Raw genomic sequence first — 138,785 nt, forward strand, 5'->3', positions numbered from 1 at the left:
TTTGCATTGTACATTGTTAAATATCCTTTCCTATTTATTTCATTATAGAAGTATTTTTTAAGTGTTCATATAATGTGAAAATAGTATTTGCACCATTTGTCTTGCACAGTGAGAAATGCAACTCCTGCGACTGAGTGTGCTCAGTGGCAGTAGGATAGCTTTAAGAGAGTTCCGATCTGATTGAATATTAAAATATGCAGAGTATAACTCTGGCACTGACAGAGAGGAGAGAGGTCTTTGCTGCAGGCAGCCAGGCAGTCTGCCATGTGCACAGACAAGGGATGGGAATGTGAAAGCTGAGAAAAGAAGGGAGGAAAACAAAAATCACAGAATGACTGAGAAACAGAGCTGGACAGGAGAGAACTTAAAGGCACAGGATACTCAATCCAAGGTGAAGGAGCAGATAATGTGTATTGTGAAAGACCTGGAATTGGTTCTAGGGGAACTGAAGACTGTCTCCACTGAAATGAAAGAGGTGGGTACATAACTACGTTGGTCACAAAATTATAGTTTTCAGTGTAGTCAGCACTGATCAGTAAAGTTGTGGTGAGTTTTATTTATATATATATATATATATTTTAATATGGTGTCTATTTGAATTGTGAAAACACCTGAGTTCTAGAATCAGTTCTACTTGAGTTGTGTCTAAACAGTGTTTTCACTGTAGGAAAACCTAGTGGGGGAAATTTGAGGGGATGAATTATGAGTAACAGGCACGAAGTATTTCGTACAACAATGTAAGGTATTAATTGAAGTGGGATTTTCTTACAATGGCTTAATACCAGCACACCAGTCTGAAGAGATCTGACAAACCAGCCAATATATAAAACCAATATTATATTGCTACAACAGGAAATATCTTTGTGGGGAGAAAAACTACAAAGGATGAGAAATGAAACCAAAAGAGAAAATGCTAGAGTACACAAGTCAGGAGCCCTGACACAGGATCTCTTCCCGAAATCCTAACCTGATTTTTTTTTCTTTTTGGCTGTTGATGGATCTGGAGGGTGTCTCCAGCATTTTCTGATTTTTTTATTTGATTGATTAAATTTACCTTATTGGTGGGATTGCTTACAGTAGTTTGAGTTGGCAACTGTAAGACAGCAGGCAGTGAAGACATGTTTTATATTGTTCAGATCATGAGCAATCCATCCCAATTAAGAACTTTTGATTATTCTCCAAGACTCATTGACAGCTACCAACTGCAATTGAAAGGGGTTGTGATGCCAAACCCTGTGTTTCCCCCATTTATTATATCCTTTCTTTCTATAAGTATCATCTATCTGCTGGTACACAGCCCAAATTGGGTATTCTTTACATGGGTGCCTTGATGGCAAGTGCTGGTCGGCTATTCAATTGCATGTAGGGATGAGGTGCGATGGGGGGAGGGGTGCAGTGGGGTGGGGTGGGGCGGCACCATAGCTGATCCAGATCCTGTGTTGACTATACAGTCATATTTACACATTCCGGCAGGGGGCACTGGGAAGCAAACAGCAGCTGGAAACCACTCTTTAGCCAAAAGGACACTGAGACCAATTCTGACATTTTAACTAATGCTCTGACCATAACTAAACTAACTTCGCAAATAGTCAGGATCAATCCCAAGACCTCCCTGGTCTGTACCGCACTGGACAGTGTACTTACCAACTGAGCCCTCAAAGGTATGTCATAAGATGTCTCCAATATATCTACCCATCCACATTATATATACCTACCTCTAGAGACAGAGAGCCATCAACTGAAAATGTGATTGAATGCCCCAGGCTGCCATTTTCTGGTGATAACTGAAAGTCCAATCAACCTGCCGTCAAAAACCAGCATTTCTATTGCTTGTATGTTTGGCCTGTCCCTTAATACGGAGGAAAGTGTGCAGTTACAAATTTAAAGGCACAAGCACATCTTTGGGGTGACCACATGTAAACAGGGCAAAAATGGGTGAGCAATGCCTTTGCCATATTGGAGAGTGGCCTCAGCTGGCAGTGGTTCTACAATATAAATGATAGTAGGAAGATTGCCAGAACTTTCTGTGATTTTACCTTAAAGCAGGCAGGTGAGAAATGAAATTTAAATTAACTGTTTCACTTTCTTAATCAAAACGGAAAGAGACTCCAAGTTAGGCATCAAGTGCTAGGCAGAAAGATTAGAATAACATTTAAATGAGTGGATAAGTATTTGAAATGGGTCAAGAAATAGAGTTAAAGTAGACAATTCCAGTCAAAGGGCTAGCATCCATACTGGCCCAATGGGCCAAATTGCCTCTCTTGTATTGCAATTTCTATGATTGTCCTCTTTCTTTAATTAGAACAGTACAGTCTCACTCAGCACCAATTGCTTGATTTGGGAGTTTATCACAATTGGTGTGTTGGTCACTTCAAAAATCAAACTGAATGTAAACAATCATACCAGTTTCAGAACAAAAACAAAAACAGAATTACCTGGAAAAACTCAGCAGGTCTGGCAGCATCGGCGGAGAAGAAAAGAGTTGACGTTTCGAGTCCTCATGACCCTTCGACAGAACTTGAGTTCGAGTCCAAGAAAGAGTTGAAATATAAGCTGGTTTAAGGTGTGTGTGTGGGGGGCGGAGAGAGAGAGAGAGAGAGAGAAGTGAGGTGGGGGTGTGGTTGTAGGGACAAACAAGCTGTGATAGAAGCAGATCATAATTCTTAATTAGTACATTCGTTTAGATAATATCACCAACTTTAACTTTAACATCTATGTGTTCTTTTGTTCTATTGCTGTTGACATCTTTTGATGATCTGCTCCTATCACTGCTTGTTTGTCCCTACAACCACACCCCCACTCCACTTCTCTCTCTCTCTCTCTCTCTCCGCCCCCCACACACACACCTTAAACCAGCTTATATTTCAAATCTTTCTTGGACTCGAACTCAAGTTCTGTCGAAGGGTCATGAGGACTCGAAACGTCAACTCTTTTCTTCTCCGCCGATGCTGCCAGACCTGCTGAGTTTTTCCAGGTAATTCTGTTTTTGTTTTTATACCAGTTTCAGAACATGTTTTATGACTTTTTAGAATAACTTTTAATAAATGGTATATTTTATGACTGCACTGCATTTAAATAGATTGGATGTTAACCCTTAGAGAGCTGGTAAGCTCAGGCAAACTCCTAACCAGGCCTCACTGTCCTTGTCTGAGAATAACTAACTCAGCAGAGATCTTTGTGGTTTTTATGGCTGTTCCACACTGGACAATGCAATTAGCAACCAAGTCACAAGGCGAGCTTCTCTGTTTTTGGCACACGCATATTAAAAAACACTAAGATTACAGTAATAATTGAGACGGTAATATCTTACTAAATATTAACAGCAATCTACCAAAATGAACAAAATTCAATTTAAATGAGACATTTTAACCTGTTGTGTCCTTGCTTGAGTAGCTTCGTTCAGGGTGCTATAAAGGTTGATATGACCGTCTATTATTTCTCTTTGAATTTTCTCCCCATCATTGCTGAAATCACAGAGTGTTTTGGTGTACAGTTCCACAGGTTCCCTCCAGCACCTCACCCACATGGCCGTTCTAGCCAGCAAGTGTTGGTCAGCTATGTCTTCTGTGTGTTTCACCACCAGGCATTGTTGGATAGCAATCAGAAGCAGCAGCCATGCCTGATGTTGCTGTTCCCTTACACAGGGCAGAGTGACCACAGCTTTTAATGCCCCTATCACTGTCCTCGTCTGAGATTAGCTAACTCAGCAGAATGGTTTTTATGGCTGTTCCACACTGGACAATGCAATTAGCAACCAAGTCACAAGGCGAGCTTCTCTGCAATTGTGATTTATTTTTAATAGTATAAAGGCTACTGTTTTATTTCAAGGCCCTAAATCACAGCAATACAAAATTAAAATAGCTAAATATGTGGAATATTAGCTGGTCTTCATCATAGTTGCTGATAATCTGTTGGTCTGACTTTGAATGCATTGTAGAAACATTTGAGATTTGAGATAGCCACTGCTTCAACAAAGGTGCTGGATAAGTATCTGCTTGAGACTTGGACTGGAGATAACAGGGATATGTACAGGCTCAGATAATCGAATTTGCCACAAAACATGGTGGTTCCTTTTTATTCTTTCACGGTTATCTGGACCAAGGCAAGCACTTTTTGCCCATCCCTAATTGCCCTTGAAGTGAGGCCATTTCAAAGGGCAGTTAAGAATCAACCACATTGTGTGGATCTGGAATCACATGTAGGCCTGACCAGGTAAGGATTGCAGATTTCCTTCCTTAAAGAACATTAGTGAACCAGGCAGGTTTTTAAAAACAATCAATTATATTTTCATGGTCACCATTACCAAGGCTAGTTTTCAATCCCAGATTTATTAATTCATTGAATTGAAATTCCATCAGAACTGCTATGGTGGGATTTGTGAACCCATGTCCCCAGAGCTTTAGCCTGGGGCCATTAAATTACTAGGGTGGGGACATTACCACTGTGTTACCATCATCCTCCTAGCCTATTTGGATCCAGGAAATACTATCAGAACGGCAGCCTGGGTTGAACAGCTGAAATTTAAGGAAACTTCCAAAATTTCATCTGAATACTCTGGGAATCAAGTGATACTTATATAGAACTTTTCCTCTTGAGATTAAGTGTGTGTGGTAGTGCACATGATAGGGGAAATGGTAATTGGGCTGTGGAGGAGTAAATTCTGGGCTATTTCTATGATAAAGTAGGCTCTACATAGACAGGAAGAAGAGTAAATGTTGAGTCCATGATCAAGTGGATTATGTATGAGCCTCCTGTTTCTCGGGTTTTTGAGTTAGAAAGTTAGAGAATGCTGAGATATCAGAAACCTTAAAAGAATAACATTAGAAATCAAAGCAAAAACAAAAACAGAATTACCTGGAAAAACTCAGCAGGCCTGGCAGCATCGGCGGAGAAGAAAAGAGTTGACGTTTCGAGTCCTCATGACCCTTCGACAGAACTTGAGTTCGAGTCCAAGAAAGAGTGGGTCATGAGGACTCGAAACGTCAACTCTTTTCTTCTCCGCTGATGCTGCCAGACCTGCTGAGTTTTTCCAGGTAATTCTGTTTTTGTTTTTATTTTGGATTTCCAGCATCTGCAGTTTTTTTGTTTTTAGAAATCAAAGTCCTGAATGTAAATAAAAAATCTCTTATGACATTGACATCTCCAAATCCACTGGAAAAACATTTAATTAGAAGGTCAATAACTAAAGTAATAAAAATGTTCCCATCAAGTTGGATGGGAGTAATTAGCTTTATACTATACATGAGTAAGAACTGGAATATAAATGGCATAATTACAAACAAAATCCTCCTGCCTGCTAACTGGTTCCAGTGGGTGATGAGATCCAAGAGATTGCTGAGCTCTGTGACATTAAAGCAATGCCTATTCGCACATCCGTCCACCCAAAAGTTCTGCAATAGCTTTGTTAGAAAGTAGATTTTGCACTCCAGCACTGAGCCAGTCAGATCAGAAGGTCCCAGATTCAGTCCACGGTCTCTGGCCCACAGTATCTGTGTTACTGAAAAATGGCTTCAGCAAACCTGGGCCGAGAAATGAAAAATCAGCAGGTGTTCTGCTTCCATTCATGTGTAGACATCGGCAATGCCTGCACCCAACCCCTAACACTTGTTTTTTAGACACGCCCCTGAATGTGAGCATTTGGTCAAAGTTCTAGGCGGGAGCTGACATCCATGAAGCTAGAAATATCATTGAGAGAAATATCATTGCTGGACACAGGTCAAGTAGCTTTCCCTTTCACTGGCCCTGGGAATCTTAGACAAATTGTAGCTTCTGTGCTGCTTCATTCAGTGAGATTACAGAAGTTGTATTAGACTGACAGGAATGCTGATGGCAATATCCCTTCAGAGTCCTGAACAACATCAGAAACAAATTTCATTATTGTCTCAACCCACAAAGATGAAGAAAAAAATCAATATTTATTCCATTTGTATTATCAGTGTCGAGTATACTTCAGGATTATCCATTTAGTCAGTATGTTAATCCCTGAATGAAATACACCTGCATTAAGGCCCAAATTGGTCCTGTTAATAATTGGCATGCTGGGCAAAGGCTGACAAATGACAGCCAGCCATGTCTTTACTGAGTATCTCTGGTTGGCATCTTGACTAAATTTTCTCCACGTCATCCGAGCAATGCTTCTTTTTGCATGATATCGTTGAAGGGGGTTAATTGTACATGAAGCGATGGAACAGTTTAACATTCAGACATTTAATTCATGTGGACTTTCAGAAATAACACTGGGATAAATGAATATTTAATCTATATCCATCTTGTCCATTTTCCAGTTGTAGGATGTAGCAACTAAAATATTATTGACTTTATTTAACATTTAATCTGGCTTGCTCCACTGATAGTTTTAAGAGTAATGTTACTGAGTCATACAAACCAGAGAGATCCCAGTTTCACTCTTCATTACAACTGTACAGCATTAAAGGAAATCATTCAGTTCATCTTGCTTGTGCTGGCTTTTTAAAAGTGCTATCCAGTTAGTTTCCCTCCCCTGCTCTTTCCCCATGGCATTGCAATTTTCCCCCCATCAGGCATTAATCCAATTCCCCTCAAAAGTCACTATTGAATTTGCCACCACCACACATTCAGGCAGTGCATTACAGACCAAAACATCTCACTGCATTTAAGATAAAATCTCCTCATCTCCCCTCTGGTTATGTTGTCAACTACATTAAATCTTTGTCCTCTGGTAATCAATCTTCCTGCCAGTGGAAGGAACTGCTCCCTCTTTACTCTATCAAAATCTTTCTTCATTTTGAACACTCTCATTAAATGTCTCCTTAACCTTCTCCACTGTTAGGAGAAAATCCAAGTAGCTCTAATCTCTCCAAACACACATTAACCACTGCCCCTTCATTGGCTCTCTTCTTTACTTCAGCAAAGAACTCAATCAAGTTGTCAAACACAATTTATAAATTCATGCTGGCTGTCCTTTAGTAAGCTCTATTCTTATTTATATCTGATAAATAATTTTGCACCAGTTTATTGAGTAGAATTTTAACTGCCAAAGGGAGGTGGGTTTGGGTGAGGGGCTGGGGGTTAAAACCCCCAAACGTGGCATAGGGTCAGGAATCTGACATGATCCTGCCCACTTCTGGGTTAACGTGGCTGAGTTTACAAGGGAGTTTACAAATCCCTGTAATTACAATATTCAATGAAACAATTAACTGAGGACTGAACCCAGTATTCCAGTTATAACAGCCAGGCCATGGGTTTTCTCAGCCATGTGGAATTTGCCACAGTCAATTGGGCAAGTGCACAGCAAGGTGTGCTTCACTGACAGAAAAGGAAGTTTTTGATCAGTGAAACGAAAGAGCTGCAAGCATGCCTAGGCAAGAGGCTGCTGCTCACTGCACTCCTTTTGAGAGAGTGCTCTCAGGTAATTGCCAACTTCTTGAAGGTATTTCAGCCGTCTTGCACTTCTCTCATCTTCAGCTGCACTCCCCTTCTGTCAGCATTCACCACAGCATGAGACCAGCTTATGCTGCTTTACCTTACACCTCTGATGAGGAACAAGAGGAGTAGCAACACCAAATCCAGCAGCAGCATCAGCTGCCTTCTCCTCAGCCATATGCCGCTCCACAGGATGGAGGAGTTCAACACAGAGATCCAACCCCAAGGATGTGAGACATTCCCCCCCTCCACCCCCACCCCCCACACCCCCCCACCTCCCCACCACCACCCCTGAATGCAGGGTCTTCAGGCAGAGGATCACCTCTCTAGACATGTCTGAGCGCCAGTGCCTCAGGAGGATCAAGCCCTCATGGCAGTCATTGCTGACATCAACAGTCTCCTGGAACAAGATGTCCTTACCAGTGGACCAGATGGCTCATGGAGACCTCCCCTCCAGCAATCCCCATCAACCTCCCACCCCTGCCCTGTCTCGAATATCTGCCTCTTGCTGAAGTCATGCCCTTTCTTCTGCGGTGAGAGAAAGCAGACTTTTGAGTGTGAGAAATTAATTGTGTAGAAAGGGGGAGAAAAACAACATTTGTGGAGGGCGACTGCGAGGAATGGGTATCAAAACACAGACTGAGTGTTTAAGTATTGAGCTCTGATGAAGAGTCATTCGGACTCGAAATATTAACTGTGCTCCTCTCCGCAGACGTTGTTAAACCTGCTGAGTTTTTCCAGCTATTTTTGTTTTTGTTTCAGATTTCCAGGATCCGCAGTATTTTGCTTTTATTTAAGTATCGAGTGTTCAGATGAGAATGTGAGGAGGCACCTCATGAAAGAGAAATGAGTGGAGCTGCATGGTGTGCTGGTCTGAGGAGTGTTGTGCAGGACAATGCTGGGAAAGGCAGAGCATAGGGGTTGGGACCCAAAAAATCACTCACCCTACCCATTCTTCTGAGGTCATTGAACCTCTTGAGGTACTATCTCCAGGTTGGAGGAACCACAGAGCTGCTGCTGACTTCCTCGGACACTTGCATCCACATCTGCTTGGTTTGAGAGGCTGGCTTCTTCCTCCTGTCCTTGGCAACCATCACCTTACTTCAATCCCTCAGATCCTACAGCAGGGCCTCCAGGTAAAAGTCTGAGACCTTCCCAGGACTTATTTTCATTCCTGTGGTTGCTGAAGCCACAGCAATCAATGTACAATTCAGCCATTCTGACCCTTGCTGGGGTTGCTTTAACTAGAAATCCTCCCTATGGCAGACTCAGCATGTCATCCGGCCCCTCTTCATTGATTAGTTGGGAATCCAGAAATAGGTTGCTCATAATTGTCAAGCCCAGTTAAGATTCCTAATTTTCAAGACACAGACTTTATTCAATGTGGATTCTTTTGAAATTCACTTTTCCTTTAAAAAGTGGACAATGTGCTGCAAAGATGGCCACTGAAGGTCAGGTGACATTTTGTGATTTCTGGGCAGACAAAGAATTAACTCAAGGTCTCTGAAAAGATCTTAAAACATAAATTACCATAGGTGGAGTACCCTCCCTTTAATAGGCATGCTAGTTACAAAACTACTTGTGAATTTACACCTCCTAGACTCTGGATATTTACCAAAACTCAAATTCAATAGTCCTCCCCAGACTCAGTGTCTGTGACCTTGAAATGTAAGAAGAGCATGTGGAGAAACCAGTTTGTCACAAGCAGGTGTGAATAATCACCATTCATCCCCCATTGTGTAGCAATGGCTTCTAACTTTGAATCACTTGTGTTGACAATAGAAATTTTGATCATGTAGTCACAGACAAATCAGTCTGGAGACCAACAGGACACAAGAGGCACCATCTTCTAACAAGAAGAAATAAACCCTGCCTTTTACAACCAGTCAGCCCAGGCAGTTAGAGAGGGGCTAATTTGTCTTCACCTGCATAGGTTTGCCTGTACAAAAACTCAACCAGAAGTTTGTCAGGAAACCTAGAGACTTTTAACTTCCATTCATCTCCTAAACACCATGAGAAAGAAGCCAACCAAGCCTGCTACACTGTATCTCAAAAAAAGGACTGATTTAAACACATGGTTTTTGCTTCTTGGAAGTAACCTAAGTGCATGGCTTTTCTCTGGAGTTCATCTTTTCCTGTGTGTTGTTTCCTGATAGAGGGAGTGAGTGTTTTCATTGCATTTACATTTCGGGTGTTGTGTGAATAAATATTTATCTTTTCTTCTGATTTAAACTTACCAGGAAGCCTGTCTCATGTCTATTATTAAAAGTCACAACACTCACAGGGTTTTGAAACACTCTCCCTAAAACATACATCTTGTTACCAACAACTGAGGTGAAGGGAAAGGAGAAAGGTTATCCCACCACCTCTCTCCCATCTGTGACACAACGTTGAGTCAAAGAGCTATGGCAAAGTCCACTGACAGAGCAGATTCTGACCTGCTACCAGCTTGCCCACTGCATATGGGTCTGCTAAGATAAAATGCTATCCATTGCCCCTAAATATTTCCCCACCACTGACATTAGGTAGACTAGTCTGTAGTTACCGGGTGCGTCCCTCCCTTTATTGAAAGAGGTGTAATACTTGAAACCCTCCAGCCCTCTGGCACCACTTCCATATCCGAGGAGAATTGAAAGATTGTGGATAGAGTAGATATAGCCTTTGCTATTTCCACCATGACTCCCTTCATCTCTACTCAGTTAAGTCAATTTAGCCAAGGTGGTAGGACTTCTACAATTGGCCTTTGCAACTCTGGCTCAGTCAAGGGATAAATGAAACATGTCACTTGCTCTTGATCATTATCTAGAAATACCTGCTGGAGGATGGTCATGTGTGGACATTAACGGAAGGTAGGATCAAGCTCAGTTGTGATAACTACTATGATCAAAGCCTGTTGACAATAACCAACTGGCTATGGTATATTAGTGCAGCAAGAGTCAGAATGACAGAAAACTGCAGGGTTGTGGGGGTCGGGGGGTGGGGGGGGGGGGCGGGTGGTGGGTGGGTGGAGGGGAGGTATGGTGAAACCCTTAACCATCAAGCAAGCTAGTTTTGTATGAAATGAAAGTAGATTTATGGGGAATCCAAGAAATTTCTGGTCTCTTTGGACGAATCAATTTTATTTTTAGCCCATACATTGAGACTCTGAAACTAAGACTAATTTAAGAGAATAATAATTCTCAGACACCAGAAATGATTTATTGATGAAATATTAATACAAAACTACTTAAACTAAACACTTAACATATAATTTGCACCAACTTAAACATTGATACTTTATGATCAATGTGTCACTCACTCCCTTTCCTCCACTGTTTTATTTTCAATAAATTTTAATTTCATTTTCTCTACTTTAATATATTCTAATGTGGGTAACTGAAATAGTGGGATTTTGATTTCATGAGATGCCAGGATTTATTTTGGGGATTGCATCAAAAATTAAATCAACTTTTCCTTAAAATCAGTGACCTTGATAGTTTTTCTTCCACATATCTGTTTCCTCTGCCTCCATGTTCCCATATTTCATTTTGGAGGCAAATGCACTTTGAAGAATTTCAGTAAACAACTGCCAATTTAGCCAATCAGGTTGCAGAGGTCAAAACATTGTCAAGATCACTTTCACCAGGCTGATCTATTGATGCTCTTTTTCACCTTCCAGAATATAAAGGGTTCCTTGCAAACTAACTACCTTGGCAATCCCTAGAAGAGTAGCAAACTGGCTGATGGGCTTCTTTTTGACAGGTTAATAGCTAAAGCCTGAATTCTGGTGTACTGCGCATTCACTGAAAGGTCTCCATACATCAGCCAAGCGTGCAGAGATTAAACATTCTGGGACTGATCTCCATTGATTTATGAGCTACATTGTGTCCGTCTGCCACCTGGGGACTAAATAATGGAAGATTAGAGGTTAATTTTTTTCACTCTGAGCAGGTAGTACTTTCACGATAAGATACATTAGCTTCTTAATTCTCTTAGAAGACCGCCTTCGAGCTGCGGAATAATGTTCATATGAATCACGTGAATCTTATGTATAGACTCTTCCATACCATCTTGAAAAAATGTACCCCTGGTTCCATTTAATGGCTATTATAGTCATTATTGTAGGATTTACAATATTATTAAAACATATTCTTGGAGAGTGAGTAGAAGATTGTAATTTAGTTTGGCGTTCGAGTGACAATTGAACTGTACTCAGCCAATTGTTGTTGCGACTTACAATATATTTTGTTTATTGAGAAACCGCAGTGAAGGCTCAAAATCCAACACCGCTATCTCAACAACGTTAGAAATTAAATTTGAAGGAGGAAAAATTGGATAAGGTCTGAAAACAGGCACAGGGATCATGATGTGCAATTAACCCGCGCCTGTTCCTTTCAATGCAATCAGCACGCAAATTTCACGCTGCCTGCTAATCTAAATGATTGTAGTGTGCAGCCCAGCACTAACATGCTGCTGAGTGTCTGCAAGCCTCAGTAGGAGATCCAAGTGCTAGCCTGCACTACTTAATGTCAATCTGTACCTCTTAAAGGGGAGGTGCATTCTGCCTGCAGCAGATGCTGGCAGTGACTGGGGAAGAGTGAAAATGATGGTGAACGTCACGGTAATACCTGCAGACCCAATCATGATACATTGGCTTATGGCAAAGGTCTCATGCCACCTTCCTTTGCAGTACAAGCGAAAGCCACACAATGTGAGTGCTGCAGTGTAAGTTCAGCCTGAGGTCTGATATCTCTGCTTTTCATCTTGCAAGCACAGTTTGCTGCCATGCAGGCTGAAACTGTTGCCATCTTGCCTGCAGATACCAGTGCGCAAAGGGGCCTCCAACAGATTACTAGGGTACTTGTTGAAGTACCATCCTGGGGGAAAGACAGTAATGCCATGGATCATGGCCCTGCTGTCCACTCTCAGGATGACAGCATTTGTTCTCCCACCACTGGCACTTTGCCTTGGTGTTGTCAGCCATCCCAATCTGCTGCTGCCCATGCTGAGGTGATGCAGTCTGAAGCTGGACTGTCTCGAGCTGGAGCTGCTTGAGGACGTCCTGCAATTTCATCTGCAATATCCCCAGTGAAAGCCAGCAGCATTCCACCAGTCATACTGCAGTCACTGGGGTAGCACTGAATAGACCAGACAAAGGTACCCTACAGACATTCTCAGGGAGTGCACAAGGGTGATTTATTGACTTTTATATTGGTTTGTTTGTTTGATAAAGTCATTTTATGGTGGTTTTTATTTCAACATTGTAACCATTAGGATGTTAAAGTGACCAAGGGAAGGTAAGGCATGGGACTGTTGTAGAACGAGGAATTGAGGTTGTGTTCATTGGTAAAGCAGTCAGATGAGTTACTTGTAACCCAGCCATAAGGGGGATCTGTTGGTTGCCTCCTCCCTTTCTCCCCCCACCACCACCCTCACCCCCACCTCCACCCCCACCCACTCTCCATATACCTGATAACAAGGGCAGTAACCTCATAATGGTGAGGTAGTACAGGATACAACAGACTTTGAAAAATTGTGACACATGCTCTGCAGGGCACATCCAGAGCATTCCATGCAGCAGAAGCAATGCCTGAGCACCTCAATGTTTTGCTCAATGATGTTTCTTGTGGCAGCTTGGCTCTCATTCTATGCACTTTTGCAACAGATTGTTGTACCAGGTAATCATCAGAGAGGCTTGCCCAGCAGCCACCCTCTGGTTTGGTGTGATAGCTCAGACATTGATAGAACAGTGGACTGGTGCTAACTGAAGAGATCATGACTGCTGCCAGGGTACCAAGCATTCACCTGCCTGTTATGCTGAACATGGTTGCGCACCAACTGCACTGTCAGGGAGTGGAAACCTGTGCAGGTATGATACTTCTTTGCATTTAAGTGCAGCAGCCCCAAAGCCAAGTGTGTGCAGTCAGGGGAAGCCCATTATTCTGACAAAGCCACTTGCAGATTCCAGTTGCTTATTTCTGGAAAGAGAGAATGCAATGTATTCCAGTCTCCTGATATACAGAGTGTCAGACAACTCCCTTATACAGTAGTGGATAGTGAGCTGAAAGTTGTTACAGAAGTCACATACCCCAACCTGGAAGGATCCCATTGCAAAGATTTTTTTAAAAAATCTTTCACTGGATATGGGCATCATTGGCAAGGCCAGCATTCATTGCCCTTGAACTGAAAGGCTTGCTAGGCCATTTCAGAGTCAACCACATTGCTGTGTATCTGGAGTTGCATGTAGGCCAAACATGGTCAGGATGGAAGACTTCCTTCCCCTGAAGTATATTAGTGAAACAGATGGGTTTTTAACAGCAATCAATGATAGCTTCATGGTTATTATTAATGAGATTAGCTTTGTTTAATTCCAGATTTATTAATTGAATTTAAACTCCACTAACTGCTGTAGTGGGATTTGAACCCATGTCCCCAGTATATAAGCCTAGGCCTCTGGAGTATTATTCTAATGACATCATCACTACACCACCATCTCCCCCTTATAGTCCCAGTTACCTCTGACAGCTATGACCTCACCTCGCTCTGAGGTTGCAGGTCTGCCTGAAGCAGGTAGCAGATTTCAGTGAGTACCTCCTTTGTAAAATGGAGACATCTGTTCCTCAGTGAGGCTGAGGCAGGAGAATTGCTCCTTGAAGACCCGAGGTGGATAAGGCCTCCTAATGAAAGTCCTTCCCACATATTCCTCCTCCCTCTACAAGCTGTTTGTCCTTCTCTGCATTGCTTCTGCTTAATCTTCCTGTCATGCAGTAGGTAAAGGGGATAGATAATTATAGCATCCATGATTGGGAACAAGTGGTCTGAGCAGCAGTAAGAAACACTATGAGCAACATCTGCTGGTTTCACCAACTTTAAATAGCACTGGAAAACTCTTAACACTTCTGCAAACTCAAACAGAACCAGTAGAAATAAATCAGCAATTAATCAGAAAGAAGCTGCTGATCACTTTAATAGTGTTGATGGGGGGTATTTCCTGCTGCTGAACACATGTTCAGCTCAGTGAGGTTAAGACTAAGACAGTGATGTTAGCTGGAGTGTTGAAGGCAGAAATAGCACAGGTGGTGTCAAATCAATATTACACGCTGACTAACATCACAATCTGCCTACTCTGCATATTTCCAAGTGCACACTCGTAATGCCCAAGCTAACACACTCACCAGAGTGGAATCCACACAGGTGGCACTGGAAGTGTGTGTGTACAGTGCAGACATAATTTTGCAACCAAAATTTGCATATATAGGGCTGAAAATACGGCTCTACAGGGCCAGATTTTGAGGCCAAAAGATTTCTAGCCAGTGTGACGCCCAGGTAATCAAAGCCACCACCTAGAAGTAATACTGTCTCTAAATTCAATTCAGTTGGCTTGACACTCAAGTTGACTACATATTGGATTGAAACAGGGACCATATATATTTGTGAAACATGGCACCTTGACTTCTTAAACTATTTTCCCATAAGAGTTTGCAAATTCAAGAGGAACGTTAATAAATATTTGAGTAAGAAAAGAATTGGGACATATGTGATGTTCTTCAAAGATTGGGATTGGCAGATGGACTCTTCCAGGCTGTGCATTGCTATATTTATACAATTCGCATTGACGCAAAGCTAAAGCTCTTCGTAACAACGAAACCTGTGCTATCCGGACTAGGACAAATTTTATAGTGAAATATTTTTCTTCTTAGGAAATGCATTCCTGAATATTCAAATCTTCTTCCCATTCCACCTGCTCTATCATTTGCACCCTGCACCCTGCAACTAACTTCCTAACGCCTTCCCAATAATTTTTGCATTCTCCCAATTCCAAAAGCTTCCTCAAAATCTCCTGCTCAGCATTGCCTTTTATCATTGTTCTCTAACTTTTTAAATTCCTGCTTGGTGTCTATCCAAAGGCTCCTCCACATAAAAGCCATGGGATATCTTGCAACGTTAAAACACACAATGCCAGTTTTAGTTGTCTGAAATTGCAAATGTAAGCTATCATTAAATAAACAGTAGTAAATGCTTAAATAACAGCTTTTCTCTTCCTCTGAGAAGCAACTGCCTCAAAATATTTTCTTAATTAATATCAATGTGATGTTTTCTGACTGAAGAAGCATCTAACTTAAAAGTGACAGTGCAGTCACAAGGAGCCAGCGTCTTTTAAAGAGAGGAACAAACAGGAGAGATAAAACTACGGGGAGGAAGCAAAACATAATAGTGTTATATAAAAACTGGAAATCTAAAATAAAAATACAAATTTCTGCAAACTTTCAGCAGATCAGGAGTATCTGCAGAGAGAGGAACAGTCAAGGTTAAGTAGCTTTGGCTTTACCCTATGCAAACTTTGGGGTTTTTTTCTCTCTCTGTGACCATTATGTGAAACTGCAGCCTTAAGGTAAAATTCCTGGGACGTGAACAAGAAGCTCAGTGTGTCTTTTTCTCCATCCAGCCATTCCACAGAATCTGGCTAACTAAATGGCTCCAGCAATAAATCATTGTTAGGTAGTTAAGCCTTTCAACGGATATACATTTCTTCATGCTATTCAGTACATTTTACACAGAACCTGAGGTGAATTACAGATTATAAAGCTACTTGAATCAGCCTGGTTGTTTTACGCTATATATTTTTTCAGATATAAAATTAATTCAACAGCACAAACGAGTTTGGAATTCAATATCGACCTAAGATAGCAAAGCTTGTTGTTCATTCGCACTTTTATATTTCAAAGTGAACGGAAGCGAATATGCCCGTAGAATGCATATATGTTATAGCAATCTTGTTGTTCACTTAACAGGGCATGAGGGCATGGTTCAGTGATTAATCCCATTTTTCCCCTCTCAAAGCACCTCTTCCATGAAAGTACCGATTCAGCACCGTAATAAGGCGGACAGCTCCAGAATGACAACCAGTGCTTTTGGTCGGTTCAAATGTCAGCGCTGCATAATAGATAGTACATTACATCCTTGCCCTATTATCCAACTGACGCAGAGCTCCGCTGAAGGTCTCGGCAGTACGCTCCACAAGTGACAGCCAGCAACTTGTGATTTGCAAGCAATCGATGCATCATGACAACCATGCGTTCTTTATCCCCTGACAATGGTAACAGGTTCACTGTTTTATCAAGACCCCCGTTCTTATTGGCTCAGATTTTTCAGTCAATAGCGAAGGCATAGTGCTTACCGTTGACCTCAGGTGGAAAAAAACTGCCCGCGAAGAGTTAGCGGGCTCTTGAACATTGCTACCTCCTATTGCAGGGGTTTCAATCTTTTTGCTTCTGAGGCACCCACACCCTCATGTTTTAAAAAATTCACAGACCCCCCTGTAATCCAAGATTTTTTTCTGTATAAAGATTGGATGTACAATTAAACTTATATTTATCATTATTATTGTTTTTTCTTACATAATGTGAAAAATAATGCTGGTGCTGAGCAACCATTCATTGATGACATGGAAATTTGAAATCTTAGATATGCAATAGAAGGCCCCCCTCTACTCCAGTCACCAAATCCATAAGCAGGTTTTGAGGCGAATTTCATACAAAAAAGGGAATTCACCTCATGGAGGAAAGCCTGCAGAGTAAATGCAAACAGTGATTGAGTATCTGGGATGGGGAAGCAATCCCAAGGTGAGAATGCCTTTGCTAAACCTCCAAACATGTGGCTGTGTACTTCCCATACCATAGTTAGTCATTGGTGAGCTTTGTAAATGACACTGGATTTATACATTAAGAACATCAAAGTGACTGACAACTGCCATTGACCCTGTGTGATCCAACCCACCACACTGATGGCAACTGACCCCATAATTTGTGGCTAAAGGGGAAACTCTGAGACTTGGGAGGACAGTTGCTGGGGTCATTACAATTGCTGGAGGCAATCATGCTGGTGCTTCATACTGAGAAATGGCCCTAGTATGCTAAGTAAGCTCCCAAGGAATACGTGGGCACATTTAGAGGTCTATAACCCATGGTTCCAACATAATGCACCTAAACACTCTGCAGTCAGGTCAATAAGGTGTGTATGTCAGGGATAGGGTTTGGAAACCTTATTTGGACCCCATATTTGTTTCTTGACTCTTAATTACCAGAAACATTGATCCCTCAGTTGGCTCCTCCATGACCAGGCATTGCAATGTCTGTTTCTAAATAAGTCTATTGATGCCTTTTTGTCACAGTTCCAAAAGCAGTTTGCAAGGTTAAAATTATTATTTTACCTTCCCTTGACATGTGCCTATACTTTGTATGGAACATCCTAAGAATTACATTTAATATTGACTCCAGTGGGCCATTGGGAATGGAGGTGCTTGTTCCACTTTTTTTTAAATTTGAGAGGTTGAATAGTTATGTGAAAGGATTTTCGTCACCCTGTGACTGTAAATCTCAATGTTCTGTTGTGGACAATTTGCTGTAGCGACAGAAATTCTCAGGTGTGACATTGAAAAACATAACATAAATGAATGAACCAGAGTGGCAGTTTAATCTGTTTCTCCTTATTCAGCAGACACAATTGCATAGTTTGCCAACTCAAGAAGATTTGTCCATAGATTGGTTCTCTATCCCTGTATAGATGAGGGTGAGAACTTAGAGACTCTGTTAAAATGAATAAACTGGAGAGTGAAACTATGGTCAAAGTGGGATCTTCATAGCTGTTGGTTCCTGGTGGGGTCACTGGTTTGCAGTGGCAGGAACATTGGAATAAGATATTCTGTGCTAATTAGAATTAGAATATTTAACAAGAAATAATCAAATGGTCCATTAAAGCCATGGTACTTTGAAGTTTGTAGCAGCACCACAAAGCTTGCTTTATGGCAAATTTCTTACCTCCTCTTAAAAGTGCTTATTAATGTAGGAAACACAGTTCCACAGCAGCTCTCTGGTAGCTCATCTATGTGAATGCTCCATATAACCAAATCAGGACAATGCAAATTATCTGACCATTGGAGGCATAGCATTGAGCTAAATGCTATCCTCACCCAGCATCCACACTATCCAGAAGTCAGAGTAGCTATCAGGGGTATGGATATTAGCCAATAATCCCGCCCCTGGCCCAGGAATACAGCATCAATTGTTGTGCCCTTGCACCACTCAGCACAGACCTAGGTTTGAAGTTAGGACTTTCTGGTTCATATTATTTACCTGTGAATTGCTTTTCCTGTTTAAGCCACTGGAGGGAGTCTCATTGCACTTTCAGACCAATCAATGATGTTAAAAACAGTAGGTTTCCTGAAGAAAAGTTTATGTAGAAATGCAGAGCAATAAACACTGAAAAAATACTAACTTTACTGCAAAAAGTTTGAGTCTGTGGATTTGTAATACATGAGCTCAGGTACCTGAGTTCAATGATCCTGCTGAGAATTGATTGATAAGGTGAGAACTGAAGGGATGCATTACTCAAATCTAATGGGACAGAACTGACAAACTAGGTTAATAATAGAGAGACAAAACAGGGGATCTTTAGGATAATCAGATTAGGTGCAAGTTAGTAGGGAAGGAGACCAAAATAAACAGTATAAATAGCATTAAGACATTGTCCTTCTAAAGGGATTGAGTGTTCAGATGAGAAGGTGGGGTTGATTTGACAATTGGCTCATTTAACCTAATGGCCATCATCTGGTCCTACTAACTCCTGTATTCAAATTCAAACCAGATAAAGTGTCAAACTTTTTGAGGTTGTATTAAACCCATTAAGTTATATGGGATGCAGCATCATTCTGGCTGCAAGCACTGATATTAAAGACAAGCTTTTCTTTGGCAGACCACTTGAAATCTTCTCATAGAACCTAAGCGCTCGCAAAGTCCAGGTTTGAGAACCCCTGCCCTATTGCAACATCACTTTTAATCTGGTTCCATCTATAGGGAATCTGCAGTGTCCAGCAATGGTGAAGTCATCAAGCAAGCTGATCAGCCAATCAGTTTGAAGAATTCTCACAAACAGCAAACCAGGAAGTAAAAAGAACATTTTAAATTCAAATTTTAATCATTTTACATAAAGATTGTGATATACATGTGGGATTAAGGTAGAAACTGAAATATCATAAATAAACTTTTTTAAAAAAATATTTTTATTATTTTAAGTCTTGTGGAATTTTAGAATTTTATTTTGAGGGCAATCCACTCCACATATAAAATTAACTATTTTCAGGGCCAGAGAGGTTGTTCATCAGAATTATGATTTAGTGCACCATTAAAAACTCACACATCTCGTTCAACAAAGTTTAATATTTCCAATGGTTTTTACTGTGAAAAGCATATAAAAAGTTGAATTTCACATTCAACTGATGCTGTGTCGATTACATCTATGAAAACTGCAATAGCATATCCTGCATGGGAGTAGTGTACCACTGGCAGTAACTTCTGGGCTCAGATCTTCCATGGAGCAGCAATCATTGCCAAGTTGCCACTACATCTGGAAATTTACCTGACCCAAGGATGCTCTGCATTTCTACCAGGGTCCTCTAAACCAGGCCCTCTCAGAAATGCTGAATGAAGCATCCCTCAGAGAACTCCATTAGATCGTAGTAGAATTGGCTGAAGACAAGACATGTTGCTTTTTTGTGGCACTAGATGTCATATGGTAAGTTTAAATGCCCAGTCTCAATGTTAGTGAATGAATGTTAATGAGTGGATGAGTGAATGGGTGAGTGAATGGGTAGATGGGTGAGGTGGGTAAATGGTTAAATGGATAGGGGATCGGTGGGAGTGGTGGGTAGGTGGATAAGGGGATAGGTGGGTGAAGTGGATAGATGGGCAAGTGGGTAGGTAGTGAGGTGGATAGGTGAATAAGTGGGTAGGGATAGCTGGTTGAGTGGGTGGTCAGGTCAGGAGGATTTGAGTAGGGTCTGGAGGGTAGTTAGATCGGGTCAGGAGGGTAGTCAGCTGGTCAGGAGGGTAATTGGGTCAGGGTGAGTAGTTGGGAGGTCAAGAGGATACTCAGGTGGTCGGGGTGGTAGTCGGAATCTTGGGAGGGTAGTAAAGATAGTGGGGGTGGGGAGTCTGGTGGTTAGCCGGATAGTCAAGGAGGCAGTCAGGGATCGGGAGGTTGGGAGGGTAGTCGTGGGTGTTGGGGTGCTGATCGGGGCTCAGGAGGGTAGTCGGGGGGTTGGGGGGATAGTCAGGGGTCATTAGGGGGTCCTTGGGGGACCACTGTGTAGTTACCCAGAAGTTAAACTAAGTTTTAATCTAAATAACATTTCCTAGGTAACCGCTCAGGTAAATATATCAGAATTGTTCGAAGTCTCCGGCTCTACCTCAGAGCCAGAGACAATCGCAGAGGGTCCTGGGCAGCAGGGAAATTGCACATCGGAGGTAGAAACTTCCTGGGCAATTCCCATGAAATTCACACATCAAGACTTCCAAAGGGTCCCGATGCACATCTCCATCGTACATCCGGTCTCAGACAATCTGGAGACCAGCAGATTTGTCCCCTGTATTTCCACATTTAACTCCACAAGTGTAGGCATCAGAAGTTGCTTTCAGTTTTACTCAGTAATAATGATACGTGATGAAAGCTTTTCCATCATTAAAATTGCAAATTCAAGACTATTGTATGAATTGAGGCACTCCTTGTCACTCAAAGATGGCAATTCCTGTTGAAAAGACAATTAGTTTGAGTGGGCTGGCTACTATTGAATACCGGAGAGACAATTGCTTCTGTACATTTCACAGACACAAGAAGAATCTTCTGGGTTTAGAAGACTCGTGTATCTGCAGTTGTAGTTTCACTTCAAAACTGTGCCTCAGTGCTGGCACTGGTCAGCGCTGCTATGCATTGCTGCTCAACAGTTTATGAGGTCAGCTGCAAGATTTCTCCAACCATTACATAATTACATGCAGAATAATAGTTTCTAGGAAGGGTTTATAATAGAGGAGTAAAATTATTTGTTCAGTAACATTTTTGAGAAACTATCTGTTGCCTGGCATGCTGCCGTCTGAAACCTAGAAACATTTTACGTAACCTCAAATTCTCCCTTTATCTGGTTGTGTTGTAATTCTTTTCAAGGATATTGTTCACATGTGATGTCCAGTAAGGGCTCTCGTGCATCCACAATTGAACAATTGTTAGTGTTCATACAAAAGAGATTTTCCTAAAGGCAGTAGGGGAAAAATGTCACACATTTGCAGGTGTATTTTCTTAGGTTGTTGCTGAAGTACATGGTTGGGGCAGAAAAAGAAGGCACTTTAGGCTTTATCTCAGAGAGTGATGAGATCTACACTTTCCCATTGATTTTATGAGTTACTTCTCAATATTCTGCCACCTGAGGACTTAATAATGGAATATCAGAGAATAATGGAAAATATCATTTTCACTGAGAAGGTAGTAATTTTCCTAAAATACGTATTAGCCCCGTAATTCTCTTTAGAATTCTGCCTTAGAGCTGTAGAATAATTTCCATATCATATGCTCCTCTGGATCATAAGCCTATATTGTTCCACAATGTCTTCAGACAACTTACAGCTCCATCTTTTAATGGGTATTAGCACAGTCATTCTTTTGAAGCGGATGGATAAATATTATTCAAAACCAAAGTTGATGGATAGTGATTTTAAAACTTTATGGCAGCACAAATTCCCCAACATGGGCAGCCTTCACTGTGATGAGCATGAATCAAAGGTGAACCATTAGGTGGAAAAAGACTCAGAATACCAGGATTGTACATTCAGACATGGAATAGTTCAGAATGCTCACTCTGCTGTTTAATTAACAGAAAATAGCTTCTTCATTCTTAAAAAGAGACACATATCTACATCATTCATGGTATAGGTTTTCTGACCTTAGATCTCCTCTTGCTTATCATAAGCAGCATTGGAGGTCTGCTAGTTTTGTAAAACTGAGCGTTCTGCTATAGTCATAAGTCAAGTCAGTTTTCACCCTATATTAAATTGTGCAATGGGACAGTTCTGCATAGAAATTTATTCGATAAGCATATTTTATCTTACATCATTGTATAGAAAATACAATAGCTACACTTGTATTATCTCAAATTGGGGTTTTAATAAAAATTTTTAGTAGAAGTCCGCACCCCCCCCCCCACCACCCGCTATCCATGCACTTGCCCTCTTCCAATAGAAGCCATTGGATTACAACCAGAAGTGGAATCTCTGTCTTTCTAAGATTATACATCAGAAACCCATTTAAAAGCACTTGAAAGTGAACAAATTTGTGACGGCTTATTTAACAGGAACAGTGGGTGGAATTTAATGCCCTCCCTCCCCACCAGGAGTAGGCTGGGAGGTGGGGAGTGGGGCGGAGAGCAAGTCAGCTTTCCGACTCATCCCAGGGTGGGGAGGGTCAAGGACAGCCATCCTGCCTGGAGGCCAATTGAGGCCCTTAAATGGGCCCCATCCCGCTGCTGGTGATGTCCAACCAGTGGCAGGCGGAAGCCATTCCATTGAGCAAGCAGCCAGCTAAACATTGACCGGTATGTCTACGGCCTGGTGAGAGTCCCTTCTGCTTAGCTCCCTGTGCCTAATGAAGGGACCAGCCGACAGCAAGGACTACCACCACAGAAAGACAATCCCCTTCCTTGCACTCGCCGGGCCTGCCTTGCCCACACTTACCTGTATTCCTGGGCTCCAGCGACAATCCTCATCCTGGGGTCCACTGCAGTACCAGCAGTGGCCACCATTCCCAGTGATTGGCTGACAGCTCTCGAGGCAGGACATTCCTCTTGCAGGAGCAAGAACCCTGATGGCAGGCAGCAGATTGTTTGATTGGCATTTAATTCCATTGGGGCTCCCAGAAAAGGCTGCAGCAGGGTTGCCACCAGCTCTCTAGGTGGAGGACAGATTCACTGCCATGACCATTATATTCCACCAATATAGCATACAGATTGAAGCATGCAAATCAGTGGAACTCATAAGAATGCAATGTCCTAATTGTTGGCATTGAAAAGCACCAACTAGTAACAAATATAATCAACAGCTCTGGCATTGAAACTTATGACTGCTCAAATGCAAAGTCAGCATGATTTAGGAACTGATTCTCTACACTAAACTAAGGCAGCTGATTTGCTTCTCTGGCTCCGGGGGTAAAGGTAGCACCTGCTGGGATACTCAGCTCTATCCTGTTTGGGTATTTGTTTTGGCTTTTACCTCCCCAGGAGATTACCTAGCTCAGGCAGGTGGTGACCATGTATTTTTTCATCCTTTCATAGGACGTGAGTGTCACTGGCAAGGCCAGCGCTTGTTGCCCATCCCTAATTGCCCTTGAGAAGGCGGTGTCCATGTGGTGTAGGTATACCTACAGTGCTGTTAGGGAGGGAGTTCCAGGGTTTTGACCCAGCAACAATGAAGGAACAGCGATACAGTTCCAAGTCAGGTTGGTATGTGGCTTGGAGGGGGTTTTTCAAGTGGTGGTGTTTCCATGCATCTGCAGCTGTTGTCCTTCTAGGTAGTAACAGTCGCAGGTTTGGAAGGGACTGTCGAAGAAGCAACATTGAGTTGCTACAATGCATCTTGTAAATGGTACACGCTGCTGGCACTGTACATCGGGGTGAAGGAAGTAAAAGTTTAAATTGATGGATGGGGAGCCAATCAAGCGGACTGCTTTATCCTGAATAGTGTCAAGCTTCTTGAGTATTGTTGCAGCCTCACGCATCCAGGCAAGTGGAGAGTATTCCATCACACTCCTGGCTGGCGATGCATGTGGAATCATAACCTTTTGGGATAGACTGGATGGTTCAATAGATCTTTTCCTGAAAGCTATTTTTATATGTTCATGCTGAACAGGCAGGTGTCAGGTTCAGTAACAGTCCGTGCTCACCTTAGTTGATATCAGTTTGCGTGGTAGTAGAGACACTCTACCAAAACTCCTGTTCCTGAGCAAAATCCAATGGCTATTAGTGGAAAGTGAACATGTATATTGAGGGTGAGAACAAGAGACCTGACCTGTGATCAATGTTCTCACTAAGCTGCATGTGTGCATGGGCGACCATGCAGTAGCTTGGAAGGTACCACGCAGGCCTGGTTCCATCTAAATATTGCACATGTGTAGCCACACAGCAGCCGTGCAAATGAAATCTACAGGGGCCGTGCATTGAAAAAACTGGCCACTTAGGATGACGAAATTTGGAGGGAAATATTGTCTGTGATGTCTCATTAGATTGCACAGGTTGCTGATATTTGGTTGCCAGCAAAGAATGACCACCATGAGGCTGTTCTGAAGGGCTACCAAGACTTGTGGACTAGAACTTCCAGAAGAGGAAGAGAAAAATTGGGAGCCAGGGTGAAAGAGAGGAAACTTATAAAAATAACTAATATTATGTTGCCTTCATTTCAAACAGGTGGTGGGACAAATAGACCAATTGACCTCAGATCTAAACCTATGTGAGGATATAAGCAAGAGTTACAGAAGTGACACCCTTGACAGCAGCTCCAGTGGAGTGACCGTGTCTACTCTGGAAAAATCCAAAGATCAGCCAAAAGTGATTATCAGGACTGTACCAACCTCAACAACAGTCCTGACAGTGCTGCGCAAATCAAAACCACCACCCCCACCACCACGGAGGACACCAGTCAAGGTGATGAGTCCAGCAAAGACGTCTTGTATAACTAACAATCACAAAATAAATGACACCCTCGTCCACAATGGAACGCATTTACCTACAGACCAACTGGTGGGTGGTAGTGCAAGATGCAGTCCAAGTGCTGACACTCCAATGTGGGTAGAAGAGAATCAAATGGAAGATGCTGGTCACACCAAAACAATGTCAAACACTATTCAGTTTGGCCAACAATCCTCAAAATGTAGCCTTTATCCCATTTTCACCACCAGACACGAGTTTCCTGTTCAACAGCAGGATGTGTGCATTGCTAATGTACATTGTTGTTGTCTCAGATCAGGGCTCCATCCCTGCCTTCATAGAACACCAAAATTCTCTAACAGCAGCACCCCTACAACAAATGTAAGCACAAAATCACATCCAAAGAATCCACAGACAACAGTGAGAAAGCCTACCTCTACAACTGTTTGAATCGTTTGGAATCAAACTATTTATCCCAGATATCTGTCCAATGGAGTTAAATTGTCTGCCATCTTGGAATGTTCAAAACATTTAACAAACAGGTAAGTAGTTAAAAAGTCACTGAAAAAAATACCCTACAATAAAATATTACCTCATGGGAGGAGCTAATGGTATTATATTATTTCTATTTATTAATTGGTTTCATTGAGGCTGAATTGTTTCTGACTGGAATGGAACAAGAACTGGAATGTAGGGAGGAAAGGAATTGCTTTTTCCTGTTTCTGAAGACTCTAGTTTATGCTGGGCAGGTTGCCACAGATGCTGGTAGTTCCTGGGTCCCTTAACCAAGTTGTTGTTCTTCATGAACAAGTCTGGAAAGCAATCAATAGGAGGAATTGTGGCTGAATGTTGATAGTCTATTTGACCATGGGACACATCACAGACTAGCACAATCTTATCCATACATGTACATTTTCAACAGCAGTCATTAGATAGAAATCAGAAGCAGTAACACTAACTAAACTTGCTTCTCCCAAGCCCTTTAGCACTGAGGCCACTGCAATGGTGCTCCGCCTGGAATTAGCTAATTCAGCAGCTACTGAGAATTGAACATGGAACCTTTTGCTTTGTGCGCCTCAGTACCAAACCCAGTGGCTATTTTACACAAGTAATCCTTCTGGGCCCTAAATTCAATGCAGCATCATTTAAGGATTTATTAGTCTGATCAGATTTAGCGTTTAAAAAGCACAAACAAATGTGATTAGAAATATATAATTTTCAGTCACTTGTGGGAAAAGTGACCTTAGGCATTAGAGAAACTGGAATTGTTCTCTGAAGAGAAGAGAAAATCAAGGAGAGCTTAATTAATATAGATGTTCAAAATTTTGAGAGAAGTGCATAGGGAGAAACCATTTCCATTGGCAGTAGAGTTGGTAACAAGAGTTTGGGGTAATTTTCAAAAGAACCAGAAGGGAACTGAAGATTGTTTTTCAAACACAGCAAACTGTTATCTGGAATTCACTGCTACTTCAAAAGGGAACTGGATAAATACTTTTAAAGGGAAGATTTTCAAGGCTATGAGGAAAGAACTGGAGAGAGGGACTAATTGGACAGCTCTTTCAAAGAGCCGGTATGGACTGAATGGACTCATTCCATGCATGTATAATTATATGAAATAAATAGTTTTTGTAATAGATTTAATTAGAATTCACTTTCAGAAAATGTCTGTAATTAAATGTCATCCTTCACTGCATCCTATGAAATGCCATAAGACATGTCACAGGAGGTCTGTGAATTCTCTTTGTTCCCATCTAGCAATGAAGATAGTGACTCTTAATGAGATAGTATTCCAGTTGCATCAGCCAGTCTCTCATCAATGTGACCATTCTTCACACTGATCTAAGGGAGACCATAGGGAGGCTACTGCTGTTATAATTATTAAGTTAGGGTTGTTATATTTTGATATTGTGTCTTTAAATTTAAAATAAAATAAAGGAGGTCCTGTTCTGAAGTCTGCCTGACAATAAGCCTGGGTGCTTTGATTGTTAGAAATCAAAGGAAGATCTAGATTGTTTCATTGGGAAGAAAGTGGAAGGTATGTACATGTAGAGACAATGGCAACGGCCTGTGTTAACACTGGAGACGTAAGTCTCCAAAGTCCTAGAAGTGTTGAGAATGTCAGGTTGTAAACAGCTGAGCTTTAAACAGTCCATTTAGTTCCAAAGAGAGTTGGGTTCTCAAGGATAGCTTTGTATTTCTACCTAGGTACAAGGCCCATGTGATTCACGTTGCCATGGGGAAGGAAGCAGAGGAAGCCATTGTAAATATCAGGTTACAGACTTAACTAGAATATAACTGACAGTTTTTTTTGAGTCTGCTGGATCTGGAAAAGAGAGAGCAGCTAGAGGCCACAAAAGTCTCTATTCTTTGCCACCCAGGAATACGGGTGCAAGCTCATTCTTCAATTGAAAAGACCAGTTAAAGTTAAAATATTGGGAGTTAAAACATGGCTGGAACAGTCGCCTAGCTTGGGCTAGAAGGAGAATCTCGGGAAAAGAAAATCTCACTGTGAAAGTTCTAAGATTGCAAGTTACTAGGCTAAGAAAAGAACAGGAATAAACCCTCAGGAACTAAGAATCACTTTGGATTCATTCTGGGAAAATTGAATGTCCACATAAAGTACAATGTAAAGTACACTTGTGAAGTGTATTTTTTTTGATTGAGCTAAAAATAAGGGGGTATTCTGCTCTGTGGTTCCAAGTATAAGCTGCCTACAAAGATAGTGTTTAGTTAATGGTGTTTTAAGTCATTTGTTTCAGTAAATATCTTGAAACAAGAAAGCTTGATGTGTCATTCTTTCAGCTATTAACTGGAAGTTTGAATTTCTTTTTAAAAGTTATCGGTTACCATGTGGATTGTAACACTGCATCATTATGGACCTCATATCAAGATCATGCACTCACTTTCCAGTGGGGTTCACTACATAGTGATTTATTTCTGAGATTGAGAGAAAGCAAATAAACATAGGCATGGCCATTCAGGGTATCTGTGCTGTGATTCTATGTAATTCTTTCATAGTATTCCCAGCTACAGGACATTGATCAATCTATGATTCTTGTTGTCCAGCAAAATTATTTTGTTAGAAGCTATAGTCATCCCATATTCTACAGTGTCAGTGAAAGAACTCATAAGAAGAACCACAATGCAACGAGAAAGTGCCTGGCCTCCAACCTGCCCATAACAGATTGATTGGAATCCTCTCCAGGACAGCGGCACACCTAAACTAGCAAGAACTAGCCCATGAACGAAAGGAAAAGAAACACTGGAAGAGACTGTAAAAGCATTTACAAGAATATAAAAAAGAGATTAGCGCCAGGCAGAAACAGGCAAAATTACAATGCGGAATAAGGAAATAGCAGAGACGTTAAATATTTTGTATCCCACTTCACAGTCGAAGACACGAAAGACATCTTGCTTCAATTATAAAGGGCTTTGCTGAGACCACATCTGGAGTAGTGTGTGCAGTTTTGGTCTCCTTAACTAAGGAAGCCTTAGAGGGGGTGCAATGAAGACTGACACTTAGGATAATAGAGCAGTCCTGAAAGGAGTGATTAAGTAGATGGTCCTACATTCTCTCAGGTTTAGAGGAATGGGAGCTGATCTCATTGAAACATATCATTTTTTGAGGGATTAACAGGGTAAATGCTGAGAAGTTGCTCCCCTGGCTGGAAATTCTAGACCTGAAGCTGTAGTCTCAGGATAACAGGCTGACATTTAGGATTGAGAAGAGAAATTTCTTCACTCAGTGGGTTGTGAGTCTTTTGAGTTCTCCACTTGAGGATTGTGGATGCTGAGTTGATATTCAAGACAGAGATCAATAGATCTTTGGGCACCAAGGTTTTTAGGAATAGGGTGGGAAGTGGAATTGATGTAAAAGTCCATCCATGATCTTTTTGAATGCAGAGCAAGCGAGGAGCAGTACGTCCTACTCCTATTTCTTACTCTCAGCATTTCTGAGAGTTGGCCTCATTGGGATGATGACTCTCAACAAGTGCGAGTAAAATTGTTACATTATTTCAAAATAAGAAGCGCTTTTTAAAAAAATCACCTGTTGGGAAGGGGATTGCAGCCCATCTGAAGTTACAGGACAAAAAACATTCTGATTCTTATGCAATATATGCTTCCTTGGCACAAAACATGAAAAAGCATTCTAACTGTGATGTGGTCACCCTCTACCTTCAGCCAAATGCAGAAAAGAAAGAGATCATCAGAAAAAAAAAATCAGGATTAAAATAAAGGAGACAGTTACTCTGGATGACACACTTCTGCCTTCTACTCATATTATCACTAAGTGGTAGAGGTTAAGAATGAAATTACAAAGAACAATGCATTGTTCTGTATTTACAGCACAAAAACAGGCCATTTGACCCAACAGGTTCATATCACTGTGTATGTTCTACTTGCCTCCTTCCATTATTAATCATGTAACCCTATCAACATACCCACCTATTACTTTCTACTACGTATTTAACTAGCTTTCACTTAAATGCATCTATGCTAGTCACGTCAACCACTCCTTGTAGCAATGGCATTTTAATCACCCTCTGTGTAAATACGTTTCTCCCAATTAATGGATTTAGGGACTATCTTACATTTATGACCCTTAGTTCTGGTCATCCCCCACCCCTGCAAATATCATCTCTACCTCTAACCTATTAAATTCTTTCGTAGTCTAAAAGACCTCTGTCAGGTGACCGCTTGGTCTCCTCTTTTCTAAAGAGCCCAAGCCTGTTCATACATACTAAATAGGAGAGGTAGGCTATTCAGCCCCTCGAGCCTACTGCACAATTTAATAAGATCATGACTGATCTATTTGTGTTTCAAAGTCCACATTCCCATTTACCGCTGATAATCTTTGATTCCCTTGCCTAACAAGAATCTATCTGCCTCTGCCTTAAAAATATTCAATGGCCCTGACTGCATCACCTTCGGAGGCAGAGTTCCAAAGTCGCACAACCCTCAGAAAAAATTTCTCCTCATCTCTGTCCTAAAAGAACAATCCCTAATTTTTAAAAACAGTTCCCTCTAGTTCTGGACTCACCCACAAGAGGAAACATTCTTTCCACATCCACCTCGTCAATGTCGTTCAGGATCTTATATAACTCAATCAACTCACCCCTCATTCTTCTAAACTCCAGTAGAAACAAGCCCAGCCTGCCTAACCTTTTCTCATAAGGCAACCCACTCATTTCAGTTATCAATTTAGTAAACCTCCGCTGAACCACCTCCAATGCATTTACATCCTTCTTTGAATAAGGAGACCAAAACTGCACACAATATTTGAGACAAAAACAGAAAATGCTGGAAGAACTCAGCAAGTCCAGCAGCATCTGTGGAGAGAGAAAAACACAGTTAACGTTTCGAGTCCTTATGACCCTTCTTCAGAGCTGAAAAATAGAAATGGGATGAAATTTATACTGTATAAGGGGATGGGGCAGGTGGAGCTGGATAGAAGGCCAGTGATAGGTGGGGACAAAGGAGGGATTGAGAAAGATGCCATGAACTAAAGGGCAAAGTGATTGTTAATGGTAGTGGTTAGTGCTAAAAAAGATGCTAATAGTGGCGTAAAGGTAAGAAAGCAGAATGTGATTGTAGCAGAACAAGGGTAGCACTTTGTGAAAGAGCAACATGGAACAAGTGACAGATGGCCCTGTAGGGGATGGGGCAGGGGGAGGGGGTGATGGTGGGGGAAAAAGGATAGAGAATGGGATAAAACTACAGATAAATAAATAAAAATAAAAATAAAATAAATGGATAAAAATAAATATGAATGTAGAAGAAAGGGGATAAAAAGGAGGGGGGGTGGGTGGTGAGGATGGAGGAGAGAGCTCATGGTCTGAAGTTGTTGAACTCAATGTTAAGTTCAGAAGGCTGTAAAATGCCTAATCGGAAGATGAGGTGCTATTCTTCCAGTTTGCATTGGGTTTCACTGGAACAATGCAGCAGGCCAAAGACGGACATGTGGGCACGACAGCAGGATGGTGTGTTGAAATTGCAAGTGACCAGAAGGTTTGGGTTATGCTTGCGCATGGTCCAGAGGTGTTCTGCAAAGCGGTCACCCAGTCTGTGTTTGGTCTTCCCTTTTTAACATAAGAAATCAGAAAATATAAATTGTCATGTCTTAGTCTCCTTTGTAAATATCAATGCAAAATAATTTAATAGTCATTTGGCTGTCATTATCTGGGTTTACTGTAGGTCTCCTTTAGTGACCCTACCCTTAAGTTATTTACTTGTCTGTAGAATGCTTTGTTTCTTTTCATATCTCTTGATAATTTTGTAGTTTCTCTTTGCCTTCCTAGATGTCTTTGACTTCTTTCTTAATTTTTCATATTCCCTTTGCTTATATTTTCCTTTGCTGTCTATGTACTTAGTGTATATTTTTTATGTTTCAATTTTGCCTTTATTTATCCATGGTGTGTCATTACTGCCTTGTTTTTGCTTTTTGTGGGATATATTTCTCCTGGACTCAAACACCGATTGAAATGTTTTCCACTGTTGCATTTAATTGTTTTTCAGTAAATTTTTCTAGTTTATTTTCCAGAGTTCCATTCTCATCTCCTTTAAAAAAGTTTTTTTTAAAAAAAAACAATTTATTACTTTGGACATTGCTTTGCTTAGGTCCTTCTCAATCTTTATCTCAAACCTTATGCTGTGATCACTATTGCAGAGATATAATATAAAATTGCAAATAAAATTCAAGCAGTCACTCATGAATTGAGATACAAATGAGCTGACATCAGAATTTATTTCCCTTTGTAACAGAGCTCTGGGATATAAAAGAAAAACAATGGATCATGTGTAAAGTAGAACAAAAAACAAGGTTAACTTAGATGGTACATCAGGTTTGTATCACAGTACTTGCAATTAATCGCAGGACATAAAGGCATATGTGGTCCCTAAACAATCTCTATTATGGAGGAAATCCAATAGTACATAAAAATTTGTTTGCACCTCACTATCTAAAGCACTACATAGATAAGCTCTATAAATTAACACCCATGTTTATTAAACAATTTGCTGAAAAACCTTTGCATACAAAAATTATTTTAGTAATGACATCTTAAACAGGTCAAGGTTCATTCTGATAATTACAGATACAAGGTTCATATTTTTGGTGTTTCAAAAAAAAAAATGTAGTTCTGCTATCACAGTCAAAAAGCTCCCAGTGTATGCTAACTGATCGAATAAACTGCGACTAATGCAAACAAAAGTCTCAGTATCGGAAAGGAGGACATAATTTTTAAATGCACGATTTACAAATCTGATATTTAAATCAGATTTAAGTGAGGTACCATTGGTAATTTTAACAGTATGGATTACTTGGGTAGGTCAACACCTGTAAAGTACTAGAAGTTTTCTGACCTCCAAGGATGCTTTAATGGCTGTTCCCAGTTAGGCAGCTAAGTGAGGCACCTTGTTAACCAGGATCTCCAGCTTAATCTTTATGTGAAAAAAGAGCAAGAATGTCTGTCCTACCCAAAAGTTCACCCATGATGCCAAATGAGATTCCTTTAAAGTGGTGATTGTCCTGCTGCTTCATTTAAAAAAGGAAGCTGAAAAAGGAAGGACATTGGGGAGGAGTTGGGTTGGGGGTGGGTTTAAAATGCTCCCATTAGCTGACCTATGCAGCCAAGAATAAAATTTTTCTAAAATATTTCAACATTTTTCAATCATTACAAAAACAAGTCATCCAAATCACAGTTCATCATGGCGTGTGCGGGCAACGATTAGAAGCTTGGACAGCTCTGATCTGAATGATCCAACCTTGTGGGTCACTGTAATAAGAAAAGATGTTTAAGCACAAACCAATGACTCATTGCCCTGCAGGTTAGACTGCATCACTACTGTCAAGTTGAGAACTCTATTGCAATTGAAACACCTCTATTCAAGAAAAGAGGGAGAGAAAACAATAAGCCAGTTGGTCTAAAATCTGTCATCGAAAAAATGCTGGATTCCATTATTAAGGTAGTAGCAGGACATTTAGAAAATCAAAATACAATCAAGCAGAGTCAACATGGTTTTAGTAAAGAGAAATCATGTTTGACAAACTTATTAGAGTTCTTTGAGGATGTAACAAGTAAGGTGGATAAAGGGGAACTGGCTCCCTTTTATCCAGTGTTTTTGGATTTCCAAAAGGCATTTTATAAGTGCCACATAAAAGTTTACTACCTTGGAGTTTAGAAGAGTAAGAGGTGATCTTATTGAAACATAGAAGGTACCACCTAGGCTTAACAGTTTAGATGCTGTGAGAATGTTGCTCTTTGTAAGGGAATCCGCAACTAAGTTACACAATTTAAAAATAATGGGTCTCCTATTTAAGATGGAGATGAGGAAGAATTTCTTCTCTCAGAGTTGCTCATCGTTGGAATTCTCTATTCCAGGGAGTGGAGGCAGTGAAGTGGAGTTAAGGCCACAATCAGTTCATTTATGATCTAAATGAATGGCAAAGGAGGCTCAAGGGGCCGAATGGCCTATGCCGACTATTCCTGTGTTTTATTTTTTAAAATTCATTCATGGGATGTGGGCTTCGCTTGCCCATCCCAAGTTGCCCTTGAGGAGATGGTGGTGAGCCACTTTCTTGAATCACTGCAGTCCATGTGGTGTAGGTACACCCACAGTGCTGTTAGGAAGGGAGTTCCAGGATTTTGACCCAGCGACAGTGAAGGAATGGCCATATATTTCCAAGTCAGGATGGTGAGTGACTTGGAGGGGAGCTTCCAGGTGGTGGTGTTCCCATCTATCTCGTCAGGACTTGGAAAAATTTATTAATTTTGCTCCCAATCTCCACCCCTCCACCATTTTCACGTGGTCCATCTCTGACACTTCCCTTCCCTTCCTTGACCTCACTGTCTCAATCTCTGCTGATAGACTGTCCACCAATATCCATTACAAGCCTACCGACTCCCACAGCTACCTTGACTACAGCTCCTCACACCCCGCTTCCTGTAAGGACTCCATCCCATTCTCTCAATTCCTTCGCCTCCGTCGCATCTGTTCCGATGATGCTACCTTCAAAAACAGTTCCTCTGACATGTCCTCCTTCTTCCTTAACCGAGGTTTTCCACCCATGGTCATTGACAGGGCCCTCAACCATGTCCGGCCCATCTCCTGCGCATCCGCCCTCACGCCTTCTCCTCCCTCCCAGAAACATGATAGGGTCCCCCTTGTCCTCACTTATCACCCCACCAGCCTCCGCATTCAAAGGATCATCCTACGCCATTTCTGCCAACTCCAGCATGATGCCACTACTAAACACATCTTCCCTTCACCCCCCCAGTCGGCATTCCGTAGGGATCGTTCCCTCCGGGACACCCTGGTCCACTCCTCCATCACCCCTACTCCTCAACCCCCACCTATGGCACCACCCCATGCCCACGCAAAAGATGTAACACCTGCCCCTTCACTTCCTCTCTCCTCACCGTCCAAGGGCCCAAACACTCTTTTCAAGTGAAGCAGCATTTCACTTGCATTTCCCCCAACTTAGTCTACTGTATTCATTGCTCCCAATGTGGTCTCCTCTACATTGGAGAGACCAAACGTAAACTGGGCGACCACTTTGCAGAACACCTGAGGTCTGTCCGCAAGAATGACCCAAACCTCCCTGTCGCTTGCCATTTTAACACTCCACCTTGCTCTCTTGCCCACATGTCTGTCCTTGGCTTGCTGCATTGTTCCAGTGAAGCCCAACGCAAACTGGAGGAACAACACCTCATCTTCCGACTAGGCACTTTACAGCCTTCCGGACTGAATACTGAATTCAACAACTTTAGATCTTGAACTCCCTCCTCCATCCCCACCCCCTTTCTGTTTCTTCCCGCTTCCTTTTGTTTTTTCCAATAAATTATATAGATTTTTCTTTTCCCACCTATTTCCATTATTTTAAAATATTTTTAAATCTTTTATGCTCCCCCCACCCCCACTAGAGCTATATCTTGAGTGCCCTACCATCCATTCTTAATTAGCACATTCGTTTAGATATATATTACCAACTTCAACACCTGTGTTCTTTCGTTCTGTTGTCTGTGACATCTTTTGATGATCTGCTTCTATCACTGCTTGCTTGTCCCTACAACCACACCCCTCCTCCGCTTCTCTCCACCCCCCCCCCCCCCCCGCTGACACACACACCTTAAACCAGCTTATATTTCACCCCTTCCTTGGATTCACCTAGTTCTGTTGAAGGGTCATGAGGACTCGAAACGTCAACTCTTTTCTTCTCCACTGATGCTGCCAGACCTGCTGAGTTTTTCCAAGTAATTCTGTTTTTGTTTCCCATCTATCTGCTGCCCTTGTCCTTCTAGGTGGTTGTGGTCGTGGGTTTGGAAGGTGCTGTCTAAGGAGCCTTGGTGAATTCCTGCAGTGCATCTTGTAGATAGTTCACACTGCTGCTACTGTGTGTTGGTGGTGGAGGGAGTGAATGTTTGTGGATGCAGTGCCAATCAAGCGGACTGCACTGTCCTGGATGGTGTCCATCTTCTTCAGTGTTGCAGGAGCTGCACTCATCCAGGCAAGTGGGGAGTATTCCATCACACTCCTGATTTGTGCCTTGTAGGTGGTGGACAGGCTTTGGGGAGTCAGGAGATGAGTTACTCATCACACGATTCCCAGCCTCTGACCTGCTCTTGTAGCCACAGTGTTTATATGGCTAGTCCAGGTCAGTGGCAACCCCAAGGATGTTGAAATTGGGGGATTCAGTGATGGTAACGCCATTGAATATCAAGGGCCAAAGGCTGGATTCTCTCTTGTTGGAGATGGTCATTGTATGATACTTGTGTGGTGCAAATGTTACTTACCACTTGTCAGTCCAAGCCTGGATATTGTCCAGGTCTTTCTGCATTTGGACATGGACTGCTTCAGTATCTGAGTCGTCGCTGAACGTTGAGCAATCAGCGAATGTTCCCACTTCTGACCTTATGATGGAAGGTCGGTCATTGATGAAGCAGCTGAAGGTGACTGGGCCTAGGACACTACCCTGAGGAACTTCTGCAGTGATGTTCTGGAGCTGAGGTGACTGACCTCCAACAATCACAATCATCTTCCTTTGTGCTAGGTATGATCCAACCAGCGGAGAGTTTTTCCCCCTGATTCCCAATGACTCCAGTTTTACTGGGGCTCCTTGATGCCACACTTGGTCAAATGCTGCCTTGATGTCAAGGGCAGTCACTTTCACCTCACCTCGGGAGTTCAGCTCTTTTGTACATGTTTGAACCAAGGTTGTAATGAGGAGCTGAGTGGCCCTGGCGGAACCCAAACTGGGCACCAGTGAGCAGGTTATTGCTAAGCAAGTGCCGCTTGATAGCATTGTTGATGACCCCTTCCATTACTTTACTGATGGAGAGTAGACTGATGGGACGGTAATTGGCTGGGTTGGATTTGTCCAGCTTTTCTGTACAGGACATATCTGGGTAATTTTCCATGCAGCCGAATGGATGCCAATGTTGCAACTGTACTGGAACAGCTTGGCTAGGGGTGTGGAAAGTTCTGGAGCACAAGTCTTCACTACGATTGTCGGAATGTTGTCAGGGCCCATAGCCTTTGCAGTATCCAGTGCCTTCAGTCGTTTCTTGATATCATGTGGAGTGAATCAAATTGGCTGAAAACTGGCATTAGTACTGCTGAGGACCTCTGGAAGAGGCAGAAATGGATCATCCATTTGGTACTGCTGGCTTAAGATTGTTGTGAATGCTTCAGCCTTATCTTTTGCACTGCTGTGCTGGGCTCCTCCATCATTGAGGATGGGGATATTTGTGGAGCCTCCTCCTCCAGTGAGTTGTTTAACTGTCCACCACCATACACGACTGGATGGGGCAGGACTGCAGATCTTGGATCTGATCCATTAGTTCTGGGAACGCTTAGCTCTGTCTATCACTTGCTGCTTATCCTGTTTGGCATGCAAGTAGTCCTGTTTTATAGCTTCATCAGGTTGACACCTTTTTTATTTTAGGTATGCCTGGTGCTGCTCCTGGCATACCCTCCTGCACTCTTCATTAAACCAGGGTTGATCCCTGGCTTGATGGTAATGGTAGAGTGGGGGATATGCCAGGCCATGAGGTTACAGATTGTGCTCGAATACAATTCTGCTGCTGATGGCCGACAGCACCTCATGGTTGCCCAATCTTGAGTTGCTAGATCTGCTCGAAATCTATCATATTTAGCATGGTGTTAGTGCCACACAACACGATGGAGGGTATCCCCAATGTGAAGATGGGACTTCGTCTCCACAATGACTGTGCGGTGGTCACTCCTACCAATACTGTCATGGACTGATGCATCTGAGGCAGGCAGGTTGGTGAGAGTGAGGTCAAGTATGCTTTCCCCTCTTGTTGGTTCCCTCACCACCTGCTGCAGATCCAGTCTAGCAGCTGCGTCATTTAGGACTCAGCCAGCTCAGTCAGTAGTGGTGCTATCGAGCCACCATTGGTGATGGACTTTGAAGTCTCCCACCCAGAGAACATTCTGTGCCCTTGCCACCCTCAGTGCTTCCTCCAAGTGATGTTCAACATGGAGGAGCAGTGATTCGTCAGCTCAGGGAGGGCGGTACGTGGTAATCAGCAGGACGTTTCCTTGCCCATGTTTGACCTGATGCCATGAGGCTTCATGGGGTCCGGAGTCTATGTTGAGGACTCCCAGGGCAACTCCCTCCTGACTGTATACCACTGTGCTGCCACCTCTGCTGATTCTGTCCTGCCACTGGGACAGGATGTACTCAGGGATGGTGATGGTGGAGTTTGGGACATTGTCTGTAAGGTATGATTTTGTGAGGATGACTACGTCAGGCTTTTGCTTGACTAGTCTGTGAGACAGCTCTCCCAATTTTGGCACTGGCCCCCAGATGTTAATTACGAGGACCTTGCAGGGTCGACAGGGCTGCGATTGCCATTGTCGTTTCTGGTGCCTAGGTTCTTAAGGCAGGTGTCAAACTTCATCAATCAATAATGTTATCAGAATATTAATTGCAACACATTAACTATTGAAATAATTTATGCAGAGGGCAAATTCAAGTTAGTTAACCAAATGGTCAAGTTGCAATGGGAATTCTGCAGCCCCATGGCTCCAGTTCTCTAGTGTGGGGCCTAAACTGGTTCTTTCTCATTATCAATTTCCGATAAATCAATAGAACACATTTGTATAAAATGGAAAACAGTCAGTTGGGCAAAGCACAGTGGCCAAAAACTGAAGATAGGCATCACACTATGCCTGTTGCTCTGGGCTGTGAACTCCATGTAATAACAGAGCAAGTCTCACTGCACCTCGAGATTGGGATATTATGAATCCGTTTACTTTTGAAACAGTAAATTGGATTTGAACTGCACAAAATATCTAGCTACAGAGAAAGGGAGCTATTAATCTGGAGAATTATATTGGAAGGGCTGTTGGGATCGAAATGTTTCACTTTTAAAATGTAGCTGAGCGGAGCTCACTAATATTAGACAGATATGTTGGAATTTTTAAATTACCTTCAGAACTTGGAAATATTTGTTTCCTCCCTTTAATTTTACCCTATTGCTGTTTGCATCTCTTGAATTAAATCAAAATTAGGAGGATGGGGGCAGGGCAAAGCATTCACATCCCAATAGAACGAGCAGAGATAAATGGCTCATCTTGTTTGATACTTTGTACTTACCAGTATTCTCGCTAATTATATATTCATCTTCTTTCAGGGGAACGTCACTGTGGCCATCTACTGCTGCTTGAGACTAGAAAGGAGGTGAAAAGTGGAACATTAGCAAATCAAATTATTTGTGCCACCTAAGTGAATAAGAACTGGAAAACAAAAGTAATTCCCTCTATTAAACATCAAATGCATGGCTATTGAGAGCTACTTTTCATTGGTAGAAGAGCTACAATTTTCATGGAAGAAACTCCTATATACAATTTAATTTTGGGAATAGTATAATCAGCAGTAATATGTCATACATAATCTTTGTTTAAAAACCAGTCTCAACTTTAAAAGGGCACAGTATTTATTAAAGGTATGCAGGAACCTACTGTGCTTGGAAAGAGTAAGAAGAATTGGGCACCATTGTCACATTGCCACAGGATGATGTAATTTGAGATTTATGATATAGGAGTTGTACATTTTAGGGCTAACATATTTCCCCCACACGTTTTTCAACACTTTCTACCTTTTGAAGGAGTTAAAAAGAAATCCACTGGCTAAAAATGGTCACCAAGTGTCAATTTCATCATCCAGAATCAGTTACCTATTATCTATCCCATTTTAAAGGGGCAGGAAAAAAATCCAGAATTAAGGAAGATAAAAGGTTTTCAGTTCAGAGGTGATCACCTTTTAGCATTTAGAAAGAAAAAAAACTCACTTTGAAACATCAATTTAGTTACCCCTGGAGAACCAGCAGTTCTAGTCTCCTCTCCTAGCTACTCCAGTCATGTCAGTGCTCTGGAAGGAGACTAGTAAAGCAGCAAAATGTTATTTCAATACTGGCATTTTATCACCACATTCTTGGATTAGTTCTAAGATAGGGACGGGGCAGTACTTCCCTTCTCCAAATCCTTCTCCTCTTCTATAGAGACCAAGTTGCCAGGGATCTGTAGCTTTCACAGCCAGCATTTTTTTGATATGTATGACTCAGTCAATATCACTAACTTGTATACCTACCAACCTAATACGGCTCTTTGGTTAAATTGTACAGTTTCACATCTACTAATGCTTTCTCACATAATTATTCATCTGTATTTTTCTATGAAATAAAAGGTTTGAAAATATTTCTGCAGAGTACTGGTGGCATTTACAAGTGCTGTCATGAAAATAATTCTGAAATTACTTGCATGAGTTATTTTACAAATATCTCCCGTACACAGCCTGCTTGGCAATTTACACAACTGCAACTTCTTCACCAAGGACCTATAGAATTTTGTAGGAAAACAGAGGTAGTTTTATTAGCGTGGAATCCAGAAACAGCACTTTCCGTTAGAGTACAAGTCAAAATTGGCTATGATGGACCACTTTAAATATTTGTGTAGGTTCAATGATTGTGGAATTGGATGCTCACTTGTGCATCTGAACCATGTGCTATCACATCAGGAAGAAAATCAAAACAGGAAATTGCAAAGTTAAACAACTTAAGTGGCATTACCTAAATTGTAGTTAACAACACTTTACAGGGCAAAGTGTAATGATGGACGAGTGAGAATTACTTAAATTGATTTGAGATGTAGAACACTAAGGTAATTATAGCTCTACAACTGGTCAAAAGAGCTGTTTGAGTTGATGAATGGAAGAGTATAGACTGCAGTGTGACTTTTTCCCCTAGGTTATTGGACTTAATACATTAGACAAGTTCAGCGACAGCCACTTAAAACGTGTCAGATTTACATTTTTCAATCTATACTGAACTTAGTGCAATTAACTTGGACCTGTTCCAGAAGCAACTTAGAGACAATTTAATTATTCTGCAATTATAAATACTCACTGAAAAGTGAGATCTCAACAGTCAGCTCAAAGATTTAATGGCCTGCTTTCCATAGAAGTTTTCACACCATTTTTTCTAAATCAGTAAGGGAAATTAAACCTCATTAAAATACTGAATTCAGCATTTGAAACAGAGATTCCCATGTTGCAAATCACACATACACAGGTTGCTCATCAAAGTCTAACCCCAATTTCCATAACATTCCTGCTCATCCCCTTCATTCAACATATTCTGGTGTGAAAACTTCTATGGAGAACAGACCATTAAATCTTTGAGCTGACTGTTGAGATCTCACTTTTCAGTGAGTATTTATAATTGCAGAATAATTAAATTGTCTCTAAGTTGCTTCTGGAACAGGTCCAAGTTAATTGCACTAAGTTCAGTATAGATTGAAAAATGTAAATCTGACATGTGGCTGTCGCTGAACTTGTCTAATGTGTGTTTCCCCCATCTTATGCTCCACTATCTATTGGCAACAGTATGACAATGATCTTGCTTCCATACCTGAACTCTCTCCACAAACTTCTCTGAATTTAAACATCCCTCAAAACCATCTTAAAACCTACTACTTTGGTTCTACTGTCAATCATCCTCAACAATTGCTCTCTTCCAACTGCTGTTCACTGTGGCTCAGTTGGTAGCACTCTCACCTGAGTCAGAAGGTTCTGGGCCCAATTCCCCTCCAGGACCTGTGCACAAAAACCAAGGCTGACACTCCAGTGCAGTTCTTAGGGTGTGCTGCAATGTCAATGTCAGAGATGCCATCTTTTGGATGAGACCCTAAACCGAGGCCTCATTTGCCTGCTCTGGTAAATGCAAATGATCCCATGGCACTATTTCAAAGAAGAGCAGAGGAGTTATACCCGGTATTCTGGCTAATATTTTCCCACATTAACATTAAAAAAAAACAGAATATCATGTCATTACATTTCTGTTTGTGGGAATATGCTGTGCACAAAATTGGCTGCAGCATTTCCTACATAATAACAGTGACTACACTTCAGAAGGACTTATTGGCTATAAAGGTACTTTGAGATGTTAGTTGTAAAAAGCACTATGCAAGTCTTTTTTTTTCTCCTGCTTAGGGGACATCCTAGGGACAGGAGTAGGTCATTTAGCCCTTCAGGCCTGTTTCACTAATCAATGAGAGCATGCAAGGTAACTCCATATCCCTTAATATCATTGATAATTTTTTGTCAGCCAATCTCAGATTTAAAATTGGTTTTGGTCAAGCAAACTGCTAATTTACTGCAACGCAAGGGATTTCCTAATTTCCTTCCTGAAAGCCTGGCTTAATTTTTTTTAGACTAAGCCCCTAGTCCTACACTCCTCGGGTAGCAGAAATAGATTGTGTATCTACCCTGTCCGTTCCCTTTACATCTTGAAAGCTTCAAACAAGTCACCCTAAACGTTCTAAATTCCAGGAATACAATCCAATCTGTGTACTCTCTCCTTGGAATTGAACCCTGGAGTCCAGGTAGCATTCTGGTAAATATACACTGCACTTTCTCCAAGGCCAATATATCCTTCCTAAACAGGGTAAAACCCTGAACAGTAATGTGGGATATTTTTGATATAGTAAAGGCGTTTTTGAAATTTAGCAGCTTAATTTTCAAAAAGTAAACACTTAGCTGAATCATTTTTATCAGTATATGTTTGTAAATTGCATCAGAAAGTTGCATTTTGGGTGAGAATTATTCATTTGGGATGGGAAAGTGAGAAAGTTGCACACCACACAATTTTCAGTGCACATACTTATGGTGGCTCTTTATTATGTTAACATAGTTTGCAATTAGTGCTGGGTTAGTAGAAAGGCCACCTCAACACTACCCTCCAGCACTCACTCATCATCTTTCTATTTCCCCATTTTTAAAGAATCTCATCAAAACTTAGCTTTGCAAACATGCCTTTGAATTAGAATTCCTATTACTACTTAGTGTCCACACACTCCATTCTGGACAGCCAAGAAGAAATATTTTGTGTACTATGAAAAATGCAAGTGCTTTGCTGCTGTCTGGATAATCAAAATGGTTTTTACTTTTGCTCAATATTCCCATTAACAAGTAGTGCAATAGCATTGATTGTTGGATGACATGTTCTATTCCACTCAGTTCCTATCTGAGGCAGGCCAAATAAAGGTGGCAAAGATGATGTGTTTGGAAAATTTCATCCATTCATCACCAAGTAATCATTGTTGCAGTCATCACCACTCAGCTGCCTCCAGACACCTCTATATGGTGTCATCACCAAGTGATTATTGTTGCAGTCATCACCACTCAGCTGCCTCCAGACACCTCTATATGGTGTCACAGAGCACAGGAGGCCGCCATTCAGCTCATCATTCCTTTGTTGGCTCTTTGAAAGAACTATCCACGTAGTCCCATTTCTTTCCCAATAGCTATATAAATCTTTTCTTTTCAAGTATATTTCCAATTTCCTTTTGAAAGTTACAAGTGAATTTGCTTCCACCACTCTTTCAGGAGCGCATTCTGGGGAGAAATTTTTGTGTAGCACCGCTTTTAGTGGCGCTATGCATACTTGCTTCAATTTCCAGGGGAACTCAATGCTGCAAGCCTCTAACTGCATGGCCTGCATGGTATTCTGCACTGTTATCACTGTGATGTTGCCTGCCCCAAGGGAATAAACAGTCTGCAGAGTTGAAACAGTGTTACTCGAACTTATTTCTCCCTTCAGATCAACTCAACGAGTTAAAAATATCTCTCATCTTGCTTCTGGATCTTTTACCATTATGGGTATTTCTAGGGTCGACAGAAAAGGTGTGGAAACAAGTTCCCTGCTTTCCCAGCAGCTGGGAGTACAGGGCACAAGCAAAGTCTGCAGATCCAGTCAAACAAATTGTGGGTATGTCTCATTTGCAAAAGTGGATATGCCCTCCAAATTAAAAACATACATAAGAAAAGGTCCATTTCAGCCATCTTGTTTAGCAAATTGTTAAGGGACAAGTTTTGCTGCCACAGCAATCTAGATGGCAAGGTCATAATGCAGTGGAATTCCCAGATAGCTGGTGGCTAGGAACCTTATGAAAAAAGGTAAAATGTCAGGCCAATGTTCTGCATAGCAGCTAACCACTAAGGGCAGAATGCACAGAAGGTTGACATCAAATGCCTAGTTTAATCCATGATAAACTATAAATGGCAAAATAATGTCAGGGGTCACCTAGAAGCCAAACTTCATATCCAGAAAGCAACCTTATTGGTCTTCCTGCTTTCATAGGAGGAAATGGAAACTCCTTTGGGGGAGGGGAGAGAAGAGAGAGCGCGAAGGGGTGAAGAGTTTTGCTCTTCTCAGTTCCACTCCTTAATTCTATACCTCACATATACTATCAACAGATGCAAATATTTGCAGTAGATTTTATCCTATGCCTGTTTGCACAACAATTACATAACTGCATGACAAACATACAAAATATGAAAGAAAGGAGTAGGAGGACATAATATTGCACTAATAATATTCCAAAAACAAATGAAATACTGATCAGTGATATGCACGTAGTACAGAATAACTTGTTCTAAAAACAAATCAACTGTTTGGAAAAATGTGTTAAGTAAAACATTTATTTAATTGCTATTAGTTAATCTCTGAGGGACATGGAATATGGGGAGTCAAGACCAAGTGCAATGTGCATGTCAATATCGCTAATCAGAAAAAATTGAAATTTGGGGAGCATTGCAGAATTGCATGGAGCCTGAGAATTTTTTTTTTTAAACCGTACAGGCTGAGGGGTTCAGACATACAAAACTGAGGCCTGTAGTACCATCACATACGGGCGGGTCTCAGTACAGAATGGCAAGTTTACATACAATTTCCATTATAATTTCCTTTGTCCACAGTTATAATGAAAAATGCTGACAGAAGTGTGACATGTTATGATCCTGAATCAGACCCCCAAAAGGTTTGATATGATCTGATGAGGGACCAGTAACGTTTTGCTTAAAGTAGGCAAAGTTTGAGATTCAAAGCATTTGATAAGAGAATAAAGCCATAAGATTACACAGGTTTTGAACAAGGATAAACTTTACTATACAAGGTCAGAAAGATAAAACAATTTATAATATCTGTCTCATACTCTAACATTCAGGGTTTATACGAGATACATGTGAATTAACAGGCAAACTGTAGTTGAACACACACTACACAATAAATGGCAGATGTAACCAAGACAGATTCCTCAACAACCCACCCAGATGTCAGCAAACATTAAGTCAACCAAGCTTGTTGAAACACTGTCCCTCTCTTGAAGGATTCCAGTCTTCACTTTCGAAGATCTCGCATTGGAATTTCTCTCCAAAGGTCACTCCAACTTAGTCTCAGCAATGGCCCACCTTGCAGAGTTTCAACCTCAACTCCAGAGGCTCCGATTCCCTTGATTCCCAAGTGTGCGCTCCAGCACTCCTCGCCGAACAGAATACTACTGCTCCAAAGGGCTATTTTCAGCCTGATGGCCTGCAACAGTCAGCAACCTTCTACTGTCTCCTTCGATTGCCAGGGCTTCTCCTGAGCCCGCTCCACTTAAGCTCTGCCAACTGCAGCCCTTTTTATGCTTGGAGCCTCTTTTTTCTTCACTGGAGCCTCTTCGTCCCCTGTCTGGGACTCTCTTATGAGACCTCTCCCTGTCCCCTGCCTGGAACTCTTTTTGGATTATGGTGCCCCACTCATAACCCCATTTTCTTTTTGCACAGGCACACAGGGTCCATCCTCAGCCCCAAGAACCAGAAAATGTCAGATTGCTTATGTGCTGCCCGCTCCTGGTCTGCACATGCACAAAACTCCTGAGGCCTGCTGAGACTTCGGAGTTCCAGGCCCCTACTCTCAACAAGAAGTCAAGTCAGACCTCATTACAGACAAAAATGTGGCAACAGGGAATAAAATTTTATATGCAGGTACTATGCACAGATGCAATGTTTTAAATATATTATAGATGGAAAGTGAGGTTGAATAATCAAGATCCATACTGCAGATACAAACTGAGTAGTGTGGAAAAGTGCATAATCATTTAATTTCTCATCCATCTATATTATTGACGAGAAAAATGACGAAGGCAAGGAATTCCAGTTTTGAAGTTAGAAGTGACTGAGTAGAAAGTAATGCAATCAGTTTTGATTTCAACACAGGTAATGAAGTATGCAGGAGCAAGAGCATATAGGAAAGGTTATTTGCATCCTACAACATCAAACTAATTTGGACATTTTTTTTAAGCTATTTACAAACTGAGGAACATTTTTTGCTACCTCAGAATAAAATGGTTAAGGCAGAAAGTCAAAAAAGCAGAGATAATTATTAAACTATATTTCAGAATGTTTGCTGTTCAAATTCTGCAGGATGTCCTCCGAATGTCTTCTGTGCATGAACTGTCCTTCATGACACTATTTCACAAGGCAAATGAGCCATATAAATGACATCTGCTTTATTATATAAGTAAAAACCGATTCTACTCTAACAACATCACAAACCATATTAGAGCAAAATAGGCAGACAAGTCTTCTTAATAATGTTATGAATATCCCATTTAACAAGAATTCCATCTGCATCGCTCAATGTAATAAGCCTATGCTTCTGGTTAAATTCCACCCTTTATATAACTGAATATGCAACATTGATATTGCTCTACATATTCAGCTTCTCGGTTTATAAGAAAAGCAAACTGCAATGAAAGTAATAGTGATTATTACGTTTTAACCCTTTGGTTAAAACTTTTATTCAACTCTAAAGGCTGAAGAAATTGATTTTAACATTTACTCTCATGACATTGAGCAATGCACTAAAAAAGCACCAACAAATGCTACAATGTTTATTTAGCATGCCAATAGCAATAATGAATTTAAGTGGTTTTGATGTTACATGCTTGTGTGATTCATTTAATAGGCTGCCTCAAATTCCTCTTTCTGCCCAAAGATGTTACCATCAGTTTCATACCCTAGTATTTTTTAGCTTAAAATTCTCTCCCCAATCACAACCAATATTTTAAAAGTGAGCAACAACAGTAGTCATTAAGATTTCTGTGAAGTACAGGGATGAGTGTGAGATTTGCTTTGTTGATTTGAATGGTGAAAGAACATTCAACTGTATATTTTGTCTTTCCAAGACTGAATTGTGTCTGAAGACAGCATCTGCTTTTATAACTCTGCTATCAAGTACTTGTAGTGCGATCAACTTGTGGTGATGAATTAAGAGCTTTCATAAACCGAATTAACACATTATGGCACTGGTTTAAGGGAAACTTTTTTCCTTATATGTAGTGTCATGGCAACAATGCACCAAGCAAGTCCAGTGATAACCTGACTAAACAGCATTTCAACTCATCACCTCGACAACCTTAAAGCCTACTGGGAATACTACGCCAACTGCAGTCAGGATTGCTTTTTAAAAAAATATTGTTTTACACTTTCCCTGCTTAACAAAATTGGCTAAAAAAAACACATGTTGGCGTACATGAGTGTGCTCCCAGGACCCACAACTAGCATATAAGGCAGGATAAAACAGCGCGAGGAGAGCGGCGGAGACGCAGGATAAAGGAGCACGAGGAGAGCGGCGGAGACGCAGGATAAAAGTGAACAAGGAGAGCAGCAGAGACACAGGATAAAAGTGAACGAGGAGAGCAGCGGAGACGCAGGATAAAAGTGAACGAGGAGAGCTGCGGAGACGCAGGATAAAAGTGAACAAGGAGAGCGGCGGAGCCACAGGATAAAAGTGAACGAGGAGAGTGGTGGAGACACAGGATAAAACTGAAAATGTGACATCACTGGAAAGCTGTGACTTGATTGGTTGGTAGGAAATCTGCACCAAAGTTGAAAAACATTGCAAAGCTCATTAATAAATTAATTAACTAAGTAGAGATGGCTGGGCAGGGGATGTGCTGCAGCCGAATAACGTGGGAGCTGGCTGATCCCAGTGCAAGCCGCAGTGACCATATCTGCAGCAAGTGTTGGTTGCTGGAGGAACTCCGGCTCAGAATTGATGAGCTGGACTCCGAGCTCCGGACGCTGCGGCACATCTGGGAGGGGGAGAGATCCTGGATGCTTTGTTTCAGGAGGCAGTCAAACCCGGTAGATTAAGTGCCTCAAATTCGGTCAGTGGTCAAGGTCAGCAGGGTGTGACTGCAAGTGAGGCATGTAGAGGGATCCTGTGTTCAGGAACAGAGGAGCCTCAGCTCTTGACCTTGTCCAACAGGTACGAGGTACTTGCTCCCTGTGTGGATGAGGAACAGGGCTGTAGGGAGGATGAGCCAGCTGACCACGGCACCGTGCCACAGGAGGCCATTCAAGAGGGGGGAGCAAAAAGACAAGTGGCGGTTGTAGGGGATTCTATAGTTAGGGGAATTGATAGCATCCTTTGTAAGCAGGATCGAGAGTCCTGCATGGTATGGTGCCAGGGTGAGGGATATCTCTGAACGGCTTGAAAGAATTTTGAAGATGGAGGGGGAGGATCCAGTTGTTGTGGTCCATGTTGGGACAAATAACATAGGTAAGACTAGGAAAGAGGACCTGGTTGAGGATTATCAGGAACTAGGAACAATTAAAGAACAGGTCCTCAAAGGTTATAATCTCCGGATTACTACCCGAGCCACATGCAAATTGGCATAGGGACGCGAGAATAAGGGAAGTAAACAGGTGGCTAAAGGAGTGATGCAGGAAAGAGGGGTTCCATTTCATGGGCCACTGGCATCAGTATTGGAACAGGAGGGATCTGTACCGTTGGGACGATCTCCACCTGAATCGATCTGGGACCAATGTTCTAGCAAAAAGGGTAAATAGGGTGGTCAACAGGACTTTAAACTAGAAAGTGGGGGGGAAGGGAAAGGTAAAACTCCAAGTATGACTAATGGGAAACAAAGCAGCAGGTTAGCATGTGGGGGGCTGGATTCAACTTCATGGAAAATTATGAAAAAATTGAAAAGGAAAGAGAGCCCAGGAGAGGCTATTAAAGTCTCCAGACTACAAAATAGGACAGAGTATTTGGAAAGGGCTAGGAATCTAACTTCAAGCACATCAGATAAAGGGATGACAATGAGAAGGGGGATGGGAAATACAGGACTGAAGGTGTTGTATCTGAATGCACGCAGTATACGAAATAAGGTAAATGAGCTTGTGGCACAGATTGAAATTGGCAGTTATGATGTGGTGGACATGGCGGAGATATGGCAGCAAGGGGATCAGGACTGGGAGCTAAATATCCAAGGATATACATCCTATCAAAAAGATAGGCAGTTGGCAGAGGCAATGGGGTTGCTTTGTTAGTAAGAAATGAAATTAAATCGATAGCAAGAAACGACAGAGTCAGATGATGTAAAATCTGTGTGGGTAGAGTTTGAGGAACCGCAAAGGTAAAAAAACCATAATGGGAGTTATGTACAGGCCTCCGAAAAGTAGTCAGGATGTGGGGCACAAGATACACCAGGACATAGAAAAGGCATGTAAGAAAGGCAAGGTTACAGTGATCATGCAGGATTTCAATATGCAGGTAGACTGGGAAAATCAGGTTGATAGTGGATCCCAAGAAAATGAAGTTTTAGAACATCTATGAGATGGCTTTTTGGAGCAGCTTGTGGTGGACCCCACTGGGGAAAAGGCAATTCTAGATTTAGTGATGTGGAACGAGGCAGATTTGATAAGGGAGCTTAAGGTGAAGGAACCCTTAGGAGGAAGTGACCATAATATGATAGAATTTACCCTGCAATTTGAGAGGAAAAAGCTGGAATCAGATATAACAGTAATACAGTTGAATAAAGGTAACTACAGAGGCATGAGGGAGGAGCTGGCCAGAATTGACTGGGAGTTGAACCTAGCAGGAAAGACAGTAGAACAGCATGGCAGGAGTTTCTGGGAGTAATTTGGGAGACACAGCAAAAATGCATCCCTAGGAAGAAGCAGCATACTAAAGGGAGGACGAGGCAACCATGGCTGACAAGGGAAGTCGGGGACAGCATAAAAGCTAAAGAGAAAGCATACAATGCGGCAAAGAGCAGTGGGAAGCCAGGGAATTGTGAAGCCTACAAAGACCAACAGAGGACAACTAAAAAAGAAATAAGAGGGAGAAGATTAAATATGAGGGCAAACTAGCCAGTAATATAAAAGAAGATTGCAAGAGTTTTTTTTAGATATATAAAAGGTAAGAGAGAGGCAAAAGTGGACATTGGGCCGCTGGAAAATGACACTGGAGAAGTAATAATGGGGTACAAAGAAATGGCAGAGGAACTAAATAGGTACTTTGCGTCAGTCTCCACGGAGGAAGACATGAGTGACATCCCCAAAATTCAAGAGAGTCGGAAGGGCAGAGGTGAGTATGGTGGCCATTACCAAGGAGAAGGTGCTAGGAAACTTGAAAGGTCTGAAAGTGGATAAATCACCTGGACTAGATGGATTACACCCCAGCGTTCTGAAGAAGAGAGCTGAAGAGATAGTGGAGGCGTTAGTGGTGATCTTTCAGGAATCACTGGAGTCAGGGAGGGTCCCAGAGGACTGGAAAATCACTAACGTAACCCCCCTGTTTAAGAAGGGAGAGGCAAAAGACGAGAAATTACAGGCCGATTAGCCTGACCTCGGTCGTTGGTAAGATTTTAGAGTCCATTATTAAGGATGAAATTTCAGAATACTTGGAAATGCATGGTAAAATAGGGCAAAGTCAGCATGGCTTCATCAAGGGGAGGTGATGCCTGACAAATCTGTTAGAATTCTTTGAAGAGGTAACGAGCAAATTAGACAAAGGAGAGCCAATGGATGTTATCTACTTGGACTTCCAGAAGGCTTTTGACAAGGTGTCGCACAGGAGGCTGCTCAGTAAGGTAAGAGCCCATGGTGTTTGAGGCAAGATACTGGCATGGATAGAACATTGGCTGTCTGGCAGGAGGCAGAGAGTGGGGATGAGGGGGTCATTCTCAGGATGGTGGCCGGTGACTAGTGGAGTTCCGCAAGGATCAGTGTTGAGACCACAACTTTCCACTTTATACATTAATGATCTAGATGAAGGAACTGAGAGCATTCTGGCTAAGTTTGCAGATGTTACAAAGATAGATGGAGGGACAGATAGTATTGAGGAGGCGAGGAGGCTGCAGAAGGATTTAGACAGGTTAGGAGAATGGACAAAGAAGTGGCAAATGAAATACAACGTGGGGAAGTGTGAGGTCATGCACTTTGGTAGGAAGAATAGAGGCAAATACTATTTTCTAAATGGGAAGAGAATTCAGAAATCTGGAGTGCAAGGGGACTTGGGAGTCCTAGTCCAGGATTCTCTTAGGGTTAACTTGCAGATTGAGTTGGTAGTTAGGAAGACAAATGCAATGTTGGCATTTATTTCGAGAGGACTAGAATATAAAAGCAGGGATATGCTGCTGAGGCTTTATAAGGCTCTAGTCAGACCACATTTAGAATATTGAGCGCAATTTTGGGCCACGTATCTCAGGAAGGATGTGCTGGCCCTGGAGAGGGTCCAGAGGAGGTTCATGAGAATGATCCCAGGAATGAAAGGCTTAACATATGAGAAACGTTTGAGGACTCTGGGTCTATACTCGATGGAGTTTAGAAGGATGAGGGGGCATCTGATTGAAACTTACAGAATACTGAAAGGCCTGGATAGAGTGGATGTGGGGAAGATGTTTCCATTAGTAGGAGAGACTAGGACCCGAGGGATCAGCCTCAGAGTAAAGGGAAGACCTTTTAGAACAGAGGTGAGGAGAAACATCTTTAGCCAGAGATTGGTGGATCTATGGAATTCATTGCCACAGAAGGCTGTGGAGGCCAGATCATTGAGTGTATTTAAGACCGAGATAGATAGGTTCTTGATTGGTAAGGGGATCAAAGGTTACGGGGAGAAGGCAGGAGAATGGGGTTGAGAAACTTATCAGCCATGATTGAATGGCGAAGCAGACTCAATGGGCCGAATGGCCTAATTTCTGTTCTTATATCTTATGGTCTTTGAGTTTCCCACAAAATTCCCGAATGGGAAATCCAAACAGAAGGGCACATGATACAATAGCAAGCAAGGAAATCTGGAACTCTTCCCTTCACCACACCCTCCCCCACCCTTAAAAAAGGCTATAGGTATTGAGTCAATTGAAATGCTAAAGATAGATTTGTGTTGTAGTGTTCAATCCATTATTGGTCCAATTAGATTATTATTTGCCTTTCTTAAATATACAGAATTTAATCTAAATCTGAATATTACACTAGTAAAATGCAATATTTTACAGATGCAATCCGCTTTTATATATTGGCCTTGGAAGGGGTGCAGCGCAGATCCACTAGAAAGCCACTAGGGCTCAAGAGTTAAATATGATGTGAGATTACATGAACTAGGTTTGCATTCCTCGCAATGTAGAAGGTGAAGGGGGTCAAGTAATTGAGGTTTTTAGGATTTTAAAAAGAGACTTATAAGGTAGAAATGCCAAGACTTTTCCTGCTGGTGCAGGAGTCTAGGATAAGGGGACATAACTTCAAAAATCAAGTCAAGCTATTTAGGAGAGAAGTTAGGAAACATTTCCTCACACAAAGGGTGGAACTCTCCAACAAAAACGCAGATGTTAGCTCAATTAATAATTTTAATTAGGAGATGACTTGATTTTTGCTAGGCAACGATGCTGTTATTAAGCAACATGGAGTCGAGAAGGGTGGATGGAGTTAGGGTACAGATCAGCCATGATCTAACTGAATGTTGGAACACACTTCAGGGGCTGAAAAGTTTACTCCTGTTCCAACATTCATATTTACGTAGATATCCTCAGCTTCCACATTTTTTTAAATTAAATCCTTATCTAGTAAATAATTCTTCTACACCTGCATACCAGACAATATGTCACTCCTAAATTTGTATTATATATATTTAGATGGTAATACCATTAGTTACTCTAGCTACTTTACTATGTCCAAGTCATCCTAAGTTAGATTTCTAGGATCAGTGATATTTAATCATCCTACTTGATGCATCTCCACCATTTGTCTAACATCAACCATCTATCTCCATGTTTGCAGTCTGAACTCAATTCACCAGTGTCATTAGGCTCACCCTCAATCGTAATAATTAATTCTATTGACTGCACAATATCAAAGCTCTCTAGGCAACATGGTAAACTGAGTTACAATGCCAAAGTTTCAAATATACTTACCATTTAATATCAGAATCTGGTTGTCCTGCATATCTAATCAATCTCCAGGTTATCAGCTCCCTGTGCAAGTTTCAACATTTGTTTCATATTTCTTTACTCCTCAAATTTGTTTTCATTAGGAAGAAAATACTTGCAAGCTCATTACAGCTTCAGTGATTCAAATCTTAAAACCATTGCATTTGCCCCAGTTGCCTTTTGCAAATACGTCCACTATAAATAGATATTTAGCTCCTGCAATCTCATTAAGGCTCTACAAAGAACCCAATATTATGTCCATATCATACATGACGTGCCTAGCTGTACATCCAAAAACTCAATTTGATATAGCAGTGAGTACCTTATTGTGAGTTACACTATTGTTGATAGGAAGCGAAACTGGTGAAATACTACCTCTTGATTTGGCAACTTACACACTCTGCTACACTGTGTTTCTGTTGCAGTGCAAAGCCAAAGCCACTCTGTTTCAATTCCTGCTGTGTAAATATAACATATGAGATTCAGGGGTGAAAAGGAAATGAGAACTTAATAATTAATTATCTAAAAGCTAACTTCAAAAAATTAGAATGATGCCAGCTATAAAGTTATGCTTTTGTAAAATTATTCTTTTATGGGATCAACATTTATTGCCCATTCCGAACTGCCCTTAGGAAAGTGATGGTGTGTGCTTTCATGAACCACTGCAGTCCATCTGGTGTAGGTACACCCACAATGTTGTACATTATGTTACTGTACATAATTCAATATGCCATAAAATAAGTATGCTATATACAGAAGAATAACTTTTGAATTACTGATGAAGCTGGAAAACTGCTGTGACATCCATGTTAGGTGCAATTACACTAAATCCTTTTAAGTTTATCACCTAAAATGATATGTTAGGAAATGACAAGTTAATTACACAGGTAGATGGATCTCTTTTTCATTGCCCACACTATCGTTATGCTTAATCAAGATGTGACAGTTCACATAATCTTGCTGATGCATGAAGATCAAAACTGAAAGATCATCTTTGAAGTGTTAACCTTCCTGTGCAATTTTCAGAATGTAAACATGCTTGTCACACAAAAAAGGGACAAAATAGTAGACTTAGTTCCTTAGAAGTATGAAAGTCATTCAAAACCTTTCTAGCATAAAATAAGCTTCCATCTTAGTTAGTTGGGTTGTTACTAAGCCATACAGACCAGGAAGCTTTTGGGATAACTGTAGAAAAAGAGTGTTATTTTAAAAAATGATAAATCCCTGGACCCCAACAGCATATGCCCTCAGATGTTGAAAAACGTGACAGAGGGAGCAGCAGAGGTTCTGGCCACAATTTTCCAATCCTACTTAAATGTGACAATTTTTGTCGTGAGGCTGGAGAGTAGTCAATGCAACAGGGAGGGCAAACAAACTATAGACTAACAGTTTTATATATATTTGTGGGTTTGGATAAAGTTTGTAGCAACTATAAATGTCTGAATTAATGAAGGACAGTCAGCATGGATTTTTAAAGGTAAGTTGTGTCTTGATAAATGAGTTTTTTGTGGGCATTAATTTGTTAAGCAGAATGTAGTAGATTCAGCATATGTAGATTTTCAGAAGGCAGTTGATAAGCTGTTTCAGAGGTTTTCTAGAAAAATTCAGGTGTGTGCTAAAGGAGAATTGTGGCAATATGGATAGAAAGTTGCTTGCCAAACAGCAAATAGCTAATGTTGCTTGATTGGAGGAGGGTTGGAAGTAGTGTATCTCTGGAGTTGCTGCGGCACCCACTTTTTGTTCCTAGTATATAAAGGTAGTTTGGACTTGGATGTAGGAAGCAATGGCTCAAAACTTACTGATAACACAAAAATAGGACGTATGGCAAATAGTGAAGAAGGTTGTTAAACACACTTCGAGAAGACAGATAGAAAAGTAGGTAGGGCTGACAGATTCCAGATGCAGTTTAATCAACGGAAATGTGAGGTAATACATCCTAGGAAGGGAAAAAAGGAATGGCAGCACACACTTGACAGAAAGACACCAATGGGGGTAGACAAACAAAGTAATCTAGGGATTCAAACACATGGCCCACTGAAAGTTTGAGTGTAGGTAAATAAAACTATAAAAAAGGGCCTACAGCACTAAATAAGTAATGGGGACTTATCTGTGCCATCACCAAGACCACCTATTTCCATTTCTGTAACATTGCCTGATTACGCCCTTCCCTCAATGTATTTGTTGCTGAAACCCTCATGCAGCCTTTGTTACCTCTAAGCTTGAATATTCCAACACATCTCATTCTACTCTCTGTAAATGAGGTCAACCAAGACTCTGCTGCCGGTGTCCTTTCTTGTGCCAAGTTCCATTCAGTCACTACCGCTGTGCTTGCTGACCTACATTACCTACCAGTCAAGCAATGCCTCAATTTTAAAATTCTCCCTCCATGGTCTTGTTCTCCCATCTCTGTAATTTCCTTCAACTCCATAGCCCTCCAATATATCTGTGCTCATCTAATTCTGGCCATTTGAGCATCCCCAATTTTAAATGCTCCACCATTGATGGCTATGTCTTCAGCTGCCTCGGTCCTGAGCTCTACAATGCCTTCCCTAAACCCCTCTGTACCTCTTTCCTTCTTTATGTTCCTCAAAACTTCTCCTTTTAACCAAGCTTTTGGCCCTGATATTGCCTTATGTGACAGTTTCAAATTTTATTTCATGATGCTCCTGTAGTGCCTTGGAACTTTTTATTACATTAAAGGCACAAAAATAAAAGTTGATGCTTTATACAAAATATTGGTTAGGCTAGAGAACTAAGTAAGTTTTGGGCACCAGAAAGATCATTAAAGCCTTAAAGAGCACACAATGTGGATTCACCAGGAAGAAGCCAGGGATGGAAAACTATGATTGTAGGAACTTAAAATACCAGGGTTATTCCATAAGTACAGAAAGCCAAGGAGCTTTAATAGAGTGAAAAGGGAAAGGTGATTTCCTCTGGTTTGGGTGTCGTGGTGATGACAGGTCATCAATTTATGAACTCTGAAGAGTCATATGGACTCAATACTTTAATACTGTTTCTCTCCCCACAGATGCTGCCAGACCGGCTGAGTTTTCCCAGAATTTTTTGTTTTTATTTCAGATTTCCAGCATTCGCAGTGTTTTGCTTTTATCAATTTATGATTTTCACGAAAAGCATGAAGAGAAGGGTTAGAGGAAAGTTATTTACAAAGGTTTTATGAGTATAGATTACTTTGCTACATGGCTGAGGCAGAGACTACAGGATCTTTTAAAGAGAAAATGGCATAAATATTTGAAGCAGAGGAAGAAATAGAGCTATGGGAATAGAGCTCTAGCAAAGAACAGGCACAAACAATGAGACAAATGGCCTCTTTCTATGCTGTAGAAGGTTTCATTATCCCATGTGCAAACCCAATAAAATATGCTGCAAATAATCACAGTCTAAGCTCATGTATGAGAATTAGCTAGGTGAGTGAGGTGCCAGAGGATAAACAGCATCTACGAAGCCATATCCAGCATGAACTGGGAGAAAAAAAAAACTCAACTCCTGCTGAGCTCTGAAGATAATAAACCCTGGTGCTTACATCAAATGATTTATGACATATCCAGTGTGTAATGATTTTCTACTACTCATGTCGATGTTAACTAGAATTTAAACTTTTGGATTTATCTTCAAGGTTTCTATTTTCAATCTAATGTTGTCAGCAGGTTAGAAGGGCAAAAATTCAGATGAATAGACTGCTGGGTAAGTTTTTCTTTACAACAAAAGATTGATTTACAAATCCTGGTTAATGGCTATGAACTCCACAGATCTGCTATGTTATGGAGCACACGTTCTCCAGGAAAAATCAATTTAATCATACAGTATCTAGGTTTCATAAATAAATGGCTTATTTTAGTTTTCTTACTTAATCTGATATGTTTTAGGATTTATTCGCTATGTTCTAAACATGGCCTCAACATTCTACCAGGACATGTGTCACATTAGAAAAAAAAAATTGTTCATTGTGAGGCTGCTACTTTAGAGGGGTGTATCACAGAATCACAGTGCAAAAGAGGCCCTTCAGCCCATCGAGTCTGCATCGACACGTGAGAAACACCTGACCTACCTACCTAATCCCATTTACCAGCACTTGGCCCATAGCCTTGAATGTTATGACGTGCCAAGTGCTCATCCAGGTACTTTTTAAAGGACGTGAGGCAACCATCCTCCACCACCGTCCCAGGCAGTGCATTCCAGACCGTCACCACCCTCTGGGTAAAAAAGTTTTTCCTCACATTCCCCCCTAAACCTCCTGCCCCTCACCTTGAACTTATGCCCCCTTGTGACCGACCCTTCAGCTAAGGGGAACAACTGCTCCCTATCCACCCTGTCCATGCCCCTCATAATCTTGTACACCTCAATCAGGTCGCCCCCTCAGTCTTCTCTGCTCCAACAAAAACAACCCAAGTCTATCCAACCTCTCTTCATAACTTAAATGTTTCATCCCTGGCAACATCCTGGTGAATCTCCTCTGCACCCCCTCCAGTGCAATCACATCCTTCCTATAATGTGGCGACCAGAACTGCACACAGTACTACAGCTGTGGCATCACCAAGGTTCTATACAACTCCAACATGACCTCCCTATTTTTGTAATCTATGCCTCGATTGATAAAAGCAAGTGTCCCATATGCCTTTTTCACCACTGCACTAACATGCCCCTCCACCTTCAGAGATCTATGGACACACACACCAAGGTCCCTTTGTTCCTCAGAACTTTAGTGCCATGCCATTCATTGAATACTTCCTTGTCAAATTACTCCTCCCAAAGTGTATCATCTCACACTTTTCAGGGTTAAATTCCATCTTCCACTTATCTGACCATTTGACCATCCCGTCTATATCTTCCTGTAGACACTCAACCCCACTGTTAACCACCCGGTATATTAACATATGAGCATGATTCCTAAAGCTGATCATTGTCCAGGGCACAAAAGTTCAGGTGTATGGATGTTAAGAGGACAAGATCATGTTCAGCTGTAATGCCTTCCATGATCAAACAGCCTGGTGACACTCATTGTCTGGACTCTCAGTGATCAGTCAGGAAAGGTACCCCAAGAAGGAGTTGACACCCCCAGGAGGGATTAGCAAGAAAAGATTACAGGGAAAAATTGAGATTTATTTTTCTATAGCACTTATGTTTCAGCAGCAGTAAGTTATAATTTATAGTAAAACGTAAGACCCTTCTGGTGAAGTTTCCATAATTGTTATGAAGTGGCAGATGATGTTTGCCAGGCGGACTAAATCCATGAGGGAAACTTGGTCGCACTTTCACAACTGTTTTGCAATTTGAATTTATTATGAGATGTGTGCACTGAATTCAGAAGTAATAAGTCCATCAAGACCTTTAGAGATTTTAAAAATTAAATTAAATTAAAATACTTATTAACAAAATAAATGATTTCAAGCACATACATAAGACTACAATTACTACTATAATAACTCCTAAAATTCCGGATTAACCTGACTCCCAGTTACACTCCCTTTAAGGCAACTGTCCAAAATAGATTTTAGATTTAAAATAAACTCAGCAAGGTAACACAATACCCTGAACAATGCAATTCCACATGGCTTTTCCCCAGCTTCAGCTTCATTATATAGCAGACTTATGCACAAATGCTGGAGGCTTCATTAAGGCTTTTCATACACTTCTGTTAGGTCTTACATGGCCTTCTCCTGACACACAGCCTTTCATTCTCTTTTATATATGTTTCTCTTTTTTTAATATGTAAATTCTATTGCCCCATATGTCTTTGAAACTGTATCTTCCTCACAATATTAAAAAAAAACTTTCATGGTGCCAATATTGCCAGTAACCACTGGGAAAAATAAACACATTTCTTAGCCTTCCTTATCTGGCTAGTTGTAAACAGGCTGAGGTCTCTTTGAAATCCAAGTATCCCTTAATTTATATAGAAATGTAAATTCCCTTCATACCTTACATGCTAAGCCAGCATCCATGTTTACTCATTGGCATGTCAAGCACCTAGCTTCTTTTAATGATTTAAACTTGCAGTCCACTTGACTCCAAATCACATACACGCAGATCCAGCTACAATTATCCCCATAAACCTACTTTACAATAAACCGGAAAAATATTATGAAAATAATATGTTAGTGTCATGACAATAATAATTTTGAACATAAATACAATGTCGTTTACTACAATCCACATTATAATGTGCATGTCACAAGGAAACAAATCACATAACCCATGTAGTCCAAATGAGGTCTGTTTGATTCAAAGGAAATGTAATTCATGGAAAATTCTGATAAGAATAATTCTTGAATTCAGCTACTCATTGCAGAAGCCAGCTATATTCACTTTAAAAGATAAAGTTACGAAGGACATATTTTAAACTGATTTTCTGGCCTTGTTGTGATTCTTTGAGTTGCATCATGTTACCCAGGCATTACTTTTGAAATTTAAGTTAAGTTAGCCAGCAGACCGAGGTTGGCAAGAGAGCCATGGCGAATGATCATATAATTCTTAAATTGAAGTTGAAATACCACAAAAGCAGATTAAAGCAAATCTACAACAATAATTTATTTGCATTTATTTAAGGCAGGCTAAGTTGACTCCAAACATCTAAACTTGTAGTGAATCTGGTCCAGGATCACAAGTGGAATTAATTGTTTTTAGGTATTCAAGATCATTGAAGCCCAAGAATTTTATCCAAGAATAAGCATTTTTCTGCACTACTCAAAAAATGAAAGCATTTTTTGAGCTCACATCCCACAAATATTCAAATATTCTCCCACAAAGTTCAGCATGTACCATTTTACAATCAAATTCACAGAATATTTCAACGTCTTCCCTTTAAAGGAACAGACCAATTAAAGGGAGTAAATATCAGAGGTTGGAGTGGCAGCGAGGAGGAGGTGAAGATGATGATTCAGGGCTTTACTTAATGTTGACACTGAAAAACCATTGCTTTAATGTGTTATCCTAGGTCTGAAATAAAATTTGATCCATGCTAATTGGTTAATTCCTCAGTAAAATCACTGGAGGGTACTTTATGGGCAGAATTGTGCATTCTCATCACTGAACCAGTCAAATCTACTGTGGTCCAGCCCAGCCTACAAAGGCACACCATTACCCATGGACAGTCCATGTCCAAATACAGCAAGACCTGGACAATATCCGGGCTTGAGCTGACCCAGCCTACAAAGGCACACTTTTACCCATGTACAGTCCAGTACAGTCCATGTCCAAATGCATTAAGACCTGGACAATATCTAGGCTTGGGCTGACAAGTGCCTGGCAATGATCATCTTCAACAAGAGAATCTAACCATCACCCCATGACATTAATAGCATTACCATCGCTGAATCCCTCACTATCAACGTCCTGGGGTTTACCATTGACCAAAAAGTGAACTGGACTAGTCATATAAATACTGTGGCTACAAGAGCAGGCCAGAGGCTAAGAATCCTGCAGTGAGTAACTCACCTCCTGACTCCCCAAAGCCTGTTCACAAGGCACAAGTCAGGAGTGTGATGGAATACTCTCCGCTTGCCTGGGTGAGTGCAACTCCAACAACACTCGAAGCTTGAATCATCCAGCAGCCCACTTGATTGGCACCCTTTCCACAAACATTCACTCCCTCCACCACCAGCAAACAGTAGCAGCAGTGTGTACCATCTACAAGATGCACTGCAGAAACTCACTAAGGCTCCTTAGGCAGCACCTTCCAAACCCACAACTGCTACCATCTAGAAGGACAAGGGCAGCAGGTACATGGGAACATCACCACCTGGAAGTTCTCCTCCAAGTTACTCACCATTCTGACTTGGGAATATAGCATCATTCCTTCACTATCGGCGCGTCAAAATCCTGGCACTCTCTCTCCTTAACATCTCTGTGGGTGTACCTACACCACAGGGACTACAACGGTTCAGGACAACAGTTCATTACCACCTTCTGAAGGGCAATTAGGATTGGGTAATAAATTCTGGCCTAGCCAGCAGTGCCACATCCCATAAATGATTTTTTAAAAAGTAACTTCTGAATTTCATTCATTTTGGAATGATTTTAAACTTTAGCTTAGTCAGTTCATTTCCCAGGGAATTTTCAGCAACAGAAAGTTAAGAAAATCTCATTTCTTCTACCTCATTAGAGTTGTCTTCCATTTCTTCCTCCTTTGTCATTGTAAAGCTGTATTGCTTCCCAAGATTATATCTCAATTTGTCTCCCACTCTTTAGCTCTCCTACTTTTGCAAGAGAAGAAGGGTTAAGGTCCCTCTTAAATCATTTTGTAGGCCCTTGTCAAACACCTAGTTTTTGCAAGAGTTATTTTTCAGCAAAAGTGCATACATAGCTACAAATGTTACTCTAGCAGATTTCATTCCTAGTTTTTCCTGCCAGTCAAACTGGTTAGTTGACTATCATCCTAGCCATGGCCAAGCTTGTATTTTAGTTTTCGGTTTCCTATGGGAAAGAAATTTGGATGAGCACTTGAAGCACCATATCATACAGGGCTACGGACCAAGTGCCAGAAAACGGGGTTAGAATTGATAGGCGCTAGATGGCCGGCACGAAAGGCCTGTTTCTGTGCTGTACAACTATGACTCTCAATGTTCTGATCTACAAGGTAAAGGTCCATTCTCAATCAGGTCAATGAGTAAGACAACAAGCTGAAGTAGCAGCATAAATCCTGTTCTTTAGAGACAAACAATTTATCACCAACCCCTGCACCCAAACAGAGTGCCAAAACAGCTTAATTCCGTACTTATCTCTCAAAAACTCCTCAGATCTTTACTGTACCGATGCCAGAGTTTGAATATAACTTAAGTTACAGATAGATTTGAGAAGTTGGGGCTGTTTTCCTTGGAGAGGAGATTTGATAGAGGTATTCAAAATCACAAGGGTCTGGGCAGAGTGGAGAGGGAAAAACTGTTCCCATTGTTGGAAGGTCAAGAACAGGAGGGCACAGGTTTAAGATAATTGGCAAAAGAAGCCATGGTGACATGAGGAAAATCTTTTTCCCCCATGAGTGGTTAAGAATGCACCGCCAGAGTATGGTGGAGGCAGGTTCAATTGAGGTATTCAAGAGGGAATTGGATTATTATCTGAAAAGGAAGAATGCTCAGGGCTACAGGGAGAAGGTGGGGAGTTTCACTAGGTAAACTGCTTCTATGGAGAGCCAGTGCAGGCATCATGGGCTGAATGGCCTCCTCTTTGTGGTTCTAAGACTATATACATTGTGATGTCAGGAGGATGTGGTGGCAGTGGTATTGTCACTGGGCTAGTATTTCAGAGACTCAGGGTAATATTTTTGGGACCTGAGTTCGAATCCCACCATGGCAGAAATTTGAATTTAATAAAAATCTAGAATTAAAAGTCTGATGATGACCACAAAACCATTACTAATTGTTGTAAAAACCCATCTGATTTGCTAATGTTTGCCATCCTTACATGGTCTGGTCTATATGTGACTCCAGACCCACAGCAATGTGGTTGACTCTTAAAAACTGCCTCTGAACGTCCACATTCCATGAATGAGTAAAAAAAATAAGAAAAGTATCGATTTGTAATCGTGCATCTCCTAGTAAACTACATCCAATAGCACAGCACATAGAAATCTAGAAACAAACCAGTTCTGTCTAAACTGAGAAAAATGTAGTGAAGCCCTAATGATTCAATTTGTTTGCAATAAATATAATACACCTGCTAAAATCTTCCTTCAAGGAAATAATTGAAAGCAATCTTGACTCATGGTGTGATCATTGTCAATCTCATGCTTCACAAACCAAATCAGAACACTCAACACAGAATCCTTGCAGAAATTTCCTATCTCACATTGGTATTGCGAGCACCGAATGTTTTATAAACAATGACAATTATCATTACTGTTTCTGCACTGCTGCTAGTTTGGTTTCTTCTGATTTTGGTGTATAGGATTCTCAATAATATGTTCACTTTTATGGAAACTTTAAACTACAATCTAATTCAAGTAAAACAAAAACATTGAATGGGCCATAGTGAATTCACTTCCGGTCTACTAGAGCTTTGCTGCGCAGGCTGCTACTCCAAAAGGGAACGTAAATAGGTCTAATATCAGTGTTGACAAAATAATCCAGAACTAGCCACAAAAGCTTTACAGTTTTAAAACAGCAGGCAGAATTGATTGCCATTGCACAATGGAAGCTGTTAATTCAATCTTCTTCCCAGCAAAGTGAACTGGATTTAGTTTGGAAAAAAAATAAAGCCATCAGCTAGCAAAGCAGTGCAAGGAAAAAAAAATCCCTATCTTCATTTTATTATTGCCATTTTAGTCAGAAAAGCATTACTTACAACTAAAGGATCTCATTTGGAGCCAGGTTGTTAAAACAAGATGTTGTGAATAATTTCCCAAGACAACAAAAAGCACATGCCTGTACTCTGGATTTAAACAGAAGGAGCTCAGTTGGTATCTAAAACTCAATATAATCATTTTTTCCAAGAAATGGAGGTAAGACATCACACAGCGCTTATCTCAATTAGTTCCATTCCTAAGCAACAGTCACAGACTCAATGGTGAACATTGTGTCATATAACTTAAGCAAAATTTAACCTGCCATTTAAAGACAAATTTTATTAATTTTATATAAACAGAATACATTGAAAAAAGATAGAAAAGATGCTGTAGGTAAAATAATGCTATAATTGTTAGTTCAATTTTGGTGCATTTTCAATTTTATCTTGTTATTTTTTTAAATGAGATATTAGATGATGGAGCAATGCCATCGAGATCATACAAATTAAATGGCATCCAACTTGGGTTTTAAAAGTCAATATATTAAAAAACTTTGGTGGCTAAAGAAATTCCAGTTATAAGGTCTTGGTAAAGAATGTCCTGGATTAAGAAACTGTAATGAGTCTTGACTGTGACATACTGAGCATGTAAAGCAGTATGATAAAAGCAAAAAACTGCAGATGCTGGAAATCCAAAACAAAAACAAAAATACCTGGAAAAACTCAGCAGGTCTGACAGCATCTGTGGAGAGGAATACAGTTAATGTTTCGAGTCCAAATGACTCTTCATCAGAACTAAGGAAAAATAGAAAAGAGGTAAAATATAAGCTGGTTTAAGGGGGAGTGGGACAGGTAGAGCTAGATAGAGGGCCAGTGATAAGTGGAGATTGCCAAAAGATGTCATAGACAAAAGGACAAAGAGGTCTTGACGGTGGTGATATAAGCTAAGATTTGTGTTGATGGTGACATTAAGGGTAGAAAGCAGGACGAGCTAGGTACAGATAGCCCTAGTGGGGGTGGGGTGGGGGGAAGGGATCGAAATAGGCTAAAAGGAGAGATAAAACAATGGATGGAAATACATTTAAAAATAATGGAAATAGGTGGAAAAAGAAAAATATATATAAATTATTGGGAAAAGGGGGATCAGAAAGGTGGTGGGGATGGAGGCAAGAGTTCATGAACTAAAAGTTGTTGAACTCAATATTCAGTCCGGAAGGCTGTAAAGTGCCTAGTCAGAAGATGAGGTGCTGTTCCTCCAGTTTGCGTTGAGCTTCACTGGAACATTGCAGCAGGTCCAGGACGGACATGTAAGCATGAGAGCAGGGTGTTGCATTGAAATAGCAAGTGTCAGGGAGGTCTGGGTCACGCTTGCGGACAGACCTAAGGTGTTCCGCAAAGCGGTCACCCAGTCTGCGCTTGGTCTCTCCAATCTACAGGAAACCGCATTGGGAGCGGCAAATGCAGTAAACTAAATTGAGGGAAGTGCAAGTGTAATGCTGCTTCACTTGAAAGGAGTGTTTAGGCCCTTGGACAGTGAGGAGGGGGGAAGTAAAGGGGCAGGTGTTGCACCTTCTGCGATTGCATGAGAAGTTGCCGGGGGAGGGGGCTGAGGTGTAGGGGGTGATGGAGGAGTGGACCAGGGTGTCCCAGAGGGAACGATCCCTGTGGAATGCCACCAGGGGAGGTGAAGGGAAGATGTGTTTGGTGGTAGCATCATGCTGGAGTCGGCGGAAATGGCGGAGGATGATCCTTTGAATGCGGAGGCTGGTGGGGTGATAAGTGAGGACAAGGGGTCCCTATCATATCACCACCATCAATACCTCTTTGTCTTTAGGAGAACATTTAGGGGACGGTGATCATTGTATCATAAGGTTTAGGCTGACTATGAAAAAGGACAAGAAACAGTCCAGAGTAAGAAAAATTAACTGGGGGAAATCCAATATCAAATGAGGTAAGAACAGATCTGGGCTGAACGAATGGGAGTCAAAGGTTAGCAGAAAAATTGGTAGCTGAACGATCTCTTCAAGGAAGAGATAACTCGGGCACAGTCACAGTACATATTCTCAAAAGAGAAAGATAGGGCAAACAAATCTCGTGCTCCTGGATAACAAAGGAAACAGATTAAGATAAAGAAGAAAAAAGTCTACTTATGACAGGGGTCAGGTAGGAAATACAATTGAAACCAAGTTGAATATAGAAGGTTCAGAGGAAAAGTGAAGAAGCAAATAAGAGCAGGAAGAGAGTATGAAAAGAGACTGGCAGCTAACAAAAAAAGGGAATCCCAAAGTCTTTGACAGGCATATTAGTAGTAAAAGGGTTGTAAGAGGGGGATTAGGGCCGATTAGGGACCAAAAAGGTGATTTACACAGAGGCAGAGTGCATAGCTGAGATATTAAATGAATACTTTGCATCTGTCTTTACCAAGGAAGAAAATGCTACCCAGGCCATAGTAAAAGAGGAGGTAATTCAGGTAATAGATGAGTTTAAAATTGAAAAGGTGGTGTTATTGGATAGGTTATCTATACCTTAGTCATCTCTATCTGAGATGCATCAAAGGATACCGAGGGAAGTGAGAGGGGAAATTGCAGAGGCACGAGCCATAGGGCAGGATTTTACGTCCCGCAGGTGGGTGCACGCCTGATCCGATAGGACACAAAATAGTGCGCAATGACGTTGGGCAAGCATTCCGACGTCCTCATGCACTTGTGCAACATTTCGGTCGGCAGGTGCACACAAGAGAGTCGCAGTGCCAACAATTAAGAGGCCTATTAAGGGCCTTAAATCAAGTAAATTGAAAGAAATTTTTTGCTGCCTGTCCAATTTGCAATTGTTATTGAGTTCTATGTCAGGGCATGTTTTTAACATTTTTAAAATCTTTTTGATTGTACAATGTGCAATTCTTCAGCTCCCTGCCTTCAGGGAGCTTTCAGTGCATGCTCCCCTGTGCAGACCTTTGCACTCGCACTCCTCCTGCCCTCACTCCTGCAGCGCTGAGCTCCTCAGTGTGCTTTTCAGGCTGGCTGGCTGTTAATTGGCCAGCCAGCATGAAATCGCAGTCAGGGTCCGATCACGGGCGGCAGACCCTTTTGCGGCTGCTCTTGGGCCCGCCCACTGTGCCTGTCCAACGACCAGAAAATCCTGCCCATGATTTTTCGGCCTTCCTTAGGCTCAGGGGTGGCCCCGGAGGACTAAAGAATCGCAAGTGTTACACCTTTGTTCAAAAAAGGGTAAAGATAACCCAGCAACGACGTCAGTTTAACTGCAATGGCGAGGAAACGTCTAGAAACAATAATTCAGGGCAAAATTAATACTCACGTGGATAATTGCAGGTTAATTAAGGAAAGCTAGCATGGATTTATTAAGGGAAAACCATGTTTAACTAACTTAGAGAGCTTTATGACAAGGTAACAGAGCAGATGGTTGAAGGCAATGCTGCTGACAAAGTGTACATGGACTTGCAAAAGGTGTCTGATACAGTGCCATACAACAGGCCTGTGAATAAGGTTATAGCTCATGGAATAAAAGGAACAGTCACAACATGGACACAGAATTGGCTGAGTGACAGGAAACAAAGAATAGTGGTTAATGGATGTTTTCCAGCTTTGCAGTAGAATACCCTAGGGGTCAGTTTTCCAGGTTTGCGGTGGAGTTCCCCAGGGGTCAATGTTGAGAGCCTTGTTTTTCCTGATATATGTATTAATGATCTAGACCTTGGAGAGCTGAGCACAATTTCAAAGTTTGCAGAGGATACAAAACTTGGAAACATTATGAACTGTGAGGAGGGTACTGACCTTCAAAAGGACATAGACAAGTTGATGGAATTGTGTCATGAAGCTATGTATATAATATTTTGGAAAATATTTTTCTTTTAAAATAGAGGTTTAATCTGTGGGTATGTCTTAATTGGATTAAAGCCAGCTAGTCTGGATGCTTTGATATGTACTAGTTTTGATATGTAAGAGAGATACCATGCGTTTGCAATTTTTAATAGAGCATCCAAGAAGTGGGGTGAAGAATGATACCTATCTAGCAGATACCAAGCCAAATGTTTATATTACTATTAAAATTGGCACTATGAAAGGGATTTTATTGTTAGGGAGGTTTAGTTGAGGTTGTTGATACAATGAGAATTAACATTCTATCGGTAGTGGTAGGTATAACTTAGCAGTTTTCGGGCGTGCAGGGCAGAGGCAATGTGAGATCAAAAGGCAGCTGTAAGCCTCCAACTGGCTCCACAGGAACCAAAGTACAAAGAATCTCATTTTGAATTTGTAAGGTGAAAATGCTTTGCCTGGTATATGGGTAAGGCTATGGGTTGCTGTTGCCTTAATGGAGATTAGTTTGGGAATTTGTTAAAAGTTATGATAGTAGCAATTTCTAGCCATGTGTACATGTATTTTAACCTGTGTATATTAATAAAATGTTTCATTTAGTCTAATGTAAAACCTTGATAACTAGTTGTCTGATTCTTGAGTTGAGTCGCATCTCAAACATAACACTTAAAACTATAGGTTATGACAGTTGTTCAAAGTTTCCCTCGGATTTTTAAATAACTCCGCTTTACCAACTGCATCGGTCACAACAATTGGCAGTCAAGCAGCAGATGAAATTCAATGTGGAGAAATGTGAAGTAATTCATTTTGGTATGAAGAACATAGGGAGATAATATAAAATAAAGGGTACAACTCTAAAGTGGATGCAGGATCAGAGGGGCATGGGTGTGTACCTGCATAAATTACTGAAGGTGGCAGGACAATTTGAGTGTGCAATTAATAAAGTATACAGTATCCTGGGCTTTATTAATAATGGCATAGAGTACAAGAGCAAGGAGGTTACATTGAATTTGTATCAGTCATTTGTTCACCCTCAGCTAGAGTACTGTATCCAGTTCTGGGTACTGCACTTTAGGAAGTGTGTGAAGGCAATAGAAAGGGCACAGAAAAGGTTCATGAGAATGGTTCAGCAATGAGGAACTTAAGTTATGAAGATAGATTGGAGAAGGTAGGACTGTTTTCCTTAGAGAAAAGACTGAAAGTAGATTTGACAGAGGTATTCAACATCATGTGCAGTCTGGACACAGTAGGTAGGGAAAAACTGTTCTTACTCGTGAAAGGACCGAGAGTGAAATGGCACAGACTTAAAGTAATTAGTAAAAGAAGCAAAAGCAATATGAGGAAAAAACTTTTTCACACAATGAGTGGTTAGGGTTTGGAATGCACTGCCTGAGAGTTTGGTGGAAGCAGGTTCAACTGGAGCATTCAAAAAGGAATTAGGCGGTTATCTGAAAAGGGAGAATGTGCAGGGTTACAGGGAGGTGGTGGTGCAATGACACTGGATGAGTTGCTCATTCGGACAGCCAGTGCAGACACGATGAGCCGAATGGCTTCCTTCTGCGCCATATTCATTTGAGGACCCATTGTTGAATACGCAATGTTGGACTTACCAAAGATCACATGAACAAGCTTGAAAGCGTTCAGAAACGAGCACCGAAACCAATCCTAGGTAACGCGTACCAAAGCTACTCTGACACGAACGTGTGTTCCCTGGCTGAAAGGTAGGAAAAGTGATGTCTGGGCTTCACTAGAAAACTCTTAAAATCCCACCTCACATTGCCACTATTTCTTGCACAGCCACATGAATTTGCAATGGAATTAAGGAGAAAAGACACCATTCTGCAAAATAGATATAGAACAAATAGACTGCAAGACACCAATTCCCATACTTCATAAAGCTCAAATAGTATGCAAATGATTGAGAATATAATTAATTCAATCTGGCAATATATGATCCATGGATTTTAATACAAAATGCAAAGTGCAGTAAACTATTCATTTTTATTCTAAATTGAGAGCTGCAATTTACAAGGCATTGTAATTATTTATATACTGAAATGTTCATAGTTGTGCAATCCTTGCACAACGGTTCAAGAAAGCAGCTCACCACCAGCTTCTCAAGGGCAACTATAGCTGGGCAATAAATACTGGCCCAGCCAACGAAGCTCACATCCCATGAATGAATAATAATAAAAAAATATTTTATACTTTGTCTAAGGGCAGAAGAAATAAACTAAAACCCTCAATTCCCTTCCCTTACTGTCCGTAATCAGTGACTTATTGAAAAAGGTCAATATATGTGTTTCTTAGCCATTCTGGGTAATGGTCAATTTAAATAACAGCAGCAGGCTTTTGTGGGTTTAAATAAAGAGAATTATTTATTCACACACATGCCCAGAAAAATGTAAACACGACATCAGTCACACATCACACATTCAAGAAAGATACAATTAAAGAAGAGAGTGCACTTCTTCAAGGATTAGACCAGAAGAAAAGTTAACAATACATGTGTTTAGATTGTTATAGAAAAAAAAGCGTCTTTGCGCGTACAATTAAGTAGTGAGTCTTTTCCACTGAAATTGTGGTTTAGATTAGTTCAGATAGCTAAAGTCAGATATCAGGGTTATAGTAGGGTTCCTTCAAAGAGATGAATGCTCAGCAGGTCATGAAGTTAGGTACTTGCAGTTTTTTTTTTAAAATCAGGGTGTCCAGATGGGCTTGATATTTGGAATCAGGATGGGAAGCTTTTTAAAGACTTTACAGCCTCCCTGTTCTAAAAAGGCAAAGACAGCACAGCCCTGTTGCTGATGCTCTTGCAGCATTCAGCGGTCTCTTGCAAACTGTCCAGTTCTTTTCTGGGTCTTCAGATTAAACATGTTATCTCCAGCCATTTTCAGTCACATGACCAATACTGGTATTGTCCACCCAGAAGGCTTAACTGAAAGTTATTGCCATATAATGGAGATAATGAATGAGTGCTTCACACTTAGGATGACTTGGCTTCTGCCCAGTTCTCATTGTTAGGGTTCCAAATTGGAGTCTTGGGTTGGAATTTTCCAGCCCTCCCGTGCTGGGGCCAGCGAGCCATTGAAACCTCCATTCACGTTAACTGAACTGGAAGATCCTGCTGGCATGAGGGGTTGGAAAATCCCCACCATGAAACCTGGGTTTGTGTTTGGGGTGAATCTCCAAACATGAACAAGTGTAAATGCCACAGGTAGGTTCCATCTGGGTGCATACATTCAAGGGAGAGGCCTCCACCCAGTATTTTTCAATTCAGAACTGTCCAGAAGCTTGATAGTCTTTGTTATGGCTGCAACTCACCTGACTCTTGGCAGCCATTTTAACAGTTCAGTGTTCATTTTAAAATATTAAGACAGTTCCAGAAGCTTCTATGTGAACACAGTCCATATGTTAATTAATGACTAGGACATGCCTTCACTGGGCATGACAATTATATATGTCATAATTACAATTCAGCTGCCATGATTATCTATTAATGAGTGGGAAGCCAGATGCAGCTAATCTAACTAGCACATAAAGGACAGAATTTTGACGTCGGGCGGGGTCAGCATGGGCAATCTGGAAGCCGAACGCTGCCCACAATTGGGGCCGGGCCGCGATTTCACACTGGTGGGCCTTCGCATGCTGCAACACTGACTGTCTGAGGGAGGGGGGGGTAGTAGCGTGAACTTCATGCATCTGGAAAAGTTCCTTGAGGCACAGAGCTGCCTCAGGGAGATGAACAGTTTTGGAAATAAAAAATAAAGAATTTTAGGGTGTTAAAAAACATGCCCCCTCATGTGACTCATGAACAAGGATATGTTAGAAATTAAGATTTTTTTATTTTTTAACGATGGGTCGAAACCTCATCCTGCCCATGGGTGAGGTTTTGCAAAAAATGCCTTTGGCCTCCTGGCCTTTTCACCTGCCCACCAACCTAAGATTGAACAGGCAGTGAAAAATTTAAATCAATTGGATTGTTAATGGCCTTAATAGGCCCTTTAATTGTCGGTGAGTGCACAGCCAACTCCCGTGTGCGGGTACCGAACTAAGTATCACGTGAGTGCGCAATGACGTCGGGACGCTCGTCTGACATCATCACGCATCATTTTACGCTCGAGCGGGTCTGGCGTGCGACCGCTCAGCAAAAAATCCTGGCCAGAAGATTTGCACAATATGAAAAAATAAAAATGAAACTGAAAGATGAATTTTTCTTGGCCAAATGTTAATTCTAGGTCAAACAATCCAGTTACATTGCTATTTTGGCATCCAGACAAAAACTGTAGCATAGCTGTGCAGCAAAGTCACCAAATGGATCATATTTTGGCAACTGATGTGAGATAACCTCAAGGAGATGATTTAGCTTCACACCAGCTTAAATCCAAGTGCAGCAATGCAGGACAACCTTGGAAACATTCTTGTACTTATGAAATGCAATTTTTGACCTCTTTAGTTCTAGTAAGGAACCAACAGTTTGATCAGCTCATAAAGACTAGAAATATAATGTGGCTGATGAGCAAAGTTCTCCCATACTTGTATACAGAGGTCAGATTTTCTTGTTCAGAAATCAATTTTGAGCAGAGTGGAAAACTTAGGGCTGCTCGCCCTTTGTTCTGAAGCAGGTTATCAGTGACAAACTGATGGTTACAGAAAAGTGAGATTTCAAATCGACAATGATCCCGCTGTGCAGCAAAATGATTTCTGAAGGCATTACATGCCAAAAAAAATGTAAAATTTACATTATACTCTATGCTCCCACTGATGAACATAAAAAATTCTTAAAACCAGAATGTTGATGCTTTTAACCCAAAAATGTAGTTAACGTCTATATAATACAATCCGCCCCATGGGAACAAATACCCCACAGGATGAAACATTTTCCCAATTATATAGACTTGTAAGAAGCACCATAAGTTGTAATAGGGAGGCCTGATCTTAAAAGCAGTCAGAGATGAAAACGCCTATCCTCCTATTAATGCATTAACTGTCACGTATTCAGTTAAAACTAGGATTTTAGTGGTGTATTACTAGGTGTTACTGTCAGTGTGCATGTTTTCATTTTATTTCTTTCAGTATTTTATTTGTTTCCAGGTTACTGCCAATGTTGGTTCCATTATTGTTAATTACCTCCAAGACGGGTACCTGCTTTAGACTAACGCAGAGCCAGCTCAGTATCATTGACTTATTTTTGCACTTCTTCAATAGGTTTAGTTAGTTTCATCAGAACTCATTGCTCAGATGATGACTGAATTCTTTCACTCCCACTATAAGGGATTAGTAAATTGCTGTCAACTAATACACATTTTTGCGATGGCAGGAAGAGAAAGATAATAGCTGCATGTCAGGCCATACAAAAATTCACCTGTATCATGCCTGGCTCAGAGCATTTTCAACCTAGTGTTAATTACTATTTGCATGCCATGAACATTGGTTCAGCGATCTTTTAACATTATTCAGCTGAAAATGGCGTGAGGAAACCTCCACAAGAAAATCTGTCTTAAAAACAGATATTGCTTTACCACAAATAACACTACAAACTCCAGCAGCTAATTTTGGAGAAGAATTTGGAGCTACTTCCTGTCCTCTTAATCAGAGCCAACTATTTCAAGATGCTTTGCTCATACTAACCCAGCATTTACAGATGAATGGTAAATAAATTATTCTGAATATATGCACACAACCTTATCCAAGTAAGTTTTCAGTACACCAAGCACATTCAATGTAGCCTTTATAATTAGAAATTCTAAACATAGTTGTAAACTTTCCTGTCTCTACATTGCATCAATACTACTAAGGTGACTATCCCCTGTACTTATTTTTTTTTCCTGATCCAAACTCTTTTCCAAACTTTAGTAAGAGTTCAATGCATTCTTACTATGCTGGCATCAACACACATTCATGTCACCACCTAACCAGATAACTACTTGATTTCAACTATTTGTTTCCCTCAGTCTTCTCTTCCTCATTTAATTCTCCTGTAATCCAACTGCACATCATTTAGTTGCTGCTTCCTGTTTCATCTCATATTGAATACGTTGTACCTATACCCATTGAAGTTTAGAAGAATAAGAAATGATCTTATTGAAGTAAGATCCTGAGGGATTTAAAAGGATAAATACCGGAAGGATGTTTCCACTTATGGGAAAGACTAGAACCAGGGACACAGTTTAAGAATAAGAGTTCTACTGTTTAAAACAGAGATGAGGAGAATTTTTTTTCCCTCTCAAATGGTGATTAGTAGGTGGAATTCTCTTCCCCAGGAAGCAGGAGGCTGGGTCATTGAATTTATTCAAGAAGAGTTAGACAGAGTTTTGATGGACAAGAGAGTCAAGGGTTAGGGAAATGGCAAAGTGGAGTTGAGATTACAACCAGATCAATCATGATCTTATTGAATGGTGGAGCAGACTCCAAGGGCTGAAAGGCCTACTCCTGCTCCTAAGTCCTATGTTCCTATCCAGCTCTGAAGAAGGGTTATACGTACTCAAAACATTAACTCTTTCTCTCTCCACAGATGCTGCTAGACTGCTGAGTTTTTCCAGCATTTTCCGTTTTTGTTCCCATGTTGGTCGTGCTCAATATGACAAATCTTCTAACTCTTCACTTGGACTGATTGATAAAAAACATCATGAGTCAAAGACACTGCAACAAACCCTTAGAGATCTCTTTTGTGCTTTCTGTACCCTACCCTTCTATCATTCTTCGGTTCTGATGAAAGATCATCTCAACACGAAACAAACTCTGTAGACTCACATGAAGGTTGCTTACAACAGTGAGTTGATAATGTCCACAAAAATTCTAGCATAAATGCCTTCAAAAAACAGAAAATTGACGAACAAGAGTCTTTTGGATCACAGCGGCATTTGTTGAAGCTGTTACTTCATAGCAGTACACACCAGTAAATATTTCAACTGTGACAAAAAGCTGATGCAATACATTTTTCCACATAAGACAACTGAATGAAGATGGATTCATGTTTGACTTGGATAGTGATTTTAAAGAATATTAATATTCAGGCTTTAAGTCACACTACTGAAGTCATCAACATGATTTCTTCTAAAGACAAAACAGTTGGTCTATTAAAATAAACCCTAGCAAGTTGCATCAGGCAAAAAACGAAGGAGAAAGAGAATGTGTATTTTATATCATGCTTTTAATAGCTTGAAATTCTAAAGCACTTTACAGCCAATAAAAAACTTCTGAAGTACAGTCACTAATGGAATGTAACATAGCAGCCAATTTGTGCACCGAGATTCTAAAGCACTTAACAGCCAGTAAAGGACTTCTGAAGTACAGTCACTAATGCAAGGTAACATGGCAGCGAATTTGTGCACTGCAAGATCGCACAATGATATAAAAGCAAAATACTGTGGATGCTGGGAATCTGAAACAAAAACAGAAAATGCTGGAAAAACTCAGGTCTAGCTACATCTGTGGAGAGAGAAACAGTTAACGTTTCAAGTCTGTATGACTCTTGCTCAGAGCGCAATGATATAAATGACTAGATTTATCTGTTTTAGTGATGTTGATTGCAGGATAATTAATGGCTTAGAGATAAATATTGGCAAGCACTCAGAATTCCTCTGAAAGTATCATGGGGTCCTTCAAATGCACCTGAGAGCAGACATGACCTATGCTTAATGGTTTACCCAAATAGCAGCACCTCTGATAGGGCAGCACTCCCTCAGTACAATACTGAAGTTTCAGCCTAGATAGGCCCAAATAGTCTGGTCTCCGATCGTCAGAGGCTAGACGCAAAGCCAGAGGTGCGTGTCAGGACTTCCACAGGAAGTGACCTATTTGGGAATTGCCTGGGAAGTTTTAACTTCTGATGGGCAATTCCCCTGCTCCCCAGGACACTCACAAATCTCGGAGACTTCAGAGAGTTCCGATTTACTCACCTGAATAGTTATATAGGAAATGTTAGACAGAAGAAACCTAGCCTAACTCCTAGGAACTCAGAATTGACACGCCAATCACTCAATGACCGCACCTGCCACCGATGAGCCGACCACTCCCCTGACCACCATCTCACCAGCGCAAACTGGACTCTTAAAACTTACCATAAGGAAGCCCGTCATAAAAAGGAGGCATTGTCCTGTCTTCCCCCCATCCCAACTCCACCCTGCTGCAATGGAGCTCTTCGAGGGATGCTACGCTCTGCACTTCTGGGAGAGACCCAGCAAGAAGTGCGGAGCAGCGTCGAGTCAGGGGAAAGTTTGAGTGGAACGGCAGTTCAACGTTGATTTTCGCTCCTCAGCAGATCCGGGCCAACACGTTCTTAAATCTAAGACTGAGGCTTGAATTCACGATCTTCCGATTCAGATGTGTCAATTCCAACAATGAGCCTGCATTCATCTAACAAGATTACTAAGCCTGCTAGCTACATTAGAATACCCTGCATTCATCTAACAAAATTACTATGGCTGCTGGTAGATATTTGTGTTTGTACTTGTAAAGTTCTTTTTACAATTACATTTAAGGTAGAAGCGATAAGAAACCAAAATCTCCTTTTAAGATTAATGTCACACATGTAACAATTGGTTTATATAGTCATGTAGAGAATGCCACAGTTTTTATTCTCTAAACACTGGAGCATTGAGAATTCGAGATCTAAACCATTAAATTGAGCAGCAGACATAACTAATTTTATTTTTACAGTTTCCCATCTGCCTAATCATCACACTGAAGTCAATTGAAACACAATATGGGCAGTAACAATCATCTCCTCTGAAATGCACTATGCTTGACTAATGAGAATGTGAAGATTTCTCACTAGCATGCTAAAATCAGAGTGTCAGCTGTTGAAATCCTAAAAAAATAGCAGAAACAGCAAATTGTCATTTTTTTTAGCAACTTGGAAGAAAGCATCACCCTTATTCTGCTGTAATACATATTGCCACAGCTCACAGGGGATGGTGTGCTGTACTATCAAGCCCCACTGTTCCCTGAGCTGCAACAAATGTGAAAAGTTTGGCCAAACCACCAGATTGCCCCAATTCTATCCAACTGTTTAATTTAGGTCAACCGAAAATGAGTTCCAGGTTTGTAAACATAACTAAATAAATAACTGTATTGAACAAATTGTCTAACTAGTGGCAAAAGAAATATGAATTGCTAACTTCTAACACTAACTTAAACTCTACCCCCTTCTTAAATCCCTACGCTCACACAAGACACATAAGACATACAAAACATGGATTTTAAGGATGGGATAAAACTGTTCAATAGCACCAATCTGGAGCACAGGATTCGATGGGTTAGTTTTGATCGATGTCTTCCAAATTCCTTTCAGGTCTTTGTAAGTGACATGGGGTGGTCTTCCAGCACTTTCAGTCTTTAGTTCACTGGTTGAGAACTTCCTTTTTAATGTCTCCAACAGTGGTTTTCCCCTTTTTCTTTTTAAAGGGGTTTCCTTAGTGAGAGAGCAGGTTATAGAGATATGAGGAAAAGAGATTTTAAGTGTCTTCTCTTTGTAGGTCAAGAGCTCTCTGCTGCACTGCTACCACACAAGCTCTGGTCAGCTGGTCAGGAGCCAATTAAAATGCTGCTGTCAGGCAGCTCCCTTGGTCCAGGACTCCTTTCCAACACCATCCTGTCTTTCATGGTACACTATTCCAGGACTGCAACACTATATATCTTGCATCCTGTTCCAGTATATGTGTCTTTCAAACTGTGGCCATTGTAATTTTAACCCACAGTCCAAAAGAAGTAAAAAGATATGTTCTTTTCATTAACCTCTTGTGATTCATGCACTGAGACACCCAGATCCTCTGCATCTCAGAGTTCCGCAATCTCTCTCCATTTAGATAATATGCTTCTCTTTTATTCTTCCTGCCAAAATGGATAATTTCACATTTTCCCACATTATTCTCCATTTGCCAGATCTTTGCCCACTCATTAACCTATCCATATCTTTTGGTAGCCTCATGTCTCTTCACAACTTATTTTCCTAACTACCTTTGTGTCATCAGCAAAGTTGGCAACCATCCCATCCATCCCTTCATCCAAGTCATTTATATAAATTGTAAACATCTGAAGTCCCAGCACTGATCCCTGTGGCACACCACTCGTTATATCTTACCAACCTGAAAAAGACCCATTTATGCCTACTCTCTGTTTCCTGTTAGCCAGCCAATTTTCTATCCACGCCACATCATGAGCTTTTATTTTCTGCAATAACCTTTGATGTGGCACTTCATCAAATGCCTTCTGGAAATTTAAATACTGTAAATCTACTGGTTCCCCTTTACCCACAGCACATATCACTTCCTCAAAGAATGCCAATAAGTTGGTTACACATGATTTCCCTTTCACAAAACCATGTTGACTTTGCCTAATGACCTTGAACTTATCAAGTACACCACCATAGCTTATTTAATCATAGCTTCTAACAGTTTCCCCATGACAGTTGTAAAGCTAACTAGCCTGTAGCATCCTGCTTTCTGACTCCTTCCATTTTTGAATAATGGAGCTACATTTGCCATCTTCCAATTGAATGCATCTTCCCCGAATCTAGGGAGTTTTGGAAAATTAAAACCAATGCATCAGCTATCGCACTAGCCACTTCTAAGATCCTAGGATGAAATCCATCAGGACCCAGGCAATTGTCAGCCCGCAGCTTCAACAATTTACTCACTACCACTTCTCTGGTGACAGTAATTTTCCTGAGTTCCTCCCTCCCATTTCCTGATTCATAGCTGCTTCAGGGATATTACTTGTATCCTCTATAGTGAAGACTAATGCAAAATACCTGTTAATTCATCTGCTATTTCCTTGTTTTCCATTATCAATTCTCCAGACTCACTTTCTATAGGACTAACGCGCAGTTTGTTAACTTGTTTCTTTTTAAAATATTTATAGAAACTTTCACTGCCTGTTTTTATACCTCACCACCAACTCTCTCAACTACTCCACTATTGCTAAATTAGCAGACTGCTTACCTGACATTCAGTAATGGATGAACAGAAATTTCCTCCAATTAGACTGGGAAGCCATTGTTATTGGTCCCCACTCCAAACCCCATTCCCTAGCTACCAATTCCATCCCTCTCCCCAACAACTGTCTGAGATTAGACAAGACTATTCGCAACTTGGTGACATACCTGACCCAGAGTGGAGCTTTCGCCCATATGTTCCATCATCAATAAGAATGCCTTATTTCCAACTCCATAATATTGCCTGCTGTTGAAACCCTCATTAATGAATTTGTTACCTTGAGACTTGACTATTCCAACAGGTTCCTGGCTGCTCTTTCTCAATAAACTCCATTAGCTTGAGGTCATTTAAAACTCTGCTGCTCACGTCCTAACTTGCACCAAGTCTCATTCATCTGTCAATGCCATCAAATCCATAGCAACATGCAATAATTTTCTTGCATGTCTTAATGGGCTCCATCCTGCGCTCAAATTCACCTTTGAAATGGAGCAGTCGAATGAACTCTCTTCACTTGACATACTAGTTGAGAAATTTGCCAGGGGGCTTTCCACCACAGTCTACTGCAAGCCTATCTTCACTGGTCAATACATGCTCTCCCCTCCCCCCATCTCCATGCAAGCTTAATGCTGAGATAGGACGCATCAAAGGCATCCTGCGGAATAATTTTAAAAAATTTATTCATGGGACGTGGGCTTCGCTGGCTGGGCCAGCATTTATTGCCCAGCCCTAATTACCCTCGAGAAAGCGGTGGTGAGCTGCCTTCTTGAACCGCTGCAGTCCATGTGGTGTAGGTACACCTACAGTGCTGTTGGAAGGGAGTTCCAGTATTTTGATCCAGCAACAGTGAAGGAACGGTGATATATTTCCAAGTTAGGATGGTGAGTGATTTGGAGGGGAAATTCCAGGCGGTGGTGTTCCAATCTATCTGCTGCCCTTGTCCTTCTAGATAGTAGTGGTCGTGGGTTTGGAAGGTGCTGTTGAAGAAGCCTTGGTGAACTCCTGCAGTGCATCTTGTAGATGGTACACACTGCTGCTACTGTGCGTCGGTGGTGGAGAGAGTGAATGTTTGTGGATGTGGTGCCAATCAAGCGGGCTGCTTTGCCTTGGATGGTGTCGAGCTTCTTGAGTGTTGTGGGAGCTGCACTAATCCAGGCAAGTGGGGAGTATTCCATCACACTCCTGACTTGTGCCTTGTAGATGGTGGTCAGACTTTTGGGAGTCAGGAAGTAAGTTACTCGTCACACAGCTCCCAGCCTCTGACCTGCTCTTGTAGCCACAGTATTTATATGGCTAGTCCAGTTTAGTTTCTGGTCAATGGCAACCCCCAGGATGTTGATACTGGTGGGATTCAGTGATGGTAATGCCATTGAACATCAAGGGGCAATGGTTGGATTCTCTCTTGTTGGAGGTGGTCATTGCCTGACACTTGTGTGACGCAAATGTTACTTGCCACATTTCAGCCCAAGCCTGAACATTTTCCAGGTCTTGCTGCATTTGGACATGGACTGCTTCAGTATCTGAGGAGTCGCGAATGGTGCTATTCATCAGCGAATATCCCTAATTCTAACTTTATGATGGAAGGAAGGTCCTTGATGAAGCAGCTGAAGATGGTTGGGCTGAGGACACTACCCTGAGGAACTCCTACAGTGATGTCCTGGAGCTGAGATGACTGACTTCCAACAACCACAACCATTTCTACTCCGATCAGATCGTTTTGTGCTGTATATCACGCAAACTCACAAACAGGCCTAAGGTTGTCACTTTTGGCCCTGAAAAGTACCTAGTCTACCTCAGATTACCCTGGAATGGCAAAGGGGCTCTCAAAAATTTGATCAGCAGGTGAGGCTAGTTGTGCATTAGCAACACGAATGGTATTCGCCACTAACAATGTTGCTGTCAAGCTAAAAAGATGTTTTGCCCATTACACAAATGAGTAAACATGGTATATGAATTTCAGTGCCAGTGCAATACTAAGTATGTAGGCCATACGTCCCAAAGATTGGCTGATCGTATCAAACAGCATGTCCCTTCGCTGTTCACAACCGGCAAGGTACCGTACCCAACCAGCCCATGTTTGCAAGACTCAAATACACTGTCCAACATTAGATGTGATCCCACGATTGGACAACATTTGCAAAATAATCCTCAGTGTTCTAAAAAATTACACTGACAACCAATTTAAGATTGACAGTCGAGCTTGCAGTGTGACACATTTGAGTGTACCAGAAGCTACAAATATTAATACACAGAGCCCTATTCTTTGCAAACAGAAGAACATGTACACACATTACACCTGTTTCAGCTGAACAAAATAAATGATAGCCATTCGCTGGTTCATTCTCAAGGCAATGCCTTGAACAATCAGAATCAAGCTGCCTGGTTTAAATTTCAAACAATGCTTGGCAGTTAGCTGTCAGTCACCATTAACTGGTGCATTCTCCATGGCAATGCCTCTACCAGAGTCCACTTGCCAACCAATCGGCACTCTCTTCCCATACAGTATAAAGTTGTTGTTTCCCCTGACATTGGTATTTTTACAATTGTTCTGATGAGTCGACAAAATGTTTTTTTCAGCAATACTCAAGTTCTGTGCTCGCTGACCTACACTCTCCTGGTGAGGCAACCTCTTCCTTTTAAAATTCCCATTCTTGCTTTCAAATCCTATCACGGCCTCACCCCTCACCATCTCTATAATCTCCTCCAGCCCAACAATCCTCCAATATATCTGTGCTCATCTAATTCTGGCTTCTTGAGCATACCCAATTTTAACTGCTCCATCATTATTGGTTGTGCTTTCAGCTGCGTAGACATTATGCTCTGAAATTTCTTTCCCTATACCTCTCCACCTTGCTTTCCACCCTTAAAACCTACCTCTTTACCCAAGCTTTTCGTCATCTGAGCAAAGGTCATCAGTTGGACATTAAGCAAAGGACACTGGCCTACAGTAGCTACTATGTTACATTTGTGAAGAACACAAGTTGCTTGATTGAGAGAGTTTATGGAGCTCTCAGAGGTGGTGGCTAAGATAACCCAGGTTGAAACCAGAAAGGTCACATGACCCAGCTCTTGGGTGAAAACATACTGGACTTGAGCTGACAGCCAGAAAAACTGCCACAGCAGCAACAGCCCTACCCCATCTCTTTCTCTGAAACCTCTCAGCAAAGCTGAGCTGTTTGTAATTTGAAAACCCACCAGAACACCTAATTGCTGCAAATTGAAAGTTCTTAAAAAGAGGTTTCTGAATCAACGCCACTGTCTCCAAGAGTAATGAGAATCAACTAGCCATGACTGCTCCAGTGAGAAACTCAAGTACCAGTAACTACTATGGAAAGTGACCTTTCAGCTGTAAACAAGCTCCTGGACAATGTGATTTTTTTTCCCCTGACTTTACTTTTTACTTGGCCAAGTTTTAAGATCTGATCCGCTGCTGAGTTTTATTTCTTTTTTGCATGTTATTGTTCTTGCATTAGAGGGTTGATCACTTAATTCATTAAAGGCATGATATAAATATAAATTGCCGTTTTAAACTTTGCATGCACACAACAGCCATTGCACTTTAAAGTAACCTGTTGCATGTGATGTACTTTGAAACATAAAGAATACTTGCATCTTATATTGTTTCTCAAAACAGATTACAATGCATGACTATAAACAGTTCATGACTGTCACCTGAAAGCGGTCTCTTCCCTGAATCACATTCTGACAACTTCACACCCAAGTTGCTCTATTCAGTGTGCACTGGTGCAAAAACAAAACCAATTCACTGGGGATTTACGGGTCGAGGTGGAAGAACGGATTACCAGCACCCCCACCACTGAGAAGTCCAGTGGCAATGCACTGACCAGAAACCCGGCTCCCCCAACTCCAGTGGGCAAAGATGACATTCAACCCAACAGCAACCCACACAGTGAAAGCTGACAGGTTCTACCTTGCCTCTGTCGCACGTATTACAACTGTGGAGGTGGAATGATACCCTAGGTCCAGAGGTGGGCGGGCTGCCTGATGCCTTACTTGCACACCATAACATGGGAGACGGGGCAGGGGTGAGAGGGAAGGCGGCAGGCAGGCGAGCCCTCGCCATCACCTTCAAATGAACTAATGGGGGGGGGGGGGGGGGGGGGGGGGGGGGGGGGGGGGGGCAGGCACAAAATTCAGCCCATTGACTCAAACTGTCCAGACTATTTGCCTTTAAGAAAGGATTTAGAACGTGACATAATACCAGGTATTACCATTTTGCAAAAAGATATGACAAAATACAAAATTTAATTACACTCACAAAACCATTTGCAAATTCAATTTTAGCATTGGTGACTTCAGCTTTAAACTGGGTAAAGAACAGGTAGGATTTCCCCTGAGGTCTGCAAAAGAAAAAAAATGTCAAAATCATCCATAGTCAAGACCAAATTGTTTTGCAAAATACTTAACTCAAGACATTCTTGTTCCCATTTTTTTTTATAAAGCTTTTCCCTTTAAAATGAGATCCACCCTTCCTTTTCATCCTATTCATTTCACTTAATAGGCATTATTCCCTACCCACATAGGAAGCAGACAACTGAGGTCCAAGACTTCTGCAATAACTCTCAGCAATCAGTTCAGGAGGTACAAACACGCAGCTTAGTTCTCCATGCAATCATGACTGTGGACTGTGGAGCATCAGTATAATTATGGATTTTGTCTTTCCAAATGTCGAATGTCTCTTGAGCATTTTGAACTATGTAAAACTACAGTGAAGCACTAGTGAGCACAGGTCTTCCACTGATGGTGGGAGCAGGTGCAGGAGCAATATGAGGGAGCTGTTGATTTTTATTTAGAAGATACAGATGAAGATATTCTTTCTGAATCTATTTCAGTAATTCAATATTAATTGATCTGCAAAATGTGCAGACATTATCAATGTTAATAATGAAATATGGTGGAATGGCTGCATCTTTGTGCAGGTTAGAGAAACACATACTAAAAATATTCTGTACAAGGTCAACTTTCCTGATTAGTTAATTGAGAAATAAATGCACACAATACTATAAATTAGCTGTGTTTTTTAATACAGATATTGCATTTGCTTGTTGTGAAAATGAGCCCATACAAATATTTGCTCCCATTATAATCTTGTCAACATGCAAACTTAACTTTCTTTCCCCTCCTGGAAAAGTTAGTCTCATGAAAGTTTTCTGATTTATATTGTTGACTTGATGCTACAGTAAAGCAGCATAACTGATATTTGGCATTATTTCTAAGTTTGGATTACTTGTTCAAAAAGCTTCACTGAAGTTATTAAACGAATTCCAAATAGGTTTAACTACATCTATTACACATAACAGTGCTTATTCAAAACACTCTCATAAATCCTTATTCACTTACCGCCAGACAGAGCAAGAGAATAGCTTGTTGTCCTCACTGATGCCTACACTCATGTGCCATCGCTGCGGGGAAAAAGCAATTATGCTTCATCAAACAAAGGCGTTTATAAAAGAAAACCTTCATTATTGCTGTGCTATAGTCAGTTAATTTACAACAATCACAGCAGCTGCAAGATTTGAAAATTAAAAGCTGCAGTCTTTTAAACTATGGTTCCTAAAAAGCATATTAAAACAAATTGTGTGGGAGATGTCAAATCAGACAGAAACACAAAATTGGCAGAATATTAATTCAAATCAGATGTAAAGTGATAAAAAATAGGCAAATATTAACATGTTTAATCCTCACAAATTTAAGTTTCAAACATAAACACTAAAAACGTCTGAAGAAGTTTCTTTAAGCAAGTGTGAGTAGTAAGCAAGCACGAGAAAGCAGCTCATCACTCAGTGCAGCTAGACACAGTGAGCACTTGGATAGTTGGCAAATGAGGGAATTTGATGCAGCGAGGACTTAAGTGGCTACCTTATAAAAAGACTTCATAAAAGAGCAGTAGGCCGGGAGGCTTTACAAGAGCCAGCTCAGTCCATGGCTCCAGAGGTGACCGGCCAAGTTCTGAGAAAATCAAGTGTGATATTACAGGAAAATAGGTCTTCGATTGGTTGGTGAGTATTTTTCTCATTTACCTTTCAAAACTTGGATAATTTTAGTACTTGTAAGGTTTTCTTAGTAGTGTAAGGTTTATAAATAGTGGTAAAGCTTATTAGATTGACGGTTGAGTATTTTCTTTTCATTTGAGCTGGAGAATTTCAATCAGGGTAAGTAGAACATTGATTGAAATAAGAATATAAGCACATGCAAGACTAGAAACATTAATTAAAATGCAAATCAGTAAAGACAATTATTTAATTAATTAAACGCTCTAAAAATGGCAGGGCAGGTGATGCGTGGCCACTGCAGAATGTGGGAATTCATGGACACCTGTGTGATCCAAAGTAAACATGTCTGCAGCAAATGTCTGTGGTTGGAGGAACTTCGGCTCAGAGTCATTGAGCTGGAGACTGAGCTGTGATGCATCAGGGAGGGCGGGTAAGTTATCTGGACGTTTGTTCCCGGTGGTGGTCACACCCCTTAGGATTGTCTGATTTGGTCTATGGTCAGATACAGGGCAGCATGACTGCGAAAGAGGCAGGTGAGGGAATCAAAAAGGTAGATGTGGAGGAGCCTCAGCCTTTGCAATTGCCCAACAGGTTTGAGGTCTTGCAACCTGAACAGATGAAAGCAGGGGCTGCAGGGTTGATGAGTGCACTGACCGTGGCATAGGAAGCCATTCAAGCGGAGGAGAGTTAATAGGACTGTAGTGGCAGTACGGAACAATATAGCCAGGGATATAGATGCAGTTCCCTGCAACCAAGAATGAGAGTCCAAAAGGCTGTGTTGCCTGCCCAGTGGCAGAGCTCAGGATGTCTGCTCTGTGCTGCAGCAGAACTTGCAGTGGGAGGGGGGCGATCCAGCTGTCACAGTCCATGTAAGCAGGACTTGGAAAGATGTTCTGCTTTGGAGAGTAGGAGCTGCAAGGGACCAAATTAAAACCCAGAACCTCAAAGGTAATAATCGCTGGATTATTACCTGAACCACTAGCAAAGTGGTAGAGGGTAGATAAGGTTAGAGAGTTGAATGCTTGGCTCAAAGATTGGTGTGGGAGAATTGCTGAGACACTTGCTGAAATAAGTGTTCTGGTGAGTCATGTTACTAGGGCGGTAGAGAAGGTTTTAAACTAAATAGTGGGGATGAGGGATCTTGTGAGAGAAGATATGATAAATTAGAGAGAGGAGAAGGTAATAAAGCATGGTAACAAAAAGGGAAATGGTAGTGTGTGGCTGGAAGGGACAGAGCATGCTTCCTGAGTTATCTAATCATAACAATTAAAACATCAGATTAGTTACAGAGCAAACAGGGAAATTACAAAGGATAAAGGATTCAAAGAATGAGCAGAGTCTACTAAAATAGGTAACCTTTATCTTTAAATCAGGAAATTTTCCCCAACACAAGCAGTGGGGCAAGTCCTGACACATTTTAGCTGAGTATAAATAGGTGCATGTGGCAGTTATAGACATAACGGCTCTCAGGTCAGCTAAGATTAAGTTTATTCTTTCCTATTTTTCCAAAACAAGATACATTACTTAGTGATTATGGAGAATTTGCACTTTGTTGTGGAAACTGGGAACTCTATTCATGTCTAAGGGAGGCAAATTTTCCTGTTTCATAAGCATCATTGGGAGGAGGCAGAGAGATGTTTAAACACTAGAACTTTAGGCTGTCTGCTTGCATCGCTCAGTGGTATTGTATGACTGCACCATTCAAAGGTCTTTAAATATTTTGAACAGCTCTGCTCCAAACATATATGCATTAATTTAACCACACACTAAACATAGGTACATCAGTTTCACTTGGTCACCACTAACCTCATTGGTTCCTCCTTGAGATGCATATGTGAATGTACATACATGTTCACCCTAAACAGAAACAAAACGTCAATTTTCTTGATAAGGCAATTTAATCTGAAATTATACTTATTGCTAGTAATGCACAATTTTGGTTCAGGTTACAATCTTTTTTTAGTAGATTAGAAAAGCTATTCAGGATATCAAAGCTGGAACGCAAATCAGTGAGAAGGGTGATTAAAAACCTCTATCTACCCATTGTACAAATTAAAACGGGGAAAAGGGCATCAGCAAATTAAACATTATCGTTTCAGTTTTACTATTTCCAGTTTTTAATCCATAACTCAACAAATATAATAAACAAGCTCTCATTCACAAATTCAAAGCAAGTTCTCATGGTATGTGTGGAATGTCACCTTGCTGCATTAATCAAAAGGTGACTTCGCTATGAATGCTTGGACAAGTTAGCCATCCTCGTGGTAACTTTTCTGACATGACCTGCTTAAATCCTAAAAAATGAGGAAGATCATGAGACCCCAATTTCATGACCTGTATCCATAAGGAAAATCAAGGTCAAGCAAATTTCTGCTCTTCTGCTTCACATTTTGTGTGCTGAATATATTAAAAAATTTGGAATGTGGGCCTCACTCCCATTTGGAAGAGAAGTACCTGTTGTATGTTAACTCCCATGGGTGCTATTGAGATGGGTATTTTCAACATTAGAAATATCACAGCGTGATAGAAGAAATTTTAATTTGATCTACTCTCACAACTTTTTATTCCCTCAAAGGTAATTTCTAATGCCTAAAATAACCCTTTAAACCAACTAAAGATTTACCAACTTCACAAAACGTTAATTTACTCACAGAGTTGTTTTGTGTTTGAAGGTCTTAACTTTCACAAGTCTGGTTTGGACCTTGAAAAATTTGCCCAGAGCTGTGACTCTTGCTGAATTTGACTGTGCAGGCTCAGTATATTCACCATGCCCAAGTGGCCAAATTTCACCCTTTATTGGGTGTGTTTCTTTAAAGAATATGCCTATGTTCATGTGAGTGTGTGGCAGCATGTGCTTGCAGGAGAGAGAATGAAGAAAAAAGTAATGGCTTCTACATCTGTTCTATGCACTATGGAAACTACTTTATGCTTGGGGGGGGGTGGCAGGAAAGAGAAATGGGGATAAAAGAGACTTCATGTAGTCCTCATGTATTTTTCCAAAGCAAGTGAATTCTGGATCAGCTAATCATAGAAGTGTTTAATGACATTTGGAAAAGGTAGTTTCCAATTCCTTAAGTCCATGAGACAAAAGTCCTAATTACTAACACTTGTGAAACAAAGATAGAGAGAAAAATCTTTTCTCATTCTATTTCTTTTAAATTGTACTTGGGGGCTTTGTTTGCTTTCAGAGGGTGGCAAACAGGAGCAGGAGGCATCAAAAGTGACAGCGGGAAAACAAGCAGGAACAAGGAAATAGGTTGAGGACGAGTGCCTTTTAACCTTGAGTAACCTAGTAAGTGGAGTATTGGGGGAGGAGAGGAAGTGAATAGCAATTGGCAGCAGAGAGCGGGTAAGGGTGATGCGAGTGATAGCAGAACAAGGGAGAAAGGAAGATATAGGGAGGGGTTAAACATGTAATACAAAGGTTAAGAATTGTCATGATTGGTATGTGGGATAGTAGGATAGGGAGGAGGTTGCGACAGGTGAAAGGGTAGGAGTGATTTGAAAGGAGCAGGATGTTGATAAGAAGCATGAGTGATTGGGAGAAAAAAGGAACCACTGTGGACCATATTTTCCCCAAAACCCTACTCCATCCCAAATGTAGCCTACAGCCATTGGTAGCTCATTTCCCCAGAATACCTTGTGATGCCAAGAACTAATGGCAAAGTTGCTCACAATTTTGAAGTTCTGCTGCAGACACAATGGGTAGAATCTTACCTATGTCAAGCAGGCTGGGTGGAAGCGGGTGCGGAGCCGATTGCCACCCGCGATCAGCTGCGCACCACCATTTTACATGGGCGGGCCAATTAAGGCTCAGCACTACCTGTGCGGGTGGGGGAGAAGGGAGAGGCGGGGCTTGTGCTCTTTCGTGCATCAATCTCCCTGAGGCACAGAGCTGCCTCAGGGAGATTAAGTTGATAAAACTTTTTAATAAAGGAAGTAAAAAATTATTTAAACATGGCCCATCATGTGACAGTGTCACATGAGCTGGGACATGCTTGTGAATTTTGCAAAATCTAACTCATTATTTTATAAAACCTTCAGGAAACCTCATCCCACCCGTGGTTCCCTGAAAAACACGAAGGCTGCTTGGGCTCTTCACTTGCCCGCCAACCTTAAGGTTGGATGGACAGCATTGTTAACAACTTTAATTGCTTTTTCAATGGCCTTAATAGGCCGTTGACAGTTCGACGGGCACACAACCGCCTCTGGCTTGACATCATCGTGTGTCATTTTATGCGTCGGACCTCTCCTGCATACCGACGGCAATATTCTGCCCAATGTTAGGACAAGTGAAAAAACATTAGTTTGTACTGCAATAATTATTTTTCCCAGTTCCCTGAACTAAAACCTGATAAGGCTGTGCAGAATAACAATAACAATTGCAGAATGCAGTAACAGAACATAATACTGCATCTATCGGGATTTACTGCTAGTGACATAAAATATATGGTGGAAGCAGTTTTAACATGTAACTAGCCAGTAGTCAGTCTGACAGAGGAACATTTTGATCCCATTTTTATCTTTCCTAAATATTCTCACACCCATGTTCCAGCAGGACATACTAGATGGAAATCATGAGAGATTTGTAACGATTTTTCCCTCCCCATTGCCCCAATCCCAAAGGCATTTATGTTTTTATATAGAGCATTTCACATTCAAAATCAAAAATAATTTACTTGACAAAGTGGTTTAGTCATTGTGATGTAAACAAATGCAGTAGCCAACTTACACACTGAAGGACCCCATAAACAGCATCAAGATAAATGACTAGTTAATCTGTTTCAGTGGCATTAGTTGAGAGATATATGGTAACTAGAACAGCAAGAGAATTTCTCTTCAAATACTTACATATTGCTGAATGAGGAGACAGGGGCTTGATCTAAAGTCTCATCTAGACAACAGTGCCTCTCAACAATATAGCACTCCTTTGATAGTGCATTGAAGCGTCAGTCTGCATGATGGGGAGAAATTTTACTTACCTGACCCGCAGGGAGTAGTAGCATTCAAAGCCTTGGGAACCTGCAATTTCAGATTTCCCCAATAATGTGGACTCCCCAGTGTGAGTCAGTGACAGCCATAATCTCTTCCATGGCTAGAGACCAGCCTGATTGTTCAGAAACCTCAAGGGGAAGGTCTATTCGGTGGAGGTGGTGGGGGTGGAGTTGCCAGATTGTGGAGGTTTCTCAGGCTGGCCATCTGGACCCAGGAAGTAGTTGTGAAACCACTTAGTTTCTGAATTCACCAAGCCCCCGCCTAATGAAGCGATCAGCACACAGAAAGCCAAGCCAACAACAATTAAAGTCAATGAAAGACAATGAACCTCACAGCTTCATTATCATACTTTAAATTCTAATCTGCCTCCCTGGTCAATTTGATCACCTACTCAACTTTCAGATTCAGTTAAAGATGGAAATGGTTGGGTTGGAGGTGGGTTTGGGTCAGGAAACAGATTTTTCAGACTTTAACCCAGCTATCTTACCAAAACATGCATGTTTTTTCAGGTTAAAATTCAGTTCTATATATTCAAGCTGTATTTCTGAGTTAGAACACAATCTTCTTACTGAGGTGAATGGAACAACAGAGCCAAGCATGTTTTACTGCCACCCCAATAGAGATAAGTGGTCTTGTATCGAATAAACATCAAACTTGTGGTCTTTTTGTCAATGAGTCAGTTACATGCTGCTTTATTCCAGAACTTTTTGAAGTTATATTAAATATTATATGGTGATGTAAACCTATTGGTATGTTGTTAATGATCTTGAAATATCAAATCACTGGTCAATCTAACAACCTAAACAATGAAACAATATTCTTCCACATAGCTTTTGTAAAAGAAAATTGCATGGGTTAGGAGCATTATGACATTATAGAAGAAATATATTTACTAAAATGAATCATATTAACAGGCATTTGTGATAAATGTACATATGACCATGTAAGATTGGAAGCAGTGTATTTGCCGACTGAGTTACCTGTATGATTGTGAATCTAGCAATTCCACTCACTCCCTTGAATAAACAGATCTTTCAATTACAACAATTGTTGCGTTGCCTGCTATCAGCCATTTAATCTGTGGGCTGTGCTACCCAGTGGACTCTACAACATTAATAAAATAGAAAAGTAGGACTGTCAGTACTCCCCTTGGGGAAAACCTGCATCTTTATGGTTATGAATATTATCGACAGGTTGGATTCCATTTACAAAACTCAAAGTTGCAAAGGCAGAGAAGCCAGAAAGCAAGTGTCATTGTACTGTTACCAGAGCATAATCTCTTTTTTAAAAAAAAAACTGCACTTGTGACACAGTACATTAGTTTTAACACTCCCTATATAGATTGCAGAAACCGTCAAATGTTGTATTTTGTACTGTAATTTTTCTTTATGCGTCATTAAAAGTGAGATCCGATATCAGCTTAGAGCTTATTAATTTCTAAGGATAGTCATGAGATTTCAATTACAGTAAAGTCCCACCATTCAGCGTGTTATGTTCCCATGAAATCTCGCAAACGGCGAGACAAAATTGGTGAACAACGAACATACTTTACAATGGGAATCAATTAGATAGGTTCCAGCCATCCTAAAATTTTACATGTACAAAGGATCAAAGGCAATAAAAACTATGTTTTCAATAAATTTACTGGAGAAATTGTTTAATAAAACAAGAAAAATGAAAAATTTGTCACACTTACAGTTCTTTGAGAGTAGAGGTGGACTGCGATCAGGAATTAAATTGCAGCTAGAAGGAACAGCCACATGTAAACAATGGCAGACAAGGCACAAGCAGTGCACACTTTCTACTGCAGGAAATACATCATGGACACCTTCCCTTTTTTAATGTTACTTAGGCGGTTTTTCTTTCTTTCAGCATTTTCTAAAGATGGCTTCTGTTTTTTATTTTTAAAACCGCATATAAGTGAACATTTTGCATGGAATTGGTGAACTGGGGTACAAAGACTTTTGCGTGCACAAGCAAATTCATGAAAGAGGAAGTCACAAATGGCGGGACTTTACTGTAAATGTATCTCCATGCTCTTTCACCCAAATACATCGATATAATATCCCTTGCATCTGCTGCCATGCATTCACTTTTAGCGTACTGCTATCACAACATTATACAAGGGGAACAAAAATACACAAACTTTAGTGCTGTGTCAGAAATGCTTCAGCAAAGCTTTTAATTTACATTGTTTCCACCAGTATAATTTAGCTGTAAAGTTCAAAATGTTCTCCCCAGAAAATCCATATTTATACAAAGATAAAATATGGTGGATGCTGGAAATCTGAAATATAAATAGAACATGCTCAGGTCAGGCAGCATCTGTGGAGAGAGAAACAGTCAACTTTACAAGTCGGTGACCTTTCTTCCGAACTGGCAAAAGTTTTGACAAGAGGTCACCAACCTGAAATGTAGCTTGTGTTTTTCTCTCACCACAGATGTTGTCTGACCTGCTGGGTATATCCAACATTTTCTATTTATATACCCATATTTATAAATGTTTTGTTCAGTGTTTCAAAGTAATTTATGTACAAAATTCCAAGATAATTTAATTCACAGAATTTAAGATGCACTTCATTTCTTGAAATATTCCATTATAAACAGAACCAATTAAGTTACCTGGAAAAACTCAGCAGGTCTGGCAGCATCAGCGGAGAAGAAAAGAGTTGACGTTTCGAGTCCTCATGACCCTTCGACAGAACTCGTCAACTCTTTTCTTCTCCGCCGATGCTGTCAGACCTGCTGAGTTTTTCCAGGTAATTCTGTTTTTGTTTTTGTTTTAGATTTCCAGCATCCGCAGTTTTTTTGTTTTTACCAATTAAGTTACCATGGCTATGTGACTCTTTCAGTAACTATCCTGGAACCTGTTCAACTTTAACCAGAAATCACTAGTCAAGAGAAAAATGTGAAGCAAGAGAATTTAGTTAAATAAACCCAGAGCAATAAAGCATGACAGTGGGTAATTACTTTATACTATGTGCATTTGACTTCATTGCTTAACCTGGTTTATTCTGCATAATGACCATATTTCACTTGCAAGATGAAATAAATAAGCTCTCATTCTGGCATACTTGCTCTCCAAGCTACACTCAGATGATCAATCTCCCTTGTCCTGACATTTCAAATATAAAAACCTCAAGTAATATCCATTCCAATTGTGAGGTGGCATTTTTAGTATGTTGGATACAGACTACTTTAACACTGCTATACATTGTTTAAGCTTCAAGTGGTTTAATTTTTAAAAGTTCTTTGCACAGGAGGTGGACATGACTGGCTAGGCCAGCATTTACTGCCCATAACCAATTGCCCTCAAGAAGGCGGTGGTGAGCCACCTTTGAAACACTGCAGTCCATGTGGTGGAGGTACACCCACAGTACGTTCGGGAGGAAGTTCCAGGATTTTGACCCAGTGACAGTGAAGGAACGGCAGTTTTTTCTAAGTCAGGATGGTAAGTGGCTTGGAAGGGAATTTCCAGGTAGTGTGTTAGGTGCTGCCGAAGGAGCCTTGGTAAGTTGTTGCAGAGCATCTTATAGATGGTACATCTGCTGTCGCTTTGCATGAGTGAATGCTGAAGGTGGTGGATGGGGGCCAATCAAGCAGGCTGTTTCGTCCTGGATGGTGTCGAGCTTCTTGAGTGTTGGTGGAGCTGCAGGCATCCAGGCAAGTGGAAAGTATTCCATCACACTCCTGACTTCTGCCTTATAGATGGTGGGGAGTCAGAAGGTGAGTTACTCGCCTCTGGCCTGCTCTTGTAGCCACAGAATTTATGACTGGTTCAGTTCAATTTCTGGTCAATGGTAACCCCAAGAATGTTGATAGTGAGGGATTCAGCATTGTAATGCCATTGAGTGTCATGGGGTGATGGTTAGATTTTCTCATGTTGGAGATGGTCATTGCATGAAGTTTGTGGGGCACGAATGTTACTTGTCACTTATTCGCCCAAGCCTGGGTATTGTCCAGGTCTTGCTGCAGATAGGCAGAGACTGCTTCAATATCTGAGGAGTCATGAATGGTGCACAGTCATCCGCAAACATCCTCACTTCTGATTTTATGATGGAGGGAAGTTAAATGATGAAGCAGCTGAAGATGGTTGGGCCTCAGACACTACCCTGAGGAACTCCTGCATTGATGTCCAGGGATTGAGAATGTCAACCTCTAACAACAACCATAACCATCTTCCTTTGTGCTCCAACCAGTGGAGAGTTTTCCCCTTTATTCTCATTGGCTTCAATTTTGTTAGGGCTTCCTGATGCCCTACCCAGTCAAATGCTGCCTTGATGTCAAGGCCAGTCATTCTCACATCACCTCCACTTCAGCTCTTTTGTCCATGTTTGAACCAAGACTATAATCAGGAGCTGAGTGACCCTGGCAGAACCAAAACTGAGCTTCAGTGAGCAGGTTATTGCTGAATAAACACCACTTGATTGCACTGTCGACGACCCCTTCATCACTTTGATCAAGAGTAGACTGATGGGACAGTAATTGTCTAGGTTGGATTTGTCCTGCTGCAACAACTCTCCAAAAGACAAGTACAATTAAGAAAGCACGTCATTATTTTTATTCTTTCACGGGATGTTGGCGTTGCTGGCTAGGCCAGCATTTATTGCCTATCTCTAACTGCCCTTGAGAATCACTTATGAGATGCACTGAAGAGTGTATGTTATTTTGCTGTGCAATTTTCTTTACACAACTGCTTCAGGATTGCTGCATTGAAAAGGGTAACTCACACCTCAAAATTTAAAACATTTTACAAATAGCATTTCCAGCTGTTTGTTGGTAGAATTAAATGCCAATTTTGATTCATATTCTAAGCTATATGTTTCTGGAACTTTGATATTTACTAACTATCCTACATCAAAAATTACCTTTTTCACTCCAACAAGATACCATGAGGAAATGTAAAGATGAAATAAAAGTAATGCGGAGAACAATGCTATTGGGGTTTTTTTTTGTTAATTGAGTTTACTAATTTAATGAGTCCTGAACCTCAAGTACTCATCACCACAGAAAATGCTGTGCATAACAGTAACATGAAGAAGATGCTCCTAATGTGACTGATTTTAGTGAGGAATATAGTATTAATTTAAGATATATTCTAACTCCCCAGCTCTATCCCTGTAAAACTCCTATGGGCTGGATTTTACAGCCCTCTTCACTGACATGTTTCCAGCAGAGCAGGGGAAGATGTAAAATATGCCAGGTGGGTAGCCCACCGCCTTCTCACCTACCACCCCGACCATGTCCCCATAATACAGGGGGTGGAGTAAGATGCCCACTAGGCTGCCCATCCCTAGGCCGAGTAACACCTTTAAGTGGTCAATTAATGGCTACTTAAGAACCAAAATCTGCCTCCACTACCAAAATACACTGGGCAGTGGAAGGCAGGCGTGGGTGGGAAGGCTGTTTTTTCCACCAAAGTTGGTGAAAGGGCAGGAAGGAAAGGAGGGGGGGGTACCTCCTTCAGCCCACGCCCTGTGCGCATTGGTGACAACAGCCCTCTGTAAGACTGTCAGTCCCTCCATTGAAGTCTCCCTACCTGGCCTCCAAATTACCACCCTTGCCAACTCCCTGACCCCCGGATGCACGATCCCCCTCTGCCCAAAAAGGCCTGACTACCTGTCTCTGGAATCTATGCCTTCTTACTCGTGGAGATGCTTGCAGTGCCAGCAGCGGCCACTACTGATTTCTAACACTGCTGGAACTGCAAGAGTTGGCGGCCAATCAGATTAGCCGGCAGCTTGGGGGCTGGACAACCTTCCAGTGAGGGGCAGAAGTCCCACTCTCTATCTGTTCAGGCCACACATTGTGTAATATCGTTGCAGGGCTGCGTTTTTTAAAGTTAGTCAGTTTGCAATTGACTTTTCTAATGGGGTGGGGTGAGCAGTGTGTCCCCCACCAGTAAAAATCAACCTATGTAAAATGAGCTTTGTCATTCTCAAAAAACCTTTTGATCACACAGACATACATCTACTAAATCAGCATGAATAAGCATTAAATTTGCTAAATAACTCAGGCTTACGAAGGACAGAGGAGGAAATGAAAAGTCACAATGGAGTTGTTCAGGCACATGACAAGTGGAAATGGAGCAGATAGATGTTGGTTAATGGACAAATATCAAATGGTTAGGAGTAATTTATGCTGTACAGATTAGAGAATGATTGGAAGCAGTATACTCCAGGGATCAGTGCTGGGCTCATTTTGTTCTCAATATATGAAAGTAATTTGCACTTGGGCACATGGAACACAATACTGGCATTTGAGGACACCAAAAAAGTTTTGTGAATAGCAGGAAGTGCAAAAGACTTTAGGGGCACATGGGCAGATTATCAGATTAGATGAATAGGTTGCTGATACAATTTAATGCTGCCAAAGGTAACGCCCAGTGTAACTGCGAAATATAAATTGGTGCAACTTGGAAGGAAGCATAAACTTATTGATAGCTGCTAAACAGCAATAGATTTAAGTTGTAAATACAAAATTTCTCAAAAGTCCAAGTCTATGAAGATAAAGCCATAAAAATAAATAGACACATGAAGCACTTGAGTAATAAAGGTTAAGAGAAATTGTCTGTCCATAGTGATAGCATATTTCAGCTTTAAACACAGTAATAAACAAAGAGCGCTTAAGCCACACAGAACACAGTATAGATTCACCACCATAATACAAAGAATGAGAATGGTAATGGGAAATTGACATTCTTTATTTATTTCCATTGGAGCATAAAGGTTACAAGAAGACTTAGTAGATTTTTTTAAGCTATTAAGGGCTTTGAAGGTGAATAAGGAAAGACCATTTCCTCCGGGAAAAAAAAAGCCAGTGGTGGCTCATCAATTTAAAACTCTCATTAAAAATGAGATGGGAGGTGGTTGGAGGAATTGTTACAAGCACTGAATAATCTCTCCTGTAAGATTCTGTTTACTATGAGAAGGCCTTTTTGTCACTTGATCTACTACTTTATTAAGTAACAATATTCAAAGCTGTACATACTTTATTGAAGACAATTCTTTCAAAATGTATGAACAGGTTTATAAATACAGGACTATATGAGTGCATCATTGGTGGAACAATGATTCACGCCAATGTTGTAATTTTTGACATGATGGGACTGGTAAACGGAGCTTGGAGAATGGAGCCAGAGCTGATTTATGCTATGTCCCACATTTTTTTTTTTCTTTTTGCATAAAGCGAGCAGCAACAAAGGGTAAAACCAGTTAGACACTGGTCTTACCCCAACCTTGATTTGTATGGTATTTCCTGAGCCTTCTCAGCACAGACACAACCACCTATTTTTCTATAACATCCAAAGTGACGTCTAAGTAGAGGGCTTGAATCTCAGAGTAATACAGGGAAAGAACCAGATACAGCTTCAACAACAATGACAACAGCTTGCACTTATATTCCTGAAATTCAGGAAATGGACTCACTAGATTGGAAGTTAGCAAATGTAACACTCCTTTTCAAGAAAGGAGGGAGTGTGAGTTCAGGGAACTACAGGCCGGTTAGTCGGACAGCAGTCATTGGCAAAATGCTGGAATCTATTATTAAAGGAACTCTAACAACGTGCTTAAAGCATGGAATGATCAGTACAAGTCAACATGGTTTTATAAAAAGTCCTATTTGACAAATTTAGCAACAGTTTTTTGAGGTTGTAACTAGTAGGACAAAGGGGAACCAGTAAGATTTTTTTTAATTCATTTATGGGATGTAGGCATCGCTGACTAAGCCAACATTTGCTTCGGCAACACCTTCCAAACCTGCAATCTTTACCACCTAGATAGGCCCTTGAAGATGCAGAGCAAAAGGTGCATGGAAACACCACCACCTGCAAGTTCCCTTCCAAGTCACACACTTGTCCTGTCTTGGAACTACATTCTTTCACGGCACTGGCTAGGCCAGCATTTATTGCCCATCTCTAATTGCCCTCGAAAAGGTTGTGGTGAGCAGCCTTCTTGAACTGTTGCAGTCCATGTGGTGTAAGTATACCCACAGTACTGTGAGGAAGAGAGTTCCAGGATTTTGAGCCAGTGACAGTGCAGGAACAGCAATATATTTCCAAGTCAGGGTGGTGAGTGGCATGGAGGGGAACTTCCAGGTGGTGGTCTTCTCATGTATCTGCTACCCCTGTCCTTCTGGATGGTAGTGGCCATGGGTCTGGAAGGTGCTGCCTAAGAAGCCTTGGTGAGGTTCTGCAGTGTATCTTGTAGATGGTACACACTGCTGCCGCTTTGCATCGGTGGTGAAGGGAGTGAATGTTTGTGGACAGCGTGCCAATCAAACCAGCTGCTTTGGGTCAAGCTTCTTCATTGTTGTTCGAGCTACATTCATCCAGGCAAGTGGAGAGTATTCAAAAACATTCGACTTGTGCGTTGTAGATGGTGGACAGATTTTGGGGGTCAGGAGATGAGTTACTCACTGCAAGATTCTGAGCCTCTGACCTTCTCTTGTAGCCGCAGTACTTATATGGCTAGTCTAGTTCAGTTTCTAGTCAATGGTATCCCACAGGATCTTGATAGCGGGGGACAGTTTTATTCTCTCTTGTTGAAGATGGTCATTGCCTGGCACTTGTGTAGCGCCAACATTACTTGCCACTTGTCAGCCCAAGCCTGAATATTGTCCAGGTCTTGCTGCATTAGGATATAAATTTCCAAAATGCATTTGATAAGATACTACACAAAAAGTCCATTGGCAAGAAAACAGCTCATGGAGTTCAGGTAATATAGTAGCGCGGATAGAGAATTGGTCAGTGGAAAGGAAGCAAAGAGTAGACATAAACAGGCACTTTCAAGTTGACAGGCTGTGACTAGTGGGGTACTGCAAGGATCAGTGCTGGAGCCTCAGCTATTTACAATCTATATTAATGACTTAGATGAAGAGACAGAGAGTAATGTATCCAAGTTTGTTGACGATGCAAAGCTACTTAGAAATGTAAGCTGTCAGGACAGAAAGACTGCTGCTGCAAAGACCTATAGACAGGTTAAGTAAGTGGGAGCAAGATGGCAGATGAAGCATAATGTGGATAAGTGTGAGGTCATTCACTTTGGTTGAAAGAATAGAAAAGTGGAATATTTTTTGAAAGGTGTGAAACTTGTAAATGTTGATGTTCAGAGACTTGGGTGTGCTTGCACAAGGAATGCAGAAAGTTATCATGCAGATACAGCAGGCAATTAGGAAGGCAAATGGCATGTTGGCCTTTATTGCAAAGGGAATGGAGAGGAGAAAAAAAAGAAACCTTGCTACAACTGTATATCTGGAATATTGTGCATTGTTTTGGTCTCCATTTTTAAGGAAGGATATACTTGTATTGGAATCGATACAGCAAAGGTTCAGTAAATAGGCCAACCAACTCATCCCAGGGACCAATGATGAAAGGCTGAGTAAAGTGGGTCTATATTCTCTGAATTTGAGAATGAGAGGCAATCTCATTGAACATATGAAATAGGAGCAGAAGGAGGCCATTTGGCCCCTCAAGCTTGCTCCACCATTCATTAGCATGGTTGATCTGTTTGTAATTTGAATTCCACATTCCCATCTACCCCCAATAACATTTGATTCCCTTGCCTAACAAGAATCTATCTACTTCCGCCTGAAAAATATTCAATGACCCATCTCCATTGCTTTCTGAGGCAGTATTCCAAAGTCAGGCAATCCTGAGAGAAAAAAATTCTGTGGTCCTAAAAGGGAAACCCCTAATTTTAAAACAGTGCCCCCTAATTTTGTACTCTCACATAGGGAAACATTCTCAGCATGGCAAAGTGGTATTGTCACTGGACTGGTAATCCAGAGACCCAGGGTAATGCTCTGGGGACCTGTGTTCAAATCCTACCACAGCAGATGGTGGAATTTGAATTCAATAAAATATCTGGAATTAAAAGTCTAATGATGACCATGAAACCATTGTCAATTGTCATAAAAACCCATCTGGTTCACTAATGTCCTTTAGGGAAGGAAATCTGCCGTCCTCAGCTGGTCTGACCTACATGTAATTCCTGATCCGCAATAATGTGGTTGACTCTGGAATGGAGCAAGACACTCAGTTGTATTAAACCTCTAAAAAGGCAATAAAAAGGAATGAATCCAGACGGACACCCCAGCATCAACCCAGGCACTGGAATCGACAACAGCAAACGCAGCACTGTTGACCCTGCCAAGTCCTCCTTACGAACATCTGGGGGCTTGTGGCAAAATTGGGAGAACTGTTTCAAAGACTAGTCAAGCAACAGCCTGACATAGTCATACTCACGGAATCATATCTTACAGATCACGTCCCAGACACCACCATCTCCATCCCTGGGTATGTCCTGTCCCACCAGCAGAACAGACCCAGCAAAGGTGGTTGCACAGTGGTATACCGTCAGAAGGGAGTCACCCTGGGAGTCCTCAACATCAACTCCGGACCTCATGAAGTCTCATGGCATCAGGTCAAGCATGGGCAAGGAAGTCTCCTGCTGATTACCACGTACCATCGCTCCCCCTCAGCTGATGAATCAGCACTCCTCACTGCTCAACACCACTTGCAGGAAGCACTGGGGGTGGCAAGGGCACAGAATGTACTCTGGGTGGGGGACTTCATTGTCTATCACCAAGAGTGGCTTGGAAGCACCACCACAAACCAAGCTGGCTGAGCCCTAAAGGACATAGTTGCTAGGCTGAGTCTGCAGCAGGTGCTGAGGGAACCAACAAAAGGGAAAAACATATTTGACCTCATCCTCACCAACCTACCTGCCGCAGATGCATCTGTCAATGACAGTATCGGCAGGAGTGACCACCACACGGTGCTTGTGGAGACAAAGTCCCATCTTAACACTGAGGATACCCTCCATTGTGTTGTGTTGCAGGGTCAACAGGTCTGCATTTGCTGTTGTCGTTTCCAGTGCCTGGGTTGATGCTGGGGGGTCCATCTGGATTCATTCCTTTTTATTGCCTTTTTAGCAGTTTAATACAGCTGAGTGTCTTGCTCCATTTCAGAGTCAACCACATTATTGCAGATCAGGAATTACATGTAGGTTAGACTAGGTGAGGACAGCAGAACCATCTTGCTAAATGAGATAGATTCTGAATAGACCTAGCCACTCAAGAGTGGGCAACCATGAGATGCTGTGGGCCATCAGCAGCAGCAGAACTGTACTCAACCACAATCTGTAACCTCATGGCCCGGCATATCCCCCACCCTACCATTACCGCCAAGCCAGGGGATCAACCCTGGTTCAATGAAGAGTGCAGGATCAGCACCTGGCATACCTAAAAATGAGGTGTCAACCTGGTGAAGCTATAACACAGGACTACTTGTGTGCCAAATAGGATAAGCAGCAACTGATAGTCAGAGATAAGCGATTCCACAACCAACAGATCAGGTCGAAGCTCTGCAGTCATACTACATTCAGTCGTGAACAGTGGTAGACAATTAAATATCCCCATTCTCAATGATGCAGAAGTCCAGCACATCATTGCAAAAGATAAGGCTGAAGCATTTGCAACAATCTTCAGCCAAGCGGATGATCCATCTCGAACTCCTCCAGAGGTTCCCAGAATCGCAGATGCCATTCTTCAGCCAATTCCATTCACTCCAGTTTAAGGCACCGGATGCTGCAAAGTCTATGGGCCCTGGCATTATTCCAGTAATAATACTGAAGACTAGTGCTCCAGATCATGCCACACCCCTAGCTAAGCTGTTCCAGTACAGCTACAAAACTGGTATCTACCCAGCAATGTGGAAAATTGCCCAGATATGTCCTGTACACAAAAAGCAGGGCAAATCCAACCCAGCCAATTGCTGGTCCATCAGTCTACACTCCATCATCAGTAAAGTGATGGAGGGAGCCATTAACAGTGCTATCAAGTGGCACTTGCTTAGCAATAATCTGCTCCCTGATGCTCAGTTTGGGTTCCGCCAGGGGTCAATCAGCTTCTGACCTCATTACAGCCTTGGTCCAAACATGGCCAAAAGAGCTGAACTCCAGAGGGGAGGTTAAGTGTAACTGCCGTTGACATTAAGGCAGCATTTGATCAAGTGTGGCATCAAGAAGCCCTAGCAAAACTGCAGTCAGTGGGAATCAGGGGGAAAACTCTCCACTGGTTGGAGTCATACCTAGCACAAAGGAAGGCGGTTGCGGTTGTTGGAGATCAGTCATCTCAGCTTAAGGACATCACTGCACGAGTCCCTCGGGGTAGTGTCCTAGGCCCAACCATCTTCAGCCGCTTCATCAATGACCTTCCTTCTATCCTAAGGTTAGAAGTAGGGGTGTTTGCTGATAATTGCACCATGTTCAGCACCATTCGCAACTCCTTAGATACAGACACAGTCCATGTCCTGGGGGTTACCATGGGGGTGGCCAGAACTGAATTAGGCTAGTCATATAAATACTGTGGCCAAAAGGGCAGGTTAGAGGCTAAGAATCCTGCAGCAAGTAACTCATTTCCTGACTCCCTAAATCCTGTCCATCTACAAGGCACAAGTCAGGAGTGTGATGGAATACTCCCCACTTGCCTGGGTGAGTACAGCTCCACCAACACTCAAGAAGCTTGACACCATCCAGGACAAATTAACCCGCTTGATTGGCACCCTTTCCACATTCACTCTCTCCACCACCAATGCACAGTAGCAGAAGTATGCACCATCTACAAGGTGCACTGCAGAAACTCACCAAGGCTCCTTAAGCAGTACCTTCCAAACCCATGGCTGCTCCTGCTCCTTAGGCATCACTTTCCAAATCCATGACTGCTTCTACTTAGAAGGACCAGGGCAGCAGGTATGCGGGAACACCACGACCTGGAATTTCCCCTCCGAGCCACTCACCAATCTGACTGGAAATATATTGTCATTCTTTCACTGTCACTGGGCCAAAATCCTGAAACTCTCTCCCTAACAGCACTGTGATTGTACCTACACCACAGGGACTGCAGGGGTTCAAGAAAGCAGCTCACCACCACCTTCTCAAGAGCAACAGGGATGGGCAATAAATGCTGGCATAGCCAGCAATGGCCACACCCTATAAATGCATAAATAAAGCCTGTTCAGCATCTTACGTACTTCAATCAAGTCACCTATCATTCTTCTAAACTCCAGTGGAAACAAGCCAAGTCTGTCTAGCCTTTCCTCATAAGAAAACCCACTCATTCCAGGTATCAATCTAGTAAACCTCCTCTGAACTACCTCCAATGCATTTACATCATTCTTTAAATAAGGACACCAAAACTGCACCCAATATTTCAGGTGTGGTCTCGCCAATGCCCTGTATAATTAAGCATAATATCCTTACTTTTATGTTAAATTCCTCTCATAATAAAGGATAGAATTCCATTAGCCTTCTTAACTACTTGCTGTACCTGCACACTAACTTCTTGTGACTCATGCACTAAAACACCTAGATCCCTCTGCAGCTCAGAATTCTGCAGCGGTTCGCTACTTAAATAATACTCTGCTTTTTTATCCTTCCTGCCAAAGTGAACAACTCCGCATTTTCCCACATTATACTCCATCTGCCAAATTTTTGCCCACTCACTCAACCTATCTCTATCTGTCTGCGACCTCCTAATGTACTCTTCACAACATACTTTCCCATCTATCTTTGTGTGATCTGAAAATTTAGCTATCATGCCTTCACTCCCCTCATCTAAGTCATTGATATAAATTGTAAGTTAAGGTCCCAGCACAGGCTCCTGCGGGACTGCACTCACACATTCTGCCAATCAGAAAAAGACCGATTTATGCATAGTCTATTCGCTGACAGCCAGCCAATCTTCTATCGATGCTAATACTTTATCCCCTACACCATGAGTTTTTATCTTCTGCAAAAACCTTTTGATATGGCACCTTATTAAATGCATTCTGGAAATCCAAATACAGCATGCCTACAGGCTCCCCTTTATCCACACTGCATGTTACTCCTTCAAAGAACTCCAATAAATTGGTAAAGCACAATTTCCCTTTCACAAAACCATGTTGACTCTTCCTGATTACCTGGAACTTCTCTAAGTGCCCAGCTATTACCTCAATGATCAATTTTAACACTTTCCCCATGGAAAGCTAAGTGGCCTATAGTTTCTTGTTTTCTGCCTCCCCCCCTACTTGAATAGAGGGGTCATATTTGCTCCTTTCCAATCTGATGGAACCTTTTCAGAATCTAGAGAATTTTGGAAAATTAACACCAACTAGTACCTCATTAGCCATCTCTTTTAAGACCCTAGGATGAAGTCCATCAGGACCCGAAGACTTGTCAGTCTGCAGCTCCAACAGTTTGCTCAGTATCGCTTCCCTAGTGATTGTAATTTCACTAAGTTCCCCTTTCACCTCCTATTTTGTAGCTATTACTGCAATGGTTTTTGTATCCTCTATAGTGAAGACAGAAACAAAATATTTGTTCATTTAATCTACCATTTCCTTATTGTCCACTTTAACTCCCCATTGTCACTCTCTAGAGGACCAACACTCACTTTACTTACTCTTTTCCTTTTTTTAAATACCTGTAGAATCTGCTGCTATCCATTTTTACATTTCCAGCTAGCTTCCTCTCATACTCTAATTTCTTTCTCCTGATTAACCTTTCAGTCATTCTCCGCCGTTCTTTATATTCCGATCAAACATCTGACCTGCCACTCATCTTTGCGCAGTTATATGCTTTTTCTTTAAGATTGGATGCTCTCCTTAAACTTTAGTTAACCACAGGCAGTGGGTTCTCCGTTTAGAGTTTTTCTTTATAGTCGGATTATACTTTGAGTATTCTGAAATATCCCCTTAAATGTCTGCCACCGCATCTATATTGATCTATCCACTAGCCTAGTATCCCAGCTCACTTCAGCTAGCTAAGCTTTCATGCCACATATTTACCCTTATTTAAGTTTAAAACACTAGTCTTGGGCACACTTGTTTCTCCCTCAAAATGAATGTAAAATTCAATCATATTGTGGTCACTGCTACCTAGGGGTGCCTTCATCGGAAGTCATTAATTAATCCTGTCACATTACACAATACCAAGTCTAATATAACCTGCTCTCATGTTGGTTCCAGAATGTGCTGCTCTCAGAAACTCTCTCGAAAGAATTCTATCAACTCCTCATCCAGGCTACCACTGCCAATCTGATTTTTCCAGTTTATACATCGATTAAAATCACCCATGATTATTGCCGTCCCTTTATCACAAGGAGCCAATCTTGTATACTTTGTCCTAAACTGTGGTTACAGTTAGGGGGCCTGTAGACCACTAGTGACTTCTTTCCCGTACTATTCCTCACCTCCACCAAAACTGATTCTACACCCTGATCTCCTAAACCAAATCATCTAACTATTGTACCTGCCATCCTTGATCAACAGTGCTACCCCTCCACCTTTGCCTAGATTCCTATTCTTCCTGAAAGTCATGCACCCTTCAATATTCAACCCAATCCTCGTCATCCTGCAGCCATGTCTCTGTAAAGGCTATCAGGTCATATTTATTTATTCCAATGTGCGTTATCAATTCATTTACTTTGTTATGAATGCTATGCACATTCAGATATAGAGCTTTTAGTTTTGTTTTTTGGTTATCTCTATAACATCTAGTCATGACTACTAGTGTATTCTTAGGGATCATCTCTCTATCCCTTCCTGCTATTCTATAGCCCTCTCTTCCCATTTTACTATTATGGTCTCCTGCCTTGAATCTACCCCTTGATTTGCCACATCTACCCAAGCTTGATCCCATTTAGTTTAAAGCCCTTTCTACTTCCCTGGTTATGCAGCTCATAAGAAGTCATCCCAGCACAGTTCAGCTGTAGATCGTCCCAACAGTACAGCGCCCATTTTCCCAGTACCAGAACCCACTTATCCCACACTAGTCTTTTAGCAATGCATTCATCACTCTAATCTTATTTGCCCTTTGCCAATTTGCACATGGCTCAGGTAATAATCTAGAGACGATTACCTTTGAGGCTTCTTAATTAGCTACCTAGCTTCTCATACTGACTATGCAGAACCTCCTTCCTTGTCCTGTCAATGGCGTTGGTACCTACATGACCCTCGACAACTGGATCCTCCCCCTCCCACTTCAAGTTCCTCTCCAGCCCTAAGCAGATGTCCCAAATCCTGGCACTGGGCAGGCAACACTGCCTTCTGGACTCTCACTCTTTGTTGCAGAGAACAGTGTCAACCCCCGCCATTATCCTAACCCCTACTACCTCTACATTCCTTTTTGCTCCCCCCACTGGAATGGCTTCCTATACCATGGTGTCATGGCCAGCCTCCTCATCCACCCTGCAGACCTCGTTTTTGTCTACACAGCTTGTGAGCACCTTCAACCTGTTTGACAATTGCAAAGTCTGAGGCTCCTCCATAAATGTCTGTTCATCCCACTGCCTGCCTCACTCAGACACATTCTCCTGTCCCTCAATGCTGACCAAAACAGAAAACTCTATTCCAAGAGGTATGACCATCTTCTGGAACAAAGTGTCCAGGTATTTCTCCCCCTCATGTTGTGCAGTGTTTGCAGTTTGGCTTCCATATCAATAATCTTGATCCAAAAACCCTCCAGCTGCTTACACTTCCTGCACATGCGTTTGTCCTGGATCGCCTTGGTGTCCAAAAGCTCCCACATTCCACAGCTGCACCATAACATCTGTCCTGCCATTGTTACTTGTGTTACTTAACTTAGTTAACTTGATTTAATTACTCACTTAATTAACTTAGAATAATTCCTAAGTATGCCACACCCCTTTCCCCCATGCACCGAGTTCTCATATGAAACTAATTCACCACTTACTCAGTCTCCGTCTTACTCCAGCATAGTCGCCTGTCTCCACAGTAGTGCAGTTTGAAAAGCCCTGTCGCTTTTATAGACCCTCTGATATGTCACTAGCTAGTTTAGCTTCCTGCTACAGTAATTAACACCACCTGCTTTCAGGTGATTGACAGATAACTGCCACTCCAGGCAGTTCTCTACTCAACAAGCTAACCTAACTTACTCGAAGGTTAGTACTATGTCAGATCTTGATTCTTAATCTATAGTTAAAACCTGAATTTACCAGAACTTACCCTTGAACCTAATTCATTACTCAGTCTGTCTCACTCAAGTGCAGTTGTCTGTCTCCTCACACACCCCTTGATAGGGTAAAGACTGAGGTATTGTTCCCCCTGGCTGGGGAACCTAAAACATGGGGGCACTGTCTCAGAATAAGTGGCTGATCATTTAGGACTGAGCTGAGGAGAAATTACTTCACTCAAAGGGTTGTGAATCTTTGGAGTTCCCTACCCCCGGGGGTTGTGGATGCTCCATCATTGAATACAGGTAAGTCCAAGGTAGATTTTTGATCTCAAGAAATCGAGGAATATGGGAAGCAGACAGGAAAATGAAGTTGAAGCCGGAGATCAGTCACGATCATACTCACAGAGCAGCAGGCTTGATGTAGTATAGTCTTCTCCTACTCCTATTTATTGTGAATGCTTTATCTCAGGGAATAGTTAAGACATACCCTTCTGATCCATCAGACTAACTACGTGCTGGCAATTTATTCCAGAGATCGAAAAGAAATACTTCCTAGCATCTAGCCTACAGTGGGACTATCAATCCAATGATTTCTAATTGATTACAGTCTGCAGGGACTGCAACAGCACATCCTATGAAGCATAGAATCAGTCACAACTTTTGGATAACCACGTTTAACCGTGCATACGCAGTCTCCAGAAGTTACTGTCAGTTTCAGAAAATTAATGACAGAGAATGCTGATGGTTTAGCCAGCATTAGTTAGAAAAGCTGAAACCACACCAATATTTGATCGCTCCTGAATATCACTTTACAAATTGCTTTTAACATAAAATGGCTTGCAGCTCAACAGTAAGCCTATAATAAAATAAAAGCAAAATACTGCGGATGCTGGAAATCTGAAACAAAAAATAGCTGGAAAAACTCAGGTCTGACAGCGTCTGCGCGGAGGAACACAGTTAACGTTTTGAGTCCGTATGACCGAAGAAGAAATGTTAACTGTGTTCCTCTTCGCAGATGCTGTCAGACCTGCTGAGTTTTTCCAGCTATTTTTGTTTTTGTAGTAAGACTATAGTGACATTTTACACTTGCTTTCTTTGCACAGTTTTAGTTTTTTTTTTAAATGTTACGAGTGCTATACGAGAGCCCACTATAAAGTTATTCATCAATGATTACATTTGCAATCTGGCAAATTACATTTACAACTGGTTCAGTAAAATTCAGATGCAGCCCTACAGAACTTTAAAAATCACAAATTTGTTTCCAGGTCTGTACCAAATCAGCCAATCTACTAAAATGACAGTAGGAACATTACATTCTAAAATGGGTTCCTATTGAATATCTCTAATGCAGTCACTGCCATATGTGAGAAGGTAGTTGTGACTGGCTGTCATGCACCCATTATGAATAATCTCCTGATGCCAATTGACTTGGTTCACACATAAAGTACCACCATGGAGAAAATTTCAGAGCAACAGTCAACCATAGAACCATAGCCCTGGAAAAGGCACAACCTTCAAGAGACAAGAGAACACAAACATTATGGGTGAAATGGCCTCTTTCTATGCTTTAAATTTCTATGAGACACTGAAAATTACAGGAACGCTCGAGTATGCTAATTCTGGTGAGATTTTTTACATTGCAGTGCTAAATACCTATATGTGTTTTTTTATATTCTATTATCCCATCTTTTTATAAGTAAACATGATTAAGACTGAACTTTTTTTTTTCATTTAACACCAAATGTAATTAGTACTGTGACAATAAAAATGAATACAGGGCATGAAAAGTCAATCTTCACTCAGAAAACCAGATGCTTTAGAATTACACAGCTCAGTAGTGTACCCAGCAAACCGTTCCAACAGAAGGATTGCAAGGTAAAGCACTGGATGAATATGCAGTGTCAAATGAAGGCAGAGACAGAGTTCATGTGAACAAGTGAGAGATGGTTTGTGCACACCACCTCTTGGCCAAATTGACAATAACAGCACAAGTCTGGTAATTAGTCTTACTATCCTTCAGCCAGAGAATGAACAAAACAAAAAAGAACTTGGAAATATAAAAGAACAGCATTAAATAATTTACTTCTTACCATAAGATTTTCTATTTAATATTCTACAAGTTAAAAATAAATGATATTCTCAATCTCAATCTTACAAAGAAGAATATGAAAACCAATTGCCATGTAAAAGTGCTGCAAGTTCAATTTGGTGATGCTGTAGATAGGTTTTAATATCTTATGGAAGGAAAGAAACACAATGTTGATAATATCTTAGTCCTTCTGTCCTTTAAGTGCTCTTCCTACATCAGAGCTAAATTCTTATATATTTCAGCAAGATGCAAGCCTATAGTAATCTTCCTTAATGTTGTCAATCAAGCAAGATGAAAAGTTATGCTTTTTGTTAGTCATTTAGAAAAAAAATGTAGTTAATTAAGCTTTTAAACAGAGATCACATATTAAACTCATAAACCAGTAATCATTGTAGCTACGGAGCGGTTTTTAAATGGCCTAGCAGGGAGTCCAGTATTCAGTTTTGATGCAAAGTTTTATTGTTTAGACTGTTTTCTTGCTGCATTGCACAAGCACAGAAGTTGCACAGATGCATATTAAGACAGTCCATGCAAGTTACTTCTGAAAATGGGAAGGAAGAATCATAAGCAATCTGCTCTTCTTAAAATTCAGCAAAATATCCAGAGAAGATTATGAAGTGATATCATCTCAATAATTTACGTACAAGCAAGACATGCGAAACCTTCAACTTGCTTTAAGAATAAAATCAAATCGAATGTCCGACGAGTGAAAGAAATCCTGAAAGACAGCCGAAAAAGCTTTGTACTTTACTAACAGATTAGTTCTTGAGTTGGACAGATATAAATCATTTTAAAACAAATCCAATCAGTCTAGTTTTATTCTCTTCCTCTCTTTTCTTCACCTGAACCTCAACCTCTCTCAGCTACTGTTGTGAACTTTGCATTTTCTTCACAAGTTGAGTTTTTAAAATTTGATGACTTAAAAGACTATCCAGTTAAAAAAGCTAAATAAATGGTTTATGAAGGTCTGGATTGAATCTGCCTCCAACACTCTCAGACAGTGCATTCCAAATCCTAACCACTCAGCTAAGAATGTTTTTCCTCATGTCACCGTTGCTTCTTTTTCCAAAGATCTTTTTTGGTGTCCTCCGGTTCTCGATCCTTCCACCACCTGGAGCAGTTTCTCCCTATCTATTCTGTCCAGACCCCTTATGATCTTGATTACCTCCAGCAAATCTCAATTTTCTTACCTCCAAGAAGAATAGCCCCAGCTTCTCCAACCTATCCCTGTAACTAAAGTTCTTCATCCCAGGAACCATTCTCATGAATCTTTTCTGCATTCTCCCTAATGCCTTTACACCCTTCCTAAAGTTTGGTGAAATTAGTAAACACTTCTACACACAAAAGGTGGTAAAAGTTTGGAACAATCTTCCACAAAGGGAAATGATTTGAGATCAATTGTAAATTTTAAATCTGAGAGATGGATTTTTCTTAACTAAAGGTATTAAGCAATATAGAGCAAAAGCAGGTTATATGGAATTAAGTTGCAGATCAGCCATGATCTTACTGAATGATGAAACAGGTTCTAGGGCCCAAACAGCCTACTCCAATTTTTGTTTACTGCTAAGATGAATTACACTACACCCTGGCTCACCAAAACTTCCTGCACATCTTCATCTAATAACGTAAAGTTCTTCAGTGCTCTGTTAAAGGGATTTCCAATTAAATTTTGCTAAGACTGTCACATACAGTGAATACTAATGTGATTGGTGAAAGGAAGATAGAAGTTTTCCCTGCAACTGAAAGGTAACTCTACAACTTCAGCAACATAGATGTTAAATACTCCACCACATGTCAATGCTCCACCTGGGATTAGGCTCACTGGCTGCCAATTCCTCCACTGCCCACCTACCCTCCGCAGACCAGTCAGGTGTTTCCATCAGTTGCAGCGGTGGTCTTCTATTTCCCCATTTGCTTTTTAGTGGGCTATCTTAGGTGCCAGCTGTAGCTCCACTGGTAGCATTCTCACTGCCAAGTCAGAAGATTGTGGGTTCAAGTCCCAGTCCAGAACACAAATATCAAGGCTGACATTCCAATAGAGTACAGAAAGTGCATTTCCCTGTCACAGGTGCTGTCTTGTGGATGGGACATTAAACTGATTTTACATCTCAGTTGGATGTAAAAGATCTCCTGGCATTAATTTGCAGGAGGGCAGGCAGGTAATCATTTATGTTTTGGATAACATTTATCCCTCAAACATCAAAAGGATTATCTGTTTTTTTATTATTCATGGGATGTGGGCATTACTGTCTAGGCCAGCATTTATTGCCCATCTCTAACTCTCCTTGTTCACAGGGCGCTTTTAAGAATCAACCACATTGCTGTGCGTCTGGAGTCACATGGAGTAAAAGACATGAGTGACCCAGATGGGTTTTTACAACAATTGGCAATGGTTTCATTAATTCCAGATTTTTACTGAATTCAAGTTGCATTATCTGCCACGGTGAGATTCCAACCCCAGTCCCCACAACATTACCGAGTCTCTGGACAACTAGTCCAGTGACAATACCACTGTTGCACTGCCTGTTTAAGGAGTCTTGCTGTGTGCTGCCACGTTTCCCACATTACATCAAGGACTACACTTCAAAAGTACTTCAGTGGCCCACAAAGAACTTAGGGAGGTCCGGTGGCTCGGCGCTATACAAATGCACGTCAATCTGTTCCTGTCTGCGCTGAAACGCGAGACACCCGGCTTCAGTGCGGGTCCAGTCACAGGACTCGGCCGTAACCGGGCTCGCGGAAATGAAGCTCGGCTTCCGCGGTCATTGCCAGGCCCCTGTAACAAGGCTGACGTGGCGGCTCCTCGCCTTGTCCAGGGGACCTGCCAGTCCGCTCCCCGGTGTCTCGGGGGGTCAGTCCGAGCACCCCGCCCACCGTCTCCCTCCCCAGTGCCCGACGCTCCCTTACCAGTGTCTCGCTGTGCGAATGCACCAGGCCCCCGGGCCTGACATCGAACTCCCCGGTGCGCGAGCGCTCCACCGCACCGCTCGAGTCGGCCGCGCAAATCAGAATAATGGCCAGCAGCGCGCGCCCGACCCACGCCATCGAACCAACCGCTCCCGTCAGCAGCCGAGCAGTCGTGCGCCTCATTGCGCAGCCGCCCTGCTACCTACGGGTGGCCCAGGCGGCAGTTAATACGCGTTCTCGAAACGCCGTGGGCACCTTTCAAACCGCTGTTGAGTCTGGAGCCACCCGGCGAGACTGCACGTGAGCAGAAAATGGAGGTTGCACGCTCCGGAGTTCAAGGTGTGACATTCCTCCACCCTCCATTTACATGTCTTTGCTCGATGTTCCCTAATGTAGCAACTTACATGTATCTAGCACCTTTAACGTAGGTAAAATATCTCAAGGCACTTCAGAGGAATGTAATCAAACAATAATAATTGATGCAGAGCCAGAGAATGAGATTTTGGGCCCTAACCTCCGATTAGCTTCGGAAAGTGCTGGCCTGCAAAAATTAAAAGAAATAAATACCTACTTGCCTGGTTTTGAAAATAACATTGACATTTATGTTTGCCAGAGCTGCTTGGGGCCTGCATCAAGAGAATCCTCGCCTTCATGGGATGTGGGCTTCGCTGGCTGGGCTAGCATTTATTGCCCATCCCTAGTTGCCCTTGAGAAGGTGGTGGTGTGCTGTCTTCTTGAATCGCTGCAGTCCACATGGTGTAGGTACACCCACAGTGCTGTTAGAGAGAGAGTTCCAGGATTTTGACCCAGTGACAGTGAAGGAATGATGATATATTTCCAAGCCAGGACTTGGAGGAGAACCTCCATTTGGTGGTGTTCCCTTGTATTTACTGCCCTTGTCCTTCTTGATGATAGTGGTTGTGGGTTTTTAAGGTGCTGGCGACGGAGCCTTGGTGAATTCATGCAGTGCATCTTGTACATGGTACACACTGCTGTTACTGTGTGTCAGTGGTGGAGGGAGTGAATGTTTGTGGATGTGGTGCCAATCAAGTGGGCTGCTTTGTCCTGGATGGTGTCAAGCTTCTTGAGTGTTGTTGGAGCTGCACTCATCCAAGCAAATAGAAAGTATTCCACCACACTCCAGACTTTTGCCTTGCAGATGGTGGACAGGCTTTGGGGAATCAGGAGGTGAGTTACTCGTTGCAGGATTCTGACCCTGCTCTTGTAGCCACAGTATTTATATGGCTAGTCCAGTTTAATTTCTAGTCAATGGTAACTACCAGGATATTGATAGTGGAGATTCAGTGATGGTAATGTCATTGAACGTCAAGGGTGATGGTTAGATTCTCTCTTGTTGGAGATGGTCATTGCCTGACACTTGTGTGGTGCAAATGTTACTTGCCACTTGTCAGCCCAAGCCTGGATATTGGCAAGTAACATTCGTGCCACACATGTGCCAAGCAATGACCAGCTCCAGCATATTCAAGGAGGCCACACCCCCTTTTTATGGCACTAGCTGCCGTAAAGCAGGGGGGTGGTTCGTCTGGGGGTTGAGATGAGGGGGTGGTCCAGGGGTTAGCAGGGTGGTGGTCTAAGGGTTGAAGAGGGTTGGGTGGACCAGGGTTTGAGAGGGGGTGTGTGGTCCAGGGGTTAAGGAGAGGGCAGGGGAGTGGTCCGGTTGGAGGTGGGGGGGTTGAAGGGGCGGGAGTGGTTTGGGAGTGGAGGGGGTGGTCTGGGATTTGGGGGGCGAGGAGGTGGTTTGGGGATTGGGGCGGGTGGTTCAGGGGTTGAGAAGGGGTGTGGTCCAGGAGTTGAGGAGGGGGTAGGGGGCTGGTCCGGTGTTGGGGGGTGGAGATGGTGGTCCGGGGTTTGAAGCGGAGGGGGTGGTTTAGGGGTTGAGGGAGTGGTCTGGGATTTGGGGGACGAGGAGGTGGTTAGGGGTGAAGTCTGGTGATTGACGGGCGGGGGGTGGTGTGATCCAGGGGTTCACTGGGGGAGGAAGTCGTGTGGCTCAGGGGTTGAGGGGTGGGGTAGTCAGAGGTCGGGGGGGTGGTCCGAGGTCGGTGGGGGAGTTTGGTTGGGGGGGTGTCAGAGGGTGGTTGGGGGGATCAGGGGGAAGTCGGGGGGGGGGTGTTTGAGAGGCCACTGGTTCTCAGCACAGTGCAATTGTGCAGAGGAAGTGTGCACTTCTGGAGCAGTTGGCATGCAAACCCTTAACTGGGAACTTGCCAGAGGGATTCCCCAGCCCATCTTTTGAGTACCCCCCAAATGCGATGCTGGGGAGTGCAGAAGTTTCAGGCCATTAGGATGGGTGACCAACAACTTGGTTGAAGGCTGGATCCCATTTAAAAATGTAAAGACAGAAAGTGCTGGAAAAAACTTTGGAGAACAGTCATATTGGACTCGAAACATTCGCTAGAGTGGGACTTGAACCCACAACCTTCTGATTCATGAGGTGAGAATGCATGGCGAATGTCCTGGACCTATCACTAAATAATTTGAATATTCTGGTGGTGCTACTGGTTCAGGGAGGCGGTTGTCCAGGGGTTGAGGGGGTAGCTGGGTGGTCTGGGGGTTGAGGGGGGTGTTGGGTTGGGGATTGGGGAGCGTGGTCCAGGTTTTGAGGGTGGTGGATAGATGGGGGTTGATGGCGGGGGCGATGGTCCGGGGGGTTGTCGGGGGTGATCCGGGGGATCCACGATGTTGGGAGTTGCCGGAGGTCAGGGTGGTTGCCGAAGGTCAGGGTAGGGGATGTCGGAGGTCAGGGCGGAGGGTGTCAGATGTCGGCATGGGTGGTGTCGGAGGTCAGGGTGGGGGTTGTCGGAGGTCGGGGTGGGGGGTGTCGGAGGTCGGTGCGGGTGGTGTTGGAGGTCGGTGCAGGTGGTGTTGGAGGTCGGGTTGGAGGGTGTCAGAGGCCGTGGAAGCGTTGTTGAAGGTCAGGGGGTTGTCGGAGCTCAGTGGGGGTGCTGTCGGAGGTCAGGGGGTCTCTGAGCTCGTTGGGGGGGGTGGGAGGTTTGGGGTGTCTGAGTTCAGGGGGGCGGGGAGTCCCAAGTGGGTTGTTCGGGGGTGTGGGGGGTTCCTCGTGTGGGCGGACAGGTGTCGATGGTGTGGGAGAAGTCCCTCGTTGGGCGTTTGGGGGACTCCCCTGGGATCTGTCTGGGTCTTTACAATAGTTACTCAGAATTTAGTTGAGGTTTTAATTCTCCTAACTTTTTCTGGATAACTATTGGTGTAAACCCGGTGGAACCATCCAACGTTTGCGATTTAAATCGCATTTTCGGATGGTTCCCAGCATAGCACAATTGCCTAGACAAAGTGTGCACTTCTAGAGCAATTGCCATGCAAACCCTTATCTGGGAACCTGCCAGAGGGATTCCCCAGCGCAGCTTTTGGGTACCCCCCAAATCCGACGCTGGAGCGTGGAAGTTACAGGCCCTTAGGATGGGTGACCAGCAACTTGGGTAAAAAGATTTTAAAGAAAGTTGGATCCCATTTAAAAATGTAAAGGCAGAAATTGCTGGAAAAAAACTTTGGAGAAGAGTCATATTGGATTCGAAACATCGAGTGGAATTTTCTGGCCCTTTTGCAGTGGGGTTGCGGCTGTAAAATGCAGCAAGCTATTCAAAAGTCCATTGACTTCAGCAGGACTGTAAAATCCCGCCCATTCACTAGAATTTTCCATTTGGTCCATCTGATTTATGCTGGCATTTATTCTGCACATACATCCCCTCTTAATCTAGCTCCATCACCATAATCTTCTATTCTTTTCTCCCATATATGTTTACCTAGCTTCCCCTTAAATGCACCTTTGCTTTTCATCTAAACTATGCTTGTGGCAGGGTGTTGCACATTCCTACTACTCTTTAGGCAAAGAAATGCCATAGGGACACATTCATTATTCATCCTCTAGTAGCTGAGTGGTAGCACTCCTCCATGTGCCATTAGCAACTTTTTCATACGTCTTGGGTCAAGTCCTGCAAATCCAGCCCTGGTGCCTCTGGAATGGAAAACCCACAGTCTAGGCTGACAATGCAGTACTGAGGGAGTGCTGCATTGTCAGACATGAAAACAAGGCCCAAGACATCTCTTTAGCTGGATGGTCATGGATGAGTAGGAATCCTTTTGGTGTCCTGGTCAACAGTCCTTCCTCAGCTTGTATAGCAAAATTAGATTAACTGGTCATTACTTGGTTCTTGGACATAACAAGGACTGCACTTCAAAACTAATTCATTGGAGGTGAAGTACATTGGGACATCCAGAGGGTACAGGAACAAGAGTAGGTCATTCACCCTCTCGAGCTTGATCTGCTATTCTCTTAGATCATGGGAGATCTGTACATCAATTCCATTTACTTGTTTTTGCTCCATATTCCTTAATGTAACAACTTGCATTTATATAGCACCTTTAACAAAGGAAAATATCTCGAGGCACTTCACAGGAATGTAACCAAACAAAAATTGTTGCAGAGCCAGAGAAGGAGATAATAGAATGGGTGACCAACAACTTGATTAAAGAGATTTTAAGAAGGTGAAGAGAAAGAAAGGGAATTTCAGACCTTGGGTAATATACTCAGCAAAGTGAGGAATGTTAGTGCTGGGCAAGGAAACATTTAACCAGTATCAAATGCCCAATGCCATAATCAACCATTCCCAAGTCAAGTGTATCAATGGTTAGATACAAAGTAAAGCTTCCTCTACTCTGCCCAAAGTATTTCAGGTCCCAACCTTGAAAGAATACCTCCTGCTGCACCAGTGTGACATTCCCTATATCTCACTCCAATCATCTTGTGGTCTTCTCTGAGTGAGATTGCCAATTTGGTGCTGATTAGAAGTAATTTTGTGGTGTGACTCCAAGGCCACGAGGAGCTGGTGTGAGGCTGCCCTTCCACATGCCATTGCAGCCAGCAGTCGGAGGAGATTTTATCCCAATATCTCTGAACTGGATTTGAACCAAGTTAACAGAAATACGACCAAATGATAGCAAATTTTCTGAGACATTGCCTGAAGATGTTGACAGCATCTGGGTGCCAGGCTATAAAGTAAACTCACGGGTTGTTTGTAATGTCAGTGAAGATCTTTATTTAACAGCCTATAAGCTTAAATTATGTTGCAAAATCACAGCAGCAATGATTTTTACAAGCTTATCTAAATTAGACCGAAAGCTGGTTTCCAAGATTGTCTGAGGCTGAGTAAACATTGACTTTGTAACATTGAACAGATGACTTTTCTTACATCGTCATGATTCCATTGACATCTGGATCCCTCCTGTGGCAATTGAGTTAGCATGCTGGGCTGAGGAAAAATAGATGGTCTCTCCAGAAAATACAGTCAGCTATTTAATTAACAGCAGCTTCATTCTCAAAAGCTGAACAGTTCTCTTGCTTTTAAAAAAGAATCTCCCCTCCACTGGGATTAGAGTAGATAGGGGCTTTATGACTGGTATGGACACGATGGGCCGAAGGGCCTCTTTCCGTGTTGTAAAAGTCTATGACTCTATGACTCCTGAAGGTGCTGACTCTTGCTGCATAGTTTCTGGGCACTGGCTCTCTGCTCTCCATAGGTGTTGACTCCTACTGCAGTATAGTACCATGGTCATATCTCTAAATGGAGTACAGTGCTGATAGTGTCTTGGGTATGGTTCCCTGGGTCACTCACTGGAATATGATTTCTACATGTACTGACCGTCCTTCAGTACACCAGCCATAATGCTGTTCTTCAGGTATGGGGCCAGACAGTGATGATTTTACAGAATTCTGAACAACAGTAAACAAGACAGAAAAGGTGAGTCTGAATTACCACCATAAATTATGTTGCAAGGGTAAGACAGGAAGATACCAGTACAGATTAATAAAAGGTAAATTTATGACCAATATCAGGATGTTCTTCTTCACACACAGATTGGAATGGACTCTCAAGATAAAATAATGGGAACCAAAAGCCAATAAATCATTTAACATGTGTATAAGTGGATGCTACAATGGAGTGTGATTACAGTACCCGCTGCCTCCTCATTTCCTTTTCTTTCTCTTTCAAAAAGGTTTAATTTTATCTCTGTTTTCAGTTCTGATAAAGGATCTCACACCTGAAACATTTGTTTGCTTTTGCACTTTTTTGATGCTCACAGACATGGTCTGTATTGCAAACACCTGTACTTTGTTTTATTCCAGGACTTACACCTATTTTTCCTCTTTATCTCAATCTCTTTAAAGTTTGTTGTCTTATCAGCTCTTTGCAAGCATTCAGCTTTGCCTGGCATATGGATTTTGCAGCTCTGCGTACCCAATAATGAGGTCCCCATCCATCCAGATTTGGCCAACAGTCCAAATTTTGGAAAACTCTTTTTCTCTTGAATCAATGCCTGTTGTATCTCGGTGCCCTAAGACACAATCCTTGAGATTATTAAAAATCTTAGATTTCATCTCTCAGTTTGTTCTCAGTATAACTATATCTGCATCTCCATTTGCAATTCAGGTGCTATCTAAAAGTAGTAAGTGCATTGTCATACCACACAAAGACAGGCAGATGACAGACAGGCAGTAGAAGTCCACTTCTCCATCCATTAGATATTCTTACCTCAACCAAAACCATCAAAAGTACTAACCTAATTGTAAAGCTCACTGGTATTTGTGAGACATAGATCTGCACTAAATGACTGCCATGTTTCACATAACAGCGACCAGATTTCAAAGAGTGATTCATTACGTGTGAAGCCCTTTGGGGTGCTTTGAGATAAGTAATATGCAGCTAAATAAATGTGAGTCAGTTTTTCATCTTTCTGTCAGTATCTCTCTCTCTCTCTTTCTCTCTTTCCTTCATTCTTTTTGTTCCAAACGAACATTTGAATTAGGAGCAGGAGTAGGCCATTCGGAATTTGATACAATCATCGCTGATCTGATTATGGCCTCAACTTTCCTTTTCTATCTACCTCCATACCCTTTAACTCCCTTGTCAATCAAGAATCTAACTAACTCAGCTTTAAAAATATTCAATAATCCTGTCTCCACTGCTCTCTGGGGAAAAAAATTCCACAAGCTAATGACCTCTGAGAGAGAAAAATTTCTCCTTTTCTCTGTCTTAAATGGGAGATGCCTTATTTTTAAGTTGTGTCTCCTAGTTCTAGTCTCTCATACTCTCAAAATCCACCCTGTCAAGTCCCCTTATGGTCTTAAATGTTTCAATGAGATTGCCTCTTATTCTTCTAAACCTCAATAAACACAGACCCAACCTACCCAATCTTTCATCCCAGGAATCAGTTGAGTGAACCTTATCTGAACTGCTTCTAATGCAATTATATCCTTTCTTAAATAAGGACAGGAGAGCAGATGGTAATGGTCCTGTTGTAACCATTTACACCTCTTCTGGATCCATCTTTTATTTTTACCACCTCTTTTTGGCTTGCACCATTATCCACTTTGTCATTTAATCCTATGCCCTCCCTATCACTGTAACCTCCTCTAGCCCTCTAACTCTCCGATTTTTCTGCATTCCTCTAATTCTGTCTTGTGTCTATCACCAAGTTTCATCACTGCACTACTGGCTGCCATACCTTCAGCTGCCAAGGGCCTAAGCTCTGGAATTCCCTTCCTGAGCCTCTCCATTTCCCTCTTCTTTCCTTACTTCCATCCTTGCCCAGACAAATATCCATAATATGCAATGTTGTGGGCAGCAGATCCGGATTACACTCCTGGTCTTAAGTTATTCTCTGTCCAAGAACAAAGAAGTTCTCCTTTGTTTCTTGGTCTGTGTGTGCAGATCTCCGCTTACTGAGGATAAATTTAAAAATTAAAAATTATATGTTATCTACTGGCACTAAAAAAGAAATGTGTTTTTGGGGAATTTTTCAAAGTTCACTTTGTGGCCTGATACCAGCAGTTGTGAAGCCTGAGCAATGTGAGGCTACCCCCTGGAGATTGATCTCACTTCTTGTTTAATTCTAGCAACTGTTCACCCCAAATAACATTATAAAATTTGCATCAATACAAAGATAAAACATTTCCCTGTCAATAGAAAATACACAATACAGTTTTGGCAAAATAGTACATACACATATATCATTGGTAACTATTTGAGCAATTTAAGTTTATGCTCTTTTTCCCTTTTCATCACCACTGAACCATCAAATTGCCCTCATGCCAAATTAACTTCATGTGTAATGTAATTATTCACCACATGGGGCCAGTAATAAACCACATAATAGCAAGTTACACCGAGCAATAACATTGTTCTTATAAAGTGACATTTTGCATTAAATTTTCAAACATTGCCATTTTCACTATAATGTATTCTTCCCTGATATAATTCCGAATTACGGACAGTAAAAATTGCATTGCTGGCATTTTTCTCTCTGAGGAGTCATTATGACACAGAAGGCAAAAAAGGAAAGACATGCATTTCTACAGTGCTTCCCATGATCACCGGACATTACAATTCACTTTACAGCCAGTGAATATAGTCACTGCTGCCATGTAGAAGGAGGCTATTTGGCCTGTTGAATCCATGCCAGCCGTCTACCACCGACGCACAGTAGCAGCAGTGTGTACCATCTACAAGTTGCACTGCGCGAATTCACCGAGGATCCTTCGACAGCACCTTCCAAACTCATGACCACTACCATCTAGAAGGACAAGGGCAGCAGATACATGGGAACACCACCACCTGGAAGTTTCCCTCCCAGTCACACACCATCCTGACTTGGAATTATATCGCCATTCCTTCACTGTTGCTGGGTCAAAATCCTGGAACTCCTTTTTTAACAGCACTGTGGGTGTACGTACACCACATGGACTGCAGCAGTTCAAGAAGGCAGCTCACCACTACCTTCTCAAGGGCAACTAGGGATGGGCAATAAATGCTGGCCCAGCCAGCAAAGCATGCATCCTGTGAATGAATTAAAACAAAGCTCTCTGTAGAGCAATCCAGTTAGATCCATTCCCCAGCTCCATCTCCCTCAAGTGCTCATCCAATTTCCTTTTAAAATCATTGATTGTCTCTGGTTCCTCCACCATTGCAGGCAACAAGTCATCAGGAGGAAATATAACATTCATATAATTCCCTTCACACAATTTATTACATTTTAAAGTTTAATCATTAAAAATTGTACATCAAACACTCCCAAGGTTAGGGTACTGTAATGATTAAATGCAATGTAAAGCCCCTGTACACTACCTCTTCAAGCACTCCCAAGTTAGTTACAGAACAAGTTGGATGTAGAATAAAGCTCCCATTGCAATGACTTAACAATTCCCAACCTCAGGAAAGCAACCCACATGAAAGCAGTGTGACCAAGCTATAACTTCTGTAAATTAATACTTAATGTCAAATTATGGACATTATTTCTGCTGTGTGCAATTGTCCATTAGGAACTGGGTCGAGAATGGCCAAGCTCAATTCATAGAGAATGGGCAGCATTTAATTACCTCCCCTGAGACAAGATTGCTGTCAGAGGGGTGGCATTTACTCGAGTGGGAGGGTGTGAGGTGGACACCCCACCACTTTCCCGCCTCTGTCCCAATTAAGTCCAGGTCTGGAAGACTCATGGACAGCATGCCTGTCCCACTGCAAACTGATGCCCTTAAGTGGGCAATTAATGCTCACTTAAGGGCCTCATCCAACTGCAACTGTTATTTGCCCAGCGATGGGCAGGGAACTCACTTTATGGGAAACCGAAAAGCAAACCCTGATGGAGCTCTTTGAAGGCTTCCAGGCAGGAGCCTCTTGGTCAAAAGCATTCAGTGCCTGATCAAGGGGATCCAGCATCAGGAAAGGGTGCCCCTCAGAGAGTCACTCCCCCTGCTTTTGATGCCAAACCCCTTCCCTGCCCCGCGGCCCCCATCCAGCCATCACTCACCTGTGGCCATCATCCCTTAGTGATCCTGGTGGGTGCACAAGTAGCAGCAGCCACCACTTAATTCAGCGGGCCTTCACAAAAGCGATGACTCAGGGCTCTCGCTGACTCTCCAGCCGGTAGGCTTGACCCTTGTCGCTGCCATTAAATGCTGCCAAATAGCTTTATATCCAACACAGAGAACAGATCCTTATTCCATCAGGGTAACAACTACCATCTGTTTGATTTCCCTATAAGTTGTTTATTTGGATGTGTTTTACTTAACATGCTGTTTATTATATTTCTTAGTAAGGTGTAGTAAGGAGGTCTTGTGGCGCAGTGGTAGGATCCCTAACTCTGGGTCAGAGCATATGAACATACGAATTAGGAGCAGGAGTAGGCCAGGAGAAGTTCCTGGTTTAAGTCTCACTTCAGGACTGATGACTATGGAAGATGTGTTCATAATGTGGCCAACATGTTGATTATCAACATGTAAATCCTTCCAGTATGCTTGATGACAGGCAGTAAGAGTGGAAGGGTTTCCTGGTCAGCCATACTTTTTTTTTTTGCAAAAATATACTTTATTCATAAATCTTCAAAAACATTTCGAACCATTTCAAATCACCATTACAAAAATACAAACAGGTTCAACTTTTACAACATGAAACACAAGGTGTATCAGAAAAAACAATGAATATTTCAATCATTGGCAGACATACATTTTAATCTGTACAGCCTGAGGGGCTCTTTACAGTTCCCAGCCCCCCAGTGCACTGTGGCAGAAAAGTCTTAGGCAGCGACCCTTCCCCATTGCGTCTTTGCGGCGGCTGCCCCAAGCTTAACTGTGTCCCTCAGCACGTAGTCCTGGACCTTGGAAAGTGCCAGTCTGCAACACTCAGTCGGGGACAACTCTTTGCGCTGGAAAACCAACAAGTTTCGGGCAGACCAAAGAGCGTCTTTCACCGAGTTGATGATCCTCCAGCTGCAGTTGATGTTTGTCTCGGTGTGTGTCCCTGGGAACAGCCTGTAGAGCACAGAGTCCTCTGTCACAGAACTGCTCGGGATGAACCTCGACAGCAACCACTGCATCTCTCTCCAGCCTTCTTTGCAAAGACACAATCTACAAGGAGGTGAACAACGGTCTCTTCCCCACCACAGCCACCTCGAGGGCAACGTGCAGAGGGGGTGAGACTCCTGGCGTGTAGGAAGGGTCTTACAGGGAGGGCATTTCTCACCACCAGCCAAGCTACTTCTTGGTGTTTGTTGGAAAGTTCTGGTGATGAGGCATTCTGCCAAATTACTTTGTCAGTCTGCTCAGGGAACCATCCCACAGGATCCACCCTCTCCTTTTCCCTCAGGGCCTTTAAGACGTTACGTGCCGACCACTGCCTGACGGACTTGTGGTCGAAGGTGTTTCTCTGCATAAATTTTCCCACGAGGGACAGGCGGTACGGCAGCGTGGCCAGACCCATCCTTCGCAACACCAGGGACAGGTAGAACCTCAGCATGTAGTGACACTTGGTGTTTGCGTACTGAGGGTCTACGCACCGCTTGATGCAGCCGCACACAAAGGTGACAATCAGTATGAGGGCGATGTTGGGCACGTTTTTTCCCCCTTTATCTAGAGGCTTGTACATCGTGTCCCTGCGGACACGATCCATTTTCGACCTCCAGATAAAGCGGAAGATGGCTCGGGTGATCGCCACCACACAGGAGTGTGGAATGGGCCAGACCTGCGCCACGTACAGCAACAGCGAGAGTGCCTCACACCTGATGACCAGGTTCTTACCCGCAATGGAGAGGGAGCATCGCTCCCACATGCCCAGTTTCCTTTTCACCATAGACACTCGCTCCTTCCAGTTTCTAACGCGTGCCCTGGTCCCTCCGAACCATATCCCCAGCACCTTCAGGCCATCAGCCCTGACAGTGAAGGGGACAAAGGATCGGTCAGCCCAGTTCCCAAAGAACATGGCCTCGCTCTTCCCACGATTTACCTTGGCTCCCGAGGCCAGTTCGAAACGGTCGCAGATGTGGATAAGTCTGTGAACCGACAGCGGATCCGAGCAGAAGACGGCGACATCGTCCATGTACAGGGAGACTTTGACCTGAGTGCCTCCACTACCTGGGATCGTCACGCCTCTTATGCCCGGATCCTTCCTGATGGACTCAGCAAAGGGTTCTATGCAACACACGAAAAGAACAAGCGAGAGAGGGCAGCCCTGCCTGATTCCAGATTTAATAGGAAAGCTATCTGATTCCCACCCATTGATTGAGACTGCACTACTGATGTTAGCGTAGAGCAGTTGGATCCAATTGCGAATTCCATCCCCAAACCCCATTTTGGAGAGCACATCCACCATATAGGTGTGCGATATTCTGTCAAAGGCCTTCTCCTGATCCAGGCTGATGAGGCAGGTATCCACAGCCCTGTCCTGTACATATGCAATCGTATCCCTGAGCAGCACGAGGCTGTCAGAGATCTTCCTGCCCGGCACAGTGCAGGTCTGGTCAGGGTGGATCACCAATTCCAGAGCGGATTTGACCCGATTGGCGATGACCTTGGACAGAATTTTATAGTCCACATTCAACAGTGAAATGGGTCGCCAATTTCTAATTTCTTCCCTTTCCCCCTTGTGCTTGTAGATGAGGGTGATAATGCCTTTCCTCATGGATTCTTACATACTGCCAGCCAGGAGCATACTCTCGTACACTTCTAGCAGGTCTGGGCCAATCCAGTCCCACAGAACCAAATACAACTCTGCCGGCAAGCCGTCGCTTCCGGGAGTTTTACTCTTCTTGAAGGACTCAAGGGCCTCAGTCAGTTCGTCAGGAGGTAGCGCTTTGTCCAGACTCTCCCGTGTACTGTCATCTAAGACCTCCGTGATAGAGGACAGGAAGGACTGGGAGGCCGTGCTGTCTGTGGGCTTTACGTCATACAATCCGGCACAGAAGGATTTGCTAATCCTCAAAATGTCAGATTGCAATGACTTAACTGAGCCGTCTTCTTCCTTCAGGCTGCTGATCACAGAGGTCTCTCTGTGTACCTTTTGGAAGAAGAAACGTGAGCACGTCTCATCCTGCTCCACGGAGCGGACTCTGGAATGGAGGATGATCTTGGAGGCCTCCGAGGCAAAGAGCGAGGCTTGCTGGCTCTTCACCCCTTGGAGTTCCTCCTTGCTATCGACCCCCATCGACCGCAGCCAGAGCAGGTTCTGCATGTTTTTCAGGAGTCGGGACATTTCCCTCTGTTCCTTTCTAGCTTTCTGGGTGCCTTTGAGGACGAAAAACCTCTTGATGTTTCCCTTGATCGCTTCCCCCCAATGTGTCAATGACTCAAAGTGGGGTTTCATGGTTCTCCAACCTTTGTAATCCCTCTTGAGCTCCTCAATGTTCTCTGGGGTCAGCAGTTGCACGTTTAGCTTCCATACCCCCCTGCCAGCCCTCTGATCCTTCTCTAAGTGGCAGTCTGCCCGTAGGAGGCAGTGGTCAGAGAAGAACACCGGCTTGACGTCGGTGGATCTGACTGTGAATGCACGGGACACAAACAGGAAATCTATCCTGGAACAGACGGACCCGTCAGGCCGCGACCAGGTGTATCTACGCTGCGCTCCATCTGCAGGGTTCCTGAAGACGTCGTGCAGCTTGGCATCCTTTACTGTTTCCATCAGGGATCTGGACGTAGCGTCCAATCTGCTGTCGGCCCTGCCAGATTGTCCAGCCGCATCGATGATGCAGTTGAAGTCACCGCCCAGAATGACTGGTCTGGAGGTCGCCAGCAGCAGTGGGAGCTGCTGAAAAACCTCCAGCCGCTCAGCCCCTTGTGACGGGGCATAGACGTTAATTAAATGAAGTGGAGCATTCTTGTACATTACGTCTGCTACGAGGAGGCGCCCGCCCACCACCTCCTTAACCTGGGAGACGGTGAAGCTGCCTCCCCGCAGCAGAATACCCAGACCAGAGGAACGAGAGTCGTTTCCTCCCGACCAGATCGATGGCCCATGGGACCACCATCGTGACCAGTAGGAGCTGAGGTGCGGTATCGCACACTCCTGCAGAAACAACAGGTCAGCTTTGACCTTGGCAAGATTGTCCAAGGTCGCAACACATCGCGTAGTAGATTTAATGCTACGCACATTTATGTATACAATCTTTACACCCATTTTAAAGCAGTTAGTCGCTTACCAAACCTGTTGTCTCTGAGAGTTCCTTCATGCCCGTGGTGTGCTCAAATTGCTTCACTTGGGATGGGCTGAGGAAAGCGTCCTGAACCTCCCCATTGGAGATGTTCTGCTCGGGTGGCATCTGGGGGTCCGTGCAGAGTGCAGGGTTTGAAATGTCCTCTGTTGGAGAAGCTTCTCCATTCCTCTCCCCCTCTGGGGCGTTGCTGCTCCCGGCTTCCCGGAGCTGGGGTGCGCTGAGCGCCTCACTGTTCCCAGATTCCTGGGGTTGAGGTGCACTGGCCTCTTCGGGTTGTGGGCCAAGTTGGGGTGCGCTGGTCTCCTCATTGTCTCCAATGTTCTGGAGCTTGGGTGTCTCATCCTCCAACTCCCTAGCGTTTTGCCGCTTCTTCTGTTGGCGCCGCCCTGGCACTTCTTCGTCTGAAGAGCTGCTGCTCTTGTCATCCGTGTCGGATAGGAGACGCCTCTTGACTCTTATCTGGGAAGTGGCTTGGTTTCTTTTTAGCCCCTTCTTCCTTTTGGCTCTCTTCACCAGCTGCCATTCCCCCTGCTGCTTTCCCACTGCTGCCTCCTCCTCCTCCGTTGATTCGCTCTCCTGAGGAGTGGGAGGATCAGGGGGCAGTGCTGTCGATTGGCTGTCTGTTGCCCCAATCTTTTCCTCCATTTTGTCTCTCTCTGTGTCCTCCTTTGTCCCGATGTTCTCCCTGGGGCCATGGTGGCTGGAGTGACACGAGGCATTCCTTCTGCTTCCCCCTCGTTGGCTTTAGCTGCCTGTGCATAAGTACGGCAACGTTTGGGGCAGGTCTTGTAGAGGTGACTTGCCTCGCCACACAGGTTGCAGCACTTAGCCTGTTTACAATCTTTTGTCTGGTGCCCTTCCTTTTTGCAGTTCTTGCAGAGGACGGCGCTGCAGTTGGCCGCCACATGACCAGACTTGCCGCATGAGCGACAAAGTTTGGGTTGCCCAGCGTAGACAAGATACCCACGGCTTCCCCCGATAGCGAATCTGGAAGGGGGGTGGAAAACGGCTCCCTTATCGTCGGTCTTGAGCGTTACCTTAACCTGACGTTTACATGTCCAGATCCCCAAATTATCTTTAACTTCAGTGCAGCTCCCAACCTTATCGAAGTACCTGGTAGGGAAGGTGAGCACGTCAGCGACATGGATGTAGGGGTTGTACAGATGCACAGTCGCAACCCGTTCACGATGCAACGCTAAAACAAAGAGCGGCTCCGCTGTCAGGATCTTCATTTCTGGCAGGTCTTTCTTTTCCTCAAAAACCTTCAGGAGTTTGACACAAGCTGCCACGTGCTTGAAGGTCACATCAAAGAAACCAGCACTGGGGAAATCCTGTAGGCAGTAGATCTCCACAGCCTCAAAACCACACAGCTTGAATAGGATCATCTTGGTGAAGAAGGTCCTATACATTCCTTGCTCGCTGCCCTTCACCATGACTCGGATGGTGTTAGGTACCCCATGGTAAGGGGTTTGACTGGTTATAGCCATTGCTCTTTCCCTGGCAGAAACGCGATGAAGGTCTCTCCCCTGCCAGGTAAGTATGGTCAGCCATACTGCAGAAGGCAATGGCAAACCACTGCAGTACTTTGCCAAGCATTGCGTGGACTAATCCAATGGAAGTCCATGGTCGCCAGTGCCCTCTTAGGTCATGGTACCTGAAGTACGAGGAGTAATGTGTAATGTTGCATATTCAGAGCTATGTCCTGTAACATTATCTGAAAGGAAACTCTGTCTCAAGCTCAAATCATTAGTCCATATAGTTTAAACATATTTGCTGATGATTGCACAAACAATACAATTGACATCTCAGATACTAAAGCAGTGCATGCCTGCAAGTACAAAGACCCGGACAATTTTCAGGCATGGGCTGATAGTGCTGAGTTGAAGGATTTGTATCATTTATAGAAACTAAATATATAACTTTATTTAAAATGTATTTTTTGAAAAAATAAATTTTAGGCCATATGTGGCCTAATTGGTGTTCCTGATTGGTGTTATACAGTTACATTGAAGCTGCTCATATGAAATATTATGTAATTGTGAGCACACCATGGTTGATTTGTTCATTCATTGCAGCCATGATCCACTTTGTGACATTTAAAAATGTCTCAGAAATTGACCAGGAGGCAACCATGTCAATCAGCAGTATTCTAATTGAGATGAGAGTGACTGACCTTGACATTAATGCAACATTTGACTAAGTGTGGTAACTAGGAGTCAATGCAAATTGAAATCATTGGGAATCAAGCGAAAATCTCTTCACTAGCACAAAGGAAGATGGTATAGTTTTTGGAGGCCAGTCATCTCATCCGAGGACATCCCTGCAGGAGTTCCTCAAGGTTGTGTCCTAGGTCCCTCCATCTTCAGCTGCTTCGTCAATCACATTCCCCCGCCATCATAAGGTCAGAACTGGGAATATTTGCTGATGATTGTACAAACAATACAATTGACATCTCAGATACTAAAGCAGTGCATGCCTGCAAGTACAAAGACCCGGACAATTTTCAGGCATGGGCTGATAAGTTGCAGGCAAGATTCGCGCTATAAAAGTGCCAGGCAATGTCTATCTCCAATGAGAGATTCTAACCATCTCCCCTTGACATTCAATGGCATTACCATCACTGAATCCCCCACCATCAACATCGTGGGGTAAATATTGACCTGAAACGGAACTGGACCAGCCATATAAATACTGTGGGTACAAGAGCAGGTGAGAAACTGGGAATCCTGTGATGAGTAACTCACTTCCTGACTCCCCAAAGCCTATCCAATATCAACAAGGTACAAGTCAGGAGTATGGTAGAATACTTATCAGTTGCTTGGATGAGTGCAACTCCAACAATATTCAAGAAGCTCAACACTATCCATGACAAAGCAGCCCGTTTGACCAACACCTCATCCTACCATCTTAAGCATTCACTTTCTCCATCAGTGGTGCACAGTGGCAGCAGCATGTACCATTTACAAGATACACTGCAGTTTTTTTTTGACAACACCTTCCAAACCTCCGATCTTTACCATCTAGATAGGCCCTTGAAGAACAAGAGCACAAGGTGCATAAAAACACTGCCACCTGCAAGTTCCCCTCCAAGTCACACTGTTCTGACTTGGAACTATATTCTTTCACAGGAGGTGAATGTCACTGGCTAGGACAGCATTTATTGCCCATCCCTAATTGCCCTTGAGAAGGTGGTAGTGAGCTGCTTTCTTGGTCCACCACAGCCCCTGTGGTGTCGGTACACCCATAGTGCTGTTAGGGAGGGAGTTCCAGGATTTTGACTCAGCAACAGTGAAGGAATGGTGATATAGGTCCAAGTCAGGATGGTTTGTGACTTGGAGGTGAACTTACAGCTTGTGGTGTTCCCATGCCCTTGTCCTTTGAGGCAATAGAGATTGCAGGTTTTGGAGGTGCTTTTGAAGGAATGTCATCAATTCTTCACTCAGGATCAAAGTCCTGTAAATAGGTCTCTAAAATCACTGTGTGTATACCTACAGCACTTGGACTTCAGCAGTTCAGTAAGATGGCTTACCACCATTTTCTCAATAGTAATTAGGGATGGGCAACAAATACTGGCTTTGTCAGTGACACTGACATTCCTTTAATGAATATAAAATAAATAGGATCAATTATTCTACCACAGCTTGCTCACAAGCTGACATTACTGTCCTTGGCCTGCTTTTAATGTTCCAATGAGGATCAACATAAGATTGAGGAGTAGCTCATCTTTTGACACAGCCTTGGAGACTGAACATTGAGTTCAACAATTTCATACTATAATCTGTGCTCCATTTGTTTCCTTTGCTTGTTTTGTTTTTGTTTCCCTTTAAGTCAGCAGCATACCTGCTCCAGGCACATCTTTTGCTCCTTTGTTTCTTTTGTTCCCCCATCACCAGTCCCTTTGGCCCTGGAAGACTAATTCGTATGTCATTTAACCACTCCTGACTTTGACCCTATTACAGACCTTCCTTTTGTCCTCATCCCAACCACCCCTTTGCTCAAAACCTATTACATCTCTAACTTTTCCTAGTTCTGATGGAAGGTCACAGACCTGAAATGTTAACAGATACCACCATAACCTATTTAGTGTTTCCAGTATTTTCTGATATTATTATTTAAATAAATTCTGGTTTCTGCTTGATTCAGAAAGTTGGCAATTATAATCCACTTTTTAAGATGCTAAGAAAGAGACAAATAAAGTGCTTAAAAGCTGTGTTTTAAGTAATAATGTACAGAAAAGGAAGGTTATATGGGCAAGAATAAAATTAAATTTGAAGTCTTTAAAAAAGGGGATTAGAAAATGTGGAAAACTGAGGGGCAATGTTAAATGTTTAACCATTTTTACTTTGAGTTAAAATGATTCATTTTAGTCATGTGTATTTTAGCCATATACAGATATTATAGGTGAGATAGGAGTCCACAATAAGGCAGGACTTTTCTCATTCCACGTTTTTTGTTAACGCAACTGCTATCTGTTCTGAGATGGTCTTTCTATTCTAGGCATGGTGCTTAATTAGTAGACAGACTGCAGTTATCTGGAGGAGTTGGTGGTTTAGTGCTAATAGCACTGGACTAATAATCCAGAGCCCCAAACTAATGCTCTGGTGACATGGAATCAAATCCCACTGCAGCTAGTGGAATTTAAATTTAATTAACAATCTGGAATATAAAGCTGGCATCTGTAATGGTGATCATAACAACTATCACAATTGTAAAAACTCATTTGGTTCATTCATGCCCTTTAGGGAAGGAAAGAGTAAGTTTATCAGTTACTAATGTCCCTACCCGGTCTCGCCTATATGCGACTGCAGACCCATAGCAACGTGGTTGATTCTTAACTGCCCTCTGAAATGTCCTCACAAGCCACTTAGTTCAAGGGCAGTTAGGGATGGGCAACAAATGCTGGACTTGCGAGCAACACCCACATCCCATGGAAGAAAAAAAATACTTATTACAGAGTAAGTATGTTGCTTCCAGGCATGGTGTTCCAACCTCTCCTCGGGAATCTAACACAAGACTGACATCAGTGGTATATTATCATCTGTGTCATACATTAGCATATCCTATCTGTTAACCCTTTATACTACACTCTCCTGAAGACACTCATTGTTATTTGGCTCTGGTATCCCTTCAGCATCTTGTACATTCTTCATTTCTGAATCTAGACATTTGCAGGATAGTAGATGTTAGGGGCTAGAGAGGGGACTCACACCCAAGATCAATCTTTCCACCAACCCTTTCCCACTCCTAAACATCCACATATGTTTGATCTAGCTGGAGACATTGGCAGTGAACAAAAGTGGGAAAGCTGGCTACATTTCTCCTTTCCTTTGAGCAGATGCATGGGGGTCAATTATATTGGCCCAATTGCCAACCTAGCTAAAACTTGATAGCTAAGTCAGCAAAGACCAGGAACTGGACGTAGGACTTTCCCAGTCTGGAAGGCTTTCTATCAGTGCACTTACCAACTTGGCCATTGAAGCAGTTTGCTTAAGTTGATTCCTCAATCTCTATAAAACCTTGTGCTTGTCTATGTGGAAATTGTAATGAATGAATCCATTCTGTTACTGGAATTTTGCAGAACACATGGATCAACTTTGTTAGGCTTCCAAAAGGTGATAAATTGTCCTTCCTTAAAGACCTTGTCTAGCCATTGAAAGATTCAAATTTGTCTACACAGCTGAAGCAAATAACAGCCCCTTATTCACAGTGAAAGTTTGTTCAAAGAGATGTTAAACAAACACAGCAAGTTATTTTAGTCTGGATTGCTGACCCTTAGCATGTGGGGTATAGAGGGATTGCTATGACTCTGTGTGGTGAAGAAGATAGGCTTATAAGTGATGTTTATGGGTGTGTGTGTGAGAGTGAGAGAGAGTGAAGAAATAGAAAGATTAGCCATAAGCTTTTAATAAACTATAAAGGCACATTGTTTCCATCATGACATGCTTAGTCATGCTATTATGGTTTTTCACGATCACAGGACAGGTTGCTGGATTTCCAATGAATGACAAATATGCTAATAAAGAAAGTATAATTTTGTAAGCCCTGTTAGTGTATAATAATTCTTAAGAGCTGGTAAAACCCATAATGTCCGACAAACTTGTCACTATCTGACAGATAAGCCCATTTACCTGCCTTCTCACCATTTCTGTCAGGCTACTTACCTACCTGCCCATCATGCTGTTCAAGAAGTGCATAGTAAAATCGGGCAAAGTCAGCTTGGTTTCATCAAGGGGAGGTCATGCCTGACAAATCTGTTAGAATTCTTTGAGGCGGTAACGAGTAGGTTAGACAAAGGAGAGCCAATGGATGTTATCTACTTGGACTTCCAGAAGGCCGTTGACAAGGTGCCGCACAGGAGGCTGCTCAGTAAGATAAGAGCCCATGGTGTTAGAGGCAAGGTACAAGCATGGATAGAACATTGGCTGTCTGGCAGGAGGCAGAGAATGGGGATATGGGGGTCCTTCTCAGGATGGCAGCTGGTGACTAGTGGAGTTCCGCTGGGGTCAGTGTTGGGACCACAACTTTTCACTTTATACATTAATAGATGAAGGAACTGAGGGCATCCTGGCTAAGTTTGCAGATGATACAAAGATAAGTGGAGGAACAGGTAATATTGAGGAGGCGGGAATGCTGCAGAAGGATTTGAACAGGTTAGGAGAATGGGCAAAGAAGTGGCAGATGGAATACGACGTGGGGAAGTGTGAGGTCATGCACTTTGGTAGGAAGAATAGAGGCATAGACTATTTTCTAAATGGGGAGAGAATTCAGAAGTCTGGAGTGCAAAGGGACTTGGGAGTCCTAGTCCAGGATTCTCTTCAGGTTAACTTGCAGGTTGAGTCGGTAGTTAGGTAGGCAAATGCAATGTTGGCATTTATTTCAAGAGGACTAGAATATAAAAGCAAGGATGTGCTGCTGAGGCTTTATAAGGCTCTGGTCAGACCACATTTAGAATATTGTGAGCAATTTTGGGCCCCGTCTCTCAGGAAGGATGTGCTGGCCCTAGAGAGGGTCCAGAGGAGGTTCACGAGAATGATCCCAGGAATGAAAGGCTTAACATATGAGGAACGTTTGAGGACTCTGGGTCCATACTCGATGGAGTTTAGAAGGATGAGAGGGGATCTGATTGAAACTTACAGAATACTGAAAGGCCTGGATAGAGTGGACGTGGGGAAGATGTTTCCATTAGTAGGAGAGACTAGGACCTGAGGGCACAGCCTCAGAGTAAAGGGAAGACCTTTTAGAACAGAGATGAGGAGAAACTTCTTTAGCCAGAGAGTGGTGAATCTATGGAATTCATTGCCACAGAAGGCTGTGGAGGCCAGGTCATTGAGTGTATTTAAGACCGAGATATATAGGGTCTTGATTGGTATGGGGATCAAAGGTTACGGGGAGAAGGTGGGAGAATAGGGTTGAGAAACTTATCAGCCATGATTGAATGACGGAGCAGACTCGATGGGCCGAATGGCCTAATTTCTGCTCCTATGTCTTAGGGTCTTAAGCCCACCTGTCTGTCCTCATATTGCTCAAAAGCCAATTTTGCTTCACAGGTGTACAGTTTCTCCAGTTTGCCATGTATTATGATATTATTGGAAGAGAAAGAGTATATGAGAATATATCAAAACCGGGACACCATATAAATTGAATACAACTCAGCACCAGATTTTGCAGTAAAAGAATGGTGTGTGTTAGTTAAATATCACTCTCAAAGTGAAAATCGGCCAGCAAGGAAGAGATGCCTCATGAATTTTGAATAATTACAAGTTACTGGCCAATTTGCACCACTCCGCCGTTAGCTTCACAAAAACGGCATCTCACCCTTAACCTCCCCATGTGTTTCATGAGGTAGTTGTATTGTACATTAATTGTCCTTTAAACTCACCAAAGTTAAGACTAGTAATTAACAGCATAGGTACCCTTTTAATGTCATGAAAATTGTTAATGATTATCAATCAATCTGTCTTGCCCAGAGAGTAAACAATTATAACTATTCCTTCAGATTGTGAATTATTTAGGTGATTTTAAAAATGTCAAATTTTTATCCGTTTTACTTTCCCTTTCTTCTTTCCTTAACTTAACCCTTCTTTCCCTTTCTTTATTTCTCTCCCATTCCTGATTTGACAATCATTCCAATTACCCACCGTCTCAATCCTCCTGTTTATTTCTCAATTTTTAAATCTCATTATTAAGGAGATAGATACACTGTTCCAGTTGCTCTTTGCTCTCACTGCACCATTTCCAACTTGCACATCCAACAGCTTTTTGGGCAAAATATTTTAAAGGCTGAACATCCATGAACATGTGCAACAAGGCACACCATGAGATTCCCTGGTCCAGCAAAATCTGACCCTTAATTTTTATCTGAATTACACCTTTAAGAGAGAAAGATTGGGGAATGTACAGATAATGCAGATTAAGTGGAGATGACCTACAAAGAGAATGCCTATTTTTCCAGCATACTCTTACCTTTCCTTGCTGATGCATGGCTCCATGGAGAAAGGACAGCCTAGCCTTCATGTGTAAACCTAGTCACTGAGGCTACTCAACTATGGAAATAATTAGTGACTAGCTCAATCATGTCCTGACAAAACATCTGCAAGTTTGCATTTCCCATGGTCAAATAGACAGAGGGATGCACTGTTGTTTCCAGTTGCTGGTGCTGCGCTAGAGTGTATCCTGCAATGTACAGGAAGCAGATTTAACTACACTGTTGCCACAGACAGTGCCCCTCACTGCCCATCCCAGATTGCAGAGTGGCTCCACAATATAAAAAAGGCACCAGAGTTGCAAAATCATAATGGTGTACAAGATCACAAAGCTGTGGAATGTAGAATCCAGTGGAAAATAATGTGCATTTTTTTTGAGATTAACAAAAGATTATATTTCAGAGGATAATAAAAGAACTTGTATATGTTATACTGTAATTGAAAAATGCTTGGTTATAACCCCACAAAATGAACTGTTCCAAGTGCTTAGAGGAAGTGTGGCTGAACTTTCAGTGTTATGTTACTGATTCTTCTGTCTCTGTATCCAAGAAAAGCAAAAAATTGGTAAATAAGAGCTCTGACAGAAATTATGACCAGAACATACTATGAAGCTTCTATTTGACAGAGCCCTCAATTAAGCTCTCCATCGCTGTCACAACCTTGCTTGTCTGTCTATTTTGTCAGAACCGTTGCAGTAAACCCCTGGGGGTGAATTTCAATGCATTAGTGATACATAAACAGTACAGGAAATTTCTTCAGGAAAGAAAATCGGAAGTCGTTGCCGCTCCATTTCTGCAATTAAATCACTTCCCTGGAGTTCCCTTCCTCCGATCCATCGATCACATCTAAACTGATATCAATTGTATATACCAAAATGAGGGCTAGTGGCACTACAGCTCCAAGTTTCTTAGTTTTTACACATGCTCTAGGTAACTTGGCCTGAGAGTTATGAGACACAGCAACTGTTGGGACCAACTGATGCAGGTGGAAGTCATGAGTTTCTGAGTCGGGAGAGCTTGAATAGCATGTTCTGCAACTGGGAAATGATTTTGTTCATGTTTTTCTGCCATTCTGCCTAAAGACACCCCCACTTACAGGATATTAAGGGCATAATTTTTGCTGTCTGGATACATTGGAATCTGCAGTATGTATGTCACGAATAATTACAGCTAGCTATGCCCTTTACAAGATGGGCTGCTGATATTGGTGCTGATTTGTTGGATCCAAAACTAAATGGCAGAGTTTCATGATGACCAACACTCCAAGGAATCCTCAGTGATTGCTGCAAGGGACAACAAAACACGCTCCATCACTCAAATCTGCTCTTCTGTGTAACACAGTCTGCCTTTGGCACCACTATCTTACCTCTTTCTCCCCCACTTTCCAATAAAGGGACATTTCCTCAATCTATTAGCCATCCTACAGCATAACAATGCACTTTGCCCCTATGTTAATGACTACCTGAATGAATAAGTCAACACTAATAAGTGCATCCTTTTATGTATGACTATAACTTCCACAGATTACATAGTACTATATATACATTATACATTTGCAAAGAGTAATTTGTTTCATAGGAACATAGGAACAGGAGTAGATCATTTGGCCTCTCGAACCTGCTCCGCTACTCAATTAGATCATGGCTCACCATCCACCTCTGCCATTTCCCTGCACTATTTCCATACCCTTTGATGTCATTAGTCTCCAGAAATCTATTAATTTTTGTCTTGAACATGCTCAATGATTGAGCTTTCACTAATTATTGAATTTTTCAAGGAAATCACAGAATGTAGGAACGTGGTGTATATGGATTTTCGGAAGGTGTTTAATAAAATGACAAAGAATGAACTTGATACAAATATCCCCTATTTTGACATACACCCACAGTAACTTGGTAGGGAGTCCACCAGAACAGCAAAAAACTAGGCCTGGATCTGGTTATGCAAGGCTGCAGCCTTATTCCCAAACAATCCAGATGACCCTAAAAAAGTCCATCACCATACAGCTGATAGTACTGGAGGCTTGGTATGAGCATACCCTCTGGAACACTGAGATTGTCAGGTCCACCCGAGGCCCAGGCTAAGGTCATGGCCTGGACCCCAGAACATCTGACAGCAAGTTTTTTCCTATTTGCTTTTACATTTCTTATTCCCTGGTCTGTCCTGTTTGAACTTTTTATCTTGAAGGTTTAGAAAGGGCTAACCTTTACATCATTGTTGCATAGGTGAATAAATCCTAGTACAGAACCCTAAGATCTATTCATTTCAGCATTTTGAGATATATGCAAATTAGTGAGAACATGAATTTAAACTTTGCTGTGTGGAAATTGCCTAAGGGTTCTCCTGGATTGTCCCTAAGTAACTGGAATACAGTGATGGTGGAAAGTGCCTCTGAGAGGTGTGGAATGGACTGTTCCAAAACTCTGAAGTTGAAAGCCCACTTTAATTGACAGCTGACCTTTGGACAACTTGCTCAGAAAATCCTGCTTCTATTTTTGTGCTTAAAATAATCCAAGATGTTATCTGCTATTCCTTTTTATCAGCTCTGTTAATGTATCAAGGAATTTTTATTTAGTGAATATGGATATCTTGTAAATTCTATCTTTTTTTTAATCTTTCTATTTATCTTTTGTTTTCTCCTCTCAACCTGAAGGTGCTGATTCTCAGTAAGGTACAGTTCACAAGGTGTTGATGTACATTGGAGTGCAGCTCCTGGGGTAATGAATTTTAATCCTTGTGTAACTACAAAGCCCTGTTTTTACTTTTACTCTAAGTGATCCCATGTGACTTAAGCAGAGGCAGAGGCAGCCTGCTCAGGTCCCTGCTCTAACTGATAAGATGTTCTTGGCTGACATCCTCTGATTTTGGAGCCCATGAGATACTCACCAATGACTACTCCATCTGCATCTGTGAAGGGGCAGGCTCAGCCATTAGAGATAAGGTAGTATATGGGTTATTGTCTGAGTGGGGGGCAAAGGGTGACAAGTGGAAGTGCTTTAAGCTTAGTCCCCATTTCATGTATGCACTCAGCATCATTCTTCCCATGGCCACATTTCACTGCTACCACCGTAGTGATAGCACTTTGATGCAGATCAGTGCAGCACTGTAAGGCCAAGACTAAAGTTTCCATCAGACAAAAGCATGCAGAGTCTGCACAGCCATGATTAAGGTGTACACAGATTCAGCTGAGTGTTCTATTCCAAAAGGCAGATAGTGAAGGATAGAACTGGAGTATAATCTTTACATACTTTTATAAGCATTTATTTACAGAGATGCACATTACAAACATGCACTTCTATATTCAATTACAACAGCTTTGGCCTGTTCCTATTTATATGCTCTTTTTAATTAAACCAATAGAAAAGGGGGACAAATCAACAAATTAACAAAAGATCAAATGAATTAATAAAACCAGAAAGGTTGGACAGACTGTGCTAGTATCCACTGGAGCTTAGAAGAGTGAGGGGTGATTTGATTGAAGTATACAATATTATGAACGGCCTTGACAAGGTGGATATCAAAAGGACGTTTCCTCTTGTGAATGAGTCCGGAACTAGGGGGCAGTTTTAAAATTAGGAGTCCCCTTTTAAGACAGAGATGAGAATTTTTTTCTCTCAGAGTGTTGTGCGACTTTGGAGCTCTTTGTCTCAGAACCTGGTGGAAGCAGGGTCATTGAATATTTTTAAGGCAGAGGTAGATAGATTCTTGTTAGGCAAGGGAATCAAAGGTTATCGGGGTTAATTGGCAATGTAGAAATCGAAACACAAGAAGATCAGCCATGATCTTATTGAATAGCGTAGCAGGCTCGACGGGCTGAATGGTCTACTTCTGTTCCTATTTCTTATGTTCTTATGTTAAAAGGGTGTTCCTATTTATAACTTTTCTTTCACCAATACAAGGGAGGCGAAAAGAAGAAAACTTCTAGTCGATCTCCTTCTATACAGTGGAAAGAACCCCACCAAAAATTGCTGAGTTTTTCCAGAAGCACAAGTGAATCCCCAGCTAATACCCACCACCTGCATATAATTAAACATGCAATTAGAATATAGTTAACAGCGAGATGATGTTCCATGGAGCTGGCCACTCTATCCATTCAAGAACATATAATTACAATGCCTTGTGACATCAACCACTCATGTTTGAGGCAGATTCCTCCATTCTCTTTGTACCATAGTTGTGTTGTGGTATCTTTGACAAATGAACCACAGGAGGCTCAGGTACAGGTCATGATCGTTTATTCGAGCAATTGCAAGGAGAGAACCACCTCAAAGCAGCTTAAAGTAGCACTCTGCCAAATTACAAGTATACAGCTTATTTATACCACACTGATCACATACAACAACATTGTTCAGATTCCAATCTTGTCAGCATATGGGTTGACATTCTAGGTACATACACCCCCCTTCACCCAGGCAGAGCCTTCTCCCCCTATCTAAGCTGGGACCATCTGTCCTTTCCTTATCCATTGAAGAGCACACTTAATCTATCTTGTTTTTCCCTCTGTCTCCAGTTTGGCTCCCAGGACCTTTCTGGTGATTGCAGGCCCTAAGGGTATGCAAAGTTCATCTGGTAACCTTTAACTGTTAATATACTTGATGGCACTGACTGGCTGGGTTTTTAAGTAATTTCCTTTCAATAAATTCTTACTGTATTCCCCCTAACAGTTGGTATGCTTAGGAAGCCTGTCAGTGCATTGCACATTGTCTGCTACTGCTTAATCATTATTGGTTTCATTGACGGCCCCCAGGTACAACATGTGTCCAGCAGAGCAGAACTTGGAGCCAACTGCACCAGCTGGCATGGATTCTCCACTGCTGTCTCTGCCACCTCTGTCTGCTCATTCTCCCTTGTGATGTCTAAGTCATTAGGTAAAAGCTAACTCTATGACTAACTCATCTCATAATTGTAAGTATCTGAGCAGATATGTTGAATCCATGAGTCCTGTGATGGTGCATCCTCAGAAGAACTAATCTCTTCTCAAAGCTGGTGGAGGCAAACTTTGTTGACTTCTGCTGCCTGCATGAAAGTCCTGTCAGAGTCAAGCAAAGCAAGAAGGCACCTGGTTCATTCTGCACCTTGTGCTGAGTTAGCTGATCCCAGCCAAGATTACAAAATTAGTCTCAGCACTATAAAGATAGAGAGAAGGGAAAAATATACTCAGGGTCTCCAGTCGTAGTCATGATCTAGTGACTTCTACATGAAAGTACATGTACACACATTGAATGGAGACAGGATCAGGCTAAATGATGACAGTACTGCAGTCAGATAGGCTGCCAAAATGCACTGCTTGCACATTAAGATTAGCTAACTCGGATGAAGTACTGAAGGGTAGCAAGCTCCTGTGGACCCCATATCTCAGCAAGAGCCGGTATCTTTAGAAGAGAAGGGTGACAGAGAGAATGAATTGAGCAACAAATTGGCAAGGAAAAATGAATTATTTTAAACAAAGTTAAAATTGGAAGTTCTGGCTGAGAATCCCGGTTAATGTTGTGGCTGGGTGTAGTGTTTATAATACTGGGCTAACAACCCAGCTGTCATGAGTTTACATCCCACCACAGTAAGTTGTGCAATTTAAGTCAATATACCTCATTTGTGAGTTGACGTCAGAATAAAAATGGCCATGAAAACTATCAAATTGCTGTAAAAACTCAGCTGGTTCCATAATATCCTTGAGGGAAGGTAACCTTTCACCCTTACCCAGTCTGGTCTAGAAATGACTCCAGTCCCACATGACATTGTCCACCTCATGAAAACAATTAATGAAAAAACAAATAAAAATGAAAAACGCTAGAAATACTCAGCAGGTCTGGCAGTATTCATGGAGAGAAAAACAGAGATTAACGTTTCAGGTCAATGGCCCTT

At 42.0% G+C, this 138,785-nt stretch overlaps 1 protein-coding gene across 1 annotated transcript; it reads right to left on the reverse strand.

The window, feature by feature from the left end:
• Window positions 1–31,624: 31,624 nt before the first annotated feature.
• Window positions 31,625–110,667, reverse strand: mydgf (myeloid-derived growth factor). Its single transcript, XM_041203813.1, has 6 exons — window positions 110,423–110,667; window positions 85,283–85,333; window positions 82,824–82,885; window positions 81,742–81,823; window positions 38,523–38,595; window positions 31,625–32,673 (listed from the first exon to the last, which is right to left on the reverse strand). The coding sequence occupies exons 1-6, from the start codon at window positions 110,603–110,605 to the stop codon at window positions 32,594–32,596; spliced, it is 531 nt and encodes a 176-aa protein (XP_041059747.1). The 5' UTR covers window positions 110,606–110,667; the 3' UTR covers window positions 31,625–32,593.
• Between the last annotated feature and the right edge of the window lie 28,118 nt (window positions 110,668–138,785).

This window comes from Carcharodon carcharias, chromosome 14 (genome assembly GCF_017639515.1).
Source record: "Carcharodon carcharias isolate sCarCar2 chromosome 14, sCarCar2.pri, whole genome shotgun sequence".
Classification (NCBI taxonomy): Eukaryota; Metazoa; Chordata; class Chondrichthyes; order Lamniformes; family Lamnidae; genus Carcharodon; species Carcharodon carcharias.

Bases quoted from the DNA above. Each gene is read 5' to 3' on its own strand.
- mydgf (XM_041203813.1), bottom strand. From the start codon at position 110,605: ATGAGGCGCACGACTGCTCGGCTGCTGACGGGAGCGGTTGGTTCGATG. The intron at 81,824-82,823 runs GTAAGTGAATAA...TTTCTTTTGCAG, and splicing joins TTCTCTTGCTCTGTCTGGCG to ACCTCAGGGGAAATCCTACC. The intron at 32,674-38,522 runs GTAAGTACAAAG...TTCTTATTACAG, and splicing joins TATAATTAGCGAGAATACTG to TGACCCACAAGGTTGGATCA.